We start from the raw sequence: 119,774 nt of genomic DNA on the forward strand, positions 1-119,774 counted from the left end.
CCACAGTATTTGCAGCAGTTTTGACTGTTTTCCACATATGATGAAAGAACCAGTGCTCAGCACATTGTCAGATGGGCTATATATCCACGTGATTCCCATCGGCCATGCTAGGGATAACACAACACCACAGGAACACGGAGAGGAGCCCTGGCCAGAGAAGAGCCACAGGCAGAGACGTCTTTTTTTTTTGCAACACTTTACAAAAACATCACAGCCTCCCAGAACATGTTGCTGTGGAGAGACTGAAAACATCTGAAAAGACCTAGGAGCCTTCTTCCAGAAATCAAACTGGTCTTCACCATCCTCCCAATCCTAAAGTAACAGACAAGAGACGAGAATAGTACCACTGCTAGAAGACACCATAAATCTTCTCCAACCCATGTGGGCCACAGCAAAGGAGACCGGAAGAGGAAAAGCCTTTGCTGAACCATAACCATGCTATGTTCCCTCTGATTTGCACCCAATCTTGAAGTCCTCCTGCCAAAATTGGGTTTCTGTGGAAAGGAGAAATGGTTCCTGCAGATATACAATAAGATGTACCTGTACGCTTTTGGTAGTCACACCCATAGCCAGAAACATGTACTTCAACAAGACATCTGAAGAAACATGCCTGCAATTTAATTTTTGGCAGAGAATAAGCAATAGGATAGGACTTTGTTTCAAACTTACACCTTTAAGAAAGGCCTTGGAGATTTATTACTAAATGTGAATCTATTAGCTAAATGATAGAATCTATAAAGTAATTTGAAGACTTATTTGTTACAGAAATGCTCAAGCCTCAGAATATGCAGTTGAGAGAAGACACATCTGAGGGCTATAGGACATGGGTAGAAATACTGAGTCAGTATTACTTATACAGTGTGTGCAACCATCAGCCTGCTCATATTTGCCTTGCACACTTCCCAATCTCATATGAGCAGGAGCGTGAGAATAAGCTTTAACCATCAGATAGAGATATCTTGCTTATGTGTTCAGGGGCAGCAAATTTGCCCACCAATCTTCATCTCAGTGCAGCACATGGATGTTTGGATTCTGCTTCTGCATTGCAAACAGGAACGGCTCTGAGCTGATTCATGCTAAGAGCAACAGGGGATTTTTAGTATTATCACAACATCAGATGTGATCTTCCTGTGCTGGCAACGGTGATTGAAAATGACTGACCCTACTTCCTAAAAATATCAGCACATGTGTGTGGTCTGTTGCTCTTCCACACTCATACTCCCTGTGATTTCTGGGCACACAGCAGCAGTCTGTCTGCCACAGACTGTAAACCAAATACAGCTTGGGAAATTGAAAAGGTGGGAGAGGATCCATGCATGCACAGATAGAAGATTTCACAAGGAGCACAGGAGAAATGTCTGTACAGATCTGCATCCAGTTGAAGCCAGCTGGCATTTGTAGCTGGATCAGTACAAAAGAAAATAAAGAAGCAAATTAATAGGAAAATAATAGTTTCCTTTTCTTCAAAAATAACAACAGCATCAGGCACAGGATGTACACGTGCTCTTATGTTTAGATTTTCAAATAAATGTTGGACAAAATGACCGCAAAGAAGAGATGGAATAAGTCTGAGAAAATTTTGGTTTTTTTTTTGCCTTTGCTTTCCTTTTCATAAAGACAAAGTTTTGCGTTTTTTCTACATTTGCAGTTTCACTGAAACTATTTCAGTGGTACCTGAAATTTGGAGTATGTCACTCCAACAGTAGCCCCAGGAATCAGAGTAACTCATCTCTAGGGGAACCCTGATTAATATACCAGCTCCTTTTAAATCAGGATGCAGACTCATGTTGCTCTTAGGAAGTAGCCAAAATGTGCATATGTCTCAACCTATTTCAAGAGAACTTTTGATGAGTAATTCTTCCTCAAATTAGTTTGCAGCAAGATGGCTCAACAGGGCCTCCCACATCATTTAATAGCATGAGGTGATCCCCTTTGCCAAACAGCCCTTTCTGGTTTTAGAGAAAGACAGTAACTGAAAAAGTCACTCTCATTTTTTAAAGGCACATTTAGATTGTTTTCAGCCGTGTAGGAAGCTAACTTCAGAAAGGCACTTTGAGTGATTCAGCTGAGCCATCATCTTGATAGTCACCAGTTTCCCCTTTGCTCTTGTCACTTCCTCATTTGATAACATTTATTCATTTTAAAATGTAGCATGCCTATTTTAAATGGTAAAAGCCGCACATATTTGTGTTTTTATTTCCCTTTCTTGAAACTAAAGCATCTTTCAGTGGGTACTGGAGTTAGAGAAGCCAGCCGGAGCTGGAGGAACAGAAGCATTTTCAAGTGACCTGAACACCCTGAAATAAGGTGCCACCTGCTTGCACATAACAGCGTTTCTCCAGTTCATCTGAGAGAAATACCAGAGTAAGAGCAAGATGAAAAGGCACAGGAAACGGCAATACTAAGCAGCTTGAACCAGCCTGCTTCGGGGTTTAATGCACAGCATCCAAAACAGGGCAGCTGGTAAATGGGTAAGAGACTGCAAGGTCTGAGCCCCATCCTTCTCATGTAGGAGCTCTATTGAAACCTTTAATGCCTTGCAATGCATATGCTATGATCTCACATTCAGCCTATTCCTCCTTATCATCCTCTCTACACTTCTCTGTGACATGCCAGTCACCTGCCCTCAAGCAGAGGCTCAGCAGCAGCCAAGCACTGCAAATGAGACTGACTCAGCAGATCTGCAGGAAGCGTTCTGCACACCCACACAAGACAGCGGCAAGGTTCATTCCATTTCCAAATCCCATCTCTTCCAGTCCTCAGCGCAGTACCTCCCTCATCTCCATTCCACGAATAAGGAAGTACCTCTCATGAGTCAGCAGCCATCACCTCCAGTCCTAGTGCAGCAATATGAGATGAGAGCGAGGATCTGCCACCTCTGATCAAGGCTGTAAGCTCCTGCTTGCTGCCCCTAATACACCTTGCCAATGCTGTTTCCAAGAGGGGGAAAAAAACAACAACTTCCCATGTGAGAAACAAGGGAGAAACCTTAGGGCAAGCTGGTGAAGCACAACCCAAAAGGACTACTCATCACCCCCAGTCCAGGGGCAGCTCCCATGCCAGGCAAAGAGCTGGCTGGTGAGGGGGAACAGCACCCCCTTCTCCCTTGCTGTGGAGGGAGCAAGGGCTCCCAGAAAAACATTATGCTTGAGTGGAGCTCACTTGTCTACTATTAAAGCAAATCAGAAAGAAAAGCAAAGAGGAGCTCCCTGCAATGCCTTGGTTCCTGGGTTTGGTTCGGGTTTCTGCTTTATACCATGAATGCCTGGCTCCTCTCCCCAGCACACCTCCCTGGTGCCACTGTCCTCATCCTGACAGAAGCTGCTGCTGCAGCTCCACATTGCTCTTCCCCCTCCTGTTATGCAGTCAGCAAAGCTCTTGTTAGAGTGTGAAAACAACTATTGTCTGATGAACTACCCAGATGCAATGTTTAAACATTTTGTGAGACCTGATCCTGTTTCTGTGTATACCTGGTTCAGATGGGAGTAGCTTTCACCACCCCCAGAGGTCAGCTGAACATCAGTAGAAATGATTTCTCAAGTCAGGGCTAAGTCCTGTGGCCTTCTTTGACCAGCTCCTGCAAAACATGTGGTGTCTTTCAACAACCCCACCAACAACATCCCTGTCAGAAAAAGTGGAGGGATGATGGTTTTCCACCAGGCTTCCTCTTCTTTCCATCCCCTGCTGCCAGATCCTGCTCCTCCCTCTCTCTTATGCTGTATTTTGACTCAGCCGAGTGCCTCACATGCATATAAGGGCCAGTGAAAGCACTGGTGAGGGGAATCAGGCCTTGATCATTCTTTCAAGGCAGATCTGCATCTGGAGCAGCATGCTGAATTGAAGCCTCTCCACCTGCCACATGTGCAGTCGTGTTTGTGGGTGTGGGTGTTCTGGGAGGAGAGTTCATGCTCAAGCCAGAAATTCATTAGGGCAGTGCCTAGCTACTTTCGATGCTAGCAGTCTGCTTTGGCCAGCTCATCCTCTCCGTCAGCTGCAGTCAGGCTTGAAGAGTTTTGATTTTAATTCAGTTAGCAGGATTTATTCCTGCAGTGATAATGACTAACTTTCATCAAAGTGTGCTTTCAAAGTCTGCATACCAGGCAGCGGCTGAAAGGGTGCATGAATTGAGTAGAAGGTGCATGAATTAAGTAGAAGGCAATGGACTCCAACCACAACATCTTATGCTAGTTGGAAAGGATTCCAGAGGCCTCCCACCCAAAGGTTAATTGTAGGCAAGCAAGGAGGCCACTGGTTTCTGATCAGTTACTTGTAGAGGGAAATTTCAGCATTTACACCTCCTTTCCTCCTGATAAAACATAACTGTGAAAGCCTTACCAAGAGCACCAGTTAGGGGCAAAAAAGTGCTTTAGAGTCAGAGAGGCTCAAAGATTAACCCCAGAAATTGTACATCTGATAATAAGAATCTACAGATTCCCTGCTCTCCAGCAACAGAAATAGTGTTTTCATCACATACAAGACAAGCAGCTCTTTGAGCTGTTAAATGTCTTTGATGATGAAACAAGGAGTCACCCTAATAAGTAAAGACCATGGGCAACAGTTGAAATGGCTTTGGCTGGCATTCCTCATAGCTTTTCACACAGCCCATGGAAATCCAAACATAGATACAGCTGTTGCTTCCCATCAAACATGTATTTCTGCAATTCAATATTTGAGAGCTCGGGATCCACTTTAACCACAACAAGCACTCGAAGATTTGCTGCCCTTTTCCTCCTCCACCACTACATCAGGCATCTTCATACTGCTAGAGTTACAAGCAGCCTTTCTTGTTTCCAGCCTAAAACTACTTGGGGTTCATTTCAGTGCTGCACAGCACTGCCTGCTCTAACTCTGGAGTCACAGATGGACATCACTTCCACATCTTGCTGTGTCAGCTTAACAGCTTAGCATCCTAACATGCCTATAACCTGCTTTCCTCCTTAATGTGCTGCAGCGACAGTGCCCTCATTCAGAGAGTTTGCATAGGTATACAGGGCTCCTTTCATCTCCAGTGGGCTACAGATAACAAGTGGTCTGGCTGGCAGATCGAGTCGGGGCTTCACGTTGTCATCCTGCCCAGTAGCTTACCCTGTGCACTCGTGCTGAGAGCATACCATCAAACCATCAGAGCCACCTGCTTGCTCTAGGCAGGGGGACTGTGCCTGGGATCCCTCCATGACACACCAGAGAGAGCTGTCACTTTTGCAGCTGCCTCCCCCTGGCACAGAAGCAATAACCAACAGGCAGGCAATCTTCCTCTAGCACAGCTGGTTCAGAGTCAATTTTCTTAAATTATAACTGAGCAATAAATATTTCTTAGCCAAGGACTTAATGAAAAAAAAGCCTTCTCCAAAGCAGCAACCAATTTATAGTCCAGCTGTTGTTACAGAATTACAGCTGAATTTTGGCATTATTAACTTTGAAGTTATAGGCTCTTTCATACAAGATTCAGATGAGAAGTTCACCGCTAACATGGTACAGCTTTGAGCTACACAGATATTTTATCTAAGTTAGGCAAGGCACTGATAGATATCTAAGAGGACGGGGCTTTTGGCAAGCAGAATTTATCTTTTTTCACTAAGGCAACAAATTGCATTTTTAAATGCGCTCTAAGATGGACCAAACTGATCATGCATCTCAGACCACAATCTTGAGGCAAGCAAAGAATAGATAGCCCTTGTTTTATTCTCCAAAAAAGATCTGTAGAACAATGTTCAGCATGTTGCAGTTACCAAGGAACAGGCAACTTCACACTAACTGTAGGTAAAAAGGTTTTCAGATGGAAATGAATAGATATAAATCAGATATCAGCCATATACAAATGTGACTACGGGTAAAAAAACATGTGCATGTGAAGAAGGAATGAGGAGGATCATCATACCATCTTAGGTTAATTTATCTTACGTGCTTATACTACCCTAGGTAGTCAGCAAAGTATACAGAAGGTGCCTCAGGTTCCCAGAGCTCACGTTTGAGCTGTGTCCCCCCAGGTGGGCTGCCTGCCTGTGCCCCTGGCACAGCAACCACCTCAGCTGCCTGCAGTTCTGCAGTGAGGAGCTCCCACCCCCTGGAAGGGTATCGAATCAAACCAAGGCTGCAGGGAACAACAGGGAAGTACACAACACCCAGCACCAAAGAGCTTGCCATATAAGTAGACTAGTGTTTGCATACATATACAGAGGCATGCTGCTCATGACACCTTACAATGGAGGATCTGAAAGCAGAACCTGGAGCTGCTGAAACTATGGTCTCTGCTCAGACACCCTCCCTGGGGTGCTGCTGGAAGATGTCCTGCTCTGAACCTCCACCTACCCCTACTTTGCTGACTGGAGACCGCTTCAGAGACAAGCCACCAGCCCAAATATTCAGTTGATCTTCCAAGTGCTGAGACCCTGTCTCCCCTGCAGGAAGCAGCACTACTCAACTTGGAAGCAGCTCCCAGCCAGTCTTGCCTTCCCTGCTGAGGCACAAACGCTGTCTACATGTCACAAGCTGGAAGAAACATGCAAATATGGGCAGCTTCCAGAGGACCACAAACTACCTGGCACAACATCTCTTGCAGAGACATGAGGAAGAATATGTGGCCTGGGTCATGCTCCATTTCTAGATGGACTACCCAGGCCAGCAATATGCTTCCTCCCAGTTTTATGAGAGCCACATTTCTGGGAGGAGGCAAAGCTGAGTTATACCTTCAGCCAGCCACAAGTCTCAGCTTCTCTACAGGATGAACATGTACTTATCCCAGTTTCAGAAAGGGATATCAGACATTGGACTGCAGCCAGAAAATCATGCTGAAGAGCCTTCTTTTCAGCAATAAACATTCTTTCTAGGCCATGAGCTGGATTTAAACCACCCAGTTACAATTATCAATGCCCAAATTACCTACCGGCATGTGCAAGTTTCTTTTTCATGTTTGCTATGTGCAATTCTACATACAGTCACAGCTCACTTCCGCCACTCCCAACAGCACCTGCAAGTGTAGTTTACAGGCAGCAGTCACAAGTAATGCTCATAGCACTCACAAGCTGATCAGTGACCACCACCATCAAGTTTGTCATGCAAAGGTGCAACCCCACAGTCTCTTCCCCCCATGAACCACAGTCCAGACACTGTTCAGAGATGTCAGTACAGATGGTCTACTGGCCATCTCATGAGCGAGACTCAGCACTTACTGTCAGCTGGCTGTGGGAGAAACTGCATGGATCTACAGTGTGAAAGAAAGGAGCAGAAGGAGGATGCTTGAACTATCTGACCCGGACGCTTGGTGCTATAAAACAAGAAAAGCTTTCCTGCCATAGCAAAGCTGGTTAATGCATGGAGGGCAATCCTACCACTGGAAAACCCTAGAAGATACACAACAAATGGCTCAGCATTAGGTAATGCCATAGTGAGCCCAGAGGCAAACTTATCCTGAATATCCTAGACCATCTAAACACTAGGTGAATGAGAAGAGTGTGGAAATGCCACAGAGCTGCCAGGTCCCTCCCAGGGTGACATGAAGGAAATGGGGGAAAAGTGCACTGATTTGCAACAAGTCAGCTTAATTACCCAACAAATTACTTAAACAGTGAGAACTTCCCTGGAGCAGGTGCTAGGCCTTTGAGTGTTTGTGAAACAAAAGCCATTGGTGTTTCCCATGTTGTTCAGGACCATGTTCCTGCTGCTTTTGCAAAATGACAAGGACTAGCAAGAGTCAGTGGAGATCTGCTGCTTCACGTCAGCTAGATGGATTATTACAAGAGTTGCATGAGTTACTACAGTACTGTTTTTCTCACATGACTGCTCTATATGATAAAACTTCTAATTAACTCCATAGGGAATGCAATGGAAAGACTCTTCTGCTAATTATTTCTATAACTTTAGGCAACACATAAGAACAAAACCAATATGTAGCAAGAAAATGATAGTTAAATAACCTTAGCAACTTGTGCTGTAGGTAAATTAACAGTGTGGTGAACGATGGGAATGCCTTCACAAATCAGGGTGCTTCATATTTGTGTCACCCATCAAAGCTGCCTCTGCTTCCTTTGGTACGGCCTTGCAGCTCCCTGCAGTGAAGCTCCACAGCTCCTCCTTCACAGCTGCACCAGGGAACCTACTCAAAGAGTATTTCTTGTATTGAAAAGCCTGCACCAATGGTTATTTGCTTTAAATGTACTGGAACAGCCAAAAGCGGGGAAAATTACCTTAGCAGCCATGCAACCATACTGGCATAACTTCACTTGCTATTTCTCCCAAGGGAATAAGTTTTCTGATTCAGTCATCCTTCTATAAAAGGGCTCACCATGGTATAATTCTATAAGCCCCCATTAATAGGACCTTCTCCAACATGCAAGGAAAGAATAGATCTAAAGATTTATACCCAAGGGATTTGTCATTTTGGACCCTCTGTTTTGCTGTGTCTGCCTCCATCGTCCTTGAGAAGATCTGTGCTTCCAAAAGACACTGAAAGCTTGTTTAAAGTTGGGCACCCAAAAGCTGAGCCAATCTAAGAGTTACACCCATTTGAAAGCCTCAATAGGGTAACTTTGTCAACCACGGAGTTAGTTTCATTGATCCGAAAGCAAGATAATGATTGACAAAACAACACCACAACCATTTGTTAGCCATGTCTTCACAAATGCTGCATAAACTAAAGCATGAATTAAACATGGAAATGCAGCCAAAGTGCTTGGTGTTGGCGGAGCAGCATTCCCTTCCAGACTCCTCACATCAAGTCCCATCCTGCCACGCTCCCATGCCAAGCTGGCAAGGGCCCACGCCCTGCCAGGAGATAAAGCTAGCTGCTGCATGAGAAGGTGCACACAGAAGGAATGTCTGGCAAGCATGCTCTCATGACTAACATTTTACTTCTGTGATAACACACTCAGCCACCTACACAACTAGCCTTTTGAATAAATACTTCACTGCATGGATTCCCATGAGCAGCAGACTGATAGAAGAGCAAGATAAGCTTTCGATGTTGCTCTCACAAGGGTTTGCTAGGTCTGGACTATCTTCCAGATGTCACACACAGCTCTTGTAGCTTTGTTTTTTCTCAGTCTTTTCAGTCAGGTTCACTGCCACCAGGGCACCAGACCACTGCTTTTGTTCATACCAGTAGATCACTGAGCTCCCAAAACACATAGGTGTTCATATGGTTCATTTGTGTGAGCACAAACTGCAGCAGGGCAAAGAGGATAGTAAAACCCCTTTCCCCCTTCCTATTAGGCCACAGCTACACATCCATCAAGCCAGATGGGCTTTTTGGACCCAATGCTCAGGAGCGCCCACTGGTAAAGGCACCCCGCACATCCTTTCCATCTTTTCCCTTCCTCCACAATGTCACAAACCACCATATTTTGAAAGGCCTATCTCATGGATCCATATTCATCACACACCAGCAAAAGCTTTTGCATCTTCCACATCCTCAACAACAGAAGTTTTCTGGCTTTCAAATACAAGATCACAGACTTGTTCAAAAGAGCAAGTTTACATCAAAGCAAGTCATCAGCATAATTTCATTAACTGGCACAAAGTAGTCATGTCCAACAGTTGGCTTTTCTATCTACACCATTTGCTGTTTCCATTTCCTCCACATTATGGTCTTGGCAATGCGGGCAAAGTAATTTACTTACTGTTCTCAGGTTCTGAGAACTATGGGATTGTTTCTTTAACACATGATGGGCTAGCTAGGAACAGCCATGTAAAAATCACTGCATCTCGCATCCAGGATCGCACCTCTGCAGAGAGGAGTTGGACAGCCCACCCCCAACAGACATGGGATCATACCTATGTAAAAGGACAAACTCATTCTTCTGTCACTGGCATGGAAGGAGCCCATCCTCTAAAACACGTGATGCATTAGGGAAAGCCCAAGGGAATTTGGGAACAGTGGGATCCCAGCATGGGCTGGACAGGTGGGCAGATAACCTAGGCAGGAAGCTACAAGACTGCAGGCAGGTTACACTCAGGGGAACCAGCCCCAGAAAGCAAACTGACAGGAACAGATTTTAAGTTGGGTTTTCTGATGCTGCCATCACCAGGCAATAGGGGGTGGTCTGGGGTGGAGGAGACAAGAAGGTCATGCACACACCTGTAAGCACCCCAGCCACCAGCACTCACTGAGCCTAGGTTCCATACAAGAACAAAGGTGGACCACCATAGCAATCACAGGCAGCTTTATTTCTCAGGGCTTTTTAAACTGGAACAACCTCACCTCTTTTTTTGTTTGTAGGAGGAGGCTCCTTCCCCTGATATCTTTAATTAAGAGGGTTGTGTGTTGTTTCTCTTTTACTCTGCGGTAGCTTTTATCTAACAGGTATATGTAAAAGGTGTGCCTGGGGAAAATCATATTCATGGGAACAAACTTAGCAAAGCCACTTTAACCTGGCTGCTTTTCCAAACCACACCTCAGGGCAATCCCTAGAAGATATTTATGCTCGTCTGGTGAGTTAGAGGCTTCTGAAACTCCCACTAGTCCTACTTTCCTTTATTCCTCTGGGTACAAGCAGTGAGAAGTGCCACTGCCACTGCTCTCAGGTACAGCATTCATGAGAAGCTGCTTTCAAGCAAGATGACAAGCTCCACCCTGCAAAATGCTGAGGGCCCCAGCCCCTTACAGCAACCAGGCAATGCTCCAGTAGCTCAGAGGCTTCAAATGCAATTGTGAAACTCACACAAATCTAAATATCTGCATAAGCCACTGCTGACAAGACAGCTCATGGCTACAGCACATACACCAGGTACACATCACAAACTATTTACTTTTTACAAGAGAAATTGTCAGTCTGAAGTTGTGATGTCTAAATGATAAAACTTGGCACAGCTGATACCATAGTCCTAGCAAAACTCCAAGAAGAGAGGAGGTTTCAGGTTAGGGTTAGAGATTTAAGAAGTACAGGGTATTTTTGCAGTATTTTGTCATTCCTTTTGAATAATACCACTCTGCAATATGATTTCTAGATTAGACTTGAGGTTCTTTTAAAAATCTATGCAATTTACCTTAAAATCTTGGCCCCGAGTCTCCTAGAAGTCAACACCAAAAGAGTTTATGGAGGGACCAGCTTTTTCCCAAGCAGATCAGGATCTCAGGCCCATGCTTTTGCAGAGCAGAGATCAACAGCAGGAGAGGGAAATGAAATCATGGTGAATAACACAGTCCTATGGCCAATTTCACCAGCTTTAAGTGCTCAGAAATTAGGGGGCAGCCCTTTCCTTCTCCCCCACTTAGACCTTTCCCATACCAGTTGAAAAGTATCCCCACACGGTTAGCTTGTAAATTCAGGACTTTAAGAGAAAAAAAGGACAACAAAACCAAAACCCAACATCTGGGTGGTTTCCCTTCAGGTGCCTTAGCAAGGGGAGTCTTGCAGCCACAACCCCAACTGTTTCCACCACAACCCCAGGAGCCAATGCTCCCTTTTGACAGGCACAGCAGGGCAGGCAGCTAGAAAGTCAGCATAGCCTCCTCAGCAGCTGAAACCTGGGGCTGCAGGGTGCAAGGGAGCAAGGTTGAGCAAAACCAGCCTGGTGCAGCCACTGTGAACCGTGACCCAAATTACAGAAGCTGGCAGAGCCATGCTTTTACCGTCTGCAGACAGTGTCCCATGTGGGGAGAACGAGGCAGAGAGGACCCATTGGGCATCCTCAGTGGAGGATGGTGGAGTTATAAATTGCCAAAACCAAGGAAAAAAACAGGGAGAAACTTAAATGCAGGGTGCATTACCCAGCAGCTTCAGCACAACCAGAGGAGAGGGAACCGTGGTGTAAGAGCCCCACTGGCACTGCTGCTGCTGGGTTTTATTGCCTGCACTGTGCCCAGACAGCGATAGCCCTCGGGAGAGTGTCTCAAAGCACTTCCAAAAATGCAGGCAGGGCCTTGCTGCTGCAGAGGCTACAGCCGACCCCAGCCACAAGAGGCATGCCCATGTCTGGCCACCTGCCTGTGCCCAGGGCAGCAGTGAGTTATTTGTGCTCTTGGGACACTACCCTGTTCCATGCACACTCCACCGGAATGCTCTGCACCAGTGCCTGGCCACAGCAGCGGGAGGATGGTGGGGTGTAGGCTGCTCCCCTCAAGCTGTGTGCTGATGGAGGGGAAAGTTTGATCTTGCCATCCTGGTCCCACAGCTGCTACTGCAGGGCAGGGGCAGGACCCTGAGACAGGCAGACCTTTAGCCTGGTCCCTTACACACTCATGCTTTGCATTCACTTCCCTTATTTCTTGTTTCTGGTGTGGAACAAGCTCCAATTTTTACATCTCTGCTGAAAACGCTGAATAGAAACACAATGGATTGCTTCCAGACAACTCCCTTCAGTTGTTTTCTGGTGTTTCCTGTCCTTTTTCCAGCCAGTCTTTTCATTGTGGCATTTTTTCCGCTCTTTTGCTGGTTACAGCACAATAAGACATAGAGTGACAGGGAAGGAGCACAAGTGCATTTTGCTGCTGGCAGAGAAGTTTCAGACCCTCTATAGCTGCCATGGCATGTGGAGATGGATATGCGCTGAGTGCCTGGGTATTCATGCAGTGCACAGCCACCCTTGACACCTCTGCAGCACTGGCAAAACCTGACAAATCCCCATGCACCTGCTATTTGTGGAAAAGTGAATAGAAGAGTGTAAGTTGTGATAAAATAAAACTGTGATAAAATAAAAGCCATCAAGCATTCACACAACTGGGCCACATTTACACAGCAAATATGAATGACTATATGCTGGTTTCTTTGGCGGATGTTAAGCCAGGAAACAAAAGGGGCCAGGTCTGGAGGCCAAGTGTGACAGCACGGCTTGCTCCCCTGCAGCTAGCCTTTCTCTCCCCAGCCAGGAGAATTGAGACCCATCTGCTCTGCCTTGGAGGGCAGCCCCCACACACATGCTGCCCATGACTTCCCTGGGTGCCCCTGCCTACCCTCAGGGCTAGGGCTGTGCTCACCAACCCACCACACTGGGAGCAAGGCAGAGTGGCTGCCAAGAGGACATGCTCCTGAGCTGCACCAGTGTCTGGTGCAGATGTAGCTGCTCTTTCTGTGCTTGAGACAGGCATTTTATGTGGGGACCACTTTGGACCTCCCTTGCAGCACCAATTCCTGTCTGGCAGCTCTGAGGCTGTGGTCTTACCTTTGGGATGATATGCTGTGCCTCTTACACTAACAGGAACAGCAAAAGCTATCCTATAGAACCCCTTGAATTATTAACACCAAAGGTAACTTCCCAGCAACACAGACAGACTTCACAAGAGGCCTGGAGCATCTGCTGATGCCTTCCTATCACCCTCTCCTCTGATAAGGAGTGGGCAGGAAGTCTGCTGAAGTTCCCAAATTAGAATACCAAATTACAAGTATGTGCACATTGGCCAAGTTGGGCACTTTGACACAGAAGATGTAACAAAATAATAATAATTATTATTATTATTATCATACTACCTATTTCCAGGAGCTCCTGTCTTGCTCTGCACTCCCCACATAATAGAAGAATGTTTCTGTCCTAAAGAACTGCTCAGCTCATCCCTGACCACAAACTAGCAGCCTGAGGTAGCACAGATAAAATCACAGCTACACACCTTTATGTTCTACCACCAGTCTGAGCTGACAGGAATGAGCATCACTGGGCTAAATCTCCTAAAACAGACACTGGAGCCCTGTTTGAGCCATACTTTTACTTGGGAAGTGAGAGACAGTGGTCGATATCGCACATCCAGGCATTTTACACTGAAAAACACCTCCAGCCCAATGTTATATGCTTAAATGTCAGTCTGCTCTGAGCTTTCGTATCAAAGGGCAAATGCTGATGGAAGAGGCAGAGAAGTGCAGCAGAGAAGTAAATAAAATGAAAGGCCTTAGGAGGCTTACAGTTACCCTGGTATAAAAGAATCAACTTTCAAGCTGATAAAAATAATATTACAGGCTCTGATAAGAATAATCTCCCAAGCTCTGATAAGAATACAATGAGAACAACACAATATTAGTGAACCACAACCCCATCCTGCCCAAAAATACCCCTTGTAGGTGCTGCTTCCTTTTGTTCTTCAGCAGCACAAACACTGAAAAGAGCTGCTTTAGCTTTCCTGCCTGTTTATCAAACTTGAGCAGCACAGCCAGGAAAGGACTCCCTGGGCTCCACCCTATTGAATATGGAACAATTCACACCAAAGCAACTAAAGCATGCAAATAATTGCATTGACTTCAAATGAAATTATTCCTATGTGTGTTATACTGAATGAGGGCCAGGGTGCTCAGCACTCCAGAGTATCAAGTCTTAAATGTTTTGGAAGGCGTTAAGTGAGAGGAAATGGTTTGGGAAACAGCAGGGGGGAAGGAGGGTGGGAAAGGAGTTGTCCCATTGAATAATAGGTCAGTTACATCTGAAGTTTTTGATGGATACAGAGAGAAGAAGAACGGTGAATGATCGAAATCTGTTTGGACATTTGTGTTAATCATGACTTATCACCTCATGTCCATACTGACCTAGAAACTGGACTGGCTGTATGGTTAGGAAATTGAATTAAGAAATACAACCTATAATAGTCTATGCACACAACTCACAAGCATTCTCTCCCTATTTCTACCACAATAAAAGAGTGTATTCAGCCAAGCTGCTGCTCTTGAAGGGATGGGATGACTTCCATGGCACAAAAAATAACTGAAATTCTGCACGTCTAAGCTGAAGAAGGTAGATATTTTTGAGGCAGAGCTTATATTCCGTGGAGCTCTGTGAAGCCAGCTAAGCACAAACACCTACCCATGCACATGAGGGACACCTGCAATGCAGGGGGACAGCTCAATACCTGCTGCCAGCCACGGAGCTCTTTTGTAGGGTAGGTCATATTCACAACAGCAGGCACATGGATGGTTTCCAAAAAGCCACTGGTTTGGTAGGAGTGACCAACACAAAACCCCATGGAAATGACCTGCTGCACTGGATCACACCTGAGTGCTACACAGGCGTCGGGCTGCAGACATCCAGGGTGGGCTGTGGGTGAAATTAAGGAAAATGTGAAGTGGAAAACCATAACCTCAGGTTCATTCTGAACTACCAGGAGTACCCTTTGCCATGTACACTCCTGAAAGATGTTATCCCAAGGACCTGGACATAAAAACTGATTCATTCCTAATCTTTCCCAGCACATCACTGGCTTCCTCCTGCCCCAACAGACATACTTTGCACTTCTCATGACTGATCTCAGTTTATTCCAAAACAACAGAATAAAGCCAGCTAGCATTAAAGTAAACAGGAGGTTTGCTCTCAACTACATGTGGAGCAGAATTTGACCCAGAATTAAGAGGATTCTTTCTACTGGTGATCCAGCAGGTTTCTGATGCTGTTCCAGTAGCTCCAGGAGGCACACCTGCTCTTGGATCTGCATGGCAATTTCTGTGGTTTGGCCACTGAGGATAGTTTTATATTATTTTGAAATGCTGCAATTAAAAAGAAGGAGCCTTTTTTTATCTTTTCCATCCACTTGTTTTGCAAAAAGCTTAGACAGAACTGAATAACCATACAGGTAACAAAGCCATACAGAGGCTGTTCTCAGGGTTGTGCACAGAAAACATCCATCACAGTTGTGCAGGGTATTTCACCCAGCCTCAGCCTCTCACCCAAGGCCCCTTTGCCCAGTTGCCCATGCACCTGCCCCTCAGGACTGACCCGAAGCAAGCTGACTGCAGCAGAAGTTAAAATGCTGGTGTGACTGGCATGTTCCCAGGGGACCTCAGCTGCCTCTGCTCTGTGTTTCTGCCTCTCTTCTCTCCCACTAATCACAGGAATGAAGTGGTGGGTGATACCAGGCTGGCAGACCCTGTAAGCTTTGCAATTCACCCATTACTATCTCATCTTATATAAGGAAATTGAGGCACAGCTGCTGACTCACTCCACATCGCAGAATCAGGCTGGATAGGAAGCCAAGGCTGTCGTCTAGTGCTTCCCACCACTAATCTCTAGGATATACCTTCTGCTTTGACCATCGCATTAATAACATCAGATGGCATTTGTGATTAATGGCCAAATCAGAAGTGAAAATATTTATAAAAACATATAAAACTGCTTCAAGTGCAATTGAGCAGCTATTACAGCAGTTTTCCACAGGAGTTGCCAGTGGTGCATAGAACAATTCCAATTCAGTGGAGGAGTGTATAAGTCATGGTGAAACAATCCCATGTGATATGCCTGCTACGGGAGAGCTAGCCCAAGTATCTGGATGAAAAAAAAAGTCTTTAAGGTATTTAATATGGTTTTAACAGTTTTGGATAATAACAAGAGTGAAATGGTGCTCAGACAGGCACCAAGAACAGTTTCTACATATAACATGGGTGGGAAAAAGCACCCCACGGGTTTAAAACAAAGCAAAGGCCACAGGAAACACTATTTTACTCCAAAAGAAATGAAGTTCACTTTTCAATAAGTAGGAGTGTGGCACCTGGGGAATTTGCAGGCTTGCCTGCCACCAGGATATGGAGAGCAATAACAGCCAAGCAGGTCATTCCTGCCTGGGAGCCAGCAGTAGGGCTGAAATTGGACCCTGGCATTTGCGTCATCACCGAACAATTAGTAACAGCTTCAGGTAACTCAGGCCAGCAGTCAGTACTTCTGAAAACATCTGTGGCTGGATAAGGGTTGTCATATTCCTAATGTCAGCACTGAGGCTTTGAAGTGAACTCTGCATGGTCACATAAGAGCAGCCAGCCTGGTGGAGAAAAACACTTCCTAAGGTAAATTGCTGCTCAGGCTAATGATAGGACAGATTTGGGACAGCACAGAAGGAGAAGCAGGGCCAACTTGCTTCCCTCCAAATGCAAAAGTCCAGTTGAGGTGGTTATTTCCACAGTTAAAGGCTTGTAAAGACAGCTAACCTCACTCACAGATGAAATGCCCACAGCTTGCTGACGCTCACATTGACCAGTGGAAACGTAACACAGGAAATTCTCTTTTAGCCAGCTTAATTTTTAGCATTTTGATAACCAAACTTGCTAAAAAGCTGTTTCTTGAAGAGGGAAGAGCAGTAATGTAGCAAAATTCGGGCTCTTATGGAAAATATTTTGACATTTTCTGTAACAAGACACTTTCATAATTCACCCTAGATCCAGAGGGATATATTTCTATTACATGTTGCAACTTGGCCAATCCAAATAACATCTGTGAGACATGGTGTCTCTCTCCCTCTGGCTCAGCAGCTCTTACTAATTTTTCCATCATCAGGTAGATGTGTTAACAATCAGAAAAGGCTGTTGCCTTCCCAAGAAAACCTTGCAGACCCCAGTTTTAGCCCTGCCAAAGAGGTGGTTTTAAATCATGTACCTAGGCTATTTTCTGTCCAATTAAAACAAAACAAAACAAAATAAAAGAAACAAAGAAAAAGATACCAGTATGGCTGTTTCATCAGATTTCCTTTTGGAGAGACTTGGGTAGACCAAATCAGAATTCACCAGGAGAAGTGTAGGGGAGACATTCAGAGGATATTAGACTTCTAGTGTGGCAGCGAGTTACCATACCAGCTGCAGAGACATCACTGTGCATCAGGAACACAAGAGGCACACAAGCAGGTGGGACAGGCAAAGGACAGTGGCTATCAGTAGGCTGAATGCAGCAGAACTGACAAACCAGTTTTTCAGACGTTCTTTTTTTCCCTCAAAAAGAAACATCAAAATTGACTATGGGACCAGCTGTTCATGTAAAACTTCTTTCACTCAAAATCCACAGTTTCTCATTAAAAATTATATACTGTTACCATTCAGAAGCACTTTGGCAGGAGAGACAAAGCAAAGGTTCAATACCCAGTCCATATCAATAAAGGAATAGCTAAGATTACTGCTGTAAAAATGTGAAAGAGTTAGTCAGCCTCTGTTGCAGACCTTAAAATAATCCCTATTGCATTATTAGTTAATTGATTTCAAAGGCAAGATAATCACTGACTTTCATGGCTTTTGGATTAGATCTCTAATAGCTTTTAGATCCTGGCATCTGCTGCCCTGTTTACAAAGGCAGGGAAAAAAAATCCTCATAAAACAACAATCAAGGCAAAGGAATACAAATACTTCAGAGATGGAAGGGAGACCAACTACTTAGCAACACCACCATTTTCCAGGAATCACTTCCAGAAATAAAAGTAATTGCTATTAATGTACACATAATAATTTTAGATCCCTCATACTTATAACCCTTAGCTGTTTTCTGTGGATTAAGCTGATGTAATAGTCTCTTTTTACTGCCTTGCCATCTCTGAGTTTTACTGCCACAACATCCAGACTCAGTTCCAAAAGGCAGCAAGACTAGCAAAGAGCCAGGATGGAGGATTGCGCCAGCCACAGTATGACAGAAAGGGTGTATTGTAAGGGTGCAAAAAACATTTCTGTGTCACATGTGGAAGTTTTAGAGAGAGTAGAGGAAAGGAAGAGAACAGAGAGCTTAAGCTATTAGTGCCTTTCTTGACAGGACCTTCTTTTCTCATCACAAAATCCTATGTTTGGGGAACTCAGAGTATAAATCTACGTAACTTGCCATCATAAGAGAAACTTTACACAGGTTAATGGTAGCACGCACCTGCAAACCCATTCTCACAGGACACCAAGTGTCCAAACATCAGCTATTATCCCTAGACCCCTTGTAGTAAAATACCATGATAAGAGCTAATCCAAAGCCAGCAGTGAAAATGAAGTCCACTGTGGCCCTGACATTACAGTGGGAACCACTGTACACATCCTTGGTATCATGAATCAAGGCATACACAGTAATCAGAAAATTCCTATCCAGGTGTGGAGAGATCTATATTTAAGAGGAAGACTTAACCTGAGCTAATAAGGGGGAAAAGCATGCCTGTTAGGAAGATCTCTTCAGCAGCAAGTGATGAAATCCATTTGAAACAAATGTAAACCCGTATTATGAAATAGAAACTAGACATTGCATGTGCATTTCCAAACCAGCAGAGATATTTTTACTTTCATTCTACATATATCACCACAGAGTTTCAGAAGAGATTTTTGGCTGTCTGGATTTTACTAGTCAAGAAATCCTTGGCATCCTGTCTTTTTATGCACAGAATGGTTTGCTGTCATAAGCAGCAGCACATACCCTCTGCCTTTTCAAATATCCAGTGTATCCTATTTTCTGTAAGGAGCAAATCCTTTCTTACCCAGTTCTAGCAAATTTTCAAGGGAGATGGATGATCATGTGCTTCCAATGCTTTTGTGTCTCTGCTTGCCTAAAGCTAAGGTCATTCTGAGCAAATATTTTTCCATCTGAGAAACAATTTTTTCTATTCCAGGGCTATAAGCCGTTAGCAAACCATATCTTTGTTGGGAATTAAACCCTGCCAGAAATGAAGAGATGTCAAATGCTGCAAAAAGGAAGTCTCTAATGACAAGAAAATCTCTCAAAATAAAAAAAGAAAATACAGTGGGAATGTAAAACAACCAGTTTGCTTAAAGTAACCCAAGTACCAGTGAGCAGTTGGTGCCTTCTTTTCTGCTAGGTGAGGTTGCCTACTGACACCAAAGTAATAGCCCATTAAAAATTGCTTCTTATCAATTTCAATTTTATAGCTTGTGGTCTTGAGGAGGTGGTGGGAGTGAAAGAGGGTGGCACTATTACATTTTCTCTACCATATTGACTGACTTGGTGGAGTTGAAGTTGTGTATTTGCTAATTGTTGTGGTTTAAACCCAACTGGTAACTCAGAACCATGCAGCTGCTCACTCACTCTCTTCTTCCCCACCTCCCTAGGGATGTGATGGGGAGGAGAATCAAAAGAACATAAACCTCATGGGTTGAGCTAAGAGCAGTCCAATAACTAAAATAAAGTAAAATATAGTGATAATAGAACGAATACCAACAAAAACAATAATGATAATAAGAAGCAACAAGAGAAGAAATGAAAGCTCAGAAAACACAAGTGATGCACAGTACAATTGCTCAGCAGTCACTGACTGATATCCAACCCAACCTGAGCAGTGATCAGTCCCTTCCAGGAAACTCCCTCCATTTATATACTGGGCATGACATGCTGTGGTATGAAATACTGCTTTGGCTAGTTTGTGTCAGGTGTCCTGTCTTTGCTTCCTCCTGGCTTCTTGTGCCCCTCCTCGCTGGCAGAGAATGAGACTGAAAGTCCTTGATCAGGGTAAGCGCTGCTCAGCAACAACTGAAACGACAATTGGTGTGTTGTCAACACTGTTTCCAAACTAAAGCCAAAACACAGCACAGTACCAGCTACAAGGATGAAAAATAACTGTTACAGCCAAACCCAGGGTAGAACCCTTATCCCATACAATTCATGTCATGCTCAGATCCCACATTTTCCAATATGCTGTCACTATTTTTTTGTCTCTTGATGTAGACATACACTTCACATACACATATATACAGACAGGTATAATTCCTTAGTCTATGCACCATTCCTATAAAATTTGTTGAGTTCATTCAACGTGGTATCAGGCTTCATCTGTCCTAACAGTCCTTCAGGGCAGGAGAGCTGGTGTATGGTATTAGATTGTTTCCTGCTGACGTCACTGCTGAGCTCACCTGGTTTCATCACAGTTCATTCTTTGTTGGGATGATGATTGAAGGGAAGTCGGGTTCAGTCAAAGGTGATGTAAGGACAGTACCAGGAGACTCCCATTGCTGCTGGCTTTCCACAGCTTTATTCTCTGCTGATGATCATGGCAGCACTTTTTTTTTTTTTAAGTCTGGAGTTGCAGAGATGGGCATCTAGCTGTACCAGCTATTAGGAAGAAAAATAACCATTACAGCTGAAACCAGGATACTAACATTCCCTATTTCCCATGAAAACCTGAAACACATCCATGCCAGAATTTTATATGCTGTTGCAGAAAAAAACCCACATCAATACAAACAATATCCAAAAATAGCACACTTTGTCTTCAGGGAAGCAATGCAAACACCTAAGTTTCAATCATTATGCTTTTACTTTGCAAAGAAAAGACCAGTTTCTTCCACCCCAATCCAGAAAGTTTATCAAGCATCATGGTACACATAGTAGCAGCTCCACCTCAAAGATTAACTGTTTAGATACATGGATATGTGTGTGTAAAAACACATTGCCCAAGATATATGTGTAGCTTGGATTTATGTATTGTATAATAACATTACTTGGTTTGGGTTTCTTTGCCATTCCAGGTGTTGTGCAAAATCCAGGTATTTAAGTGGCTGCATGTTATTTTAGCTAAAGAGCTGATAGAAGCATCCACCACAGGGCACAGACAGAGTCTATTTATAATTCATATGCAGGGATTTTTACCCTGGCTGGGTGCCAGATGCTGTCCAGCTGCAAATGTAGACACTGGATATAAGTTTTTTAAGTGGATGTGTAACAAGCCAATAGTACATAAACTCCTAAGGCCACTAATGCACAGACTTGAGACTTACATCAGAGTGAGAATTCAGGCACTGGTTTGCTTTAAAATAGGAGAATAAGATCAAGCCATCTACTCTCTGACATCTGCATGATCACCCAGCAGCACTGGTTTTGACAGCTTGGAAAAAAACAGGGACAAGATAACATCTGAGTTGCTCAAAACACAAGCTTGTCCTGCAAGACAGCTCCTGCAGCCTATGAGTCACCCCAGCTACACAGAATTTCATCGCCATCCAAATAGTACCAGTGCACCAACTGTCATGTACAGCCAGTGGCAAAGCCAGCATTATATGAAAAAAGTGGCATGCCATTGTGTTGGTCAGCCACTTAGGCTTCCTGATGCATATTTCTGAAGCTTCTGGCTGACCTGTATGTAGCAGCTCTGCTGAGTTTTTTCCTGACAAAGCAGGGAAGACGAAGGCATACTGACTAAGCAGGAATCCTGTACATGGAGTGCATGTGCAAACTAGAGCAGAAGATCCATGAACCTTTAGAAAGCAAAATCAGATAGCATACACATCACACTGCCATGCAGTTTGCTGTCATACTCCGTGGCTTGTGGTGGTGTAGCTGGAGTCATCAAAACTGTCAGCTTTCATGTGCCAGGAGTCTGCAGAAAAAGGAGCCGTGAGAAAGAGGGGTTTTTGAACAGCATTTGTGTTGAAGGCAGGGAAACACCCAATCTAGCAACAGGACCATCACCCACCTACAAAGAGGAGGATGAATCACATAGTAGTAGTTCATAAACTGCGAAACCTTGATTGCAACAAGTAAATTGTGACGAGTGGGCTGGGTAGTTTGTCTCCTAACGCGTTCTGTCACCTCTGTGCCTTGCAAGATGATGGAACATATCCTCCTAGAAACTATGCTAAAGCACATAGATCATGAGGAGGTGATTGGTGACAGCCAGCATGGCTTCACTAAGGAAAATCATGCCTGACAAATTCGGTGGCCTTCTAAGACAGGGTTACGGTTTTGGTGGATAAGGAAAGAGAAACTGTTGTCGTCTATCTGGATTTGTACAAAGCATTTGGCACTGTTCCACATGATAAGGAATTAGCTGGATGATCCCACTCAAAGAGTTGTGGTCAAGTGCAAAGTCCTGCACCTGGGTCAGGGCAATCCCAGGCACAATGATCTGAGAGCAGCTCTGACGAGAAGGGCTTGGGTGTGTTGGTTGATGGAAAGCTCACCATGAGCCAGCAATGTGTGCTCACAGCCCAGAATGCAACTGTATGCTGGGCTGCATCAAAAGAAGCTTGACCAGTAGGTCAAAAGAGATAATCCTGCCCCTCTACTCTGTTCTCCTCAATCCTTACCTGCAGTACTGTGTTCAGCTCTGGGCCCCCCAACACAAGAGGGAAGTGGAGCTGCTTGAATGAGTCCAAAGGAGGGCCATGATGATGACCAGGGGCTGGAGAATCTTTCCTGTGACGATGGGAAAAGGCTCTGGGAAGACCTTACAGCAGCCTTCCAGTACCTAAAGGGAGCCTATGAAAAAGCTGAAGAGGGTCTTTTTAAAAGGCCTTGAGAGACAGGACAAGGGAGAATGGCTTTAAACTGAAAGAGCACAGATTTAGGTTAGATATTAGGAAGAAATTCTTCACTGTAAGTGTGGTGAGACACTGGAACAGGTTGCCCAGAGAAACTGTGGATGTCCCATCTCTGGAAGCATTCAAGGCCAGGTTGCATGGGGCTGTGAGCAACCTGGTCTACTGGAAGGTGCCCTTAGATGATCTTCGAGGTCCTTCCAATCCAAATCATTCCAGGATTTATAATTCATTCTATTCACTTGCAATGTGAAGTGCTGGCATAGTACTACTGAGCTCATCAGTGGGAAGGACCCAGTTTGTTCAAGTGCGGTTTTACTCTGAAGGGTGACTGCCTCAAAAAGTTACCTTTGCTTTATGAGCTCTCTCTGCAGTATGAGTCAGAATATCACAGAAACCTTTGGTTACAGAGATAGGTTTGCATAGCTAGATACATTCAACACACTGGGTGTACTCTGCATCATCAAAGCTCAGAGCCCCACCACGGCTAGGGGGTGAGACCAGCCACCCCTGGGACAGGCTCACGCCTGGTTATCCAGATGGCACAGCAAAAGACTACACCTCACATAAGGAGCCTTTCATTTACAATTGCCTTGTATTTATAGCACCATCTTCTTGCCTCCAGAGGATTTACCTTGCAATATTAAACACAAAAGCAGTCACAAAAAGCGTATCATTAAAATTCAGGAGACCAAATTTCTGCTTTGCACAACAGTAGGAAATAATAATAGTATATCACCACAATTTCTTAATAAACCGGATGTTCAGTCCTACAGTGAAAGATGCAGCAGGTATAGAAACAAACTCCTCTCCCATTTTCTTCACTCTGCATGTGCCACGTCACATAATTTGGTTACCATGGATTACAGAATTTCCTCTGAAGCCTCAGGTTTTGTCCTCTCCAAATCCACATACATGGGCAGTGGCCTGAAACAACAGATTACTACCACAAAAATATTTTATATTAAAAGTCACCTAAGAGGAAGGAAAATGCAAGTTCTCTAATTTGCTTGTGTTCTGACCTGGATGTCCCTGTCGCTCTTCCTGACAAGAAGAGGTGGTGGGTTTCCCCAGCTGGCTTTTGGAGTTAAGCACCAGTCTTGTCTGCCATTCTTCTACCTGAAGGCAGGAGCACTAACACTGAGAAAAAGCCCTGCAAAACGGCAAAAAATGTTTGTTGCAGACCTTGTTTTACCACACACCTTGAACACATGAAAATATTTAGGAAAAATAAAAGAGTATTCTTGCTTTGAAAGGAAAATCTGCAGATTACCCAGCAAGGCTCAAGGAAAACAAGTCGATGTGCTTAATTCTTCATGAAGTCCCTGATGACTTTCTGAGGAAATCTACAGATACATTCTGTGGTTTTAATGTAGCCAAATTCTGAAAATGGGGAACGCTTCAGATCTCAAGTCAGTAAACTCCTACAACATGAACTGCCAGAATCAGGCTGCAGCTTGTGAATGTCCTCTTTGATATTTAATTTAAAAATCCTAATTAAAGTTTCTTCCCTTTAGAGTTTCTGAAAGGAAAAAAAAAAAGGGGGGACATGAGGAGACCCTAAAAACAGGAAAGAAAAGCACTGCTCCAAATCACTCTCACATTAAGTCGTTCTCCTAAGCCAAGGTTCAAGCTAACCCAGGGTTAGTACTGGGTTGGTGAGATCAGCAACTGTGAAATCAGTCTCCACTTACACATCACTGTGAAGAAAAAGGAATGGAAAAAAACACAAGCTTATGTACGAGGTCAGATCGGTCTTAAGAAACCAAGAAATACCTGATTTTTTTTTCACCTTTACCTTGCCTTCCTTTTCTTGGGTGCTGCTTTGGAGGACACATACACCTTTATATTACCCACGCTTATGGCCTGCACTGGGGGCTCACAAGAATGAATGCAAGCTTTAGTCAATTCACAGAAGCAAAGGAAAGCCAAAGCACACACACTATGGCTTTGATACACTGAGACTCGACAGCAGGCTCCATGACAGAGCCAGATACAGCTTCTGAACATATGGATTTCGTGGCTGGAGAAACATCCATGCTGGGGTGGGGGGGGTGGGGGGGGGGGGTGGAGAACCCTGTGAATCACAATGGACACTTTCCCAAGGGTTTTTCAGGAGATTTACAGGTCTGATTCTAATCCTAGTTTACTCAGGCATGGCCTCTAGCAGAGCCGCAGGCACACCACCCCCTCCTGCTCCACCCTTGCATTCCTCAGGCCATCTCTTGTCCCATTACACCCACATCCCCAGGCTCAAGCCCAGTGCTTGTATCTGCCTCCACTGTCTGGGATCCAGACCCATCCCTCACCTCTGGGAGCTTGGAGCTGCCCACACATTGCCTTCTCCACCAGGCATGACCCATCTCCAGACTCTGTGAGTAGAGGTTTTACTGGAATGGCAAAATAAAATTTACCCTCATTTTGCACATGGTGGAAGCCTCGCTGTTGAATCCACCTGTTAGCACACTGGTGGAGCCTTCTGAGGTACCCGTGATGCTTCAAGAGGCCCTAACCTTGCTGTCACCGTCCCTTCAGCAGGCCAGCTTGCACAGAGCTGTTTAACTCTCAGGAGACAATTCAGTGGCAAAAACTGGCAACAGAGAAAAATATCAGCTCAGGTCCACTGATTTATGTGAAAGAAGGCTGATGATGGTGGGGTAACCTGCACAGCAAACCCAGCCTAGGCTGTGAGAGGCAAGAGAAGAGGGAGAAGGCCAAACTAGCACCAGCATATCTGCAGGGGAGGGAGGGGTGGTAGAGGATGGTAGAGGACTAAATGTCTATAGGTTTAGCCACAAAGTAATCTCCATCAGCACTTTTCTGGGTGGGGAAAAAGTACTGGTACAAAACACACTGATAATTTGGGCAGACTAGGCAAAGCACACGGACCTTTTTCTCTGAAAACCCCATCACTGTCATTGATAGAACAAATTGCCATCATTTGACAGTTTGCTCAGCCCTCCAGATTGTTGCTGACCATTCGGGTTTTTTCAGCAGAATTAGTCATGCCATAAATTGTTACACTTGAAATGAGAATGACAATCACCAGATTATTATCCATTTAATTAAAAAACAAACCTAAGTATTTCACACTATATATACAATACGATGTTCAAGTGCCAGACATCAAGATACAGATTGTTTTGAAGTTTATATTGACGTCAGTTTTTTGCTTCAGCCAACATTTACTTTTTAGGTCAATACATTTTTATGTTTGCCATAACAGAAGAGAGAATCAACATGCTTATGACTGTAATTACTTCATTTAACTCTTTCAGTGCTTGAAATAACATTTGCAAGGAAGAAAGCAAGCATAGTGGCTTTGCCTGGCCTTTCTCTTGGTTAAATCCAGTAAAATGTTATTGCACTGCTGTTATCTGGAAGAATCACCTCGCTCTTTGCCAGTGGTGGCACAGAATATATAACATCATTGCCAGTAATATTAAATAACAGTAATAGCCCACCTGAATAGCTGGGAGACAAACATTCAGTTATTAAAAGTGATGGTACAGAATTGCCTCATTAAGCCTGGTAGCTTTCTGTTTACAATGGGCTAGTGCCAAAAGAACACAGTTTTACAGCTTTTATTGCTATTGTCTCAATGCATTGAAAAATAGTCTGTTTTCAGATAACTTAAAAAAAAAAACCAACCTGATTTTAATCAATATGAGGTATCTGAATTCTGTGGCCACGATTTGGTTCAGCCCTGCTGAGATAAGTAGCAGAATAAGCATTCATCTCCTTTGTTCATACAAGAAGTAAAACGTTTGCTTTCATTTACCACACTCCACTTGCCAGCATTATCCATGCCAGCTCAAGCACAAGTGGAGAAAACAACATCTGCCCAGGGATGGATGATCCACGTCACATGTGCTTCAAAGTCCAGTCGTGGGTAAACCACAACTGTAGATACCAATGGCTTCCTCAGCATCAGCATCTCAGGGAACAACTTCATGTCCCCAGACATTCAAGCCTAAAGCTTGAATGATGAGAAGAGTACATAGAATTGGTATAATATGTGCAGGCACAAAGTCACAACTGCCCGTCCAAAAAAATATGCTCATGCACTCACATGGTAGGCTTGTTGGCAGACTCTCTCCTTTGCTTTCTTTCTCTATGTATACATGCATATATATGTGTGTATATACATGTATATATGTGTATGTATATATCTTTGCTTTTATTTTCTGGGCCACAAATCTTCCTTGCAAGCCTAGAATTGCCAAAAAAACATTTCATTGGCCTTGCTCCAAACTATTAACAATACAAACAGCTGTTCTACTCCAGCAATACCAGAAAAACAAGGAAAAGAAGGCATGCTGTACATACAGAGGAGAAGGAGAGACATTAGTGGAGAGATGAGAAAAGCACAGAAGAGGTTTTACCCTTCACAAGTAAAGCACACCATCACTGAGGTGTGGTACCCTCTGAAGGGTGTAACCGGCAGTTTCTAGGCATCTCCCCAATACAGCATGTCTCCATTCCCAGGGTGGGATCCCCAGTTTCTCTCTAAGAATGTTGGATGTTTTGGTGACAGCCTGTGTCCAGGGCAGAGCCCTGACTCCAGTACTGGGGCTTCTCTTGTGCAGCACCAGTTCTGTACAACTCTGCACTCATCCCCATCTCAATTACAGTTCCTCTAAGCAGATGGGAGGAAGGAAGGTCAGTGTGCTCAATTGCAGCCTGTAAACAAAACAAAAAAAAACCCATGCAAAATTGGCTCTAAGCACATAAAAGGCAAACAGTTTCCTTCACTTTCCAGTAACTCACCACTTTAATGGCAGAAGATAGACAATTAACAGTATGGGTTGTGTGTTAAATCGCACTGGGGGCTAGGGCTTAAACCCACTTTAAAGAAACTAGGCCAATAATTTTATAAGGCAAGGGAATTGTTAAATTGGGCTATCCCTTCTGCTTCATACAATTGCATGAAGATTGATAGTGTGGAGAGCTCTTTAGTGAAGGCCTTATATAGCTCTAGGTCAGGGCATTTGCATTTGTGAAGATTACATTGAAGGCACAAGAAACGAAGCAGCATGAACAAACAGCAGTGTTTTCATCTTTAAAAAAAAAGCCTACATTCCATCCGTGGGAATATGATACCAGGGACTGGGAAACAATGATTTCTATTTCCAGCTTTGCTGTCAATTACAGGAGTCTGACCTTAAGCAAATCATCTTACTCTGGAACCTCAGGTGTGTAGAGGCTCATTAGCACCCTCACTAATGAGCTTCACATAATCATATGCAAAGCACAGAATTTTAGTGGGTTTTGGAAGACTAAGATTTGTAAAGCCCTTTGAAATTCAAGATGATGTAGATATGTAAAGATCTCCCTCTTGCTCACTTGCTCTCTTTCACACACTCTCCAGGTGATAAAGAGAAATTCCATTTTAAATATTTCAATTCCCAGGCACAAACAGTGTAAAATCAAAATCTACTTTTTGAAGTTTTATTGCTTCTTTGAAATAGTGTTAACACACACACACAAAAGAAATCCTAACAGCAGCAAGTTACTGGAACTGTTGGTCCTGGGCAAGCAATAATGGCCTAAACAAAGTTGAACTTCGGATTATATGCCATGTGGAGTTATTGAATTTGACAGGTTAATTTGTTCATTTCTTTGACCTGATTTATATACTCGCTGTATACTTGCAGAACACCTCATGTGCTACTTTTATGCTTCTTGCCCTATTGTAGCCTCAGTAGTACAGAGGCAGTCACCTGCTATAAGTGCACAGTTGCAAGCCTGTGACTTATATTAAACCAATTGGTAGAGGTGGAAAAAATTTAGTTTTCATGCCTACAGCCCCAAAGCAAAGAATTACTCTGTTCCCAAAAGAGCATCTCAATTTTTTTTGGAGTTGTAACACTTGGTCTAATAAAAGATTTTAGCTTTACCTACAAATCTTGTCCACCCAACTTCCTTTGAACAATGTTCCTGTAACAAAATACCAGGGTAAAAGCTTTGACTTACTGCTCCTCCTTACTGGAAATAAAAGGTGCACAGGTTTTGGTTGGGATACAGTTAACTTTTTTCATAGCAGCTCATATGATGTTAGAGATTCAGAGCAGCCCTGCGGAGAAGGACTTGGGGGTGCTGGTCGATGAGAAAATGAACATGAGCCAGCAGTGTGCGCTTGCAGCCCAGAAAGCCAACCGTATCCTGGGCTGCATCAAAAGGAGTGTGACCAGCAGGTCAAAGGAGGTGATCCTGCCCCTTTACTCTGCTCTCGTGAGACCTCACTTGGAGTATTGTGTACAGTTCTGGTGTCCTCAACATAAAAAGGACATGGATCTGTTGGAACAAGTCCAGAGGACGGCCACGAGAATGATCAGGTGACTGGAGCACCTCCCATATGAAGATCGGCTGAGAAAGTTGGGGCTGTTCAGCCTGGAGAAGAGAAGGCTGCATGGAGACCTCATAGCAGCCTTCCAGTATCTGAAGGGGCCATATAGGGATGCTGGGGATGGACTCTTCATTAGGGACTGTAGTGGTAGGACAAGGGGCAATGGGTTAAAACTTAAACAGGAGAAGTTTAGATTGGATATAAGGAGGAAATTCTTTCCTGTTAGGGTGGTGAGGAACTGGAATAGGTTGTCCAGGGAGGTTGTGAATGTCCAGGGAGGTTGTGAATGCTCCATCCCTGGTAGTGTTCAAGGCCAGGTTGGACGAGGCCTTGGGTAATATGGTTTAGAGCGAGATGTCCCTGCCCATGGCAGGGGGGTTGGAACTGGATGATCTTAAGGTCCTTTCCAACCCTAACTATTCTATGATTCTATGATTCTGTGTTTTGGTTTGTGACCAAAACAGGCTTCATAATAAACTGATGTTTTAATTACTGCAGAACAGTGCTTACACAGAGTCAAGGGCTTTTCTGCTTCTCAGTGTGTCCTGCTCGTGAGTAGGCTGGGGGTGCACAAGAAATTGGGAGGGGGACACAGCCAGGACAGCTGACCCCAACTCATTCTTGCATGTGCATGCACGTTTTGCTTTACCTATTAAACTGCCTTTATTTCAACTCGGGAGTTTTCACACTTTTACTCTTCCAATTGTCTCCCCCATCCAGCTGAGGGGAATCAGCAAGTGGGAGTAGGCTGAGCTGCCCATCAGGGCTAACTCACAGCAACAGGCTATTTCTAGCAAGCTAAACACATCCACAAAAGGCTGGAGTCCATCAGTACTGCTTTAATCAGAGCAAACATAGTGACACTACTTTAAGAAGATCAGAGTGGCAGGTGGAACATTTTCCAAAATTGAATTTAATTGCTTAATGCGAAAACAGAAACAAAAACCAAAGGGGCTTTCTAGGAAGTGTGCCAGAAGCTAGCTGACAAGCAAACTGCAATATCCTTACACAATCAGTCTCATTTCCCCTTCCACATACAGAGGGTCTAAACCAAGGATAATCCCTATGAATGTCTGCAGTAAAGCATGCTGGTAAATCTCCCCTGCACAACCAGATGCATGAAATCAGGGAATAAAATAACTCTTTATCTGCATGTGGAAAGCTAATTTGGACACCAGGCACTGATGCAGGACTCAAGCAGGCACTCTGCTACACTCATACAGCTTCTTCCTTCTCTGTCCCAAAGCCTCCAGGGAAGGATGATGGCCATTTCAAAGATGTGAAGCTGAGGTCCCAGTGCCATGTTTTTTTAGGATACTTTGCAAAGACTCTTCAATCTCTATCAGCTGCTTAGCCCTCATAGGGAGCAATTGCTGTCAGAGTCCAGGCAAACTTCAGCAAGCCTCCACACATGGCCACATAGGAAACCCATGTGCCAGTTTCATCTCTTTTTTTCACAGCCATCTGCTGTGCCCAGGGAGCCATGTGCCCAGACTAAAACAAGAGCACTTTCCTTGTGGAGAAAGGAAGGATTTGCTGTGGGAAAAGTGGCCAGAGCAGCCCTGTATGACACCTCGGGGCTCCAGTGAGCCACAGCCTTCCTGAAAAGGTAACCTGCCTATATAACAGCAAGGAATTGTGTTGAAAGGTAAGTGGGGAGTTTGTCCTGGTTTGTTTGGTGCAAACTTTGCAAAGCTAAATATTTGCTTGGATGGAGGTTTTGGCCATTAAAATTAAAGTGAAACAATACTTTGATGAGGGAAAGGTCCCTAGGCAATTAAGGTTTTGTCAGGATGAGAAAGTAGCAGAAAGACCACCATTTTGCAGGAGATGAAATCAGATTCTTATCACTGATCAATTTTGTTTTCTCATTGAACATAATTGCATTACTTTGCATTTATCCTTGGGTAAGGAAAAGGAAAGCAGATTTAAGGTTTGATTTAAGAGAAATTAGGTAAGGCGAGGTCAGAAAGCTCTAACTATAGTCTTGTCTCACCAGCTGAATAGCTTTGCTTGCCCTTTGCACTTGCTATAACCCCTCAAGGACAAGGAGAGTTCTCCGCACCTTTCTAAAGCCAGTGCAAAACCTCGCCTTCCTCCACTTCCCAGAGGATCCAAAAGGCTGTCACAATTTCATCACATCTCAGACCATCCCCCAGATCCAGCAGGGTTCAGGGCTCCTCAAGCCAGCCAGTTTGCCTCGACAGGCCAAGCAATCTCCAGCACAACCCCCCATGCAATCTGGGGAGAAGGCAACTGCAGCACAGTAGCCATGTTTCTCCTCTTGTCACCTTCCTCCCCTTGCTGCCACCTATCCACACCCCCTTGCTGCGGGGCTTCTCTCTCTTAATGGTGGGAGCTGTCCAGGGGATCAAACCTATGAGCAGACTTTGAAGAGGTCCAGGTTAACAATAACTCCTTAAAAAGGAAGTAAAAGCATTTGGGAAGAGCTGCTAAGGCCATGCAATGCATGGCAGAGCCGAGAAGGTGGCAGTTGGTAGTGGGAATGAGAAAGAATGGGGCAAAACCAATAATCTCAAACCAAACCATATTCCCATAAAAGCCAGAGCTGGGGTCCATTTCCAACACATTCTGACATCCCCCATCCTGCAAAAGTAGGCACTGCACTTCAATCACTGTGAAAGTGCTTAAAACCCTGCAAAGGTCAGTGTCAGGCCCTCCTTGGTGAAGAGAGGTCTTTCCCTCTTGCACTTCCTCATGCTTTGTTCAGAGAAACAGCCTTCAGGGAAATAAAACTTTTCCCAACTATGGGCTGGCAGCTTGCCCCAGTGTTCCTCCCCAGAATAACCCCATTTAGCATTATTGATCCCCACCCGACGCCAGCACCCACAAGAAGCTGTGTGTGACTGACACAGGGACGGTGCTGGAGGAGTCACCTGAACTGCTGCCAAGGGAAGCAGACAAGCCCAAGGGCCCAGCGCCTGAGGGAAAGGGTGCTTCTGGCAGCCAGTACCTGAAAGCCTTTCCCACGGAGGCAGAGGGGAGCTGGCAGAGGCCCTGTGTCCCCTGTTTTGCTCAGTACTGGGCTATGTGAGATTTCTCCTAGATGATGATCCTCTTATTACATTCATGCTGCTAAGACGATGGCTAATATATTAAGAAAAGTCAAGAATGGATTTAAGGTGTATCATCCCCCCAGCCACCTGTGTCAGCACCACTTCTCACACCGTAACCTGATGTGGACCAAAATGGAGCTGAGATACAATTCTTCCTTTGCTGCAGAAAAACATCCTTTTTCTTCCAGACAGGAATGAACCAGTGTGGGGTAAGGTGTCAAAAGCCCCTGCACAGCTTGCCATTACCAACACAGCTGTGTTACCAGGACTGACGCTGGGGTGTTTCCTACCTCTCAGGCACAGACAACTAGCATGGCCACCCACTTAAAGGGAAGGCTTGTTCCCTGCTGGGTGCATGAGCTGGCTCTGCATGCATTTGCATGTCTTCCAATAGCACCCAAAGAGCCACTCTTCCAAAATCATTGCACTGGAGACACCAGGAGTCTAATGTTGTGATGATTAACACTAAACTCGGTCCCCAACCTGAAGACTTCTATTCCTCTGCATGCCTCATGAGCTTGCATGCAGTTTCAGGATGGGCTGTGGCAATCCATTTTCCTTTGCAGGACAAACATCATGAGTTTGCCCTTCAGCCCCAGCCCTCCCCATGCACTCATACACATATTTATATGGGAAGCTTTGAGAATAGGGTCACCAGAGGATATCTTGCGGTCTGAGAATATCCTCCTGGTACTGGCATTCCAGGCAAGCTTCTGCATAGTCCTGAGACATGGGAAGTACTTTGCTGTTCCTCTGAGAGCAGGAAAGGGAGATGCAAGAGAAGGTTTTAAGAACAATCCTTTGCCTTCCCCAATGCTAAGGATCTCTTTCCCCCTCCTAAAGAAGGTTTAGCTCATCAGGAATCAAAGAAAAGCAACAGGGAGAAAGGGAAACAGGAGCAGAGCTGCAGGGAGAGCCAGGGCCATGGCTGGCATGGCCAGGAGAGCAAGCTGAGCCATGCCACTGAGGTATGAGCCATGCCCCAGGCTCATACCACCTCCCAACTGATTCTGCTGGCACAGGCAGGGCCCAAGCTGCTTGCGCTGCCACTATGCCAAGGCATATCCCCCCATGCCTGCCCCTCCTGCTCCATTCCCATCCTAGCACAGAAAGTGCCAAGGCAGACAGGCAACGGGCTGCAGCCAGGCACAGATTCTTTTAGCTTAATTCATCCACTTAAACTCAGCAGCCTGGTCTCCACATTCACAGTTTAACCATCAATCTCAGCATCATTGCTCATCCTCACCCTGACCAGCCACATGGTACAAGTGATCTGCAGAAAAGGGGACCCTATGTTGATGATCCAGGGATTTTTTCAAGGGCATTGTATATAATGCGGTCAGAATCACTAATTATTTCCAAAATTGTTTTCTGAAGCCTTCTCTTCTAGTTAGCATTTCCTGTGGACATAAAGCAAGAGGCAGTCTTTAACACCACTGGAGAAGAGAGCACTGTGGCTGCAACCTCTACAAGAGCAGAGCAAGAATTCCTTCTGCACCACCGTGTACAGCCAAGGTGTTACCAAGTTATGCACCAAAATAGGCTGGTGGTAGTATAAACTGGATATGAGGATGGCTACAAGAACCACGGTGTTTCTCTACATTGCCTTCCCCTCAAGGCACCTCCATTTGAAGTTTCCAGCTGCACTGACAGACATGGAAGCTGAACTTCTATTTAGAAAGAGAATAGGCATAATACAGATTTCCCCATGCTGTCTGAAAGGACATGACAGTCAGGAACCACACCAATGGAGGCTCTTTCTGGTACTGTTGCAGTCTGCAAAGTCTTTGCCTGCCTTGACCAAGGACAGTGACCACTGGGCAAAGGAGTGGTGTGTCATCCCCTCCACAGCAGCCCACCTGAGATGCCTCAAGGCAGCAGCAGCTTCCCATCTGCTGGGGTACAGCTGGGGCAACAAAGGAAGAGCCTGGTAGCATGCTTGTTCTCAGGCACATTCCTTCAGAGGGAGCAGTTTCCACACAGGCATTTTGAGAGTTTTCTAAGATTTATCATTAAGTCAACAAGTCGTTAAGCAAGAGGATCTGCAAGATGTCACTGCCATAGCACTACTAAATCCAAAATATCACGGCATTTTTATACCTCATGCCATGCATCTGGTATTTTTCAAAGAGACAAGCCACCAGGATACATACTTGTGACCAAAGATGTTAGCATTTTACTAAGAGGGAGACAGAAGACAGGCAGATAAGACATGCAGGGAATACACTGCTTAAAAGAAAAAAAATGGAGGACAGAAAATAACAGCTTTCTGTGGGAGACAGTCTCCCCACAGGAAGAAGTAGACATTTGCTTTAAGTGGGTTTATTTTTCTTTTTAATATTACAAGTATTTTGTTTTAAAGGAATGGTGTTTCACCTGCAAAACCAGAGTTCATTTTACCTCCACCCACTCCCCATTAATCAACCTCAAAGAACATTTTTATAATAAAGAGATACAATATTAGTTAAACTAATGACTTTCATAGGCCAATCATTCCCGCAATCTTGACAAATGCTTGGAGCAAGAAGACAGATCCTGAGAACTGACGGCACTGGCTGAGGGGGGGAAACAAGGCTCTTGAATGAGGGTTGCACCATGGGGGAATCCGCCATCCCAGCAAAAGCCTCTAGCTCCACCAGCTTCCATCAAGAGCATCGATGAGGCACACAGCTGAGGCTACAAGGTGTGGCACAGCAAAGGAAACACTTCTGGGTGCATACAGCAGCTGGAAATATTCACAACCAGCTTTGGGGAAATAAATTTCAATGCCAAGGCAATTCTGGCCACTGTGTTGATAGGTAGTATTGCAAAGGCAGAGCGGCTATTCTAGATGAAGTCCCATGTGCTGGGTGGGCTACAGGCTGTGGCCAGCCTACAGCATGGGTGAGCAAAAAGGCACAATGGCTGCAGGACTGCATACGCTTTGGGACCTGCTCATGGGGGAGAAGAAAGCACTGAACATTTCAGCAGTGGGTTGTGACCAGAGGAGTTTGAGTAGGAGACTAATGCGGTAGAATAGATTAGTACTAGGCACATCAGCAAGGTTTGGCTGTTTCTAGCTTTGACGCTATTTCCTTCCTCTTCTAGTTTCCCCAAGTTTTAATTTGCCTTCTCTACAGCAGCAGTTTAATAGCAGCAGACACAAAAGGAAATGCACTGGTAGTGCTAGTAAGCTAAGATTAAGCTGGTAGGATTTAAACAGGTCGGAAAAGAGGCAGGGGAGAAAATGGTTGCAATGGCAGGGCTGGGGATGGATATGACTCTGGGGATAGCAACACAGAGCACAACAGAGAGTGGTAATGGAGACCGAATACTGTAACAACATGGGAAGCCTTAGCTCCACAGACCTGGAGTGCTCAAAGGCACCAGGAGAGGCAGGATCTGACTGCCCAAGCACACATGTGGTGGTCCAAGGAGGAGACTGGGCAGGAGACAGAGGAAAGCAAATATCAAAGCTAGACATGGTAGACTGAATACAACTGGATAGAGGCTTTTGGATGCTGCTCAAGAAAAGAGGCACCAAAGAGCTACCAGCACCAGTCTTGAGCAAAAAAGCGGGTTACAAAATGAAGTTTGGCAACAAAACAGAGAAGAAAGTTGCTGAGTGTATCCCACCAAAGTAGTCAGGACAGCAGCAGGAAAAAAAAAATAAATACACAAACCACTTGCAAAGCAAGAGATAAGATGGAGGAAATCGGACAGGCAGAGGACATAAGAGCATACATAGAAGCAGAAAGAGAGAAGACAGAGCAAAAGAAATCCACCAACACCCTCCAGCTCCGAAAAGGAAGGTATGACACAGGCTGTAGAAGAACAAGGCAGGAGGGAGCTTGTGGCACAGGATAAACCAAGAAGGTTGCTGTAAAACCGTAAAGACTCATAGGAAAGCACGGGGATGATGCTCCGTATTATCAGTGCAAGACACAAGCTGATGGGGGAAGGAGGGGCAGAGAGAATGGCCAAAGCAAGCTGAAAGCAAAGCTAATGCATTTAACAAAGGCACAGAAGTCTCCACCAGTATGGCAACACTAATTAAGGGGATGTGGCACCAAGATATGGTGGCAACAAATAATTAAAGATTGGCAAGAGGAAGTAATTTAAGGCTAATAAGAGGCAGTAATTTATCAGGAGCCAAGAAGAGTAAAGAGTCCAGAGCAATAAATTCAACAATGGAATAAACAGGCAGAGCCAGAACCGGAGCCACCAGCATGATAACAGAGATAAAACAAAACAGCAGCATATAAACTCTATACACAAATGGAGAGCAGCTGATGGAAGCCCAGATGAAGCTGCTAGGCCCCCACTCTCCTTATTCAAATTTTTCCCAAATGCCCAACTGCATCAAGCCAGTGACCAGGGAAGACATCTTTTTTGAAGTAGAGCCCCTGGTGTGCTTGTTCCTGCACCTAGCATCTAAACAAAGAGCTCTTTGGGGCAGAGGCCATTAAAGATCCCCACCATGGATGGGGTGGGCAGGGTGTGGATGGACACAAGGTGGGGAGGCATTTCCAGAGACGGCAGCCTCCAGTAGATCCATGAAGGAAGGTACCATAGCTGGGCTTGTGGAGCACAGGCAGCACAAGGAAGGGTCAAGAGAGCTTAATAGTTGAAGTCCCAGCTAAGGAGCAACAACCAGGTGCCTCTCTGGAAAGTGAAGGACCATCCTCCCATAGGAGTGGGGAATAGGAGCCTAGGTGTCAACTGGGGAACAGGAGGGCAGGAGGAGCAGCCTGCATTCCACACAGTTCTTACTATGTCTTTTCAGCACCTTCTTAGAAAGCACATAAAGCTCATTAGCTGTGCTCCTGGTGCTCCCGCTCTGTTCCGCCCAGATGAACAGGAGTCATTGTCCCTGCAGCAAGGATACCTCTCCTTTGCACATGCCCCAGGACAAAAGTAAGGCAGCTGGAGGTACACACCCACCCCACTGCTGTCTGTTTCCAAGCTTGATAATCCTGATCCTGAATTTGGGCCACTCCAAAGGGGGATGAGTGCCCAGCAACCACAGGTTTGCTCCAGTGCTTCCTCTCGTCAGCTGTCCCCAAGCTCAGCCACAGCCACTGCAGCCAGACTGTGCTTATGGCTGGGGACATGAGGCTTGGAAAGGAAGGCTGCCCTGAAATCCAGAGAAGTACCTTGAAACACTTGATGCAGAGAGCGTGGGAAAGAAGCTAACAACATTCATGTTCATCAGGAGACAGATAAACCACTACAATAATAAAATTTCATTATGACAGCTAAGGAAGAAGAAACAAAAATTCTTTGTTTACTGTGTCTGTAATAAAGTACAAAGGTATCTGCCTTTGCACTACTGGTTGCACAGGCAGGTTTCAGCCTTGGGTGAGGGCTACAAGTTGCTTATGCACTGTTTGTCTTTTTCCAGGCAGCAGATCAGCCCTTTGCAGTGTTAACTCAGTCCTCCATGCCACAAGGTGCACACAAAAAACCTTTACTACGATCCTTCTCCTTACAGGAACAGAGAGAGGAGATTGCAAGATTTACTAGTTCACAGAGTCACAGATTTATGAATTCACTGAGAGAGAAATGGGGAGGATGTTAGGGTTCTCAATTTCAGATGCAGACTGTACTCGCATACTTACTTGGCATGGCATTCATTCTCAGGACCAAAAACCACTAGAAACCTGATTTTTATTCCCCATAGAGCTTTGGGTTTTACTACAGCTTTTCCCTAGTGCATGCAATTTACAAATCTTAGAGAATAGTATGGGAAAAGTTTCTATTTTTAACAAAATAAAATAAAAACTTCTGAAGTAATGGACTCTTGAGTAAAAAGATTAATCTTGTTGAAAGAGCTTTGCTGCCTTATGTACTCCCACACAATTCATTTTACATATTTCATTTTGCATGCATATATACATTTCTTCTACAGAGTACAAAAATAAATTGATCTATATTATAAACTCACTCTACATATGCATGCTTTTTATTCACAGACATGTGTGAGAAAGTTTGAAAAAATGAAAACCCGTACCAGCCTGCAACTAGGGGCAGGGGAAGAGCTGGATAAAAGCTGTGTATTCCAGGCAGTAAAACATCCTCTCCTACCTGCTTACTTTTAAAGATGCTCTTCCTCCCAACCCCCTTACTATTTTTGTTAAGAGAAGTCCATCTATCCTGAGCATCAGAGCAGCTGACCCAATGACATAGTTACCTCCTGGTGAGTCACCTATGTCTTGAGCTGAACCTCCCCATCCTGACAGGAAGACTATATAGCTACATCAGATCACTCGTGGTGATATCTTAAGCACTGTTAAAAGCCCATACCAGTAAGTCAAATGTGTATGTCTTAGTTCTATTTACCCTCCCTTTTTAAAGAAATCCACTAATAATTAAGCGTGTTTTATGACTAGCTTTTTAAAATGTCTTTATACAGTTTCACCTCACTTAAAAATGGCTTTCATAGTTTTGCCCCAAATGGTCACAAAACTCAATGAGACTTGAGGCCTGGGTTTGGCTTAGAGTTCCCTGCAGTCACAATGCACTCAATTTGCCCTGGTGTATTTTTCTCTAGTCTGGGTCTGCTTTTTCTCTTCCTGTTCCAGCCATCATGGCTTAGATAAAATTTTTCAGGGAAAAAGACTGCAGCTTGTTTTGAGGTTCCATCCAATGGCTGATCTGAACAGCCTGGCAATCCCAGCAGTGAGCAAAAGCAGTATCCCAGGCAAGGTCTCTGCAGTGAGTGCACAAAAAAACATGAACTAAATGTGAATTACTTATAAAAGGATACTGAATGACTTACAGATCAGTCATTGCACACCACATTATTCAGCAAACTCAGAAAGAGCAGGCAACTATTGCAAGCTTGCACTACCTTTGAATGAAGCTCCTGCGGTTCTTTGAGTATCTTCAGAAGAGCCTTTTCTGCCTCTGGCTTCTTAGCTAACTGATGGGATTAGTGACTATTGCTGGCTTTTGAAGCCACCTGGAAATCTACTGATGAATAGTGATAAAAGCACACTACTGTCTTGATGTTTTTTCCTCAAATTGCTCCTAAAACACTTCCCCTCAAAATGCACATAGGCTACCACTGGTGATTCGGCTCTTACTCCTGCACACTATGCCCAGCTGCAGCCCTGTGCAAAGGACAAGGTCATAGGTAGCACTGTAAGCATCTCTAAATATCTTGCATTGGTGTGACCTCAAATTTCCAATTCTTCTTACAGAAACCGCAAATTTATTGACATCACTTACTGGGCTGCTTTTAGAGGAGTGAAAGTCCTTCGTCAAAGACCTGTGGTCTACCAGAGGATAATAACAAGATGTACCTGCTCAGCTCTGCAGGGTCTATTGGCTGGCCACAAACAGCAGTGTTTATGTAGTCCCAGTCCTTTCTTATGGCAAGCTTGAGTTTGAAGCTTACAGAGCAGCTCTGGGCCTCCTCAGAAAGCCCTCAAGAGCCACAAGAGCAATGACCGAAGGCTGTCTCAATGAGCCACAGACTGAAATGAACCAAATTCTACATCTCTCCTAGGTCATGTTGATGGAAAGAGGTTAACACTGCTGAAGAGATCTTTTATTTGGAGCCTAAAAACCAGCCACAGACAGCCAACATGCACCATTTGGTACATGACCTACCAAATGGTATCTACCATGGCACCGAAATGTCATGAGACCAAGACCATCTGAACAGAGCTAGAGGCTTTCATTAAACATATGTGAAAGCATCTCTGCACTGCACCCACATGAAGACAGTTCAGTCAGGATCTCCACAGTCTTACTTGCAATCCAGACAGATTTACAGAAGTAATGGACAACTTCTTTCAATCACCTGCTACCCCTCTTAAATTTAAAACACCATCTTAGTCATCTTTCCCTCAGGGTTTCTCACCAACAAAGGGGAAGGGAGAAATTTCACCAGTAACTAAGTGGAAAACCACATGTGAAGTGTAAGTTGGTTAGTACAGCAACCACCTTATCAAACCAGCTTAGATCACATTTTCAGAGCTAACAGCAAAACAAAGACTTACAGAGTCAGCCTCTTAATCACGAGACCTGAAAATAAATGCACACTAAACCAACACAGCCCAAGATATATTACCTTTCTTCTCCATCAAGACCAAGATAGGCACCTGCAGGAGAAACCAACCCCCAAATACAACTATCTGAAAAGAGATAACTTCTGGTATTGCACCTCTGCACTAGTGCAGTTACCAGTTTCACTAGTGCTGTCTTGAGTTTTTTTGCTAACAGTGATAGGATCTAATGGAATGCTTTAAGATTAAACACTGGTCCATTAGTCAACAGTACTCACAAAATTCTGCCAGGAAATGTAACTGCACATATGGGTTTTGTATATGGATGAACATTCCCAGATAGCAAGGCCACCTGTCATATGCAACTCATTTAAGGACTACTTCTGCCTCATTTAGAGGCAGAAACATCAGCAGTCTATCCCTTGAGAAAACTAAACCTTTCTCCTCTCAAGGTTGGTATGTAATCTTCTAAAAGAAATTCTAATAAATTCTAATAAAGCATACTAAGAAAGGCTTCCTCTCAGAGTAGCAAAATGCTGCCAGGTGAGCCCTCAGTGCAGGCCTGGGGGCAGTGGGGAAGGAAGGTGAGATGCTCCTTCAAAGTTGCGCTGATGTCTGGGAGTGACACTTGCCTTTCTAAACCCAGGTGCAGGCCAGTGCCAGAACCAGCACTGCTGGTGCTGTCCTTGTCTTAATCACAAAAAGTGAAAGGTAGCAGTACTGGAGGCTGTATTACACTTAACCAACCTGGTGAGGAGTCAGTTTTGACTCTCCCAAGCCACCAGTATCTCAAGCCAATACCACCACCAAACACTTAAGAAAGGTAGATAGCAATAGAATAATTTGTTTTGAATGCACTGAAAATCAAGGTCAATTTTTGGCAGATATGTAACTGCAGGAATCCATTATTTACTTTCCTCTGTTCACTGCATTTTAACCATCCTCAGCTCTTCCCTTACACAGGGGAGCACCTATATTTTTAAAAGAAAGGCAACCAGATAAGCAAACTATCAGGCAAGAAGAACAAGGAGTTTGTGTCCTATCTTTGCAGTTGCTTTTACCACACCCAATCTCTGTAAGAGTGCACTTCCTGGCTATGTTTTTCTTTTCTGATAAAATTATAAAATGAGCAATAAATGTGGGAAATTGTATATTTCCATCCCCAGAAGCAGAACATGTTTCTTTTAAATTGTGGATTGCTGCCTTCCACAACTCCAGCCAGATGAGTAGCCCACAAAAATAAAAAAAGCAACCCTTTTGGGTTGCCTTTTTTGGCTTACTTAGACAAACAAATCAGAAACATCCTGGGAACAAAGCTCCATGTGTCTTAATATTCCTACTTGGACCCAAGCCAGAGTCTCTTCTGCCTCTACTCCAGCCAGAAAAATAACTAGTGTGCCTACATCCACATCAATAAAAGTTATTCAGCACTTTCCCAGCACTATGAGTTTTTCAGGTAAATACTACCAGCCTGCTAAATACTTAGTGTCACTTACCTTTCAGTGAAAAGGGATTATTTCCCATCTAGTTCTGTCATGGCAGATAGGCCAGAACTTCCCAATATCATACGGGAGAAACATGAGTCATTTATACTCAGAGTACAGATACTTTCTTCTGAAGTTCCCTACTGAGCTCTTGAGACAATGAATTTAGGCTCTTGGCAGGTTAAATGAACTTCAAACACTTCAGTGTCTCCTTAGGAATTTCCTAACTTGGAGTGCCAGGAGCACCCCTTCCAGAAGGGCATGAGTGCCACTGAAAGCCACTTGACACCGTGCCACTTGCTAAATGCCTCTCACCAGCAGAGCTCAAGGATTGTCTGAACTCACGCTTATGCTCTGCCACCCCTACAGACCCAAGGTACTTCCTTTCTTTGTGAGATAACTCAGTCAACACCACCCAAAAACAGAATGCCAGGCACCTGGCTGATCTGAAGAGCCTGAATATCCCACCAGCAATTCTTTTTCCTGTGTATCACCTCCTGTCCTGCGTTTAACAGGTAACAGTAATTTTTTCTCCTTCTTAGTAGCTGGTGCAATGCTGTGTTTTGACTTTCAGCCTGGGAACAGAGCTGATAACAATGATGTTTTAGTCTGACCAAGGACTTTCTGAGCCTCATGCTCTGCCAGGGAGGAGGGGAAGCCGGGAGGAAGCAGAGACAGGACACCTAACCCAAACTGACCAAAGAGGTATTCCATACCACAGCACATCATGCCCAGCATGTAAGGGAGAGTTACCCAGAAGGGCTAGGGACTGCAGGGTTGGATGAGGTATCAGTCAGTGCTTGGTCAGGCTGGGGGGACAAGTTATTGGTTGGCGGGTGGTGAGGTGTTGTATTCTCTTCCCTTGTTATTTCCTTTATCCTTATTATTATTGGTGGTAGCAGTAGTGGTTTGTGTTATACCTTAGTTATTAAACTGTTCTTATCTCAACCCGTGGGAGTTGCATTCTTTTTGATTCTCTTCTCCGTCCCTCCAGGAGCAGGGGTAGGGGAAGAAGTGGTGGGAGTGAGTGAAAGAGCTGCCTGACTGGTTTTAAACCACAACAACTCCTATAAAGAAAATGGAAGTGAAATGGAAGCAGTACTACCAGGCACATCATATCAAAAAAAACCCAACCAACCAACCAACCAAACCCACAAAAAAAGCAAACAAAAACAAACCCACAAAAAAGCCAAAGCAAACCCAAAACCCTGCAGCAGGATCACTTGCAGTGAGAGGTGCAGATAACATCTTCAATGCAATTTAGGCCCAATTAGCTGTTCATGTAGGAGTGCCATTTAATCTTTGCAAACCTTAACTAGAAATTCAGTTCTATTTCCAGTCTCCATCATCATTGCTCACTCTCATCTACTAAACCTTCAGCCTCTTCATCACCTTACCTCAGCACCAAATGCTATTTTTGAGACTTCCAGGGATGTGTTTTTGCACTCAAGCAAAGGATCAACAAGGGTTCAACTGCCTGCAAGATGATTTTCCAACATTTTCTTCTTATGAAAGGCACAACCAGTATCAGTGGAACCAGACTGAACTCATTAACCACTAAAAGCCTAACTGCAATGATCTGAGCACAGGTTATAATATACTCTGGTACCAAGTCCCTGAGAACAGGGCAAGCCTGTAGTACGGTACTTCACCCTTTCAGAGAGGACTGCCTCACATGGTTTTTCTCTTAAGTGACTCTCCACAAAAATGCCCTCCTTCTAAACATACACCCACGCCCTCTCTGCATCTGCAAAAGTCTTGTTTCTGACACATTTTTCTACTATCTCAAGGACACATCCTGTCTGTTTTGTACTCAGTACCTTCATTAACAACCTCCAGCACCCATGCTGGAAGGGACAGTGAGTAGTACATCCCAATCCAGTTTCACTGGCCTGACATGACTCTGCAGGCCTGTCATACCTGCTGTCAGACATCACTTTTGCAATTGAAGAGCCCTAGCTTGCTTGGATGCGCCCTGCAAGGAGGATCCTCCACACCTCTGAGCCTCTTCCAATCCTAAAACATTTTGATCTGGCAGGACACCCTAACCACAAAAAACAGTGAAGCAGGGGTGAACAACAGGTTTATACAGTAGCACAAAAGGACTCTTGTTTCTCTTCAGTCCTTTCCTTCATATCCTAAAGCTTCATCGGCTTTTCTTGACTGTCGTCATGCCACCAGCACAGTGCTCAGCAGGGACTGTCTGTGATGGCAGTTCTTCTTCCTGAAAGGTCATAGCCAGCTCGGACCATTTTTTAATGTGTGAAGCAATTACAGTCTTTCACTGTGTATAGTTTCATTTGCTCATGCAGACTTCTACCCATCCTAGGGCGACTGCTTATACCGGAGCTGTAAGAATTAAGGACCAAGGCAAGGAAGTCATAGGGAAACATGGCATTGTCAGAGCTGCTCTCACTCAAGTATGCAGGGAGAAGTGTTCAGGTCACAATTTCAACAACCCGGTGACTATTAACTCTATTTAGGGCACATCTACTAAATACAGAGGCAATACAACTGCATGATGTATGATCCAAAACACCGAAGCACCAGCTTCAAAACAAGCATCAAACAAGAGAAAGCATTAAACAGCAGGATGAACATTCACCAGTCCAACAGGATTACCCTGCTAATACACTTCTCTCTCAAGCTTGATTTCATTATCATTTGTATCACAGACAGTAGCCACCAAAATTTAATTAACATGTTTATTCAATCACAAGTTACATAAGAACCCTCAGGAAATACACTGCAACTAATTCTCTGCATATCAGATTTTTTTTACTTAGCTTGTATACAAGACATACTTTGTCAAAAGAGCACAATCAGACTGAACAGTTAAGACAGAACTGCATGTGAGGCAAAACCAGTTTAAGAGCAAAAATCATACAGAGAACATATTACTGGATCACAGCCCAGCATCATCACTCAGAAAGTGACAGGAAGAAGCCTTCTCCAACAGAACATAAGCATAGAGCATCGCAAGTATATATTTTGCATTAATACCCATAATTATTAAAAAATAGAAAAACATCAAGTTTAAATATTACTTGGCTAGCCACCATACCTATAAGGTAAAACCATAAATGGACTAACTCTGCTTAGAAGGTGAAAAACACCAAGTCTCTAAAATTAACCAGAGCCCAATTTAGCAGACTACTTAAGCATGTGCTCAAGTCCTACTGAAACTAGTGGGGCTTATACATGTTGAAGTATTACGATTAATATGAAGATATTTCAGCATGCATCAACAGTTAAGTACATGCTAAATACTTTCACTGAATCAAGATCATACTCTCTGAAGTACAATAAAGTTATACACAGACTACAGAAGTCACGATCTTTCTCCCTCAGTCTATTGTCCCATCAAAAGAAAAACCTCCTGGGTACAAGAAAAACTGATGTAGTCCTCTGAACTTTTTGTGTTTCATTAAGAACTCCAAAGGCATACACAAATCAGTGCTACGGACACTCTAATGGTACTTCTGATTTTCAGCCTTTCTAAACAACAGAATTCTGTTTGCACCAGTACAGTATCAAAATTCTACATGTAATTTGCAAGTTCAAGATAAAGGAACTTGTTTCTTCAGTTCATTCCCCAAATGGTCAGTGGATTCTTAGAACTATATACAGCTGTACAAATAATGACAGTGACTGTGTACAATCCTGCATGAGGAAGAAAGCTACAAAGTTACATAAATAAATGTTCAAATAAAAATATTTAATTTCTTTTGCACTTAATGTTTTAAGTGAGGAAAAAAAAAAAAAAAGCTCTGCAACGTTGACATTTCTCAGACTGTTTAAACAAAGTCAGACTTGACATAGCTAGGAAATCCAGGTATCCAGGCAAATATTCCACATACTTGGGAATGAAACATTCCCATTTGCTCAGAGGAATTTGATTGTTAGGTTTTGTTTGGTTTGTTGGGTTTGGGTTGTTTGTTTTTTTTTTTTTTTTTTTTTTTTAATTCTTATATAACCCACTATATGATAGTGAACAAAATACTTTTGTTTCATAGAAACAACTAACATTTGCCCACACCAGGCAAATGGTCTATTTACAGATATATTAGGACTGCCTGACTGACAGTGAGTGTGAGTTGCTGAACTCCAAGGAGCACGGAGCTTAAAATGGGGACGCCCTCTGCTGAATCGCCTTCCCTTTTAAGATACGTCTTATCTGGAGACAAGAAAGACAAACATATTAGCATTCATCATCATAACATGAGTCAATCTGAAAAAGAACCCCAACCGTAGACCCAGTTCTGCATTCCTCATTTATTTGAGCCCAGGTTTGAGTACAGTTGCTCCAGAATTGATCCAATTTTACAGCATTTGAATCAATGAAAAGCAAAAGAATTACTCAGTTGCTTAAGTTATTAGCTACTTGGGTCAAGAGTCACCATTTTCATGTATTTGTATAGCTCCTAGGAAAGAGGGATTTTCTTCACCTGTTACTCAGGCCTAAGAACTGCCATTATTAATTATGACAAGAGCAACAATAGTACAATCTCGGGCCATACTGAAATGAACACGAGAAGGTGTATTACACTCCAATATGTTACAAGGTTACAAAGAAAAATCCTATCTTGACAGGGAAAAAGCTTTTGAGATGAAAAAAAAGCCAGTGAAATCTATAATTTCAGGTCTTTGTACAGTTTCCCTGGTCCTAACTTTGAAGCCAAAGATCCATGAGTAAAATGGTGTTTGCTATGTATTTTCCACAAAAGCTGCAACTCAAAAACCAAAAGAAACTTTTGGAGAGGAATACGGCTTTTGTGTAGATGGGGACAGATGGGAGCAAAGGAGAAGGCTGTTTGATTTTTTTATTACCTGTTCTCCTACAAGGCCATCAGGAACCAGATGAACTGGCTGCTCATTCTCCAAGTTCCTGGCACTTGGATCAGCTCCCTTTCGCATGAGCAGACGCACAGCATCCAACTGACTCACCCGATACTGCAGGCTGGCAGCCACATGGAGTGCTGTGTTGCCATTATAAGCCTGAAGAAGACAAAGTAGGTCCATGAAGTAAAGGCAGGGCATTAGTCTCAGGACAGTCACAGTGCCACGCACATGCACATACCAGATTATATCTGCATTCCAGAAAAATCACTGTACCTTTGCATTAACAAAAGACAGGCAGTTGGGCAGCTCTAAAAAGAGACGAATGAGCTCCAGGTTTGCTTCTTCTGCTGCCAAATGTAAAGCTGAACGACCACTCTTCCGATCCTATAAAAAAAGAAACTGTTAGTCTTCCCTGCAGGTGGTTCACCTATCCAGGGTGAACATGCAGACAAAACAGAAAGAGTAACTGCAGTGTTGAGCAAACATATTGACACTAACAACTCACTGAAAGTCAGTTTGAATATGCATCGTAATATGAACACATAATGAACAATGGAGAGATCTTATTTGGCAGTGAGTTTTCGTAGCAAAAATATCAAGTGTCACATCAAGTAATGTCTGCCCCAGCACAGACCTAAACTGGACAGGTAAGCAGTTTTTAATTAAAATTTGCAGTTCAAGAACAAAGTATCACCAGCACCCTATTACTCTGGATACACCTCAGAGTGCTCCAAACACACTCTGACTTTTAAGACACAACCAACTGCAGCCAGCGTAGCATCATTCTTAATCCAGAAATTAAGACGGTCACACTTCCCTTTTTCTCCAGGGTTCATCTGCATTGATAATACCTTGCTCTGAATAAAGGCAACATTCTCATTCCACTCAGGTAAATTAAGATGCAGGGAAGCTTTCAAATTAGTCTACTTCCTTTGTAATAACACTGAAACGTGGCATAGGAGAAAAGAACATTTTTTTTTCCCCACATTCTCTCTGGATCTAACGCTTCAGACAAAGCCATTTTACTTACTTTAGCTTCAACAGAGGCTCCCATTTGTATCAGAATCTTGATGGTTTCTACCAGGCTCTTGTTTCTCAACAGAAGCTCCTGGACCTCAGGGGTGTGAGGTGGCCGACTGTTCTGCAGCTCATGCAACACAGCATTATGGGCCAGAACAGCACAGTGTAATGCCGTCAAACCTTAATGTTAAAAAACATCACATCATTAATTAACAAATGCCCATGAGAAAGAGCTGTTATAATGGAATCTCTGCTGGCGAAGATTCTGGGTTCTGCACCCACTGACACATTGCTGGCACTCAAATATTTTAAATAATAGACAATTATTACCTACACTCCCCATGCCAAACACAGCAATTGCATGTAAGAGGAAAGAGGTCCTGACAGGCACAGATTAGCCACTTTTTTATCTGACAGATATATCAATTCTAATGTAATTTCAACTGTAATTGTGAAGCTCAACCTGGCAAAGATATGCTCAATTTTATTGATTCTCAATCCATGATAACATTCACATCAGCAGCTATTAAACATTATAGCATCCTATAGCTCTATAAATTAACCTCTTCACTACTCACCTTCATAGTTTGTTGCCTCAAGGTCCACATACTGATTGCTTCCCATGGCTCCCTTTTGGATTGCCTACAAAAGTGGGAACAGGTATGCATTTTGGTCTTATCCAAACCACATATTCCTTCCCCAAGTTTGTATACAGCCTTACTGCAACAAAGTTACAATAAATAATGGCACTGAGATTTGTTTTTTTCATAGACTAGAGGATTCCACCAAACTAGTCTAAAACAGTGAGAACTTGATTGTGAAATTCAGTCTCACTTCAAGCCATTACCATAGAACCCTGAGACATACTCACAAGGCTACACAGAGAAATATAAAGGGAGGAGTGGCGTTTCCAGAGTTTCCCAAGACAACTAATACAATGTAGAAGCATTACCCGTCAGGGCAGATGCATTAACCATCAGGACCTGCTTGGACTTACCTGAAGGACCTGGGCATGCCCCTTCTCAGCACAAACATGCAATGGTGTTCTACCCCAGCAGTCCATGGTGTTGACTTGAGCCCCCAAACTAACCAAATCCTGCACAATAAGATGCTGATTGGCAGCCACAGCAACCTGGAAAGCACTCTGCAAACATCAAGAAAACTCAAATTATTCGTCATCTGATCTCTAACAGGAAAAAGCAACTAAAACAAACAAAAAGCCTAGCTACCTGGTTTTATTTAAGCAGTGATTATGAATACCAGGAAGTCAGGATAAATGAAGCAGAGCACAGTGTTTTACCAGCTCAAGGTGATCCCAGGAAGTATTAATAGCTCAAGGTTAATGTTAGTATGCATGCTAAATCTCAGGGTTAATATTAAATAAACATTTCACCACATCTTCCCCAAGGTCCAGACATGCAGAAGCACTCAGGTGCACCAAGGAAGTGCACAGACTGAGAACCTCACCTGGCCATTGTGCTCCTTAATATCCAGCATGTGCAGGGCAGCCATCTTCCTTGCAAGAACATAGGAGAGTGCTCGTCGGCCCTGGGCAACAGCAATGTGAAGGAAGCTGTGGGGAAGAAGTGAAACACAGAGTTAACACCATCATACAAACTACAAATCAAGACATTACAAAGATCCAAACATATGGGAGGGGTGTTCTGCAGCCTTCCTCTGCACCACTAAGACAGGAACACAGATACCTTGCTCCCAGGGCAATTTAAAGCATCTGAATTAGAATCTTTTCTTCCCCATTTACTACATTAAAGTCTAATGATAAGAACCTGAATTTACAACAATACAAACACCTTATCCACTCAGTGTGCTGCAATTCTGTGCATTGCAGCCCACCAGCAAGACTTTTCACTTGGTGAAACTACTGCACTTGTGACACAAACACTGCTTCCATTAAAACCTCAGGGTCCACTAAACCCCAGACACATCCCCCAGTCTTTCACACCAGAAATGCAGAGGTAAAGAGCACTCACGTGTCTCCATCAGAGTCTTTTGCAAGGAACTGTTCTTGAGAGATGCTGGCCAGTTTGTTTTCCTCCTGCTCTACCTGCCACTGAAAAAATGACTTTCCCAGCTGAGTTGTGGTTCTGGTGATGCTTTGGTCAGGCAGAGAGACATTCAGAGTAGCCAAAGAGACACTGCGCTCCAGACTATCACAGATGTTAGTGGAAAGCAAGCTGAAGTTTGGAGGGTGGGGGCTGACATCAGGCTGCAGGTGGGCACTGCTCAGTGGCTGGAGGGGAGCAAAGATACTCTCTGAACCCTCAGAGTCGTTCAAGAGGGAGGAAAAGCTCTGTGATGGGCAGTACTGCAGTTCATGGCTCTCAAAGGTATTCTGCTGGTAGACAGGAGACTGGTCATTGGCAGCAAAAGGCCTGTACTCCAGGGAGGCATCTGAAGAATAGGTCTGTGACAAATCTTGGTTCTGGGATGGAGGAAACTGGTAATGCTGTGGCGCATCAAGCATATGCTGTGAGGTGTGATCTTGGAATGCATGGTACTTCTGGGATGGGGAGAAAGCCTGTGTTCCTGGGTTCTCCTGGTACTGCTCACCAGATGAGCTGTGACTAGACACAGTGGGCAACCAGCTGACCTGCACCGTGTTCAGAGAAATGGGGCTCGACTCATTCTTGATATTTATAATGTTCTGAAGAAGACTGGAATTGCTGTCATGCTTTGGGATGTTTTTATGAGTCTCCTCCATGATATCCATAGAAGTTGGTGTCTGGGGTGGCGTCTGCCAAGAACAGAAAAGAAAAAGAAAAATCCAAACAAGACCCAAAAAGTTGGAGGTGATTTGACTCTGGAAGCCACTAATCACACAAAGCTTACCAGGAGGTGTGGGTGAACATTAGCTTGGCGCTTAAAAGATAGTCCATCAGAAAGCAGCTCTGGAGCCTTTCTTTTGCCACTGTGACCTAGTATGCTCTTCAGCTCTGCTGAGAAGAAAATAGGTTTATAACTCATTTGGAAGTTACTCTCACAATCAAACTTTAAAAAGGCACAAATGTATGAGGGTATTTTTTTTACCTGTGTATTGGTCGTAGTTCACCAATCCTCCTTGTGCCTTTTGAGAGAAATCCAGAGTATTCCATTATTATGATATTTCAGGGAAAAGAAAACAAAACCAAGAAGAAAGCAGCAACAATTTGCTTCTATAAACATAGATTATACCTTAGAATAATTCTAGTACATGGCTGCCTAACCCTAATTTAATTGCTTTTAATTAAGGTTAAAAAATGGAAACATGGAACTTAAATAAAAAACAATTTTCTTATTTTAAGCTATTCATTACAATACCACAAATTCTAGAAAATTTAGAGAAAAGCACTCCTTACGGAGGTCAGAGGATTTTTTTTTTTAACATAAGTAAGCCTATTTTACACTTCGTCAATGCCACAAACTTTTCTATGCAAAAATTTTCCTGTGACAAACATACACTCAGAAAAAGAAAAACCCCCTTTAATCTGCCCAGAATTTCCTGTATTGTTATTGTTTTTCCTCTTTTCGGGGGGGGGGTGTGTGTCTACTTTTATACTGCATGTTCCTCACAGAGGAGCGCAACAGCATAAATAAACAGTTCTCTTTTGAGAAGATTCCCTAACTTGTACAATGAATGAGCTCATCCAAGTTAGCAGGGAGTTTCTGTGATTTCGTAACACAAACCCATCTTTATCCAAACTCCTTTCAGAAAATAAAGCTTAGTAAGAACATTTTCAAGCGCCTCCTTCATCCACAAAAAACCTCCTTGCTAATTTCTTCCCAGCTGTGTTCTTCCATTACGTATTGAAAAGGAAAAACACTGACTCCATCCACACCAGATAAAGCAACAAGCTCCTTTCTGGCTTTATCGCATGCCTTTTTTTGTTGGTTTGGTTTTTGGTGGGTTTTTGTTTGTTTGTTAGCTTCATCAAGCATTTCAAGCAATTATGTTAGTGCTGAAAAATGCTGGTTACCTTGCCTTCCTCTGTGGCGGAGCCCGAGGACATCTGTTTGCTGCTCCTGAAGTGCAACAGTAGCTCCTTCACGGAGTTCTTCACACGAACGCCCTGGAAAGGTCCCCTGTGCTGCTTTCCGCCCCCCATGTGCTGTTCAGCTGTTGGAACATGAATGCAAAACCCGAGTTCAAGACACTGATCGCGTTTCCACGTTTTAACAATAAAGTAAAAAACAAAGAAAAGCGGAAATGCTTGTGAAAAAAACCCTAAACTTCCTGTTTCAATAGAGAGAGGCCGAGGCGATGCTCCTGCTCCCCCCTCCACCGTCTCAAGCAGGGACCCCACGGCCGCAAGAACCGGGCGCTACACACGCAGCGCCGGCGGAACGGTCCTGGCAGAAGCGAGGCTCCCGCTTATTCACCGCTTCCGGGGCTTTTAAACCAAGAGGGGTCCGCGACCGGCTTCGCTGCCGGTGTGAACGGGACGGGGCAGAAGCGGCGGCTTCGCTCCTTCCGCCGCCCCACTGGGGCCAGGACCGCCGAGGGGGCACGCAGTACCTTGCAGCGCGGGGCGGGCACTGCCCCGGGCGTCCCTCCGGCCGCCGCCGCGGCTGCTCACCGAGAGGTCCGAGTCAGAGCCCGGCGACCCCGGGCCGGAGTGCGCCGGCGAGCAGCTGCCCTCGCTGGAGTGGGGCGACGCCCCGTAGAAGTAGGCGAGATTGATGGGGCTGCTGAGGGCGCTGCCGTCGCCGCCATCGGGCGTCGCGTCCCGGCTGCTCTCCACGATCATCGCGGTGGCACGAGGCGGCGGGCGGCGGACGGGGGCGGCGGGCGGAGGAGAAACCACAGGCGCAGCCAGTGCTGGGCAGTCGACGCGCCGGCAACTGGAAGAAGGCGGTACTGGCGGCACTATTTATAGTGGCTCCGCCCTCTCCCCCCCAGGGACGGTGGGACGTGACCGTGCCCGGGGCGTGGCGATACGACATGAGGAGACGTGATCGGGGAGCGCCCCGCCCCAGCTGCGATCTACTGCTCCCCAGCTCGGGCCCCAGGCATCGCCGATGTGGTGGGGATCATTGTCTCTTCAGCCTGGAAACGGGAGGGCTCATGGAGACCTTAGAGCAGTCTCCCAGGACATGAAGGGACCCTACAGGAAAGCTGGAGACGGGCATGTAGCGACAGAAGAAGGGGGAATAGCTTTAGACTAAAAGGGGATAGATTTATATTACATATTAGGAAGAAATACTATGAGAGTGGTAAGGCACTGGAACAGGTTACCCAGGGAAGCTGTGGCTGCCCCATCACTAGCAGTGTACAAGGCCGGGTTGGATGGGGCTTTGAGCAACCTGGTCTAGTGGAAGGTGCCCCTGCCCATGGCACGGGGATTGGAACTAGATGATCTTTGTGTCCCTTCCAACCCAGCCCATCTTATGTTTCTGTGATGGGGATGAATAGAGCTGGGTGCCACCTTGCACCCTGACCTCTCCCGTGGAGGCCTGCAGCCTTTATAGCCCTCACTTGTGAAGCATGCAACCCCAAATTTCCATTCTCTTGTGCAGCTGCAGAGATGGAAACCACAAGCATCACCCTCAGTCTCCAGCACTGCTGATGCAGGCTTGTATCACCTCTGGCATGTACCCCTTGCCCCAAACACAAAGGTGGCATGGGAGCACCCACCCCGCTCCTACCAAGCCTCTGCTCTGGGGACACAAGGTTGGGAGCATGGGGATTTTTTTGGTCGTGTGCAGCATCCAGAGAGAAGGGAAATGTGAGCAGTTACTCACAACAGAGATGAGTCACATCTTTCCCTCTGGTATCAAAGGTTGTGATAAGCAGGAGACAGACACAGAAGTCATTTTGTTTTCAGGTTGCACCATACTGTGATGGCAAAGCCTCGTGGTCGAAAGAAGCAGGGAGAAGTGGGTAAGTAATACAATGCTTAAACAAAAACTGGGCAAAACCATGTGCCTGTGATTACTGTTAGCAACACAGCTGAGCTATTACCCATATTCACAGGGGAGACTTCTCAGATTTCTACTTCTCAAACCAATATTTCTGCTCTCTCTTTTTCCACTGAGGTCACCATCTTCTAAAATAGGAGTGTGCTTTTTTGTCCATGAGGCTGCGATCAAGATGTTTTTAGCTCTGTGGCCACACAAAAAAATATGTAGTGAAACAGTACAGTACTTCTAAAGTGTATTATGCAAATTGGAGATCTATAATTTAGATTATACATGTTTTAGTTGTATTAAAAAAACATGGGACAGGTGCAACATGAAATTATATTAATCAGCCCATGAGGAGGCAGGAGTGAATTACTTTATAGTATTCAAATGTTTCCTCTGCTGTCAGTTGAAGGAAGGGTTTCACTGGGAATTAGCTCAGCATTTTTCTACTCCAAAGGCTGTTGTTTTACACCATTGTGTAAAACTGACTCATGTAGTCACAGTACAATTTGCAAATGTGACCCATAAAATGAAACCAGATGCCAAGTAGTGCCAGAAATAGCACAGCCTAATAAAGGAGAAAACTCAGTTGCTCCCTCATCAGCAGCTATCTCCCAAGCACACCTTCTCCCTCATTTCCAAACCTCCTTATGCAAGTGAGGATTTGTGAAAGCAAGCTGTATGTTTTAAACACACAAGGAGGTGGGTCACTGCTGTTTTTGAAGCCTGAGATCTGTTATAATACCTTAGCCGTAGGTACACACTTTTCAGTATTTCCTCATTGAAAAGCACTTGCTGCTCAGGGATCCTTCAGGCCTGAACACTCTTTGCAGGCTCAGTGGCTGAGGGGTGGACCCACAACCCAGCTTTCCAAAAGCAGATCCAATGGATCAGAGTGTGGAATTGCTTTTTCTCTTCTATTCCAAAGTTCCTACTTTCCTGAAGTGTGAATTGGTGACTTGCTCTCCTCTTACCAAGCAAAATCTGCTTCAGGCAACACTCTGATACCTCATCTCATACTTGTTTCATCAGTGACATCTTATTTATCAGGTCTTCTGGCATAAATCTACTCCCAATTCCACTGAGCACCGTAACAAGGCTCTTTCAAAAATACACACACCCATCGGTTGCACAAGATGAGCTGGCTCCCAGCAGCCTTGTGCTCTCAAAGTGCTTCCATGCAAGTTACTGGTAAATTATTGCTACATCTACAAATTGTAGTTATTAATGCTGCAGACCTTGAGTATTTGTTGTTTTGGCCCAAACACTACGTAACATCTGTGGTGACCAAACCCCTGTGAGATGTCTTCACTCTAAGAAAGCTCCTCCAGGGCAGGGTGGTGGCCAAAAGCTTGTCACCTCTTCTTCTGACTGGAAACCTATGGACAGCAATAAACTGTGGAAAAGCAGGGGTCAGCTAGGAAGGCATTACAAGGCTGTGGTGCCCAGGTGGTTTCTGCCTGCTCTGGCCGAATTCAGTGCAATCCATCACCCTCCAGAGCTGGTGAATGCCTCAGCTTACCCAGCGCTGCCCTCACCGGTTTCTATTGCACCAGCTCCATTTTAGTGGGATATATCAATAATGCCAGCTAGCGGCCAGTATTAGCAACATTTGTCCTGAAACCTCTTCTCTGTACACATGCAAACAGTGAGATATGCTTGTATTGGTATCTCACACAGCTACAAAAATCAGACACAAAATGCATTTGTTTTTGAAAACTTTGCTTCTTCCCTTACTTCAGAACACAACCTGGATTGGTATTATGGAATTAAAGCTAATCAGTCTTGGCTTAGGTTATACCAATATACTTGATTACCAAAACACTTTCTGAGAGCGAGACTTGTGCACAACTGTCCTGGGTTCAGCAGTAGCAGTCATTTTTCTCCTTCTTAGTAGCTGGTGCAGTGCTGTGGTTTTGACTTTCAGCCTGGGAACAGCACTGATAATACCAATGTTTTTAGTTGCTGGTCAGAATGTTTAGTCTGACCAAGGACTTTGTGAGTCTCATGCTCTGCCAGGGAGGGGGGGAAGCCGGGAGGAAGCAGAGGCATGACACCTGACCCAAACTAGCCAAAGAGGTATTCCATGCCACAGTATATCATGCCCAGGATGTAGAACTGGGGGCAGTTACCTGGAAGGGCTAGTTCACTGCTGGGGTTGGGCTGGGTATCAGTCGGTGGGTGGTGAGCAGTTAAATTCTCTTCCCTTGTTATTCCCATTATCATTATTATTATTGGTGGTAGCAGTAATGGTTTGTGTTATATCTTAGTTACTGGACTGCTCTTATCTCAACCTGGGGGAGTTACATTCTTTCGATTCTCCTCCCCATCTCTCCGGGAGCGGGGGGGAGGAAGGGGAGGGAGTGAGCAAGCGGCTACATGGTTCTGGCTTGCTGGCTGGGCTTAAACCACGACAGTTCTTTGTGGTGCCCAGCGTGGGGAACGAAGGGTTGAGGTAACAACACATCTGACTGGCGTGCGTCTAATCGTATTTGTGATAAGCATTCATTGTTTCAGATTAATAGTCACTTGTCACAATGCTGATTTACTGGCTCTCAAAGTTGTTGCTCTTGATCTCAGAATTTCAGCATGCTGTACCCTACTTACAGCTGGTATTTGCTATATTAGTGTTTATCGGCTGGGGGTCTTGAGCTAAGTTTCTTGTTTCATTGTACTTTATGGTAACGACATGTAATTCAATAGACTCATTGATCATGAAACCGATCTGGCTTGCGTTCCCAGTGTGGTCACCACCCCTATACTTTGGGAGGTATATAATAGAAGTGTATGGCATTTACACACCTTTTTTCCCCTCCTTGGGTGGTGAGCCTATGAGGGAGACATTCCCACCCACTCCGGCAACAAGTACAGCAGCTACACTGCAGCACAGCTGGTACTCCAGCTCCAAGCACAGCAGCTACACCAGCCCCAGTGACAACCACAGCAGGTACTAAAACTCTGACTACAACAGATAATGCAACTACTCTAACTCCAAGCACAGCAACTACACCAACCCCAGCGACAAGTACAGCAGCTACTCAAACTCCAACTGCAGCAGACAGTGTAGCTACTCCAGCTCCAAGCACAGCAGCTATACCAGCCCCAGTGACAAGTATAGCAGCATAATTTGAGAGTTCTGAGGGCTTTGAATGGCCTTTGGGTGCCCTTGAGACCTGCCTGCTGAATGTGATGGGGATCACCATGTTGGCACACATACAGAGTGTGTTTTACCCATGACCATTTTGTCTGATCTTGAAAGTTAAGCTGAGTCATGTTTGGGTCTTGTCTAGGGTTAGACGACGATATACGAGGACCGAGAGATTTTTCCCATGAGTGGCAGGGCATGTGGGACAGTACGGGTAAGTATCTAGTCCACTGAGCCCCTCCAGTGCTTTGGAAGCATCAGAGATGGAAGGCAGCTGTATGGAGTCCCCAACAACAAGTTGCAGAAACTGCTGAAGGGGACAGTGAATTATTTTGAGCCTGGTGGGCCCATGACACCTCAGGCTATCATGGCAGAGATGCAACATAGAGATGGACTCATGATCAAGGGGTGGACTTAGCAATGGACACTAATGCCCAGGTTATTCATGAGTGTGAACATTGCACACAGCCTCTCCTGCTCTGAAAGAATGTAACAAGAGATGGAGCCTGACATCACGGACCGAATGGACTCAGTAGCTTTACAGGAATTGGTCCATGCACTAAGGAATGATATCTCTCTCTCTCTGTGGATGTATATATATGTATATATATAAGAGTGATGGTATGTTGAAAATGCGGGATCTGAGCATGATGTGAATGGTATGGAATAAGGGGTGGATACTGTCCTGGGTTCAGCAGTAGCAGTCATTTTTCTCCTTCTTAGTAGCTGGTGCAGCGCTGTGGTTTTGACTTTTGGTCTGGGAACAGTGATGATAACACCGATGTTTTTAGTTGCTGGTCAGAATGTTTAGTCTGACCAAGGACTTTCTGAGCCTCATGCTCTGCCAGGGAGGAGGAGAAGCTGGGAGGAAGCAGAGATAGGATACCTGACCCAAACTAGCCAAAGAGGTATTCCGTACCACAGCATGTCATGCCCAGGATGTAAACTGCTAGCATTTACCTGGAAGGGCTGCACTGTACATGCTGGGCTGGGCTTCCCCTCTGCATTCATCTCCAGTAGCTGTGCTCTCATTACACAGAAACAGCTGAGCCACAGCATCAAGTCAAAGCAAAATCAAGAAGCCTGCTCAGTGTTTTGGGGTTTCTCATCAGAATTCCACCTTGTCAGCACCCTTTTTAATTGTAGCCATGAGATATTCTCTCATACCTGGGCCCTTAATACTGAGAACAGCATGTCAATAATGATAGCACAAATTAAAACTGAGGGAGAAGTTTTGCTGCTTGCTTTCAGGAATCTTTGGTCTATCCTTTCTGACATGAGCTTTGCAGTGATGCTGCAGGGCAGGAGACTTCTGGGCCATTCCATGGAGTGGCAGCAAGGCAGCTGAAAGGAAACCTCCAGCAGAGCTGCCTGCAATTGGCCCCGCAAAGCCCACACAAGGGAGCAGGGCAAGGACCAGGCACACAGTCTGAAGATGTCCCTACCTCTATATGGTCAGATGATGTGGCCCCATAGGTCATCCTCACGTCCTGGTCCCAGGACTGGTAACAGTGCTCTTACATGAGCTCAGTTCTGAACTCTTGAGTTCTGAGAGAAACTAGGTTTTTTGGGTGAAGCCTGAGCAGGAGTCTGCTAGTTGTCTCCCTCTATATTAGCTTACTCTCCAAAAAGCATTCTAGCTCTTTCTTCTCAGAAAATCCCCTTGAAGCTGTAGCTCCTTCACACATACAACAGTTGAAAAAAAAACAAACCCAAGCACAAACCCCAACAAACAGAAGGTGCATCCTGGGGAGGCCACATGGAGCTCAGAAGAAACCAAGGCTGAGTAAGGGTTATTGCTCTGTACGGATGTGGCTGGTCAGCTGTAAGGAAAGGACTAACCATTACAACATCAGTGTGCCTGCACTGCTTAGTTCCGAGGGCACATACTAGGGTGAATGTTATAGGGGATGTAGGCTTCAAATAAATACATAAATAAACCAAGCCAAGAAAGTAGAGCTTTGCCTTCCCTCTATACCAGCACGTAATCACTCTGCCAGACACAGTCCTTCCTAACTCCAAGTGAGGAACATGCCAGCTCTTGGAGCAGCCTATGGTTCAGTGAGCATGGGAATAGAATGAACATCTCTCTTTGTCTATCTCCTAAGCAGCAGCGTCAGATGAGGATCAGCTCCTAGGTAAAGAGGCAGAGCACAAACTACTATTTACACAAATTCAGTTTTGCAGTGCATTTCTGGAGAAGTATAACCTTTGTGGTATTTCTCAAACTGGAAATAAAACTGATAGCTTACAACCCAGTTGCTTAACACAAGTAAATATTTGCTGTGTGGATGTCAAATATTCCTTTTCTCCAATAGATGTAATTAACGCCTGTGCAGACTGTCAGTCTAGGCGTGAAAACACCACCCCCACACCTCTGTAGCCTAGCAGCATTTCCACACAGTACACAAACCCCAAGCCATGCGGTGTAACATGTGGTTTGCTTTCAGAATAGCATCCAGAAAAAGAGATAAAAGCTTAGTAACTATTCCACTCCTAGAAACTGTTCAGGATCAATACCTGTGTTTGCTTTAACAGTTTAGTAGAGCACATGTCAGCAGGTTGGAAATAGGCCATGACACAGTTTCACTCTAAAAGCCAGTACAGAGGATTTAGTATTTCTTCCCTTTTTGCTATACTTGTATTGCTACATTTTTTCCTAGGCATTGGTCTCAAAAATTGATATTCTGGGATTAGCCTGAACTTCAAAAGGGGCATATATAATTCTTCATATAAAAGGAAAACTCAGACTATTTATTTAACATGTTTTCTTCTGGGGCTTGCTCCTTTGATCCAGAGAATGTCCTCAGTTTTTCTCTTTTTTTCTCTCAGGCTGTTTGAATTTTTTTTTTTTTTATTTTTTTTTTTCTGAAATTGGGTTGCTCCTAAGTAGATCTTTTCTCACTGCATACAGAAAGCAGCTGAAATCAGTACAGAGGAAAAGAAAACCCAAAACCAGCAAGGGTTACAAAGGTGGTTAAGTGGATCTCATTTCTGTACAAGTAAAGAGTTTCCCCATAGTTGCACCTTGTGTTTGTGGACATTCCTCTCAATGTACTGCCCTGGTTAGTCATGTTTTCTCATAAGCTCACATACCTTATTAGTTCATTAGTGCCTTGCAGTAGGAACTCATGGCTGAGAAATACATGTACCACTGATGTCACAGCATGCAAATAGAGAGCAGAAGGCTGTTTCCCCATAGCAAAGGGCAGCGTCATGTACCACCTGTAAAGGATACTGTATGTACATAGATGAGGTAAATAGTGCGCATCCTTGCCTTAAAATGTTTTGCTTGTTCCAGTCTTCCCATGTAGAAAGCGAGTTAGTGCAGTTTCTCAGTGCTGTTAGGGAGTCCCAGTGTAGGTCTGAAGGGGAAAGCATCAGTTTTCCTCATGACTCACACTGAAGACCTTTTTCCTCTTAACTCAGGCAACCAGCCTGGGCCAAAACCTGTCATTCTGCATCCACATTAATTCTGTTTTCTGCTGTCAGGTGCAGGAGCATGTGCTTATAGCACAGAGGATGAGTTAGGCTCTGGTGGACTTCAATTTCAGTCTTCCTACCTTTCACAGACAAGGATCACCTGTCAAACAAAACCCCTTTCTAGCAGGGAGCTGTCCCAGTGCAGCATTGCCACTCAACTCTTCAGTACAGGAACAGGAGGAAAAACTGCTTCATCTCAGTGAGACTCTTACCCAGAAAAATACAATTTCTCCAACTACAGTCTACCTGGGACCCTGTGCTCCTAGTCTCTCAATTTATGTGTAGCAACTGGCAACCTGTCTAAGGTTACATCCAAGCTTCCCAAATGTGTTTTTCCTCTCAAAAACGTTATCCAGGCAGATGTGGAAAATTTACCCACTTCTTGGACATGGCAAACCAGTCACATATACTGGACAGCAAATCCAACTGGGCTGACCAGTCCAGAAATCCCAAGCCACAATATCAGCACACATGCAGATCACCTGTGCTGTGGTTGCATGGCAGGAACAACACCTGCAGGAAGCCCCAGCACTGATTTGCACAATCCTACACAGCCTGAGAACATACTGCCAGCTCAAGGTTGCAGATCAGCACGCAGGAAAGCCCAGGCAGAAACAAAACAACCACAGTAAAAGACACTTGAACTATGTTAACATTGCAAAGATCATTGAAGGGAATGCCCTTGTCTTATACCTTGATCTTATTTCACTGTTTTCCAGTTTATGGAGTTTAAATGCCTTTAATTCAGACTTCCATTCACTAGAGAAATTTCAGCTTTCAAAACACAACTGGCTGACCTGGGGAAAGTCCTGAAAGTCAGCTTTAGTCCTTCATTAGTCAGAAAATACTCAATAAACAGGAAATTTTCTCATTTAAAAAAGCACCTAAACCAAGGCAGCAAAATTTTATTATGGCAGGGAAAAGGTTAGATTCCTTCCAAGCAGAAGTACAAAACTTTTCCTATGCATGGGATGAATTGCATATACTGGGGCAAGATTTATCTTCACTTAAAAGTGTGTCAGGACAACTGGGACAATATTGCTCCGTCTATGGATCAGAATTTTCTGTCACTTAAGTCTCAACCACAGATGTCCTATGTCTGCATAAAGAATATTAGTATCATGAGAAGGGTACTGTGTTCTTTCTTGCTTCTAAGCAAGAAACTAAACTTCTAAGAGCCAGTTGCTGCACATTTAGAAAGAAATAAATGACAAGCAACAAATTTACTGTAATATGTAAACTGTGCATGAGTTAGCATAAAACATAAAGAAAGTTGGAAATAAATTCTTTGATTTTGTGGGGCATGGTGCAGAGCTCTGTTCCCAGGCACTGTCTCCTTCCTCCAGTTCCTAGCTGGGAAAAGACACCAACTGAAGCCAGACACATCCTGTCTGACAGGACACTGCCCTTCACAAAAGCTGGCCCATGAATGTTCAAGTTTCCTTTTACTTTCCTGCTAATTTCTTGAGAAGAACGCAAGAGTAAAGACAGTTTTGCACGTTCTGGCTCAGGAGCTTGTGACTAGGAACGTGAAAAGTCACACAGGGATTTCTCAGCAGCACCAGCAGGACTGAATTTTGCTGTCCTCTGAAAGCCCCAGGACTAGAAGCAAAGCCAGAACATACCATCCTAGCTGCAGCACAAGGCAGAGCCAAGGGGAGAGATCCTGCTGTGCTTGCCACCTCACTGTTCCAGGCAGCCCAGGGGTGAGGAGGCTTCTCAGCACCCAGGAGAGCTGCTGGAAGTCCATTTCCAGCAGCTAGTTGATAATGATGATGATGATATCCCAACCACTACTTCTGAGGTGGCAGCAGGGCTCTGATGTAGGCAGGGCAGACTGCAGGGCTGGGGCTGTTCATCTTCCCCAGGTAGCCCAGGGCTCAGCTGGTGCCCAGAATCCAGAGACAGATAGGAGTGCCTTCACACACACACACTCCGCCTATCCACTGCTATTAAGCACAATGGGAAACATGTGGCTTGATGTAAAGAAAGTCAATAAAACATCTAATTAGCCAAAAATAAATCACTTGCCTTGGGAACCAAGATGATACTGGAGTTTCATTTGTAGCAGATACATGGCCTTCTTCCCAATGTCCCTAGGTGACATTCGTCCCTGACCTTGGTCACCCAGTCTGGCTGAGGGAGAGCCCAGGGTATCACCCCTTCTCTGTGCCTGTGTGCCTCCAGGCAAACCAAAGTGTCCCAGCTGAAAATACCTGGCTTCCATCTAAAGTACTTGAAAACCACTTGTCCGCAGCCACACTCAAGTCTCTGATGACATCATGGTACAAACGTGCCCCCAAATCTGGGGGGGTCTAAAACCCAGACCACATTGCATCCACACAAGCACAAGCTTAGTGCTGAGCTGCCTTCATGCCTGCCAGATATGGGCACAGGTCATGAACCAAGATGCTGCATAATAGACCTTGTGGTAAACCAGAGAAACCCTCACCAAGCAATGAAAAGAAGTTTATTGTTTGAGTTAATAAAGCCCTTAGCATAACAGATTTTAAAGTCAAGTTTAAGTTAATTAAACTTACTTCTCTTAATTCCCACAGATATTTTACTAAATTACAAAAAAGTAGGCATAGATCCCTATTTTTATGCATGCTTCCCTATGTTGTCTCACACTGCAGCATGACAATTCATTCCTATCCTGTTGAAGGTGGCAGGCTCATATGAGGATGACATTCCACTATTCCAGAACTACTGATGACCTGCCAGAAAAGAAACTCTAATCAAGTTTATACAAAACACCTGCTTCCACTAAAAATGTTTCTTCCATTCAGTGCTCCCAGAGCTGAGCTTAGCTTAGCTTCCCATCCATCCATCCATCCATGCATCCATCCTTCTTAACATCCTCCCCTGAAAAAAACAATTGTTTCAGAGAAATTGCCCAGCATAGCTATGCTATTTAGGGGTATTTTGCCCCTGAATCCACTGTGGCCTTTCAAAAATCCCACCATTCATTGTGGTTTCTTCACACTTAGTTATCACCCATTAGCTTCCCAAAATCCTGCCTTTCTTCCGTACCCAACCCTGTACACAGGCAATTATAGCACAAGCCACTTGCAAGGCTATTAGAAGCCAAAAATCCCAAAATAATGATGAGAAATCAGTATTGTTCCAATCAATTACAGGTTTTAAGCAATGAATCAAATATAATAGTGTACCTGCATGTCGAAGGAGTGAAGTTAGAATTAGCTCTATGGCAAATGAGCCAGTTCTTTGCACCTGACAGGCATCTGATCCTTATGGCTACGTCTGTGTGAATGAAGCAGCAGCAAGGAAACTCCCTAACCCCCCCCCCCCCCCCCCAGCACACACACGTGTTCTGCTTACTCTGGCTTTCTGGTCACAGGGAAAAAAAATTATAAAAAGGTCTCATAAACATACACACCACACCCCCAACCGCCCCAACCCCCCCCCCCCCCGCCCCCCCCCCGGTTTATCATAACTCCCAGCTGAGTAAGCAAGGAGTCTTTTATTGCAGTGATCCCACACCACTTCTCTTTCAGCGCTGGCTAGGGCAGCAGGATGTTATGCCATTTGACAGGAAGTGGCAGGGTGGAGGAGGAGGGCTGTGTGAGTGTAGCTCTCTGGACTTTCTCTGTGTGGTGGAATTTCCCAGGCAGGGTGAGCCCTGGCAGGGACATTCCCCCTCCGAAGAAGGTGGCAGGAAACCCCAGGCTAGTGTAATGCTGCCAAAAAAAGGGTATAGAAGTCACTGATATGAGATTCACAGCAAGAACAATGAAAAGGGATGTACAATAGAGGGGTGAGGAAAAATCTGTAGTGTACAGTGTGGCGGGGTTTCATTCCTGACAGGGTCAGGTTCTCCTCCCCGCCCACCTCCTGCCAGCAGTGCTCCCTGTGTGGCTGCAAACAGCCAAGCTGCAGGTCTTGTGGCCTTTTTCTATCTTGGTGCTGCAGGGTAACCTGGACAAGCAAGTGCCTGTGTAGCGGTCGCATAGGAAGCAAGAGAGATGCAGTGTCCACAGATAAAGAACAGCACCAGCCTTTAGGAGGTGGAGCAGGGTAAACACATCTCCTTGGTGACTGCCTGGGTTTCAGCAGGACTTTGCCCTCAGAAAGGTTGGGATGAACTTCACATGGGCTAGCATAAGTATGAAAGCTCCATACAGCCAGAAGTTTCCTTAAAATGGGGGGTGGGGGATGGGGGTGGGGGGTCCTCTCCTTTATCACAGATGTATCAGGTGTAAAACAGGCACCTTCTCCAGGAGATACAACCTTCAGCACTGAAGGAGTTTCCAGGATTTTCCTAAAAAATTAGCAGATCCATCTGAATCATACTCCTGCTTCTTCTTTCAGCAGTGGTACAGACCAGGATTCACCATGCTTATAAAATACAGCAAGCAAGGGCAGACACCCAAATCTCAGAGCAAACACACCCTGGCTTCAGTGCTTTTCAGTACCCCTTCTCAAGTAGAGGCAACACACTGGCACCAGCAAGGTAAAAGCACTGAACCACTTATCCCCCTGCCTCCTGCACTGGAACCACCCAAACAACTCCCCCCCTCAGATTCTACCCTTGCCCTGCCTCATTAAGCTGCAGGAGGGACATAGGAGAGATTGTCTCTTTCCAAAAGGTGGTAATTTTGAAACCTTTCCTGTGCAGGCAGGAAATGCAGCATAGGCTCCATCTTCCTGTTCACAGACGTATTATGTCACTGGAACAACTGATAATCTTGATGGGTTCAATGCTTTTCTTTAAAATAAGGGCTGTTTGTTCCAGCCAAGGTTGGTATTCATTCATGCACTGAAGGCCCACAGCCACCAGTCTTGTCCAGTGTGTGGCAGGGCAGTGCCCCAGCCAGATTCATGCCCTGCTCTCTCTTGCAGCAACTGTGGAGCAAAACATGCTGCCATCAGGGATCCATGAGGCCTCTGGGTGCCTTCACAAGGTACCAAGATGTCTCTTTGCAAAGATGACAGGTTGCAGCCCCAGAGGGGCATGGATGGCCCAAAATACAGAGACAGTAGGAGCAGCACTGGGAGCACCACTCAGTTCATCCAGCTGCTCCATCACTTTCTTCCCAGGAGTCACTGCCTCTTGAATCAGGGCAGCTCTGGTGTTCTGGTTCCTAAAGCTATGGGGAGCCCTTGTCATTTGCTGTCAATGTTCAGCACCCTCCTGGGAACTACTGATCTGTGCAAACAAGCAATCCCTGCTGCAAAGCAAAGGAAAATCCAAATATGACAAGAAACAAAGAGGAAACCAGAAAGGCAGAGTAATAATGCCACGGCCAAACAGCTGATGTGCAAAAGGGCAGGGTGAAGAGTCATTAGTCCAGTCAGAAACAAAATATTCTGGTAGCAATATTTGTTGTGCAGAAGAATAGGGACAACAGAAGATCAGGAAGAAATTTGTTGTGGTAGAGAACCTACATTTAAAACAGCATATATGAAATTGTTTGGAATGAAAGATATATATATTGGACACATTTTGCATTCTATAAAATAATTTTAAAATCTGCTTGCTACTGGAGCTCTTGAATGTTTTTTATTGCATTTTTATGACAGTATCTTTTTTTCTTAAACTATTTTTCTACTTTTTCTAATTAAAACAAAGGCAAAAATGAGATGTAGGAGAAGTTGTTAACAATAACGCAAATACAGAGATCAAAAATGGCAAAGATGGAGCCGAAAGGGAAGAAACCATTAGAAGGAAGAAACAGCTAAAGACAGCAATGGCTGCCTTGCCAACAGCAAGTGACAAAATCCCTGAGACAAGCTGATTCAGGCAGAGAAAGAGGGCAGGCGGGACTGGAAAGTGTGACTCACCCAGCCCAGGGAAAACCAAGGAAGGAGTGGAAAGAACTGAGCACATGATGGTGAGAGGGGAAAAAACACATGACTTTGTCATGGTTCTTTCAGTGCAGATACCTTTGCCATGCCACTCGCCTCCTGAACTCCAATAAACACGTCCCTCTGGAAGCTCTTTTGCAAGACTCTTCAGAGCGGGCTGCCACCCCGTGGCAGAACAATAGTGCTTGTCATATAACCAGTCCTGACTGCTGCAAACAACCTGCAGCAGAGATTGAGAGTGAAAAGCGAGAGCCCCATATAAAAAAAAAAAAAAAAAAAAAAAACAAAAAAACAGGCTCTTATAGAGGGCCCAAGAGTGAGGGCACTGTAAGAAAAACACTTGTCTATTTTCAAAGCTGGCCAAGGAAGGGAGAGAAAAACAAGTGGAATCCAGCACAAAATGTTTAATGGATGGCTGAACCAGAGAACACTGACTGCCATAGCACGGTCTTGCTGTCAGATCACACAGTTTGCTAAGTTTTCTACACTGCAGGAAGAACTGACTTGAGAGGGACTGTTCTATCCCAGTAAATGTTACTCCTCTGGATCCTTCTGTGACTTGGGGGGAGTGGGTTAGAAATCGGATATAAGCGAATATTTAAGAAAAAAAGAAATCATGAGGACAATCTTAAACCAATCTGAGAATTACCAAGTTATCAATGTCTATGTCACCAACTAAATTTCACTCTAAAAAGACTTGCATGTAAAAGAGCTTCATTCAGTAGTGTTCATGTCATTTGTTTTTAAAATACAACTACCCAAGAGTTAGAAAATAAACCACCACTAAGGCTGTTACATTGTGGCTTACGTTTTTCATGTGAGAGTCATCCTTTTTCAGTGCCTCAAAGCCCTCTTCTGGCCACATCCATTAAGGATTCACTAATCTATTAAGCACACACTGGCTGACACAGTCAGGATGTGCCCATTATACTTTCAGTTTGGTTTAGTGATGTGCTCACTTTGCATCTGTGGCTCATACAAAACAACTTACATACTCTTAATTCTTCAGCATCCCCCCACAAAATCACTCTCTCCCATTCCTGGCAGAGAAGCTCCTATGCAATTCACAAAGACAGACTCACAAAGCAGACCTGCTTATTTCACCATAAAAGGCTGTTGAGTACTTCCACAAGAGGCTAGTAACATCAACAGTGAAGGAGGAAACAGTAATTTGGACAGGATTTTAGAGAGTCACTGCCCAGATATGAGCCAGGTTACATTGCTTGAGAGTTCATATCGGGGTGACAAGCACCACAGTGAATTAACATTTCAGGAAGGACTCAAAGATCCAGATACAGGAAGATACGTGGGGTGTCCTACGGGCCTTGAACACACCAAGTGGCTTACAAGACAGTTCTCAATTTTAATTCCATTACTTAAAGTAAAAACTGTTCATAACCTAAAGAAGCAGCAGCAACAGTGGATCTCAGCTCTGTCCCTCACGATGCTTTTTTAACTGAAGTGGATTAAGTATTTCCTGTTGGCTGGTTGCATTGCAAAAACACTCAACAAAGGAAGCCCAGGTTATATGCAAGCTTTTATCATGCCTCAGGCCTGACACACCAACAGGAGGAAATATCAAGTGTGCTTCAGCACCGAGTCTCATGTCAGGCATGTGCAGCTTGCACAGACCACTCTCCTCCAAATACACATCATCAGAAAAAAAATTTCATTTTTCTAAGTGATGTTAATCTATAAACTATACTGTGAAACTTCTACCCTACACACAGGGCAAAAATATAATAAGCAAAACTAAAGGAACTACTATGCAACTATAAAAATAGAATGCCTTGGAGGTTACAGCAAATAGGATAAACAGAGGCTAAATCAGATGAAAGAGTTCAAGTAAGCTTGCCCTCTGTCGTGGTTTAAATCCAGCCAGCCAGCTTTTTTCACTCACTCCCCTCCTTCTTGCCCTCCCCCTACTCCTGGAGGGACAGAGAAGAGAATCGAAAAGAATGCAACTCCCAGGGGTTGAGATAAGAACAGTTTAGTAACTAAGGTATAACACAAATCACTACTGCTACCACCAATAATAACAATGATAAAGGAAATACTAAGGGAAGAGAATACAACATCTCAGCACCAGCCAACCAATAACTTGCCCCCCCCAAGCCCGACCAAGCACCAACCCATACCTCCTCCAACCCTGCAGTCCCCTAGCCCTTCCGGGTAACTCTCCCTTACATGCTGGGCATGATGTGCTGTGGTATGGAATACCTCTTTGGTCAGTTTGGGTCAGGTGTCCTGTCTCTGCTTCCTCCCGGCTTCCCTCCTCCCTGGCAGAGCATGAGGCTCAGAAAGTCCTTGGCCAAACTAAAACATCATTGTTATCAGCTCTGTTCCCAGGCCAAAAGTCAAAACACAGCACTGCACCAGCTAACAAGAAGGAGAAAAATGACTGCTACTGCTGAACCCAGGACACCCTCTTTATTAGGAACTTCTTATTTTTGAGCTTTTTGGCTTTTTAAATTATTTAATTAGAAAATAAAAAGACGTTAGAGCCTTCTTTGAATTGTATTTCAATAATATACACGGAAAAAAAAATCCTTTTGAAAACAAGTTCTCTAACACACAGAGTTCCCTGCTACCAAGAGATAACAAGAGCCTTGCAGACGTTCTAAACATATGAGTATAGACCAAGCATGAAGTGATCTGGACTTAACAACTAAGTGCTTTAAGCAATAAATACACATTTGTGATGATTTAAGTTTTTGGTATTATTTAAACTGTCATGAGTGAAACAACATTTTAACCCACACTTTTGCAACAAAGCCAAAGCAGAACCACAGTACTCTCACCCTTCCCAGGAATTAACTTCAAATCTTTGGGTTTTGTCATGTATACATGGAATTATTGCCTGTAGTACATAAAAAGTCCTACAAACCCTTCTAGTAAGCAAAGTTCCCATTATTAAAAGCTTACCTCTAACAAGTAAAACAATTAAAAAAGATAAATTGAATCTTGTAAGGCAGTAGTGCTGCATAGCAGATGGAATTACCAGCAACTGAAAACCTTAAAAAAGGGAAGCTTTTACTTTTTATATTCTCTTTTCACCAACAATTCAACTAATGCTTTTACTAAATCTCTAGAACAAAAAATCAGCTTAATATTATAGGTATGAGAAACAAGATTCTCAAAATAACAGGTGCAGAAAATCACTATGAATCAGTCCAATCCATAAAATGGAGGTTTTGTATCTTATAAATGGATTGCTCTGAAATCTTCTGATAAACACTATAAAGATACGTCTTCATTGGGATTTATTTATTTGAATAAAGAAATCTAAAAGGAATAAAAATCTCTGTATTGAAAGGTTAATAATCAAAAGGCTCAGGACAAGTATGAAGATATTAAAATATAATACAATTTCTTCCCTTCAAATGAAGAAAATGGAAAGAAAAGGAAGATGGGGCTTTCAAAAATTCATTCAATAAATTTTTACATCCGAAAGTTATTTAACTGACGATTGAGAAATTATTTTCCAGTCCTGTTTCATATTAAGTAACCTGAAAAAAACAACAACCTCTTAAATTTGTATTAAAATCAATTTAGAAGCTTAGAGGTTTAAAGAAACCAATTTAAAAATATTTTATTGCTTCTGTGTTTCCATATATACAGTACATATACAACTGGTAATAAGATGAGAATAGAAATGAAAAATCCTTTATAGTTCAACTGAATGACATATAAAAGCATAGTGTCCCCAGCCTTCATCTTAAAACAGAGTGAAGTCTCAGTTTCTCCCTTTCTCCTCCCTGTCTATTCCAAAGCCCAAAGAAATGAATTACTGGTCCTCATTCCAAATCAACTAGCAATTTCTCTCAAGTGCATTTCCTAAAAGTTAGTTCATCTGTTAATAAAAAATTAATCTAATTAATCTAAAAGGGAGAGGTTCTACCAGAAGGCAATTACACATCTTTGCTAATAGCAACCCTGTTCTCCTTCCCTCAATTATTAAAACAGTCAAAAACATATATTCTTCCCTGTTCTTGGAAGCTATCAGCAATTGGGTCTCTATAGTTTAGAGAAGAGGAGATTGAGGGGTGACCTTATTAGTGTATATAAATATATAAAGGGGGAGTGTCACGAGGATGGAGCCAGGCTCTTCTCAGTGGCAAACAACAAAAGGACAAGGGGTAATGGGTACAAATTGGAGCACAAGAGGTTCCACTTAAACCTGAGAAGAAACTTCTTCTCAGTGAGGGTGACGGAACACTGGAACAGGCTGCCCAGGGAGGTTGTGGAATCTCCTTGTTTGGAGACATTCAAAACCCACCTTGGACACGTTCCTGTGTAACCTTATCTAGGTGTTCCTGCTCCGGCAGGGGGATTGGACTAGATGATCTTTTGAGGTCCCTTCCAATCTCTAACATACTGTGATATTGTGATATAAAGCTGCTGTTACAGAGCAATGGTGAGCATTACAACATTTGGAGATGAAACACTCTGCCACAACACTTTCACACATGATAATGGCTTTATGAGGAAAACCAGATGGTTAGTCCACAAATTAAGTAGTTTCTTTAAAAGTAAAAGTTTGATGTCTTACTTTCATTAACATTATTTGGATAGATTTGTTATTCAGGATGAAACTCTTATATTCTACCTATTTTAAAAAACACATCTGGAAAAGATGGAAAGTCATTTTGCATTGTGGTGGTTTACCTTCCCAGACCTGAATTACTGTGGTCCCTGTTTAGCAGAGAATAAATTTCCATTAGCATATTAAAGAAAGAAATAGTTAACTAAAGCTAATGTATGGACAAATCTATGTGAATCAACTGTCTGTAGGAACTGGCAAATTGGACTTCCTTAATTCTGATGTGAAAAGCTAAGCAAAATGCTGTTTCAGTGTATGTGACTCCTCCAGTAATTTTTAAACATTTTAAATTTTGTAAGTTTCTAGATGGATATTATTGACAGTCTCCTACATCCTAAAAGCATTTACATTTGTTTTCAAAGCAGTTCTCAACTGTCCTTTAAAATAAACAGAATAAAACCACTGTTCCTGTAGTTAGTAGGAGCAGCTCTCTTGGGACTCCAGCAATAAGAGCGCAACCTTCCTAACATAGCAGCAAACTTGGGAAAGTGTAAAATGTTTCTAATATGAAGACATTTCAATTATGCCACTCTGGGCCACCTACCAGTTGGCCTCATTATTCTTCTTAGTTTGCATACAAAGACTCAGCTTTCACATTCTCCTTAAGAATGATGAGCTTCTTCAGAAGCACTCCTCTACTGTTCTGACACATTTCTCAGCAAAGCAGATGGTAAAGACAAACTTTGGCCTGAGTAGGTCCAGAAATAAGACATCATGGAACACTGCTGCTTAACTTTGGGGCTGAATTTTCAAAGTGCTACTAGCTGAAGCTATAGACAGGCTCAATCAACTGAGCAGCAGAAACCACCATGCCCTCAGTTTAAAAAGGACAGGGACCTGCTGGAGAGAGTCCAGCGCAGGGCAACTAAGATGATTAAGGGAGTGGAGCATCTCCCTTATGAGGAAAGACTGAGGGAGCTGGGTCTCTATAGCTTGGAGAAGAGGAGATTGAGGGGTGACCTTATTAGTGTATATAAATATATAAAGGGGGAGTGTCACGAGGATGGAGCCAGGCTCTTCTCAGTGGCAAACAATGAAAGGACAAGGGGTAATGGGTACAAATTGGAGCACAAGAGGTTCCACTTAAACCTGAGAAGAAACTTCTTCTCAGTGAGGGTGACGGAACACTGGAACAGGCTGCCCAGGGAGGTTGTGGAATCTCCTTCTTTGGAGACATTCAAGACCCGCCTGGACACGTTCCTGTGTAACCTTATCTAGGTGTTCCTGCTCCGGCAGGGGGATTGGACTAGATGATCTTTTGAGGTCCCTTCCAATCTCTAACCTACTGTGATACTGTGATACTGTGAAGAGGCACAGGAGGCACCAGCTTTCACATCAGCAAACCCACCGATATTCACCAAGCATCTGTATGAAGGGCAACTCTCTGTGTATTTGGCTTTTGGATGCAATTTTTTTGACCTTTTATATTGGCAGCAGCGAAGCTCATGAAGAAAACAGAAGGGGCATCACAGCATGGCCTTGACACTAGTGTGTGCCAGTTACTGTTACCTATTGCCAAATCACCAAGTGCATTCACATCACTTAGCTTCTCCACACAGACACAACGTATGAGCGATGCAGAAGAGTAATTATCAGAAGCTCAGCTTCACAGGAACATAAGTGAAGAGCTTTATCTTACAGGGAAGGGAAACACTTTTATTAGTAAATGCTTCAAGTAAGTGAGCCTGCAACTTGAACTTGCAGAAACTGCCTGAGACAGTGTCTTCACTGAGGTCATAATATACACATTTCTCCATTACACACAAATCAAGAAGCAGACAGTGTACCAAAGGTCAGACAAAATTCAGTAGTAGAGGATATCAAGCTAAAATACTGGCTATTTGCATTATTTAGCAGCCATCTATGAACATCAATGTTGCCTAATGTGTACTCTATTTCAGCAGATTTGTGATGACTTAATACTATAGTTATTTTGATGTGCTTCCCTGATTGACATTAGTGATTTTGGTACACTCCCTTCACATTTCTAATTAGGACTTTGAAACAAAAACAGACACTGTGCTTCTCTGGCATACAACTAGAGAGAGATGTCCCCCAAACTCTGGAACACTGAAAGACTGCTCCCAAAAATCTTTCCCAGACTTCACACACAGTTCTGAGCAGCAAGACTGACAACAGAATCAGTGTCATATGGATTAAGCTAAGCATACAGTGCAGACAACTAGTAAAGCTAATAACCCACGTAATTCCTTATTGAATCCTGTTGATTTAATTTAAAGTGCTCTCTAATTCAGATATGAACAGTAAGGTTGACAGGAATCAGCCTTGCAGGAAGATATGGCCTGAACTATCAACTCCTCTTTACCACACTTCACAGCTACCCAGAGATAAGGCCACCCACTTAACACTACATGCAAGTACAATAACCAGAGTTCTTCTGTACCACCCAGCCTACTTCAACTGCTCTGACAAAGAGCAACTTTACTTCAGCTATAGCAAAAGATGACATAAGGGTACCTACTTGTGCTAAGTTTGCAAAGGGCACACGTAAGATAAAAATGCATTTATTTGATTCTTAACAATTATTTCTTTTGGGTGCAAGTTATGTGGCAAGTAGTGAGCCAGAGACATCTCCCAAGCATCCACAAAGTGCACAGCAATTCCTGAGAACATTTTTCTCATTACAGAATCAAGCTGAAAGGAATACCAATCACTGTTAAAGAGACTCACTTCCGGCCCAAGCTCCTGAGCATTGGCAGTTCTGATGATGACTGAAGTCTTGGGGCTGCGATCAAGCAATTGAATAATTGATCTCCGAATGTTCCTCAGCCGGCGAATATACACTTCCACAGGGAAAGTGCTGAAGTGGGACCATATAGTTATGGCTATTACTGTGTTTCTCCCACCTACTATGCCATTCAGTTCATTGGCAATATAGCGCAGCTCACTGCTAAAGACTGTGGAGAAGCGAATGGGTGGCCCATGACAGCGGAACTTCAGTAGGATATTGTGTTTCAGATCCACAGACATGAAAGGCCCCACGTTCTTAGGACTCCCCAGGTTAAATTCCACTAGATCTGAAAACCCAAGAGCAAGCATTAGTGAAAGATAACAAAAGAGATTAACACTGTCAAAAACATGCTAGGACCACAGGGCAAAATCAGCAGTAGATACGAAAATCTGAGCTTAATTCTGAGAACTCTAAAATGAAACAGAAGATGAGTATCATGCATATTTCAGCTGCATATTTCAGAGTGGAGTTTCTGGGTATTGAAATCTGCAAGAAAGCACACTTCCACTTCACAAGGCTGTTCATGCCTTTCCCAAAATATTTCCTTCTGTCTCTCATAAAAGATATTTTCCAAATAGACTCCTTCAGTCATCTGTTGCCCTATGAATCCCATGTGGAAATCCTCCTGGCAGTTTTAGAACTCCATTAAATTTAAGATGACTTCATAGAATCATAGAAGAGTTAGAGTTAGAAAGGACCTTAAGATCATCTATTTCCAACCTCCCTGCCAAGGGTAAGAACACCTCACACTAAACCATGTCACACAAGGCTCTGTCCAATCTGGCCTTGAACACACCCAGGGATAGAGCATTCACAAGTTCCCTGGGCAACCCATTCCAGCGCCTCAACACCCTTACAGTAAAGAACTTCTTCTTTATATCCAATCTAAACTTCCCCTGTGTAAATTTTAACCCGTTACCCCTTGTGCTATCACTACAGTCCCTAATGAAGAGTCCCTCCCCAGCATCCCTATAGCAACCCCCTACACATAATGGAAAGATGCTATGTGGTCTCCATGCAGCCTTCTCTTCTCCAGGCTGAACAAACACAACTTTCTCAGACTGTCTTCATCTGGGAGGTGCTCCAGCCCCAAATCCTCGTGGCCCTCCTCTGGACTTGCTCCAACAGTTTCATGTCCTTTTTAGGTTGAGGACACCAGAACTGCACACAATACTCCAAGTGAGGTCTCACGAGAGCAGAGTAGAAGGGCAGGATCACCTCCTTTGACCTGCTGGTCACGCTCCTTTTGATGCAGCCCAGGATATGGTCGGCTTTCTGGGCTGTGAGTGCACACTGAAGCTGGTTCATGTTCGTTTCCTTATCAACCAACACCCCCAAGCCCTTCTCTGCAGGGCTGCTCTGAATCTCTTCTCTGCCCAGCCCATAGCTGTACCTGGGATAGCTCCAACCCACGTGTAGGACCTTGCACTTGGCATGGTTAAACTTTATAAGGTTGGCATCAGCCCACCTCACAAGCGTGTCAAGGTCCCTCTGGATGGCATTCCTTCCCTCCAGCGCATCAACCAAACCACACAGCTTAGTGTCATTGGCAAACTTGCTGAGGGCGCACTCAATCCCACTGTCCGTGTCACTGACAAAGATGTTGAACAAGACCAGTCCCGACACCAATCCCTGAGGGACACCACTTGTTACTGGTCTCCAGATGGACATTGAGCCATTGACCACAACTCTTTGTGTGTGGCCATTCAGCCAAATCTTTATCCACCGAGTGGTTCACCTATCAAATTGATGTCTCCAGTTTAGGGACAGGAATGTCATGCACAACAGTGTCGAACATTTTGCACAAGTCCAGGTAAATGACATCAGCTACACTACCCCTGTCCATCAGTTCCATAGCCCCATCATAGAAGGCCATCAAATTGCTCTGGCAGGATTTCCCCTTAGGGAAGCCACGGTGGCTGTCACCAACCACCTTGTTGTTTTTCATGTGCCTTAGCGTGCCTTCCATGAGAATCTGCTCCAAGATTTTGCCAGGCACAGTGGTGAGACTGACTGGTCTGTAGTTCCCTGGGTCATCCATTTTCCCCTTCTTGAAAATGGGGGTTATATTTCCCTTTTTCCAGCCACCGGCAACGACACCTGACTGCCATGATTTTTCAAATATGATGGACAGTCGTTTAGCAACTTCATTTGCCAGCTCCTTCAGGACCCGCGGATGGATTTCATCAGGTCCCATGGACTTGTGCACGTTCAGGTTCTTAAGATGGTCTGGAACCAGATCCTCTCCTACAGTGGGCCCAGGGTATCCATTCTCTCAGTCCCTGTGTCTGCTTTCCAAGGCTTGGGTGGTGTGGTCAGAGCATTTGCCAGTGAGGGCTGAGACAAAGAAGTCATTAAGAACCTCAGCCTTCTCCAAATCTAGGGTAGCCAGTTCTCCCCTATAGCTTCCGGAGGGGCCTATGTTGTCCCTAGTCTGTCTTTTATTTGCTACATACCTATAGAATCCCTTCCTGTTATCCTTAACATCCCTAGCCAAGTTTAATTCTAACTGGGCCTTAGCATTCCTAACCTGGTCCCTGCATTCTTCCCAGAAAGCCTGTCCTTGCTTCCACCATTTATAAGCCTCTTTTTTCCTTCTAATTTTCCTCAGCAGCTCCTTATCCATCCAAGAAGGTCTCCTGGCCCTCCTGCTGCACTTCCTTCTAGTTGGGATGCAACACTCCTGAGCTTGTAGCAGGTGATCCTTGAATATCAAGCAACAGTCTTGGGCCTCCCTACCCTCTAGGGCTATATCCCATGGATAAGGTTCCTAAGGATCCCAAGGATCAACCTAAGCAGGTTATTGAAGAGGCCAAAGTCTGCTCTCCTGAAGTCGAGAGCAGTGAGCTTGCTGCACGCTCTTCTCACTGTTCTGAGGATCGCAAATTCTACCATCTCATGATTGCTGCAAGCAAGGCTGCCCTTGGAGCGTCACATTTCAAACCAGCGCTTCCCTGTTGGTGAGTATGATGTCAAGCATGGCACCTCTACTTACAGACATTAAGGAGTCTCAAAGTCTGTATTCCAACACAATTTAACTGCTTTAGGGGTAAGGGGTGAGAAGGAATATCTAACTGGCTACTGAAATTCTGGTTTTAGGTTAAAATAAGGGAAGCACAAGAGAGGGCTCAAACCCAATTAACAGTAATGGAAGTCATTTTCTACTTCATTCTAAAGTCATTCATGTGACTGGGATGCTGCAAGGCCTTACAAAGCAACCCTAAGTGACTTCTACCATGCTGCCTAGGTGGCCACCTTAACTTACAGCTACTGCAGCAGTCCTCACTGGTGAAACATGGACAACTTTGCAAACACCTTGTGGCCTCATTTCCAAGGCCTACATGTTTCCAGTGTCTGCTCTAACATTTGACTAAATGCCTATCTACCAGTACTCCCAGTAATGTTTTGTCTTTCTTCTTCCTTTATATTGTCATCCAGTAATATCAACTTTGTGTTTGAGATGTGAAAAATAAAACTATGCAATATTATTTAAGGACAAAACCAAACAAAGAAAATAAAATATAAATTAACCTGGAACAAATGCTGTCAGATATTCAAACCACTGCCTTATTGTGGAGTCTCCAAACAGGTGGATTACTTTTCCTTGTAAGCACTTGGTTATATCATCTGACTTGTTAAAAGGATGGATCCAGTGTGTTCTGGACCTCCACTGATCTTCATAATAATAACCACCAGGTGAAGCCATAGAGTCTTCAGCTCTGTCTATTCTGCTTGAATCTGGAAGAGAAAAGTTCTTTACAATTATGTATAGCAAAAACCAGCCTCCATAACCTTCATGGACATATTGCCAGTGGTGTATGAACATCTTTCATAGTTTAAAGCAAAAGAGTATGATGTATCACGCAGACTAAAAAGCTTGCAGAATCACAGATTCATAGAATAGCTTGGGTTGGAAGGAACCTTCAAAGCTCATCTAGTCTAACCATCCTCCAATGAGCAGGGACATCTTCAACTAGATCATGCTGCCGAGAGCCACATCCAGCCTGGATGCATCACACTTCTTTAAGCTCAAGTATTTCACCTCTTCTGCAGCAAAACCTGCAACTACAGGCCGAGTTGGCTAACTATTACAGTTTCACTCGGTTCACATTACATGGTGTGTCTGATGATAAAGTAGTGAGTACCTGTCACCTTCCACAATTGGACAGAAGCGCTCAAGGGTGGGTGCTTGCAGAGGGTACAGCAGCAGGGACCTCCGTGCAGCGGCGCTCTGCTGTCCCCCAGCGGCCATCCTGCCGCCAGCAGCGCGGGCCACCAACCGCAGCGCGACAGGCTGAGACCGCTCAAAACACAAGCAACCAAACAAAATAAGCTTGTCCATGGAATTACACATACACACACCGACACTCCTGCTCTGATTACACAGGCTGCAAGAGTGAAGTCCGGATTGTAAGGACTCCAAAGCTTGGAAATGCCAGAATTAAAGCTGTGACCAAGAATTGTTTTATGTGTCCTTTGAATGTATGAATTACAAGTCTCTAATTATTTCCTACTTTCTCTCTGCTACCTAACCTCTTCCCTTTTTACTGCCCAAGACAGGTGGCCCCCTGAGGAGTAATGAGACCACCCCAGGGAAGCTCTGTTCTGTAGGATGCCTACCAAACTCGCAGATGTCAGGCAATACCTTGCAAGCAAGGGCCAGAGATTAGAGGAAGAGAAACTGCAATCTCATAGTTATGTCAGCCAAACATTGCCATGGCCAGAATCATGCCAGGGACTGTTGTAACTGTGTAAAAGTACATGCAGAGAAATTCCAAGCATCCTCTGGTAGATGCTTCATTATAACACAGGTGTAGCCGAACTCTAAACACTCAGTAAAATTAGACCACAGGCATCTTTAAGCACCCATTCCTAACCAGCATGTTTGGTCTCACTGTGTGCAATATGCTCTGCGTCTTGCATTAGTAGATGTTAACCTCCTTAGTTAACATCTAAGTTTTTACAGGGACACCATAAAAAGCAAACTACTATTCTGTTTGTATAACACAAAAGACCACAGGACAAGGCAGTAGAACATTGTATCTCTGGATGATTCTTTAAATCAGGCAAAAGGGACAATGAAGGAAGAGGAAAAAACTCAACTAGTAATGTTGACTCCTCTAACATGTATAAAACAGGAATCTTACAAAGAAAACACCTTCATATGATCATGTAATTAAAGTGCATAATAAAATAGAAAATAATTCCTCATGTGAATTAACAACTTCAGTTCATTTGCTTCTTAAATTTTGATGTAAAGACAATTGCACTTTTTATCTCTTAAATCAATTCTTAGACTCTACACATATATATATAAATGGTACTAGAAAAACTTTTTGATGCCTCATGCTAAACCTAACATCAGCATTTCAAATCTGTGTACAGTACCATTAGTTTCGTTCCAGAATTCAGAAATTCAGAATCCAGATAGTCTGGATTTTACAGAAGAGAGTAAAAGCTCCAATCTGAACAGTTACAAACAAGGAATAGAAATAAAACTTGTATTTCAGAAAAAAAAAAAGAGTTTTAAATATCAGCTTGATCTGCATTTACCCTTAAACAGAAAGGTGTGTGCAAAAACAGGAACATCAGAACAATGCATTTACGTGCCATCAAACCTAACAAATCCATACATCCACCACCATTATACCAATGTATTAAGTTTATTTATTCAGAGACCTGTTCTTATTAGACAGAATTTCCCCAAGGAATACTGTGCTACTGCAATCAACTCTTTCTAATCCAGCATTACTCCTCAGGAAATGCAGGCAAGTTTTGATCCTGAAAACTCCTGAAAGAAAAGCAATGCAATCATATTTCGAATTTGCAGCAGTTTCTGTGAGGAAATACATAGGATAAAAAAAGCAGCAAAATACATCTCATCTAAAGGATGTGGAGAAAGAAAGCAGGGGGAAATGCTGCTGGCCTAATACCAGCACTCTTTTACTAGTGAAATGCAAAACCAAAAGCAAGAAATGCTGTAGGCTGTTTTCTGTTAAGACATTATTGCTCATGTCATGAACTCTGCCTTTAAAGTCTCCTACAACCTTATGAAAACACATCTGAAATGCTTTCAATCAAGAAGCAATTCTTCATGTATCACACAAAATGAGTCATACAGGCTTTAAGATGTATATGGATATCTTAGGGCAACTAAGATGATTAAGGGAGTGGAGCATCTCCCTTATGAGGAAAGACTGAGGGAGCTGGGTCTCTATAGTTTGGAGGAGATTGAGGGGTGACCTTATTAGTGTATATAAATATATAAAGGGGGAGTGTCACGAGGATGGAGCCAGGCTCTTCTCAGTGGCAAACAATGATAGGACAAGGGGAAATGGGTACAAACTGGAACACAAGAGGTTCCACTTAAACTTGAGAAGAAACTTCTTCTCAGTGAGGGTGATGGAACACTGGAACAGGCTGCCCAGGGAGGTTGTGGAGTCTCCTTCTTTGGAGACATTCAAAACCCGCCTGGACACGTTCCTGTGTAACCTTATCTAGGCGTTCCTGCTCCGGCAGGGGGGATTGGACTAGATGATCTTTTGAGGTCCCTTCCAATCTCTTAACATACTGTGATACTGTAACATACTGTGAATGAGATAACCCTTTAAGTTTAACTTATTACAGACCGTCTCTTTGTTCTGTTTTTAGACAGGGTGTAGAACAGTTAGGTTCTGGTCCACAACTGCAGGTTGTGACATCATGTGTTTAAACAAATGATAGTAATGCTTGCATGCAAATTTCCAAAATCTGACACTCAAAATACTTAAAGAAAGAAAGAAATGTCACACAGCTGGGTTTGCTAGAGTAACTTGAGAGTTTGGTGAGTAGTTACCGTATGACATTTTATAACTCTGAGTAAGTGCTAGAAAAAAGATACTTTTGAAGAGAACAACCTTTTTTATTGTCTTTTGCTAAAAATTCCATTTATGTATGTAATTTTAGTGAATTTTCTTGTTAGAATCATAGAATAGTTAGGGTTGGAAAGGACTGGTTGGATCATTAGTTCCAACCCTCTTGCCATGGGCAAGGACATCTCACACTAAACCATGCCACCCAAGACTACATGCAACCTGGCCTTGAATACCGCCAGTTAGTACTAAACTTACATTGCAGTTAATGCCCAAAAACCTTCATCTTCTAAATACAAATTTAAAAGTTAATTTATATTCCATGCTATGAAAACAAGCAAATCAATATTACCTTATGCCTATTATTCTTTTTATAAATTCAGTTATGCATTACAAACAAGAATCTTACGAAGTTCACTTTACCTATAAATGCCTTGGGCTTTACTATCACTGAATCAGGTCCACTGGAGAGTATTGGCCTTTTGATATTCACATCACTTGGAAGAAAAACAAAATTTGTAAAATTAACAGTAAAATTTGAAGGTAATAGTAATTTTTTTAAATCAAATAAGTACACAAGACTCACTAAGAACTTTTAAATTTAAATTTACTCTACTTGCTATAGCTGAATTCATTCTGTATTATTTTCCACTATCATTATTCTGAATCAGAATTCAAAATTTCATAGCACTAGAACACAAATCTTGCACACACTTTTACTGGCACAAACCTAGATAAAGCTATCAGAGGTCTGCATGATGCTTTGGGGGATTTACCACAAAGAGTGAACTTCTCAACTTGGGGCTACATGTTCCACTGGCAGGAGGTAAGACACTGAAAGGGTACACTGCTGCAGCAGCAGCTCCCAACTCTGCCAGTGCTCTATAGGTGCCTATCACAGAAAAAACTGCTGCTGAGGTACTTACTGCTTTTAGCCACTGCAATCCTACAGCCTGCTCTGCAGCACACTAGTGTACAGCTGTGACAGTTGCAGAGATTCAATACTAAACTATTCTGTCTTTTGTTGCTGTTTAGAAGAGAATCCTTTTTCCAGTGTTTTTCTCCATTTAAGAAATAAATAATTTAGAATTTTTATAAGCAGATTCAGTAAAGGATCTCAAAGGGGAATGAAACAGAAACCAAAACATGCAGGAAAAAAAAATAATCCCACTCCCATTCGGAAACCTAACCAGTCAGTATCAGCCATATGTTGAAGGTGAACTGCCTGAGGCACAGAAAGTCAGAAGACTCACTTACAATCTTAACAAGGAGCAGCAAAAAATGATTTCCACTGATATTTATCGTTGATCTCTGGCTTTCATTTACAAACATGCACACACTTTCCTAATTAAACTATTGGGAGCGGCTGCTCTAAAGCCTTTCCCAATTTAAACCTCAAGTGAACATATTGCCGCAACATTTTCAACATTGTTTTTAAAAGGATTTAAAAGGTACACATTACATTAGATGCAAGATGGCTTTTTCTGAGGGTAAAAAGCAATTGTTGTTTTGTGTCTAAAACTTGGACCTTTTTTAGGTAGCTCAGACTTGGCCAAAAAACCACCCCAAGACTTCTCAAAGCAGAGATTTGTTATTTGTATACCTATTTGTATTGCAAGTGTAGGTGTGCAAACAAAATAAGGAAACAGTCCCTCAAACTACACCAGATTTAGATGGCATGCTCTTTAATATAGCAGGTGCACCAGGGTTGAATTCAAAGCATAGAGAGAGAACTACATTCCAATATTCTTTAGTTTAAGATTACTGCACTCTTACACAGCTGAATGGAGGGAAAGAAAATATTCAACAATTCACATCAAAAACCTGCTCCTGCAGACACACACCTCCTCTAAGGCAATCTGTAATATTTCACCAATAACTGGAAGTTTGGCTTTAAATAAATAATACTTGACTGACTATACATTAATTCAATAACACACATACCTTTGGAAAAAGAGGCTTTCTTCTCGTGTCAGAAGACCTTTTTGATATCCACCCTTGGCGTGGCTGATTCGGCTGGCACAGGGGAGTTTTTGAGGCTTGTAACAGAACCATGGCTCACCCGTGTAGAGATCTGTGAAGTTACAGATGGGGAGACCTCCAGGCAGGCAAATATTACACTCAGTAGTTTCCGAATACCTCCCAGACTTGAATGAGCTTTTGAAATACACTCTGTCAGGCCTTTCTTCTCGTAAACGCAGGAGGACTTGGATTGCTTCACTCGGATGGACAAGTGATACAGAAACTTTGACCTCCCCTGGCCAAAGCAAGGTAAAGAAGACCTTGTAAAGGCCATTGTGGCAATCTACAATCTTTCCTGTTGCTCCAGCTTTCAGCAGAGGAGAGTGAATTCGTGCCTGTAGATAGTCGCCACCATATTGCTTAGGTTTTCCTTGGAAATCCTTCATATGAACAAGCACCTCTAACTGATCACCCACCTTGAAGAACCTGCTGGGTTTCACAATCACAAAGTCACTATGTGCGGGATCAGTGCTTTGTACAAAGGCAATTTTGCCATCAGGCAACTTTGGCCACTGTATTGCAGCAAGCAATGATTCCTGTTCCGCTTGTTCTCTTTTGGACAAAGTCTGCTGCTTATAACCGCAATAAGGCTTCCTGGCAGTTTTAGTCGTTTGTGATAGAGAACGCTCAACGTTGTTTTCTGTTATCCAATTTGATCCTGAAACTGTGTCATCATCCAGGTGCTGAGGAGGAAAAAGATTACCTGAAACTGTGCTATTAAATGAAACACTACGAATAACGGATGCTTTGTCACAAAATGATACCAAGAACTGGGCTTTGCTTATAGAGATTCACATGTGACCAAATGAAGCAACTTTAATAGGAGACACAAATCTATTATTTTGACCATGGGCAAAGAAACAGGTGGTCAACCTGTGGTCACCTGGCAGAGAGGCTTTAATATATAAATCAGGTCAAATCTTTTCTGTGGCAGTATTTTGAATACCAGTATATTCTGTAAATATCATCAATCTAGAAAAAATTATAAAAGGTTGTATAATTAAATAGTAAATTTGTAACTCATGTTTAATTTTCTTACTGTAGCAATATTATAGTCTTTGACACAATGAGGTCTAATAGCTGCCCAATACAATTCAAGGAAATAGGGTTTCTTTGAGACATTACAACACGGATGAAGCTAAAGTACCCCCTGCACATGCCTTCCAGATTAGTCTGTTGCATGTAGCAGCTGTAGTCACTTATCTGCTTACATTCACATTGCTTCCTATCTAAGTATTTGAAATGTGGAATTCCCTGTGATGTACAGATTGAAAGAAACAGAAGAAAGAATGCTTCAGGGGCAATGAGTTCATGAAGTGGTGGGCAAGTAAAATAGTCTGGTACAAGCTAGGACTAAACAGGAAAAAAAAATATTTAAGATTTTAAAAATCTATATACAGCTTCCTATAGAGTCAGATGAAACACAAGCAAAGCATTCCCTAATCCACACAAGAGTTTAAAAACTAAAATAGTTAAAACAGGGCTAGACTAAGAGAGAAGGCTTCTGCTGTGATTTGAGATCAGTGTCCAAAAAATGTATTTTCATGCAAATGACTGTATAGCACAGTCTAAGACTCCAGAGTAATCTGTGAGATTTCTAATCAACAAATCCAAACTTACACCTCACATATGCACAAAATTACAGTCAATGAGTACTTAATTATCAGGTGTATGTTGTAGAGCTTTATTCATTCTTGCGTGTCATAGAGAAGCAAATAATTTTTCAAGGAAAGATTAAAATTATACAACATACCATTCTCATGGCAACAGAAAATATGCCAGTTTAGACTGAGATTTCTAAAAAAATTAAACCATACTATTTTATTTGCTTAAAAAGGTCTCTGTACATACCAATATCCTAGTGTTTTCTGTTTACTTCCTCCACAACTAGCTGCCCAGTAATGTACTAAAATTCCCAGCATTTACATTAAAGCCGTAAGGCTTTATTGTTATAAACCTTTCTTAGTCCATTGAAATATCATTTACATGCACATACTAAGTAGTTTCCTCCTGCTGCTACATTTTATTTGACTTTGTCAGTACATTAAAGGCATTTGAACAACACAGAGATTCAATACATTTTTTGGAAGAAAAATAAACCTAACAAGCAATAGGAATTCACAGGCTTTTGAAGCTGTTACATAAGAAGCTGGTTTTGATTGGCTTAAGAGGATGAGCACACTACGATGCAGGATGGATACACAGGACTTTCTCTGTTTAATATCCATACTAACTATAAAACCTGAAACTGTAAATTGCTACATTTTAATTGTGAAATATAAATTGACAGGTATTCACAGATCTATATTCACAGATGTTATTATCATAACAGAAGCTTTTGCTTCTCTCTTACATTTCCAACCAGGATGGAATAAACTTTCCCTGAAGGCCATCTGAGATAATTTGTAATTATTTCTATTTTTCAACAGAGAAGGCAAAAATGAGAATGTATCACTGCACATTACTTTATTAATTCAGTTAATTTCAGGCAGAGCTAAGAATGAATCCTGGCCACAGTTCTACATTAAATCTTGCCTACATGCATTCTCAAATTAAGCCAAGTTTCTATTTTTGGATACCTTTATAACGTCTTCCTTCCACTTGCTCATGAATATACATAACACAAATATTGCTGCATGAAAACATTTTTTAAGTTTGTTATATTTTTTCTGTGTGTTTCATAAATTTTTGTGTTCGTTGTAAGCTCTGAAGAGACAGTTTCTGTATTTCAGTTGGTTCTTCAGTGGTTGGTATTTTAGGTCAGGGGTATAAGGAAAAAAGAAATCCTCTCAAATGCAGGAAAGAGATAGCTATCTAAGAAGGCCTTAAAACCAGACCTATCATTATATTTTACCATCTATAAATTTCTTGAGGATTTTTAACCCAGTCTTTCTCTCAGAGATACAGACAATATTGTTCATGGCCTTGCTAGCCTTTCTGAAGTCTTTCCAGGGGCATACCTATATCTTTTAGTGGAAAAGGGTGCAAAGAACACCAAGCCAACAAACTCATGCATTCAAAAAACAGAGCAGAGAACATAGTTCTATGTCTCTAAAACAATTCTCCTACAGTCTTCTTAGCAAAGTACAAGGCCAAAGCTCTTCATTTGATTTAGCCACTGTTCTAGATATAAGCACTGTCACTTCAACTCCAGCATCTGAGGTTATGACCCACTAAGCAGAATAGATTATACCACAAATATGTCCTCAGTCACTCTTCAAGGGGAAGAGAAAAACAAAAAAGCTCTATGAAGGTAAAACCACAGCTCATTCAACATCTTGAAGGACCATTCTTTCTCCAACATCCATGTTCATCTTTATACCCCTGTCCCAAGCACAAATAGGACCATGCATTATTGCAGAATGCAATAATACAGCTTACATGTGACAGTAAGCTACACCATGTACACTATTCACAGGAGAAAATATTATAGAGATTTGAGATTCCTTTTCCCAGTTTAGGCAGGGAAAGCTTCAGAGTCAATATACCAAAGATCCTCAACTAGAATAGAAAAGCTTTCTAAATCACCTTCTGTTTTTAAGTGCTTCTCAGGCTCATCTCCACACAAGTGCTCAAGTCCTCCTACCCCTATGGATACACATGGCTTGCCCAGAGACAGATTAATAGCTTAGTCTGTCCCCACTCCATTACCTACCTGCTCTTTCACTGATATTTTCAAATCTCTCTGGCTCTTTTAAGTTAAGAAATCATACTAAGCCCATGCAGAACTGTGAGCGCTGTACTCCAACAAAATAAAATTCCTTTAAGTAGGGTGGATGAAGAGCATTTCCTCAAGATTTCTCAAAAGCCCTCTTCTTTTATCAGTTTTTAATACAGTCCCCAAGTTGAATAACACTTGCCCTGTTTTGCTTATTTCCATATATACTCCAGTTATGGTTCTTGATTTTTAGTGCAATTCAAAAGAATTTGTTTGTTGTGATTGCTTGACAGTTTTCTGTTTGTTTCTTTGGTGTAATTTTTTGTTTGTTTGGGTTTTTTTTTATTTTTTTATTTGCTGCATTCTGAAGTTAACCAGAAACCAAATGTGACCACAAAGTGATTTAATGGATTTCTGCCAAGTAACACAGGCAGAATAGAATGGATTACGTCAATTAAGCATAAATAAATCCCACAAGCTGTTCCTGGTGCAGAAGAGATGTCATAAAAAAGGGGGGGGGGGGGGGAGAATAGATGTATTTTCAGGAGAACTAATGAATGTTTCAGCTCAATTACTCAGCTTTTAGCATTCTCACTTCCAACTAAGCAAAAATTAGATATACCATATAGACCCACCCAGGCAATTATGCTCTTAAATATATTCTATAAGAGTCACAGGGTACTTGGTTAGACCCATAATTGTACACTTGTCCTCAGTTAAATGTGATTATGTTGGTGGCTGATAAAAAATTAAATATTTCTATTGCTAAAAAGGTAGAACTCCATCTCAAGCCCAGTATCTTCTACCAGCTGTAACAGTCTGGTACATTTAGAACAATTGCTGTAACCTGCATGTCACTAATATTAGAGCAGAAAAAGCCACAAGAGAGCCCCATGTGACAGGCATCCATGAAGGGGAAGTACCAGTTTGCCCAATAGATGGTCTAAGTTTATTCAGCAGACAAATAATGAAACTGAACAAACAGCAATTACTGAAAAGTCAGTCATCTTACTAATTTTACACTCCAGGTACTTTATTCCTATTTGTCACCTACAGAAGGCGTGAGTTCAGTTCACTGTCTTTACTGTCTCAAAGCACTGAGTAGGTGCCAAGTCACTCTGTCAAAGCAAATCCTAAAAAGCCATCACCAGACAGACAAACGTTCCAGCAATAATCCAAATTCTGGTTATAGTACCAGTTCTGGTATATAGTACCAGTTCTGGTACTATAAAGCAGTGGTCAGCTGTGGACCTCATGGGAGGAGTTACTCCATACTAAAAACTGGATTAAACAGTAAGCAGGCTAGCAGATGTTTTGTGGACAGCTTGTTGGTTTTGGGGGTTTGGTTTTTTGTTTTTTTTGGGGGCTTTTTAAACAAGGTAAGAAAAGTAAAATTCTGACATGGGTAGGACTGTTGAGAGAGTATCATTAGTAGCTTAAGAATTCAAGAGTGAAGATTACAACAAGAAAAAGTGTAAAATCCTGAAGAGAAAAAGCAAGGAGGCTAGCTGGGAGCTACCTGGTAAGTACCTTTAGCTCAGCCAGCTATATTAGATGATTTGGGGATGAGAAGCATGTGTTGATGCATTTACAAATACATTTTCAACAATAAGCCCTCCTTCCAGAGCCTAAACAGATTCGGTTACAGATATTCTGTGAAAACATTCTAAGCGGGAAAAGGCTTTGATCCCTACGCTGAAAAGAATCAGCATAGACACCTATACTAGATTGCCTAGAAAGCTGTGCCAAAGACACAGACAAATACCAGAGCAGGTCCATTCAGAAAAGTCAAGACAACAAAAGGGGTTAGAGTTGCATATTATACAAAAAGATTTACTTGTAACACAATTCTTAACTAAGTTTGGAATGTGAGATGTGTAAAGATCAAAGCCACGTGGATACTTACCATGACTAGCGGGTGAACACTCATACTGCATATTTAATTTCACTCTCAAAGCTCTGCAAGAGCCCTTTTTCCAAGAAGTGTAAGGGTGTTTGTTTTTTTTTAATAAATAGTCGAAGATGCAAAATACCAACAATGTTCTGCATGTAATATCCTGGCGGTGAGGATGGGGGAGAATGACACCAAAAAACACAGAAAGAGATAACAAAAGAAAATCTGCCTTCTGTGTTACACAAAAAACAATCATGCTAACTCAAAAGAAAAGTCCATCAAACACAGTATTTTGATATCCAGTAGTTTCCCACAGCAGATATGTGAGAAAAGAATACAAGCCAAACATGCTGTGATATTTCCTCCTGTTTCTGCCACTTTCTGGCTTACAGATGTCTTAAAAGCTAGAGGTGACATCTTTAAGATCCACTAAAGAATTTATCTTCTGAGAATTCATGCAGGTTTTTAATACATGCATTTAGCAGCTACAGTCTTACTGCAAGGATTTCTGCAGCTTTGATGCAATCCAATTGTGGTCTACCTCGACTTCAGCAAAGCGTTTGACACGGTCTCCCACAGCATCCTTGCGGCTAAATTGAGGAAGTGTGGTCTGGATGATAGGGTAGTGAGGTGGACTGTGAACTGGCTGAAGGAGAGAAGCCAGAGAGTTGTAGTCTATGGGGCGGAGTCTAGTTGGAGGCCTGTATCTAGTGGAGTGCCTCAAGGGTCGGTACTGGGACCAGTATTATTTAATATATTCATCAACGATTTAGATGAGGGAATTGAGTGTACTATCAGCAAGTTTGCTGATGACACTAAGCTGGGAGGGGTGGCCGACACGCCAGAAGGCTGTGCTGCCATCCAGAGGGACCTGGACAGGCTGGAGAGCTGGGCGGGGAATAACTTGATGAAATATAACAAGGGAAAGTGTAGAGTCCTGCATCTGGGCAGGAACAACCCCAGGTTCCAGTATAGGCTGGGGAACGACCTGTTAGAGAGCAGTGTAGGGGAGAGGGACCTGGGGGTCCTGGTGGACGACAGGGTGACCATGAGCCGACACTGTGCCCTTGTGGCCAAGAAGGCCAATGGCATCCTGGGGTGTATTAGAAGGGGGGTGGTTAGTAGGTCGAGAGAGGTCCTCCTTCCCCTCTACTCTGCCCTGGTGAGACCTCATCTGGAATATTGTGTCCAGTTCTGGGCCCCTCAGTTTAAAAAGGACAGGGACCTGCTGGAGAGAGTCCAGCGCAGGGCAACTAAGATGATTAAGGGAGTGGAGCATCTCCCTTATGAGGAAAGACTGAGGGAGCTGGGTCTCTATAGTTTGGAGAAGAGGAGATTGAGGGGTGACCTTATTAGTGTATATAAATATATAAAGGGGGAGTGTCACGAGGATGGAGCCAGGCTCTTCTCAGTGGCAAACAATGAAAGGACAAGGGGTAATGGGTACAAATTGGAGCACAAGAGGTTCCACTTAAACCTGAGAAGAAACTTCTTCTCAGTGAGGGTGAAGGAACACTGGAACAGGCTGCCCAGGGAGGTTGTGGAATCTCCTTCTTTGGAGACATTCAAAACCCGCCTGGACACATTCCTGTGTAACCTTATCTAGGTGTTCCTGCTCTGGCAGGGGGATTGGACTAGATGATCTTTTGAGGTCCCTTCCAATCTCTAACCTACTGTGATACTGTGATACTGTAATCCATAAAAAAAAATACCCCTGCTTCATTTGAATTCAGCATCTGCATTTTTTATTTAATGTCTTCACTAGTACTGGAATAGGAAACAAACATTCATTCTTTACTTACTGATCCTGCATCAGTTGTGATTTTTAACTGCTCAGACATTTTCCTTGCCCTTATCTTTACCTCTTCCAATTCAGCTTTATCTTTTTGGGGGGTGAGAGGAGATTTTATAGCCCCTCTTTTGGATCATTTCATTTGGGCATCACTAGCCAGGAAAAAAAAAAAAAAGAAAAAAAAAAAAAAAGACTTGGCATAAAAAAACCAAAACAAACAAAAAACAAAACATAAAGCAATTATTGATTGGCTAACACACATAAAAGATAGCTACAATTTAACAATGTGTCAGGCTGAGCATTATTATGCTCACCCACCAAATGCTGCACTGAATAGTCTGGCCAAGCAGGCAGCCAATGGGCAGGGTCAGCCTTCAAGGTTCCCTAGAACAGAGCCTTGGTGATTTAATCTGTCTTGACTTTAGTCTGGGGTTACTCACTAATGCAGTTTGAAAGTACCACTGCACTAAAGGGGTAAGTAAAATATGTAAACATGCAAGTCAAACACAGCAAAGGGAAAAAGAAAAAGGCAGAGAGAAGTTGCATCAGTACAAACTGGCGATCAACTAGCTAGCTAACAGCTCTGCAGCAGAAGACCTAGGGACTCCAGTGGACAGCAAACTGATCATGTGTCAACAGCATAGTATTGTAGCAGTGAATTAACAAAAGCATAACTAGTTATAATTTCCCTCAACTTGGCTTTGGTGAAGCTATACCTAGAATACAGTATCTGGTTTTTGGACACCCCCATACCACAGTCAAACTGGTGAGCCTGGCTAAGAAGCTCTGAGATGATTAGGGAACTGGAGTACATAACAGAAAGGGAACCAGACTTTTTTGTTTGGTTTGTTTTAAAGTCTGGAGAAGACCAAGAGGTGATCTAACTGCAGTCTTTCACTACCCTAAAGGGAAGTTACAGAGGAACTGGGATAAGACACACTAAAAGGACAAGAGACAAGTTCCATCTGCACATAAAAGAAGCATTATCCACCATGAGAAAGGTGCGGCACTGCAACAGGCTGCCTAGGCAGGCAGCTGTGAAACCTGACTATCCTTGAAGACTGTTAAAACACAACTCAGCAATACCCTGCTGTCCTGGGTTTAGCAGTGGCAGTCATTTTTCTCTTTCCTGGTAGCTGGTGCAGGGCTGTGTTTTGACTTTCAGCTGGGAACAGAGCTGAAAAACACTGATGTTTTGGTTTGGCCAAGGACTTTGTGGGCCTCATGCTCTGCCAGGGAGGAGGGGAGCCGGGAGGAAGCAGAGACAGGACACCTGACCCAAACTGACCAAAGAGGTATTCCATACCACAGCACGTCATGCCCAGGATGTAACTGGGAGTTAGCCGGAAGGGCTGGGTGGACTGCAGGGTTGGAGGAGGTATGAGTCGGTGCTTGATCGGGCTGTGGGGGGGCAAGTTATCGGTCACCTGGTGATGGGGTGTTGTATTCTCTTCCCTTGTTATTTCTTTTATCATTACTATTACTGGTGGTAGCAGTAGTGATTTGTGTTATACCTGAGTTACTAAACTGTTCTTATCTCAACCTGTGGGAGTTGCATTTCTTTTTGATTCTCCTCTCCGTCCCTCCAGGAGTAGGGGGAGGGCAAGAAGGGGGGGAGTGGGTAACAAGCTGTCTGGCTGTGGGTTAAACCACGACACCTGCGCAATCCAAGCTAACTAATCAAATTAGCCCTTTGAGAGGGTTGTTGGATTAAATACGTCCAGATATCACTCCCAGTTTGAATTTTCTGTGATCCCAAGTGGTATCTAAATGCCATCAGTCACAATTCTGACCTTATACTCAGAGGAATAATGTCGCTCAAGCCCTCCTGGAGAAGAAACAGGCTCCACTTACCTCTAACTGAAAAAAATTGTGGACCAGCACCACAACAGCCAGTACTGCCATAAGCAGGCAGAAGATCTGCAATTTGAACGAGTCACGCCACATTGTCCACTCATGCCTCTCCCTCCCATGTTATGTGCTGCCATGACTTCCATTCACAGCAAACATGAATGTCATTTCGTCTCAGTAGTGCACAAGAGAATTCAGGTGACTTCTGCTTCATTCCTGCAAATGCATTTACAAAAATTATATTAAGCCCCAAAATATTAATAGAAGTCAAGTTTAACACTGAAAGCATATAAATAGCAGAAATGTGCACAGCATAATGGATACAATAAAACTGTTAAGACAGATTTTTGTGGCATTATTCTGAACAACACTATCTGGAGCAAAGAGGTAGCTGGTCTCTTCTCCCATGTAACAAGTGACAGGACAAGAGGTAATGGCCTCAAGCTGCATCAGGGGAGGTTTAGACTGGATAGTAGGAAATATTTCTTCACCAAAAGGGTGACCAGGAGTTGGAAAATCTTCCCAGGGAAGTGGTGGAATCCCCATCCCTGGAAGTGTTCAAAAATCATGTAGAAGAGGCCCCTAATGACATGGTTCAGTGGCGGTACTGGCAATACTGGGGTAACAGCTGGACTTGACAAACTTAAAGGTCTTTTCCAATGTAGTTGATTCTGTGATTATGTTACTTAATTCTCTTGGGCACATCAAGGCAAAAACCTCATTATAAATCCAGTTTCACCAAAAAAGCAGAAGAGTGCAAGATTTCTTTCTGGCAGCCAAAACACCTAAAGAAACAACAACCACCCTGTTTACCTGTTAGGCCACACAACCACCATCCAGCCATCACAAGACCAAGACTTGTGGGTCTGGACCATTTACCTGATTAGAGGTTCTTAAAGATTAAGGTCTGAAGCAAGTTTGGATAGGCAAAAGATATTTTTCGCCTATCAGTTAAACAGGAGTATCAGAGTTGAATGCATTAAAACCCAAAAATTTTTATAACATTAAACTACACCCTCCCTTTGGTTGGTTTAGTTTGTTGATTTGTTTGGGGTTTTTTAATCATTCCTTCTACATCATGTACTTCTATGTAACTATAATGGCAAAAAAGTAAACTTATGTGAAAAAACGAAGGTACTGGGTTTTGTTTCTTTTGTTTGCATTTTTTTAATACAATATAATAGTAGTCATGATTTTAATGAAATTTAACTTTCATAAAATATATTCCTTGAGGTTGCCCAGTAGCTATCTATTCTAAAAATCACAGACTTAACTGCTGAAAAGGAGTTCTTACAGCTAATTACTTGTTCAGTTTGACTCAGATCCTCCTTCTTTTCTAGACAGACAAATCTGAGGCAATCATTTTACAAGCAAAAAGGGTGCCATTCTTGCAGAAGGAAGAGATCTAAACTTGGAAACAGACAACAGATGGCAAGAAGAAACAGTCAAAAGATATCAATCACTTCAAATTTTGTGGAGCCATGGTTATTCTCAGGAGGGCCTGCACAACCCAGGATTAGAGCTGAGTGAGACAGCCTTGAACTCTCTCTGACTCAGCTGAGCCGGGGAGGCCTGGAGTCGAAGAAATGTAAGCAGAACACTGAAACAGGAACGGGCTGGCCATAAGGAATGCACTGCTTATCACAAGGCATGCACCCTGCTGTTGCAGAGATATGTGTGTAAAACTTAGCTTAGCCAATACAATGTATAGACAGGCGTGTGAACGGGTTTATGTAGCCAATGAAAGATGTACAGCTGTCACGTAAACTATCACCAATGGTATAAATTAGGTGAGCCTGTGCAATAAATCAAACAAGAAGCATAACTCATATTGGGATTGTCTTCTTGATTCGGGTCGTTCCTCTGACATTTGGCATCCCAAACGGGGACTCGAGGTTGGACTCGGACTTCTCCAAACTGTGTCCGGCCGTTGCAGCAAAGGCACAGACGGGGGAGGCGAGGAGCCGGCAGTGCAGGAAGCGTCTACTTGCAAAAGCGGCGCAGCTCGGCTACTGGCAAAAGCAATGAAGCTCGGCTAGGAGGGACTGCTGATGTGGCCTGCGCACCCACACCTGCCACGGGTAAGACCGCACTCTGAAATCCACCATGGATCGAGAGGCAGCACTCACACTTTTAGAACAATTACTTGCTAAGTGAGAGGCTAGTGTGAGCACGAAAAAGCTCAGAGAGCTATGTCAGTGGGCGAAGGAGAAAGGACATCTTAAGGACCCACAGCTAATGTTCAGCATTGCTGAATGGAGGGAAACTGGGGACTCTCTGTGGGATGCTACCATAGGGGGGAATAAGTCTGCTAAAGACTTGGGGGTCACCTGGAGGAAGGTCATAAATCAGCTGCAGCAGATGGTGGCAGAGAAGAGGATGGCTATGGCAGCTACTAAGCTGTTGGGATCAGAAGGGCCCCCCCCGCCTGATACACGTGTTTTTGACCATCTATTGGCCGATACAGCCAAGGGTGTTATTATCCCTATTAAGGACACACCTGAAGAAGTGGCCAAGGAAACTGATAAAGTTCTGCAGAAACCCTCACAGGCGGGGGAAAGGGAGACCCCTCTGGCACCCCCCCCGAACCCACACCAAGAGGCCCCAACTCTCATCCTCGGGAAACTTGCCCGCATTACGTGACAGACGAGTCTGACATCGATTCGAAACCCGACGGCGTACCAAGAGAACCCCCTAAGACCACCCTGGGACCCCTCTCCCCCCAAAAGTCAGGACCCTCAGATCGATCTGTAATGGACATTGAAAAGGGAATAAGGCAGTTGGGTGGAATTCCCGTGGGGGATGTCCAGGTGACAACTACTAATGGGGTATTAGTGAAACCCACTGCAACAAATAGTCATTGGCCTGGGGATATCAGGGATGCCATTTTGGAGGGTGAGTGGCAAGCAGCATCGGCATTGGCATTCCCAGTTCAGACCATAACAACACCCCAGGGACAGCCTGGGGCACAGTGGCGTCCTTTCGACTGGAAGCTAATGCAGTAGCTGCAGGCTACTGTCTCACACTATGGGCATCACTCTGAACCAGCAAGACATCTTTTGTCTTACGTTTTTGGGTCAGAGGTTATGACACCTAATAACTGCATGTCACTAGCCCGTTTAGTTTTAACACCCTCTCAATACTTGCTTTGGGAATGTATAGGCCTGGCGTTGTGGGATGAGATTAGTAAAGGGACAAAGGAAGCCCTGAAGTACTCTACGTTATAGAGATGGATAATTGAGACTTTAAAGGAAATGAAATCAGAACAGGCAGAAGTGGCATCTGGTTTCCTGGCCGCTGCTCTTTCACAAAGTCAGTCAGAGGTAGAGAAGAGTGCTACCTCTATGGTGTTTGTCCCCCCCATTGTGCCTGGCACAGCATCGCAGAAGCCTCCTTGGCATAAGGGGGAAGATAAAGTGAAATGGCACTTACGCCCAAAAGTACAGGCAGAGAGTGCAAATGCGGTCACCTCCAACCCAGAGGAAGGAGACCACATATCGGAACTGGAACCAGACCCAGAGTCTCCGGCAGAACCGGACTTGTACCCTCCCCTTCCTGATCCCGACTCAGACAGTTCAGACAGTTTGGCTCATCGGCATATGCGAACCAGCCTCAGGGATGGTCAACTGCGACAGCTGCTGAAGAAATTAGAAGTATTGGAGATAAAAGAAACCTCTGAACCCTCTGCCCCACCCTCCTACAATCCAGTAGTAAAGAAAGGGGAGTGGGAGGGGGGTGTTGGGCACAGAGTAGGGGATTATGGTAATAACCCTGCTAAAGGTTGGCGTGGGATGGTCAAAGATGCAATTGTTATGGGGGAATTTTCGGCTATGGGTCACTCAGCATTCCCAGTGTTTAACACTCCACAGGGGGGAAAGGAATGGGAGGCATTGGATTTAAAGGCAGTAAAGGAGGCGCGTCAACCAGTAACATCCTACGGGTTAAAATCATTGTATACTCAGGCAATTATCGCACATATTTTTTCTGCATATATCCTAGCACCATATGATACCCGTATGGTAGCTCAATTGTTGCTTACTCCCCACCTTCAGATATGATTTAAAGTGAGCACAGCAGAGGAAAAGGCTGGATACATGGCTACTGCCTATGCCACTGCTGTTAAACCCCTTCTACAATAAGGTTAGGGCGATCATGGGGGCACTAAAGGTGTGAGATGTTATAATTGTGGACAGATGGGACATTGTAAAAAGAAACAGTGTACTGTAAAGAAAAAAAAAAAATTAGTTCATCAACCTTCCCCCCCCCCCCCCGGTGGGGTTACTGGTTGGTTTTGCAGATAAATGTGTTAGATGTGACAAATTATTGCCCCAGAACAACCCCCTTGTCAGTGATTGAATGAATTGAAATTTGATCTTAGGACATCCGTTTTATGGATGTTTTCAGTCCTTCTTAAAGTGAAGGGAGTAATCTTTTTTGCGTTAAAGTTCTGCATCAAGACCTGCAGTGGGAAGGTCTCTCGTATGCTCTTATCAGGAGTATCGGGCAGACTGTGATGGACTGTGGACTTATGACCCCATATACAACTCATTTAATACATTCTCTCTGTGATACTCATGTACTAGAAGCTGGTAAAAATAAGTATGTCCAGGTTTCTATCGACCTTTGGAGACCTTTATAAATACTGCTGGCTACTTCTTCCAACATAGGCTGGCCACCTGTGTCGGAATGAGTGTGCATTTTGGTCAGTATAAAAGCCCAAGCCTCATGCGATGTGGGGGAGGCAGAGCCTCTGCGGGGACGCCTGCTAAGGTTGAGCCTGCCACCTCGCACTGCAATGATGCTTCTCGGAGCTGGTTTTCTTGTTAGTCTCCACAGGGTCCTTGTGCCACGTTCTGTATGTGGGATTGTGTAGTGGGAGTAATGATTGTCTGGATTTTGTGCTTCAAATACTGTAGTTGTGTGGACTGTGCTTGTGGGATCCCATACGTGTGTGTGTGTGTGTTGAGGGCAGACGGTGTTCTGTGTATTTTTTGTTGTTGGGTTCATGTAAAAGTTTCTAATAGATAGTAGTTTAACATTTCAGACAAGAAAGGGTTAATGCAAAAGTGAGGTTGCTGGCAGAAATTTATGGTTGCTGCTGATTTAGGCAGGCAGCTGTAGCTGCTGCCGGGCAGGCCGGCGTTTGTAGCCGTGCAAAGCAGGGTGAGCGACTTCGGGGAAAAGGAGAAAAAAAAAAAAAAAGTTATTTGATAAGAGTTCAGTCCCCATGCTCAAAAACAGCTGCCCTCCGATTCGGCTCCCGGTGCTCCACCGGTGGAAGGACCAGGATGGACACCAGAGCCAAGGAGAGAAAAAACAAAACAAAATAAAACAAACCCAAGCTTAATATGTTTAAAGTAACCTGGGGATGAATCCAAGACTTGGAGGAACAGATAGATCGGTTGAAACAAGAACTGCTAACTGAAAAAGCGAGAGGGGTAGTGCAACCACAAGCCTTACGAGCCGTCACCTAAGCAGCATCAGGGTGGCAGATACAGAACCTATCTACTTCTCAAGAACTGATAACCTGGAGGAGGGGGTATATTTGTGTCCTCCTGCCTACAGGTCCATGGCGAATGCCTGCAAAGTTTGTCAAGCCTTGCCATGAGCTGGACAGACGAATGGAGGAACCTGATGCCTCAGCTGCAGGAGCTGAATGTGAATACCCCAAGCAGAATGAGATAGAGAAAAACCAACGATTGCTAAACATCATTTGGGGGCAACTGAAAAGTAACAGCTTGAATATGTGTGTTTGTAAAGTAGTTATTGTTAGAGGCTTTGATTTTGTGTATGAAACCACCTGTATTTACTAGCCAGTTACTAATAAGAAACTACACCTTGTATTATATGGATTTGTCACCTGTAAAAGAAATGTTAGAGTATGCAAATTTGTAGTAGCTGCTAGAAATTGCTAAGGCAAAAGATAGAAATATTCTAATACAATGGTAAATTAAGTGGGGGGAGAATTCCACTGGTAAGAAATTTCTTTGGCTAGTCCCTTGCTGGCATCAGCATCTTCAACATGCTGCTGCACCCTGTAATAGTTACTCTGCTAATGTAAATCTGTGTGTGTGCCTTGCCATGATAACAACTTGTTACTGGATGAAGCAGGTGAAACTGCACTGACAACAAGGTGCAAGGATTGAGGCTGACCAAATGCCTGCTACCACAATCAAGGGCAAGACTGGATTGGCCTCTGTGTTTGCCACCAAGAAGAACCTTTAGCTCCGCTGCTGGCTGCAACCCAGCAGGCGTGGAGCGGTGAGGACACGTGCCATGCCAGACCTTTGGGATGGCTTATATCTGATTCTGTTGTATGGCCCCAAAAAGTAGAATTGCACCTAGAGCCGAGGACGTTGACCGATGTTCAAACCCTAATGAGGGATTTGCAATGGGTCCGTCCTCTTATTGGAATTACTAATGAACAGCTAATGCCTTTACGTCCTTTGCTAAAGGGTGCACAAACTGACAAACCAGTAGTCGTTTCTGAAGAACAACGGTCATTTCTCATGCACAGTCAGTGTTTGCTGTGATCTTGCAATGGCAAAAGAAAAACGGAGGAGACATCTTGGCTATTTTGGAATGGTTATTTTTGCCATTGCAAGCTCGCAAGAGCATTCAAACATGCATGGAAGCGGTTGGACAAATCATTAGAAAAGGGAAACACGCATACTATCCATTTCAGGAGAAGAGCCAGCTAGCATTCACATTCCTGTAGCTGTGGAGGACCTCGAGTGGGTAATGGGACATTCCGTTAGCCTGCAGATGGCCTTGCTGCAATATGAAGGGAAAGTCTCGGTGGATTTACCTAACGGAAAAGAAGCCTCATTGCTATTGTCCAATGCATGGATAACACGACCAAAGTTATCCATGAGACCCATTCAGGGAGGGCTGTGTATACAGATGCAGGGAAAAAATTGGCTAGTGCAGTGGTCACATGGTGCCAGGGCAATCAATGGAAACATCACAAACTTTTGCAAGGTCAGGAGATTCGTTATAAATTTTAGAGTTAACTGCGGTTGTTTGGGCAATATTGTATTGGTTACATGTCCTGCTTAATGTGGTCACTGGTTTGTTATATGTGGTGGGTGTAGTACAACGAATCGAAGATGCATTTATTAGAGAAATGCGGAATGAGCATCTTAGGACTCTTTTTCAACAATCTTAACAAGCTATCCACCAGCGTTCAGCAGAATATTACATCATTCATATTCAGAGCCACAAAAATCAAGATGGGTTAGCTGAAGGTAACGCAAAATCTGATAAACTCATAAGCCATGTTCATCCTATCGTCAGTCCATTTGATGCTGCACGGATGGCACATGCTCCGTTCCACCAAAATGCACGAGGCCTACGGCGACAGTATCGACTAACATGGACTGAAGCCACTGGAACTGTTTGAAGTTGTCCTCAGTGCAGCAATCATGGACCAGGACTTGGGGTCAACCCTCGGGGTTTGAGGGCTTTGAAGCTGTGGCAAATGGATGTCACTCACGTTTCTGAGTTTGGGCATTTGCGTTAGGTACATGTTACGGTAGATACGTATTCTAAGTTTGTATGGCCTACAGCACAACCTGGGGGTTAAGTGGTTGGCTATGTAGTTTGATTAAGGCATGCATATGTGGATTGATTGCTTTTGTTTTTGTTTTACTATTGTTACCTTGCTTATTACAATGCTTGCAAAGCTTACTTAGTAGATCACTTAGCAAAATTTTCCTTGTGTGACAGCAAGCATCCTGGTTTGTGCAAAAGAAAAACGGGGGAATTGTGGAGCAATGGTTATTCTCACAAGGGCCTGCACAACCCAGGATTAGAGCTGAGTGAGACAGCCTTGAACTCTCTCTGACTCAGCTGAGCCAGGGAGGCCTGGAGTCGAAGAAATGTAAGCAGAACACTGAAACAGAAGCTTGCTGGCCACAAGGAATGCACCGCTTATCACAAGGCATGCACCCTGCTGTTGCAGAGATATGTGTGTAAAACTTAGCTTAGCCAATAGCAATGTACAGACAGGCGTGTGAACAGGTTTATGTAGCCAATGAAAGATGCACAGCTGTCACGTAAACTATCACCAATGGTATAAATTAGGTGAGCCTGTGCAATAAATCGAACAAGAAGCGTAACTCATATTGGGATTGTCTTCTTGATTTGGGTCGCTCCTCCGACAAAAATTAATATTAACAAAGCAGTGTTACTTGTACAACCATCCACCAAGTGTAACAACATAGAATCACAAAATGATTAGGGTTGGAAAGGACCTTAAGATCATTTAGTATAATCAAATTATTAAATTTTTTTAATAATCTTCTATAAATAGTATAACCAAAAAGTTACACTATTTATTAAGACTATGTGGAGAAAGTTGTGTAAAATTAAATTAAACGTAATCATAGAATCATAGGGTAGTTAGGGTTGAAAACAACCTTAAGATCATCTAGTTCCAACCCCCCTGCCATGGGTGGGGACACCTCACCATGTCACCCAAGGCTCTGTCCAACCTGGCCTTGAAGTAATGATACATTAAATATCAAAATGTAATGACACATTAAATATCAAAATTAGCTAACAAAATAATTCATTATTTAATGAATTTGAATTAAAGATATAAAACTGAAATATATTACTGGTATAACAAGGACAGTCTCAAAACAGACCCCACATCAAATTGCTTTACAGAGATTACAGGGATTATAATTTCAAATGAATTACAGACATTGTGTTTCTGACTGATGAACAAGCTTTGAAAGAGCAAGACATCCGTTAAAGTAAAAGCTTCAAACTGCTAAAATGAAACAAAATTTCATTGTTGAAACAGCTCTGTGCTGATATAAAGTATTAAATTTGTATAAAATACCAACTCAGGTTTTAAATCGTAACTGCTAATGAATATATCGAAATACATTAAAATCATAATTTAAGGCCATAGATGACCATCTGAGGAACAGAAGCAAATACACTGGAGAAAAATTAGATTTCAAATTTGCTGAGAATTATCTGAATATCACTGAAAAGCACAAGACACTGAAAATCAATGGAATGCAATTTCACAGAACTAAATGGGCCACAGAAGCTAATACCACATATTTTTGTTCAAAAATTCCTGTTCAAAATTTTCTGTATGTCTGTAAACATCAGATGTTTTAAAACATTCAAATTGTACAGGTTTAGAGCTTTCTTTATACTAAAGGCCTTCCGGTTTCATCATCCCTGAATTATTGATCTTGTTCATTTTTCACAAAATGGAAGCACCAAAAAAGCCTTAGATTCTTACCCTATTCTTGGAGATCCTCTGAAGCAATCCACAGAAAAGGTCAAAAATACCCTTGGAAACAATACCGGAGGAAAATTATATATAGATATAAAAATAAAATAAATATTATATATATAAAATATATATATTATATATATATAAAATATATATATTATATATATATAAATATATATAATGTATATATGCACACACACAAATATTTAATAAAATCTCACATATTGATGGTTTGCTTGCAGTAACAAAATATAACATAGCAGTTAAGACTCCTTAACCATAAAATTAGTTTTATTTGTATGCTAACCTGGGGGTGGGATGGGTGGGGTGTTAAGTATTTTCTTTTAAATTCAGTCCTATACCTTTGAGTTTTCGTCTATTAATTATTAAGCATTACCCCTCTCAGCTATGTTATTACATACCACATTTTTGCCTAAGGTTAAAAACAGAAACCAGCTCAGTAACATTTTTATGAATAGTATTCAAGTTCTCTCACACTCGGGACAATTTTGGGGGGGTTGGGGTTGGGGATTTTTCTCCAAGTCGTTAAGCCTTATCAGCTCTCTATCCCGGTACTTCCCTAAACCAGCAGTATTACAAAAGCACGTATCAGTGCAACTACTTCAAAGATCTGTCACGCAAATCGCTAAGGCAGACAAGCCACCAATTGGCGACGCCGAGCCCATTTCGCTGAGGCACAAGGTTTCTATACTAGACACAGCCACAGAAAAAACGAGTTCGCGACCCTGTTTCTCCCCGTTCAGCCTTGCTCCCCAGAGAGCGGGGCTGATATTCAGAGGTCAGCGCCGGTCGCTTGCCAGAGTTCAGGCTTTGCGGCAGCTCCGTGCAGCTGCTTTGCTGTAGGAAAACAAGGCTGCTCCACACCGGAGTGTGAGCACTGCCTGGGTCCTCGCCCGCAAGTAAGGGATGAAGGGAAGAAGACAAAAAGCAGCCAGCACGAAGCACTGCCGCCGGCGATGTAAATGGTAAAGTTGTATTTTACTGCTTCGGAGGCACTTTTTCTCTCACTCTTCCTCCCGCAGCACACCCCAGCTTCAGCTGGGCAGCCCCGCGCAGCAGCCCGGGCACACGCCTCAGGACCAGCCAGCTTCTTGCACCCATCGGCGGGCAGCCCCTGCACGGGCAGGAAGCACCTCCAGCCGCCCCCGACAGAAAGCCCGAGGATGCCCGCAAACGCGCCGGTGAGGGCGGGCCCAGCCGCGGGGAACGGGGATCCTAGCGGACACCCGCCAACCCCCAACCCCTCACCTCAGCCGGGCACCCGCGGCCGAAGAAGCTGGGCCTCTCTGCTACACCCCCGCCCCGCTACTGCCCCTCCACAGCGCCGCTTCCCCGGCCACGTTTTTCCCCCGCACACCGCCAGCACACCGCCAGCACCCCACGCACCCTCACCGCCACCCCAGCCGTTCCCCCGAGCCAACCAACAGCCTCACCCTCCAGCACAGAGGCGACTGGCCGTATACCCATCGACCCTGCTGCCCCGCCTGCCGCCCCACCCCCGACACCAACGGCTGCCGCCGTCGCACCTCCCCCCGGCCCCGCCCTGCCAACCACCGCCCCTAACGGCCATCTCCTCGCCAAGGCTGCAGCCCCGGCCTGAGGACAGGGCCCAGGCCGCGGCCGAGAGACCCGGCACCAGCAGGGAAACTCTTGATTGAACCTGAACCTGGTCCTGGCGGAGTTCTGCAGCGCTGGCGATGCTCAACTGCGCTGAAAACAGTGATTGTATGAGGAAGCAAAACCGCACACACCCATCGCTGGGAGGGCACTAGTTAATGATAAAAAAGAGAAATAAAAAGTCCCTGTAATGTTTTGAGTCACAGTGGGTGAAGCCAAAGAAAACAGGATGCAGGGAGGCTGGTATAGAGCGCAGGTGGCAACATAACGCTCCGCATCTGCACCCCCAGTCAAGAGAGAAGGCTCTGATAAGAGCATGTGTCACAGGCTGCTGAGCCTGAACTGAGTATGGGAGGAAGCAGGCATGGAACAGAGAAGGTTATGAAGGAGGGAGAGGCTGGCCCATAGGCCAGCTGCAGGAGCTGAGCTAGGGAGACAGGTACATGACAGCAGCGTTAGGCAAAGCAGCTGCGTTAGAGGCAGGGTTTCAAAATGCTCAAGGAGCTGCATGCAGTCAGCATTGGATTGAGCATGCTGCACCAGAGCTGAGGGGTACCTTCAACATGATAACAGGTCATCTGCAACTGGATTTGCCACGTAAGTTTGGGAATGCCTCTTTCCAAAACATTCACCTGCTAGCAGTTGTTTGCATGTGTACAGGTTAAAGACTCAATGTTAGTTTTAGCAAGAAATACTTGACTTCCTTAAAATCAGGAACAGAGACAAAGCAGCTGAAATAGTCCTGTGAACATAATATTTTAGCCATTAAAAATATGAAATGTTTACTCATCTCCTGCCCTCATCCCCATCAGCCTATTTTGAACAAGTGGTCTTGCTTCTATTTTCCTCTTTTCCGCCCATTACACTGGTGATTACTTGATAGAGATAGAAAACAAAAGTCCAACAGGCACCAGTGTCAGTCAAGAATTAAAAACTGTTTGTATAAGCAGAACAATAGAAGACCAAATAAAATGACATTGCCACGCCATAGAAGGAAATGGAACAGGCAATTGTGAATATGAGAAAGCAGGTAAGAAAGATCACCTGCTAGCAAAAGAATAGCTACTCTGTGTGCTTGAGACTCTCAGTATCTGTGAGTAAAGCCAGAGAATAAAAGACCAAAAGGGCAGCCAACATGCTGTAGAAATAGTACTGAAATTGGGAACAAGCAACCCACAATGAGGAGAGGACAAGTAAATGAAATCTACCCCAGGGAGCTCAGCACTACAAGACAGCTGTGGGGTGGTTCTTGAAAACACAAATTCTACTAATAGCATGTGCATTTGCCTTTGATTTTAAGTTGAAAGGGCTGTAGGAGCTAATGATGGAAGGAAAAGAAAGAGTTCAGGCTGTATAATTTCTCAGTATGTCCTATTTCTTCTCAGGTCCCACAGACTCTCTATATATAAGCACTGGTAATCCCCTCAGCTTATTGTCCATGCATTTCCCACACCAGGAAACATGCTACAAGTTTTCAAGGGACTAGAGAACTTCAGCTGGTGTAACAGAAATGGTCAGGAAGAGACATCACAGAGTCTGCTGCTTGAATGCAGTTCAGCAGAATGCTAACGAAACAGCCCTGGCTGCTAGGCCACTGTTCCTCACAACCCTACATTGAGAATTGTTTAGGCTTTTGTAATGGGTTATTGCTTTCAGCTCAACACATGAACAGTTTCAACACAACGTGCCACATATTTTACATTTTCCAGGGCATCCTACATGATCATGGGCTTCTCAGTTTTCACAGACAAATCCTAGAGAGTTGGAAGTTAAAGGTTATAACTGGTTTCATTTGGGCATCTGTGGAGACAGTGTTCTCATGGGAGATTGGAAAATTGGTACATAAACTGAATAATCCTGAAAGATACAGCAAGGCCGTGAGAGGCCCAAGGAAGCTTAAGCAAGCAAGGTAAGAAGAAGCTGTAATTCACTGAGTTATGAGAACTGTGGGCCGTTGGCAAGCTTTTGAGGTCAATTTCTCACACCCGTGCTTAACCAAATATGTGTTAGTCGCTAAGGGTCTTCAAGACATGTATTCAATCATAATATGCCAAATCACTGTAAGTGCCTGTAAGAAATGGTATATAAGGAGTTAAAGCTTTGTAATAAATTGGCATTTGCTGATCACATTGATCATTCCTGCGTTGTCCATGACTCCCGCATCGACAAATGATGCCCAAACAGGGACCCTCAGATCGGTAACTTGTGGTGTGCAAGTTTGAAGGTCCGATCAAAGAAGAGGGGGCGGAGGGCCAGCCAGAATTCAGCAATGCCCCGGCACTGTGAAGTCAGACATCTGCAAACTGTGGGATCTCTCCCTGATCAGGTGAGCGGCTGGGGAGGAGAAGGGTCACTAGCTATCCAAAGAGGAACAGACAGTGATGGAGCTCCTCCAACATATTCTCTCTAAGAGAGGACTGCAACATGATAGTGCTGCCTTACAGAGGCTGTTAAAGTGGTCCCGTGATCGTGGCTTTATCCCCAGAGCACAGGCTACCTTTGAGGTTTTTGAATGGGAACGTATAGGCTAGGCGTTGCGGGATGAGATCAGTAAAGGGACAAAGGAAGCGCAGGAGCATTCTGCACTATGGAAACTGGTAATTGAGGCTTGAAATGAAATGAAATCGGAACAGGCAGCAGTGGCATCTGGTTTCCTGGCTGCTGCTCTTTCACAAAGTCAGTCAGAGGTAGAGAAGAGTGCTACCTCTATGGTGTTTGTCCCCCCCATTGTGCCTGGCACAGCATCGCAGAAGCCTCCTTGGCATAAGGGGGAAGATAAAGTGAAATGGCACTTACGCCCAAAAGTACAGGCAGAGAGTGCAAATGCGGTCACCTCCAACCCAGAGGAAGGAGACCACATATCGGAACTGGAACCAGACCCAGAGTCTCCGGCAGAACCGGACTTGTACCCTCCCCTTCCTGATCCCGACTCAGACAGTTCAGACAGTTTGGCTCATCGGCATATGCGAACCAGCCTCAGGGATGGTCAACTGCGACAGCTGCTGAAGAAATTAGAAGTATTGGAGATAAAAGAAACCTCTGAACCCTCTGCCCCACCCTCCTACAATCCAGTAGTAAAGAAAGGGGAGTGGGAGGGGGGTGTTGGGCACAGAGTAGGGGATTGTGGTAATAACCCTGCTAAAGGTTGGCGTGGGATGGTCAAAGATGCAATTGTTATGGGGGAATTTTCGGCTATGGGTCACTCAGCATTCCCAGTGTTTAACACTCCACAGGGGGGAAAGAAGTGGGAGGCATTGGATTTAAAGGCAGTAAAGGAGGTGCGTCAACCAGTAACATCCTACCGGTTAAAATCATTGTATACTCAGGCAATTATTGCACATATTTTTTTCTGCATATATCCTAGCACCATATGATATCCGTATGATAGCTCAATCGTTGCTTACTCCCCACCTTCAGATATGGTTTTAAAGTGGGCACAGCAGAGGAAAAGGCTGGATACATGTCTACTGCCTTCGCCGCTGCTGTTAAACCCCTTCTACAACAAGGTCAGGGTGATCGTGGGGGGTACTAAAGGTACGAGATGTTATAATTGTGGGCGGACGGGACATTTAAAACAAAACAGTGTACTGTAAAGAAAATTAGTTCAGCAACCCTCCCCCCCTCAGGGTAGTGTTACTGGTTTTGCAGATAAATGTATTAAATGTGACAAATTTGGACACAAGACAATTAAATGACATTGCTTTGCAACCTGGCTTGCCTAGCCCTTCAATGATACCTCAGGGTTGGGATTTAATAATAATTGATTTAAAAGACTGTTTTTTCACAATTCTTCTACACCCAAGCGATTGTGAAAAATTTGCTTTCTCTGTCCCAGCAATTAACAAAGGAGAGCCTGCTAAGAGATATGAATGGGTTGTTTTGCTTCAAGGTATGAAAAATTCTCCTGGTATTTGTCAACTGTATGTTGCCTGGGCATTGCAACCTATCCGACAAAAACTGCAAAAATGTGTTATCTATCACTATATGGATGATATCCTAATTGCAGGCAAAGATTTAAACAAGGACCATCTGCTCTACCTGCTACAATCAGAAAGCAGGACTAATAATTGCACCAGACAAGGTGCAGCGTGAAGTCCTTGGAAATAGCTTGGTTGGATCATTTCCGGAACTGAAATTAGGCGTCAGAAAGTTAAAATTACCACACAGATAAAAACCTTGTCTGATGTGCAGAAATTGATGGGTGATACTCAATAGATCTGCCCTTTGTGTGGAATCACAAATGATGATCAGACTGGTCTCATGCCCCTTTTAAAGGGTGAGTCAAAGGCTGAAAGAAAAAAGAAAAAAAAAGAGGAGTTCTATCAAAAGCTCAGTATGAGGCCTTAGATCACATCATGACAAAAATCACTACCTCTTATGCTGCTCAATGGAATCCAGATTTACAGGTTATTCTGTTTATTGTCAACAGTGAGTATTATCCATTTAATCTACTAGCACAGTGGGATCTTCAAAAGACTGATCCTTTATGCATTTTAGAATGGATTTTCCTACATAAAACTGTAACTATTTGGTTAGAAGTATTTGCTCTTTTGATTGTACGAGGTCATTCATGTTGTCAGGAAATTATGGGCTGTGATCCATCACAAATTTGTTTACCAGTTACTAGGGTATGGTTAGACTGGGCATAACAATCTAGCTCTGCTATTCAGTTTGCTCTGATAGGTTTTGTTGGTCCTCTTAATATACATTTTCCACCTCATAATATGTTTACAATGCTAAAGAATAATCAGTTTGAAGATGTTACCTTTTATCCTAGTAAACCTGTTGTAGGATTAACTGTCTTTACAGATGCAAGCAAAATCAATCACACAGCCAGATATGTTTGGCAAACAGACGATGGTTGGAAAGAGCAGAATATACTTGGTCATGTTTCCAGTTCACTACAAACACTACAGCTAAGTGCTGATATTGCAGTATTTCAGCAAAGGCCGGACACCCCCCTTTGTCAGTGATTGAATGAATTGAAATTTGAGCTTAGGACATCCGTTTTATGGATGTTTTCAGTCCTTCTTAAAGTGAAGGGAGCAACCTTTTTTATGTTAAAGTAAAAAAAAAACAAACCCACACACAAAAAAACACTACTACCACCCCCCCCCCCTTCTCCCCCCTCTCCCCCCAAATTTCTGCTGGTTGCCACCGTGGCTGCAAAGACTGAGGACAGAGATGAAGATGATCCTTTTGACTCAGGCCCTATTGACCCCAAGAAGGAGCCTGTGCACCTCCATCAGACTGCTGTTGCTGCTCCTGAGGTTCTGATGCCTGATAATTCTGATACTGACCTGGATGGTCCTTTTGACCTGGAGCCTATTCATCTGGAAAAGGAGCCTGATTTATATCCCCCAGATCCTCATGTTAAATGCACAGCTGTAAAGGGAGAAGCGAGACCAGTGGGGGATGCAGATGTATTGTGTGCTTTCCTGGTGGTGTATGAACTGCATCAAGACCCGCAGTGGGAAGGTCTCTCCTATGCTCTTATCAGGGGTATCAGGCAGACTGTGACGGACTGTGGACTTGGGACCCCATATACAACTCATTTGATACATTCTCTCTGTGATACTCATGTACTAGAAGCTGGTAAATATGTCTAGGTTTCTACTGACCTTTGGAGACCTTTATAGATGTGGCTGGCCACCTGTGTCGGAATGAGTAGGCATTTTGGTCAGTATAAAAGCCCAAGCCTCATGCAATGTGGGGGAGGCAGAGCCTCTGCAGGAATGCCTGTTAAGGTTGAGCCTGCCACCTCGCACTGTGATGATGCTTCTCGGAGCTGGTTTTCTTGTTAGTCTCCACAGGGTCCTTGTGCCACGTTCTGTACGTGAGATTGTGTAGTGGAAGTAATGATTGCTGGGATTTTGTGCTTCAAATATTGTACTTGTGTGAAGTGTGCTTGTGGGATCCCATATATGTGTGTGTGCTTGTGTTGAGGGCAGAAGGTGTTCTGTGTATTTTTTGTTGTTGGGTTCATGTAAAAGTTTCTAATAGTAGTTTAACATTTTGGGTAAGAAAGGGTTAATGCAAAAGTGCGGTTGCCGGCAGGTATTTATGGTTGCTGCTAAAGCAGGAAGGCAGCTGTAGCCGTGCAAAGCAGAGTGAGCGACTTTGGGGGAAAAAAAAACAAACACCCCAACCAAACGAAAAACCAAAAAAAAGCCAAATATTTGATGAGAATTCGGTCCCCATGTTCAAAAGAAGCTGCCTTCCGATTCGGCTCCCCGTGCTCCACCGGTGGAACGGCCAGGATAGACACCAAAGCCAAGGAGTGGGAAAAAAAAAAAACAAACCCAAAACCAAAACAAACAAACAAAAAACCACAACAAAGGAAAACAAAAAAAAAAAAAAAAAAAAGAAAACCACAAAACCAAAACAAAGCCTAATATGTTTAAAGTAACCTGGGGATGAATCCAAGACTTGGAGGAACAGATAGATCGGTTGAAACAAGAACTGCTAACTGAAAAAGTGAGAGGGGTAGTACAACCAAAACCTGTATGAGCCGTCACCTAAGTAGAATCAGGGTGGCAGATCCAAAAAAAAAAAAAAAGAAAGAAAGAAGAAAAAAAGAAAAAGGGCAATGATGTGGCAAACTCCTCGTTTAACCTGTCTACTTCTCAAGAACTGATAACCTGCAGGAGGGGGTGCATTTGCGTCCTCCTCCCTACAGGTCCATGACAACTGCGTGCAAAGTTTGTCAAGCTTTGCCATGAGCTGGACAGAAAAATGGAGGAAGCCGAGATGCTTCAGTCAGCTGACCCCAAGCAGAAGGAGATAGAGGAAGAGAAAAACAAATGATTGTAAAACATCACTTGGGGGCAACTGAAAAGCAACAGCTTGAATATGTGTGCTTGTAAAGTAGCTACTGTTAGAGGCTTTGATTTTGTGTATAAAACCACCCGTATTTACCTAGCCAGTTGCTAATAAGAAACTACACCTTGTATTATATGGATTTGTCACCTGTAAAAGAAATGTTAGAGTATGCAAATTTGTAGTAGCTGCTAGAAAATGCTATTAATATTCTAATACAATGGTAGTGTTATAAGGCAGGTAATGGAACAAATTAAGAGGGTGGGAGAATTCCACTGGTAAGAAATTTCTTTGGCTAGTCCCTTGCTGCCATCAGCATCTTCAACATGCTGCTGCACCCTGTAATAGTTACTCTGCTAATGTAAATCTGTGTGTGTGCCTTGCCATAATAACAGCTTTTTGCTGGATGAAGCAGGTGAAACTCTGTATTGACAACAAGGTGCAAGGATTGAGGCTGACCAAATGCCTGCTGCCACAATCAAGGGTAAGACTGGGTTGGTCTCTGTGTTTGCCACCAAGGAGAACCTTTAGCTCTGCTGCTGGCTGCAACCCAGCAGGCATGGAGCAGTGGGGACACATGCCATGATAGACCTTTATGTGAAGGATGGCCTCCCCTGTTATTAGAGAGCCATGCAGGAGAAAAGGGGACAGGCCCAGCAGCCTGTAGTTGGCATATGTTGAAGTTATGATCTAGCCCAAATCCCCTGCTCAAGTAATGTCATCCAAAACATATATAAAACAAAAAGGGAGACAGTGTTCTCAAGGGAGAATGGATAATTGGTACATAAACTCTGAATAATCCTGAAAGATACAGCAAGGCCGTGAGAGGCCCGAGGAAGCTTAAGCAAGAAAGATAAGAAGCAGCTGTAATTCACTGAGTTATGAGAACTGTGGACTGTTGGCAAGCTTTCAAGGTCAAGTTCTCACACCTGTGCTTAACCAATTATGTGCTAGTCTCTAAGGGTCTTCAAGACATGGATCCAATCATAATATGCCAAATCACTGTAAGTGCCTGTAAGAAATGGTATATAAGGAGTTAAAGCTTTGTAATAAATCGGCATTCACTGATCACATTGATTATTCCTGCGTTGTCTGTGACTCCCGCGTCGACAGGCATCCTGTACACAATTTTCCTCTATTTCTTCCTTTGTTACTGATGTCTTGCATGTTATGAGAAAGAGCAGCTGTGCTGATTTTGGCTTGGGTTAATTGTCATCATAGTAACTAGTTTGGGGCTGTGTTTTGGAAAATAGTAACACAGGAATGTTTTCATTACTGCAGTGCAGTGCTTGCACAGAGCCAAGGCTTTTTCTGCCTCTTACCCCACCAGTGAGTGGCTGGGGGTGCACAAGGAGTCAGGAGGGGACACAGCTGCGATAGCTGACCCCAGCTGATCCAAAGGATATTCCAGACCGTATGGTGTCATACTCAGCACGTAGAGCTGGGAGAAGAAGGAAGGGGGGACATGCAGTGTGATGGTATTTGTTTCCTGTTATGCATGATTGAGCCTTGCTTTTCTGAAGATGGCTGAACCCTTGCCTACAGATAGGAAGTTGGGAATGGATTCCTTGTTTTGCTGTGCTTCTGTATGTGGCTTTTGCTTTACTTATTAAGCTGTCCTGATCTCAACCCATAAGTTTTCTCACTTTTACTTTTCCAATTCTCTTGTCCCACCAGGGTGAAGTAAGCAGCAGCTGTGCAGTGCTTAGTTACCAGCTGGGATTAAATCATGACATCAGGTAAGCAGGGTCTTGGCAAGGAAAAATGCAATAGACTCGAGCAATTGCAAAGCTCTCACATTCACAAATTTTAACAGAAACAACCTAGGCTGTGCATGAAAGCATTCTCTGAGCAATCCTGAAGCAGTCCCCACTGGGACAACAGGCACAATTATCCAGGGAGGCATGTTCACTCCATTGGTCTTGATGCTCCCAGACCAAGGAGCATGCTGGATTACAAGACTTGTGGCAGTCACATACACCTTTCCAGATCCACGAGTTATGATAGACTGTCACAAGGGACATGCCTGAAAATATCCTCATGTATAGGCAAAACATGTGCCAGGCTATAGACAGGAAAAGAGAATGAGCTCCGTCAGCAGCATGGGTAAAGTTGAGGAAACCCATGCTTTAGTCTGTCAAAATCTGTGTGCTGTCCCATGTAGGCCAAAGTAATACTTTCTACCTACACCCTAAATCAATACATTACATCACCACAGATCCTTCACAAACACAGTACTATGGCTTGTAATTAATGACGTACTGATGCAAGCTATGCTTGGACATAATGGTTTGTGCTTCTGCAGCTGTTTCAGTACAGCAGAGAAAAGCTAGTGTTCACACAATAACACCTAAGAAAAGGGCAAAAGTATCTCACCTGCCATTGGGACCTGATGAAATCCATCCGCGGGTCCTGAAGGAGCTGGCAAATGAATTTGCTAAGCCACTGTCCATCATATGTGAAAAATCATGGCAGTCAGGTAAAATTCCCGATGACTGGAAAAAGGGAAATATAACCCCCATTTTCAAGAAGGGGAAAATGGATGACCCATGGAACTACAGACCAGTCAGTCTCACCTCCGTGCCTGGCAAAATCTAGAAGCAAATCCTCATGGGAGTCATGCTAACGCACATAAAAAACAACAAGGTGGTTGGTGACAGCCAGTGTGGCTTCCCTAAGGGGAAATCCTGCCTGACCAATCTGGTGGCCTTCTATGATGGGGCTAAGGAACTGATGGACAGGGGTAGAGCAGCTGATGTCATCTACCTGAACTTGTGCAAAGCCTTCGACACTGTCCCACATGACATCCCTGTCCCTAAATTGGAGAGACATCAATTTGATAGGTGAACCACTCGGTGGATAAAGAATTGGCTGGATGGCTACACACAAAGTGTTATGGTCAATGGCTCAATGTCCATCTGGAGACCAGTAATGAGTGGTGTCCCTCAGGGACTGGTGTTGGGGCCGGTCTTGTTCAACATCTTTGTCAGTGACATGGACAGTGGAATTTGAAACTGATGTGGCCTATTGTGTACCGGGGAGTTGTACAAGGGGGTTAGACAAAATGTACAGAGGGGGGTTATATAAGGGGGTACTGCTTAAGTTATAGCTTGCTTGACAAGCTCAGCAGATGCCTTATCAGGCAGTACCAGGATAGAACCTCCTAATGAGGAGAATAGCTCATTAAATCAGTTGGACATAGACCAGACCCATTCAGCTCCTAAAGAGCATGCGTGAGGACCAGAGGTAAAAAGTTCAAGCCTGAAGAAGACTCGTTTACTTCATCTTGAAGACCCCTACCCACAAGAGGAAGACTACTTACTTCATCTGAAGACCCCTGCCCAAGACCACCAGGAGGCACTGCACATGCATGGAGAGCCTTTTAGCTCATTATAATACAAAGCGGGGATAGAATATAATTATGTATAGGCGTATTGTGCAACCTAATACATATGTACGACTTTACAGGATAAATGTAAAAGGAAAACGGCACTGAGGTGCGCAGGCCTTTTGGAGGACCAATCCCCCGTGCGTCTTCAGCTGAATAAAGCATACCTACTTTACAACTTTAATGAAGCTGTGAAGTCTATTCCCCTATCAGGATTGAGTGCGCCCTCAGCAAGTTTGCCAATGACACCAATCTGTGTGGTTTTGTTGATACGCTGGAGGGAAGGAATGCCATCCAGAGGGACCTTGACACGCTTGTGAGGTGGGCTGATGCCAACCTTATAAAGTTTAACCATGCCAGGTGCAAGGTCCTACACCTGGGTTGGAGCAATCCCAGGCACAGCTACAGGCTGGGCAGAAAAGAGGTTCAGAGCAGCCCTGCAGAGCAGGACTTGGGGGTGTTGGTTGATAAGGAAACAAATATGAGCCAGCTTCACTGTGCGCTCACAGCCCAGAAAGCTAACTGTATCCTGGGCTGCACTAAAAGGAACATGACAAGCAGGTCAAAGGAGGTGACCCTGCCCTTCTACTCTGCTCTCGTGAGACCTCACTTGGAGTAATGTGTGCAGTTCTGATGTCTTCAACATAAAAAGGACATGGAACTGTTGGAACAAGTCCAGAGGAGGGCCATGAGGATGATCAAGGGGCTGGAGCACCTCCCGTATGAAGACAGGCTGAGAAAGTTGTGTCTGTTCAGCCTGGAAAAGAGAAGGCTGCATGGAGACCTCATAGCAGCCTTCCCATATCTGAAGGGGTGCTCTAAGGATGCTAGGGAGGGACTCTTCATTAGGGGCTGTAGTGATAGTACAAGGGGTAACGGGTTAAAACTTGCACAGGGGAAGTTTAGATTGGATATAAGGAAGAAGTTCTTTACTGTAAGGGTGTTGAAACACTGGAATGGGTTGCCCAGGGAACTTCTGAATGCTCCCTCCCTGGTGGTGCTCAAGGCCAGGCTGGACAGAGCCTTGGGTGAGATGGTTTAGTGTGAGGTATCCCTGCCCATGGCAGGGGGGTTGGAACTAGATGATCTTAAGGTCCTTTCCAACCCTAACTATTCTATGGTTCTATAATCTCACACAGAATTAAAAGGAGGTTTTCAACCTGTCAAAAGAGAAACTCAGCTCCTAACATATGTAAGGATTTCACCCATGAATTTAAAAATAACTAATTCCGTTTGAACAAAAGTGGGTCTGTCCACTAGATGTATCCCTTTCTCTTCCAACTCTAACCAAAGATTTTAAGTTTGGTTTTTTTGAGGGAGGGTAGGTGAATTTTGGTTGGGATTTTCGGTTTTGGGGTTTTTTGTGGTTTTGTTTTTTTTTTTTCCAACTTTGGGATTACTGTCCTGCAGTAAACCCCAACTTTCCTAGAATGCCTGAGTTGCTGGACTGTTTGTTAAAGATGAAATACATTCAATTCATCTTCATTTAAACACACATCAGGTATCTGACCAAACCAAAATAGGAGAAGAGGTAAAAACATGCTTTGCAATTATATTCTCTTGATAAGCCCACAGCCTTAATCCTATTTCTAGAAAGCTCTATACAGAATACTGCCACATCTGTTAATTTAAACACAGTAGGGAATTACAAACATGGAAGATAGGGCCACTGATATAAACAAAGGACTGCAAATCATGAATAACAGTTTCAGTAGTATTTTCTACTGATCAATTTGGGTATAAATTTCAAGTATTCTTCCACACTTTTACATTCTTCAACACTGAAACAGTGAGCCATTAAGCTGTAAAAAGTGAGGAATGCTAATGCTTACCTTGTCATCACTGGTTTGCATTTCTAAACTTTCTACCTCTAAAAGAGCCCTCCAATTGCAAAACATTTTTAGTTGTAAGAGTCAGGCCAAAGTACAAGTTAATTTCAATAAATGTACAAATAATTTATTTAAATTTCAAAACTTAGAGGTATAAACAAAATATTTGAAAAACAAATCCAGAAAAGTAAACACTTATAGAAAATATACCAACTGTACCAATTTAACTATCCACCATTCTTCACAGAAAATAGTGAAAAGTAGAAAGCGAAATCAACACCTTATTGTTCATTTTTCAGATTCTAGCTTAGAGGTAGAACACTACTGTGAAAGACTCAACAAAATCTAGTTCAGTAGAATTATGCTACATGTGAATTTGTCCTATATACTTGTACATGTAATGAAGCCAGAAAAGTAGTTTCTTATTGCGAGTGTGGCACTTACTAGGAGATAAAGCACCCTTCCTGATAAACACTATTTTACGCTTTTACAAGTAAAGGATCCTGTGCTTTTTCCATTACTGACATAAAGAAAGCACTTTAAAATAGACAGAAAGCCCCAACTTTCTGGCAGGCATACAGAAAGCAAGTTTTTTTTCCTGTCCTAGGAAGCCAAACTGGGAAAAAAACCCCAAACTTGTAACTATGAGCAGACTTCATGAATACTTGAATCTTATTTATTTGGTTGGCACAGTCCTCAAGAAAAAATAATAATAATAAAAAAATAATTAATAGAACAGGGAAGATCCTCTCTCCCATTAGCTAAAAGCAGATGAACTGACCAGTTTTTTTTTACATTATATTGTCATTTGGACACTCGGCTAAACCTAAACGCTGCAGTTCTATCCTCTCAGGAAAAAGTCTATCTGTGATAGACACATTGTAACTTCAAGTCCAGTTAAAAAGTAGCCAGGTAGTCTCAAAGGAATGTAGCAATATGTTAGATGAACAAAAATTGAAGATAAAAGTAGAAATTTAAGATTGCAGTTCTTGAGACAATACATACAACTTCATAAAAGCCAGGACCAACTTGCAAGCAGGTACAATGAGATACAAACATTATTCAGTAAACAACCCCCAAAATTGATTTTTTTTTTTTTTTTTATATACATGCAGACTGGCTGCTAAGCACATTATTTAAATTGCTGCATGCAGTCAGTAGAATCTGTGGTTGTTTAAGGAACTTGACTATAAACAGTTAGGCTTCTGCAGTTTATTTTAACAAGGAATTCCTGTCAGTATTTGCTGAAAGATATTTGTGTTTTAGAAGCAAAAAAATGAATTTTTCAGTCTTAATGTCTTCTTGCTTTCTAGCAAGAAGTTTCTTCTGGAGATGTAAATATGATAAAACCCCAATTTAGACAGCCAGTTCACAGACTCAATCAGGACCATATTGCTTAAGGGAATTTCATTAAGGGAATGAAAGCAGAGCTAGGCCAATATCACAGAATCACAAAATCCCAAGGGTTGGAAGGGACCTCAAGAGATCATCTGGTCCAACCCCACTGCAAGAGCAGGGTAACCTAGAGTACATCACACAGGAACTTGTCCAGGCGGGCCTTGAATATCTCCAATGTGGGAGACTCCACAACCCCCCTGGGCAACCTGTTCCAGTGCTCTGTCACTCTCACAGTAAAGAAGTTCTTCCTGATGTTAACGTGGAACCTTCTATGCTCCAGTTTACACCCATTGCCCCTTGTCCTATCACTGGATATCACTGAAAAAAGCCTAGCTCCACCCTCCTGACTCCCACATATTTGTAAACACTGATGAGGTCACCCCTCAGTCTCCTCCAAGCTGAAGAGACCCAGCTCCTTCAGCCTCTCCTCATAAGGGAGGTGTTCCACTCCCTTAATCATCTTTGTGGCTCTGCGCTGGACTCTTTCAAGCAGTTCCCTGTCCTTCTTGAACTGAGGGGCCCAGAGCTGGACGCAATATTCCAGATGCGGCCTAACCAAGGTAGAATAGAGGGGGAGGAGAACCTCTCTTGACCTACTAACCACACACTTTCTAATGCACCCAGGATGCCATTTGCCCTCTTGGCCACAAGGGCACATTGCTGGCTCATGTTCATCCTCCTATCCACCGGGACCCCCAGGTCCCTTTCCCCTTCGCTACTTTCCAGCAGGTCAGTCCCCAGCCTGTACTGGTACATGGGGTTGTTCTTCCCCAGATGCAAGACTCTACACTTGCCCTTGTTGAATTTCATCAAATTTCTGCCCGCCCAACTCTCCAGCCTGTCCAGGTCTCGCTGAATGGCAGCACAGCCTTCTGCTGTGTCAGCCATTCCTCCCAGCTTAGTGTCATCAGCGAACTTGCTGAGAGTACACTCGGTTCCCTCGTCCAGGTCGTTGATGAAAATATTAAACAGCACTGGTCCCAGCACCAACCCCTGAGGGACTCCACTAGTCACAGACCTCCAGCTAGATTCTGCACCATTGACCACAACTCTCTGCCTTCTTCCTTCCAACCAGTTCTTGATCCACCTCACTACCTGATCGTCAAGCCCAGACTTCCTTAGCTTATCTATGAGAATGCTGTGGGAGACAGTATCAAATGCCTTACTGAAATAAAGAAAAACCACATCTACTGCTCTACCATCATCCCTCCACCTAGTCACTTCCTCATAGAAGGCTATAAGGTTGGTCAAACATGACTTCCCCCTCATAAAACCATGTTGGCTGTTCTTAATAACCCCCTCATCCTTGATATGCCTAGAAATGGAGTCAAGAATAAGTTGTTCCATCACCTTTCCAGGGATGGAGGTAAGGCTGACCGGTCTATAATTACCCGGGTCCTCCTTCTTGCCCTTCTTATAGACTGGTGTGACATTTGCCATCCTCCAATCCTCAGGCACCTCTCCCGTTTCCCACGACTTACCAAAGATGATGGAGAGTGGCCTAGCAATGACCTCCGCCAGCTCCCTCAGCACCTGTGGGTGCATTCCATGCACACCCATCGATTTATAGATGTCCAGATTGCATAGCTGATCCCTAACCCAATCCTCATCTACCAAAGCAAACTCCTCCTTCGTCCTGACTCCTTCTGGGGCAATAGGAAACTGGGGCCCCCAGGGAGAGTCTGCAGGAGTAAAGACAGAGGCAAAGAAGGCATTCAGCACCTTTGCCTTCTTTATATCCTCTGTCTCCAGGGCACCCACCTCGTTCAGCAGTGGGCCTATATTGCCTCTTGTGTTAGTTTTATTAGCTATGTATTTAAAGAAGCCCTTTCTATTGTCCTTAACCTGACTAGCAAGATTAAGTTCCAAGGAGGCCTTAGTTGTCCTAATTGCCTTCCTACAACCTCTAACAACTGTTCTATATTCCTCCCAAGTGGCCAGCCCCTCTTTCCATAATCCATAGATTCTCCTTTTCCACTTGAGTTTGCCCAGCAGCTCCTTGTTTAACCACGCTGGTCTCCTAGCTCCCTTACTTGATTTCCTGACCATTGGGACGCTCAGATCCTGAGCTTGGAAGAAGCAGTCCTTGAATGCTGACCAACTATCTTGAGCCCCTTTACCGCCTAGTACCCTTTCCCATGAGACTTCTCTTAGCAGTTGATTGAACAGGCCAAAGTTGGCCCTTCGGAAATCCAGAACTGTGGCCTTGCTAGGTATTCTATTCCTCCCACACAGGATCCTAAACTCCACCATCTCATGGTCACTGCAGCCAAGGCTGCCATTGATCACCACCCCTTCAACCAAACCCTCCTTGCTGGTGAGTACTAAATCTAGCAGTGCTCCTCTCCTAGTTGGTTTGTCCACCATTTGCATTAAGAAGTTATCATCAATGCACTGGAGGAACCTCCTAGACTGTGAATGACTGGCTGTGTGAGTCTTCCAGCAAATATCGGGATAGTTAAAATCCCCCGTGAGGACTAAGGCATGTAGTCGCGAGGCTACTTCCAGTTGCCTGTAGAAAGCCTCATCAACTTCCTTCATCCTGATCAGGAGATCTATAATAGACCCCCACAACTGTATCACCCGTACCAGTCTGTCCCTTAATTCGTACCCACAGACATTCCACTTGCTCCTCATCTGGCCCAGGACAGAACTCAACACAATCCAGTTGCTCTCTCACATAAAGAGCAACTCCACCACCTTGCTTTGCTGACCTATCTTTCCTAAAAAGGACATAGCCATCCATGACCACATTCACAGTATCACAGGATCACAGTATGTTAGAGATTGGAAGGGACCTCAAAAGATCATCTAGTCCAATCCCCCTGCCAGAGCAGGAACACCTAGATAAGGTTACACAGGAACGTGTCCAGGCGGGTTTTGAATGTCTCCAAAGAAGGAGATTCCACAACCTCCCTGGGCAGCCTGTTCCAGTGTTCCGTCACCCTCACTGAGAAGAAGTTTCTTCTCAGGTTTAAGTGGAACCTCTTGTGCTCCAATTTGTACCCATTACCCCTTGTCCTTTCATTGTTTGCCACTGAGAAGAGCCTGGCTCCATCCTCGTGACACTCCCCCTTTATATATTTATATACACTAATAAGGTCACCCCTCAATCTCCTCTTCTCCAAACTATAGAGACCCAGCTCCCTCAGTCTTTCCTCATAAGGGAGATGCTCCACTCCCTTAATCATCTTAGTTGCCCTGCGCTGGACTCTCTCCAGCAGGTCCCTGTCCTTCTTAAACTGAGGGGCCCAGAACTGGACACAATATTCCAGATGAGGTCTCACCAGGGATGAGTAGAGGGGAAGGAGGACCTCCCTCGACCTACTAACCACCCCCCTTCTAATACAACCCAGGATGCCATTGGCCTTCTTGGCCACAAGGGCACAGTGTCGGCTCATGGTCACCCTGTCGTCCACCAGGACCCCCAGGTCCCTCTGCCCTACACTGCTGTCTAACAGGTCATTCCCCAGCCTATACTGGAACCTGGGGTTGTTCCTGCCCAGATGCAGGACTCTACACTTTCCCTTGTTATATTTCATCAAGTTATTCCCCGCCCAGCTCTCCAGCCTGTCCAGGTCCTTCTGGATGGCAGCACAGCCTTCTGGCGTGTCGGCCACCCCTCCCAGCTTAGTGTCATCAGCAAACTTGCTGATAGTACACTCAATTCCCTCATCTAAATCGTTGATGAATATATTAAATAATACTGGTCCCAGTACCGACCCTTGAGGCACTCCACTAGATACAGGCCTCCAACTAGACTCCGCCCCATAGACTACAACTCTCTGGCTTCTCTCCTTCAGCCAGTTCACAGTCCACCTCACTACCCGATCATCCAGACCACACTTCCTCAATTTAGCCGCAAGGATGCTGTGGGAGACCGTGTCAAACGCTTTCCAGTCATGTGAGCTGGCCCTTTCAAAAATTCCATGCTTGCCACACATTCTTTGCTTATAAAATAGCACCACACAGGAATAGCCACGAAAGGAAACCCAAAACATCCA

The 119,774-nt window shown here is 43.8% G+C and overlaps 2 protein-coding genes across 11 annotated transcripts; both read right to left on the reverse strand.

Annotated features, from left to right (window-relative positions):
• Nucleotides 1-23,545: 23,545 nt before the first annotated feature.
• On the reverse strand, nucleotides 23,546-63,378 carry NFKBIZ (NFKB inhibitor zeta). 7 transcript variants are annotated; one of them, XM_061366019.1, is made up of 12 exons: nucleotides 52,169-52,485; nucleotides 51,630-51,769; nucleotides 50,704-50,740; nucleotides 50,506-50,612; nucleotides 49,647-50,410; nucleotides 49,123-49,228; nucleotides 48,653-48,799; nucleotides 48,234-48,297; nucleotides 47,666-47,835; nucleotides 46,909-47,019; nucleotides 46,624-46,791; nucleotides 23,546-24,042 (listed from the first exon to the last, which is right to left on the reverse strand). In XM_061366019.1, exons 1-12 carry the CDS (start codon nucleotides 52,398-52,400, stop codon nucleotides 23,977-23,979), a joined length of 2,112 nt encoding a protein of 703 aa, XP_061222003.1. In that variant the 5' UTR covers nucleotides 52,401-52,485; the 3' UTR covers nucleotides 23,546-23,976. The 7 variants fall into 7 exon arrangements, with proteins under 7 accessions (XP_061222003.1, XP_061222006.1, XP_061222005.1 ...); XM_061366022.1 differs by lacking the exon at nucleotides 23,546-24,042 and adding an exon at nucleotides 25,920-27,528; XM_061366021.1 differs by lacking the exon at nucleotides 23,546-24,042 and adding an exon at nucleotides 45,552-45,970 and having other exon boundaries at nucleotides 50,506-50,609.
• An 8,550-nt stretch (nucleotides 63,379-71,928) lies between these two features.
• Nucleotides 71,929-102,040, reverse strand: NXPE3 (neurexophilin and PC-esterase domain family member 3). 4 transcript variants are annotated; one of them, XM_061366024.1, is made up of 7 exons: nucleotides 101,968-101,987; nucleotides 100,705-100,755; nucleotides 91,440-91,652; nucleotides 82,164-82,924; nucleotides 80,643-80,716; nucleotides 76,900-77,106; nucleotides 71,929-73,654 (listed from the first exon to the last, which is right to left on the reverse strand). In XM_061366024.1, exons 3-7 carry the CDS (start codon nucleotides 91,530-91,532, stop codon nucleotides 73,104-73,106), a joined length of 1,686 nt encoding a protein of 561 aa, XP_061222008.1. In that variant the 5' UTR covers nucleotides 91,533-91,652; nucleotides 100,705-100,755; nucleotides 101,968-101,987; the 3' UTR covers nucleotides 71,929-73,103. The 4 variants fall into 4 exon arrangements, with proteins under 4 accessions (XP_061222008.1, XP_061222011.1, XP_061222009.1 ...); XM_061366027.1 differs by lacking the exon at nucleotides 100,705-100,755 and having other exon boundaries at nucleotides 101,968-102,040; XM_061366025.1 differs by lacking the exons at nucleotides 100,705-100,755; nucleotides 101,968-101,987 and adding an exon at nucleotides 92,731-92,891.
• Nucleotides 102,041-119,774: the final 17,734 nt, after the last annotated feature.

This window comes from Neopsephotus bourkii, unplaced genomic scaffold (assembly GCF_033783945.1).
Source record: "Neopsephotus bourkii isolate Nb327-2 ecotype Australia unplaced genomic scaffold, CSIRO-AGI_Nbou_v1 NB_1293, whole genome shotgun sequence".
NCBI lineage: Eukaryota > Metazoa > Chordata > Aves > Psittaciformes > Psittacidae > Neopsephotus > Neopsephotus bourkii.

Excerpts from the sequence above, each read along its gene's own strand:
- NFKBIZ (XM_061366016.1), bottom strand. The coding sequence starts at position 52,400 with ATGATCGTGGAGAGCAGCCGGGACGCGACGCCCGATGGCGGCGACGGC. Across the intron at positions 51,770-52,168 it reads TGCCCGCCCCGCGCTGCAAG|CTGAACAGCACATGGGGGGC; the intron begins GTACTGCGTGCC and ends ATGTTCCAACAG. Across the intron at positions 46,792-46,908 it reads TGTCTTTTGTTAATGCAAAG|GCTTATAATGGCAACACAGC; the intron begins GTACAGTGATTT and ends TGTCTTCTTCAG.
- NXPE3 (XM_061366027.1), bottom strand. The coding sequence starts at position 91,532 with ATGTGGCGTGACTCGTTCAAATTGCAGATCTTCTGCCTGCTTATGGCA. Across the intron at positions 82,925-91,439 it reads ACAATTTTTTTCAGTTAGAG|CACCTGGATGATGACACAGT; the intron begins GTAAGTGGAGCC and ends TTTCCTCCTCAG. Across the intron at positions 77,107-80,642 it reads AAAGCCCAAGGCATTTATAG|ATTCAAGCAGAATAGACAGA; the intron begins GTAAAGTGAACT and ends TTTCTCTTCCAG.